This window comes from Lycium ferocissimum, chromosome 2, assembly GCF_029784015.1.
Source record: "Lycium ferocissimum isolate CSIRO_LF1 chromosome 2, AGI_CSIRO_Lferr_CH_V1, whole genome shotgun sequence".
NCBI classification, from domain to species: Eukaryota; Viridiplantae; Streptophyta; class Magnoliopsida; order Solanales; family Solanaceae; genus Lycium; species Lycium ferocissimum.
Window position 1 is genome coordinate 10,597,010 of NC_081343.1, and position 127,462 is coordinate 10,724,471.

General features: G+C 37.8%; 6 protein-coding genes and 1 long non-coding RNA gene across 9 annotated transcripts; 3 read left to right on the top strand and 4 right to left on the bottom strand.

Moving 5' to 3' along the window:
* Positions 1-20,197: 20,197 nt before the first annotated feature.
* LOC132047412 (uncharacterized) lies at positions 20,198-22,849 on the top strand. Its single transcript, XM_059438460.1, has 6 exons — positions 20,198-20,333; positions 20,420-20,526; positions 21,030-21,242; positions 21,668-21,880; positions 22,071-22,165; positions 22,306-22,849. The coding sequence occupies exons 1-6, from the start codon at positions 20,198-20,200 to the stop codon at positions 22,847-22,849; spliced, it is 1,308 nt and encodes a 435-aa protein (XP_059294443.1).
* An 8,844-nt stretch (positions 22,850-31,693) lies between these two features.
* Positions 31,694-55,411, bottom strand: LOC132033643 (katanin p80 WD40 repeat-containing subunit B1 homolog KTN80.4-like). Its single transcript, XM_059423675.1, has 17 exons — positions 55,000-55,411; positions 54,291-54,421; positions 53,858-53,975; positions 53,527-53,753; positions 52,863-52,965; positions 51,711-51,781; positions 51,049-51,123; positions 50,817-50,960; positions 50,487-50,715; positions 49,785-50,312; positions 48,707-48,763; positions 48,504-48,625; positions 43,353-43,478; positions 32,401-32,475; positions 32,120-32,232; positions 31,918-32,034; positions 31,694-31,831 (listed from the first exon to the last, which is right to left on the bottom strand). Exons 1-17 carry the CDS (start codon positions 55,028-55,030, stop codon positions 31,714-31,716), a joined length of 2,385 nt encoding a protein of 794 aa, XP_059279658.1. The 5' UTR covers positions 55,031-55,411; the 3' UTR covers positions 31,694-31,713.
* A 1,511-nt stretch (positions 55,412-56,922) lies between these two features.
* On the bottom strand, positions 56,923-59,097 carry LOC132047945 (uncharacterized). 2 transcript variants are annotated; one of them, XM_059438909.1, is made up of 3 exons: positions 58,468-59,097; positions 58,018-58,381; positions 56,923-57,562 (listed from the first exon to the last, which is right to left on the bottom strand). In XM_059438909.1, the coding sequence occupies exons 1-3, from the start codon at positions 58,573-58,575 to the stop codon at positions 57,528-57,530; spliced, it is 507 nt and encodes a 168-aa protein (XP_059294892.1). In that variant the 5' UTR covers positions 58,576-59,097; the 3' UTR covers positions 56,923-57,527. The 2 variants fall into 2 exon arrangements, with proteins under 2 accessions (XP_059294892.1, XP_059294891.1); XM_059438908.1 differs by having other exon boundaries at positions 56,923-57,570.
* Positions 59,098-59,248: 151 nt separating this feature from the next.
* On the bottom strand, positions 59,249-61,296 carry LOC132047946 (uncharacterized). The gene is made up of 2 exons (XM_059438911.1): positions 61,197-61,296; positions 59,249-60,289 (listed from the first exon to the last, which is right to left on the bottom strand). Exon 2 carries the CDS (start codon positions 60,262-60,264, stop codon positions 59,374-59,376), a length of 891 nt encoding a protein of 296 aa, XP_059294894.1. The 5' UTR covers positions 60,265-60,289; positions 61,197-61,296; the 3' UTR covers positions 59,249-59,373.
* Positions 61,297-79,377: 18,081 nt separating this feature from the next.
* On the bottom strand, positions 79,378-84,836 carry LOC132033651 (putative pentatricopeptide repeat-containing protein At2g02150). Its single transcript, XM_059423685.1, is given in 5 exon segments — positions 79,378-79,978; positions 80,043-80,171; positions 81,129-81,186; positions 82,361-82,581; positions 82,584-84,836. Coding segments are annotated over 2 exon segments (2,202 nt in total). The 5' UTR covers positions 84,667-84,836; the 3' UTR covers positions 79,378-79,978; positions 80,043-80,171; positions 81,129-81,186; positions 82,361-82,462.
* A 7,650-nt stretch (positions 84,837-92,486) lies between these two features.
* LOC132033657 (uncharacterized) lies at positions 92,487-102,203 on the top strand. 2 transcript variants are annotated; one of them, XR_009408851.1, is made up of 4 exons: positions 92,487-92,667; positions 93,418-93,541; positions 101,047-101,170; positions 101,888-102,203. It is a non-coding gene; the product is annotated as an uncharacterized LOC132033657 (long non-coding RNA). The 2 variants fall into 2 exon arrangements; XR_009408852.1 differs by lacking the exons at positions 92,487-92,667; positions 93,418-93,541 and adding an exon at positions 100,105-100,299.
* Positions 102,204-103,280: 1,077 nt separating this feature from the next.
* LOC132033665 (uncharacterized) lies at positions 103,281-105,386 on the top strand. Its single transcript, XM_059423704.1, has 3 exons — positions 103,281-103,644; positions 104,037-104,199; positions 104,935-105,386. Exons 1-3 carry the CDS (start codon positions 103,379-103,381, stop codon positions 105,136-105,138), a joined length of 633 nt encoding a protein of 210 aa, XP_059279687.1. The 5' UTR covers positions 103,281-103,378; the 3' UTR covers positions 105,139-105,386.
* The last annotated feature ends 22,076 nt before the right edge of the window (positions 105,387-127,462 follow it).

Sequence of the window (127,462 nt, forward strand, 5' to 3'; positions counted from 1 at the left end):
TATATATTCAGACTTATTATGTATTCAGACTTTATCTATGTTGTAGCTCTTGTACGACTTAGCCCGCATTCATTTGGGCATGTAGTGTTCCGCACTTATTATTACTTTTATGTCAGACTTATTATATTATTGTTGGGAGTTGCTTTCATTTCTTTGTTCGGGTGTTGGTTAAGGGACGGTTTGCTTATCGAGGTGGGAAATTAATAGGTGCCCGCACGTTTCCCGAGTTGAGGCGTGACAAGTTGGTATCAGAGCCCTAGGTTACCCGGTCTATAAGTACAAGAGCAATCTAGTAGAGTCTTGTGGATCGGTACGAAGAGCTCCGTACTTATCTGCGAGAGGCTGTAGGACTTTAGGAAATTTTCATTCTTTCATTCCTTCGTGCTACTTTATTCTAATTGGTATCTGATTCAAATTTTGTTCTCTCACAGATAGTGAGGACTCGAGCTATGATAGCGAGGGATGAGGTACCAGAGCCCGCTCCTGGGGCAGGCTCTAAAGGGCGAGGAGCAGCAAGGGGAGACTGAGCCAGAGGCTTTGGAGCCGTACTAGCTAAGGGTGGAGCCCCTGTAGCTGGACAGAGCCGAGCACGCTCAGCCTCTCCAGAGAAGCAGCCAAAGGCAACACCGGCAGTCGGGGGTGGTACAGGACCAGCTTAGACCCAACCAGATACTGTCTCTGACCTTATGTTTCAGGATATCATATCCCGGGTACTTCTTCATCTGGACGGCCAGCATACTGTAGGGGGTTCCATTCCTCTAGGTGGCGGCTCTTAGACTCGAGTGGGGGTACGGACTCCCGACCACGGGCATGCAACTTGCTGCATCCATGGTGTTACACCTTGAAAATTCCCCTTAAGCGTATAGTGAATAGACTAATGAGGGGTGCGATGTAGACAAAGTTTGGACAAGTAAGAACTAGTATGTGATGATGCTAATTAAGAATTTCAAAGGCATTAGACTTGAGGAAAGAAAGTTGTTAAGAGAAGCGAGACTTAAGTTAGTGTATCGGACGAGAATTATGAGCATTGAGTTAATGATGTCCCAATGATGTCCCGAGAAAGAGTTATAACGTCCCTTAGAATGATATTGGAGTGTTGAACAAGTGTTAAGAAGGTTCCATAAGGATCGGAGATCAAACGAGTCGTCGAAACAAAACTCGAAGAATCGGGCAAACATACGGCCGGACATATCGGCCGTATAAAATCTATTAGTCGTATGTCCGCCGTAGATTTGACCCAGAATGGCATGAGGCTCGGACCAATTATACGGTCCAACATACGGTCGAGTATGTTTTATACGGACCGTATGTTGGTCCGTATAATTCCATCGGGACTGAATTCCATTTTATATAAGGACCATTCTCCATTTCATTTTTTTCATTTCCCGTCATTCCTCCACAACACAAGAAGCCTCTAAAGTGTTCCAAGCAATTCATCCATGATAAAACCATAGAAATCTAAGATCAACAACAAGAAAGCAAGAGAATCAAGTGAAGGAAACCCATTAAAAGTCATCCAAGTCAAGAAATCCAAGGAGAGATAAACTAGGGTTTTGGTGCTAAGGGTGAATCACCACTCCAAGCTTGTTCCTCTATTGTTTAAGGTAAGTTTCATGACCCTTACATGCTATTTGAAGTATTTTAAGTTGAGATTCATGGATTGTAGAAGAGCACCACAAATAGGTCATTAAATGGATGAATATTGTCATTAGTGATTAGTAGTGAAGTGAATCATGGAAATGAATATGTTGATGATATAAATGTGTTATAAATGACCTATAGAACATGAAATGAGTATTGGATACGAAAGAATGCGACGATGGATTTTTAGTCATAATTATGGGAAATTGAGGTGAATTATGAAATGCGAATCATATGAATGAATGACGATTGTTGTTAGCGATATTGTGATGATTATTATGAATGTTGGGAGTTGATATGAAATATGGCGGAAAGTAGTATAAACAAAGGACATGCTGCCCAAATTTCTATAGCTTAGAGAACATGTTTTCCCGATTATATAGCTAATGTCGATACGAATTCCATTGAAGGTATACGAGTGCATTTAAGGAGCAAGCGAGCAATAGAATAGTAAAGCGGCAAAGGTATGTGAGGCTAGTCCTTTCTTTCCAAGGCATGAGTCATATGACATGAATTTCCTCCTTTACTATGAATGTTCCTATCTCTAAGAAAGTAAAGATCCTCATTCATGAATAGCTATACGAGATAAGACATACGATGACTATGATAGCGAGCTAAAGTCTAGAAATATTATAGCCTTTGACATGATGCTCCTAAGAAGCTAATGATGCTATATATATGTAATCAAATGGTATTGATCACTATGTCCACTCACCTCACGCTTGTTCCTTCAAGGTGAGGCAGAATACGTATGAATGTTCCATAGTGACAACGGGGTCCACGACCTTACGTCACCCCGATCAAGTATGAATAGCTAAGAGTCTCTATACATGTAATGTAATAAGTATATGATGAGTTATGATACGCATATTATGAAAGACATATTATAATAAGTATGTTATGAAAAGCATAATTTTGATGAGCATGTTATGATAAGTATGATGTAATGAATGTATGATGATATCACACCGCGCCTATATGGCGGGCCTGCCAAAGCGGGCAGCTATACACACCATGGCCGAATGGCATGGGCAGACACCACTAGTGGGCGGCATGAGATAATATCCTGGACGCAGGATGCCTGGACGCAGGCCAAGGATGATGCTATTGTTACTGATTATTACACCGCACCTATATGGTCGGGCAGCATATATGAGTATGTACATATGATATGATGATGATAAGCTTGAGAGTAAGTGAGCATATATATATGATCTTTCTTATGATTCAGTCAGTTACAGATTGCTCCATATTTTATGCCTCCTCAGTTATTGATGCTCCATTGTTGTTTATGCTTCACATACTCGGTACAATATTCGTACGACGTCCTTTCTTCGGACGTTGTGTTCATGCCCACGGTAGACCGGGAGGTGATACAGATCCATAGGAGCTAGCGGCTGATTTGAGAGCACTCCATACTCCGGAGGTGCTACAGACTATTCTTTTGGTACATATATTTGTATATTCCTATTTTGGGCATGACGGGGTCCTGTCCCATCCAGATGTCTAGTATTCTAATAGAGGCTCGTAGATACGCAGTGTGGGTAGTCTGGTCCCGTGGCTTGTATGTATATGCATGTATATATTATTTTGATAGCCGAAGGGCTTATGTTTATAAAAGCTAAGGTATTTCAGAAAATGACAGTTTTATATGATTATGAGCATATAGTATGAATAATAGCAGATAAGCAGGCAAGTGAGTGGTGTTCGGTGGTTAGCCCCGGATACTCGTCGCGGCCCGTAGCTCGGGTCGTGACACATGGCCCTGCGTATTGGTATTGTTCAGATTCCTGAGAGTGCTCCTAGGCCCGTTACTGCGCAGACTATGACTGTTGGTGATCAGGATCTGGTTTGGAGGTTTCTGAAGATGAAGTCGCCCAAGTTCTTTAGCTTACATACCGAGGATGCTTATGAGTTTCTTGTGGAGATGCATGAGCGTCTCTCGAAAGATGGGTATAGTTGAGGCTCATGGCATGGACTACGTATCTGTCACGACCCAACTCCGTAGGCTACTGACATGTGCCCTAGTTGGACACTCATACGTACCTTAACCCAAATTAGCGACGCAATACTACAAATAAGCGTAAATAATAATTTAACAAGGACAAGTGGGCATGCCGCACGAAGGCCGAATAAGGCCGTCACAAAACATAAATAACTCTAAACGTACGCAAATCTCACGAGACGCATATATACGAACCCACCCACATGTCTACGGACCTGCGAACAAAACATAATCATATGACGGGACGGGGCCCGTACGTACCCCGGAACAAATACGTACATATGCGACGAGAAAAATATTATACCAAAATACGGTCTCACGACAAAGGAGCACTCCAACGGTGAGCGGATAACCTAAGCAACGGATCCACAAATCGGTCGTACGTTGGGCACCGCGCTGTGCACGAAATTACGCAAATATCGAATAAAACGGGGGTCGGTGGGAAAAATGTCACGAATATGTAAAGCGAGAAAACCGTAATAAATAAAATCAAAATCGAACCCAGAATGTGCGGAGGAAGCATATGATACATAGGGAATCAAAATGCATACCGTAAAATCATAAGTAATACATGCGGAAACATATATGCAAAGCCGGCCCCGCTACGGGACTCGGTGAACGAACGTAGGCGCTCCCCTCGGTCCCGCGCCAACACGGCGGTACTTCGAGTAGAGATATCTCCGAACAAATCATAACATACCAAGTGGCCACATCGGTAACATAATCGGCGAGATATCGGAATAAGCGTACATGGCACATCATACACCACAACCCATGTACGTATATACCTGCCCCCTCACACCGGGGCGCGGCGAATAATGCGGAGAATACGCTTGAGAACATATCCTGGCCCGGGCTCAGTGTGGGAAACATTGAGGCATCCACGAGTGGAGTAGTGAGAAACTAATGCAATAAAAATACCATAAAAATTTCCGAATAACGAATAGCAAATGACAAATCGAATCAATGGAATCGGACGGAAGCATAGTACGTACCTTTCGGACATCACGGCGGATTATGTCAAACGGAACTTTCAGAGTCGAAGTACATATCAAAACATTTCATAGGGCTTGACGGAGTAATTAAAATGATTCTTGTTTAGCAATTAAAACATTTCTTGAAAGCGCTCGGAAACAAATCGTAATTACAAAAGGATAAGGTCGGTAAATAGTGGGCCCACCTCGGTCAAATGAGGTGGCGAACATAGAACATGCATATCGAACCTCATAATATCATTAACAAATGTTTTAGAGTAGTCGAATTGAATTTGGACAAGTTTTATACGTCTAAGACCATTCTAGCTATTCATGATCTAGCTGGATTCAATCCCTCTTGAAGGAAAAAGGGTAAAACTCAAACGTAGATTCCGGAAGTAGGAATATCCCCGAGGACCAAAGTCGAGCCTAATACCCTAAGACGTGCCAAGAGAAGAAATAGGCAAACTTTACATACCTTTTGCGCTTGTTACGCTCGTCGAAACTCCGATCCCATTTCGTCGAAAATGCAAATGGTCATCTTGACCACTATTCATGAGACTTGACATTTCAATCTTTAGCTTTTATTTGGCTACCGGAATTTCGGCAGCACTTCCCCTATACATACGACACCCCGAGAATTACACTCGGCTCAAAACAATTACCAACAACCCAACAACAACATCAAGAGCATCGACAATCACTACAAACCACAATATAGCATAACTAGTTTATTTTCCGACATAATGCGACAACTTCCATTTCGACTTCATATTTTCAAATCAACATCAACATGCTCTCTTTTACTACGGATCAAGATCATTACAATATAATTTGGAAGCATTTCATAGCATTTCTTCAACATATATCAAGACATAATATACAACTTTCCACCAAAGTCATAATTTATCCAAATCTTCTAATCCTTAACATACATATTCATAACATATTTCCATCTTCCAAATTCATCAACAATCATCATAATTCACATCTTAACAACTTCATTACCTTAATACCATAAAATCATACAAATACGACATAAGCTTCTTCATTCCATTTCAATGCTAATTTTCATCATTTACATTATAATGATCACAATAACGCGACTAACACGTTAAACAAAATAAATCCATCACAATTCCTTTATCACATACCACACGGCCAAAGGCCAATTTCCAACTTCATTCCTTTTCCATTCAACTTTCATTTCCAATACAATTTCCACAATAACTACAACTAGAATTCAACACAAAATCCAATATAACTATATTGCATACATTCGGCCATATGCATACTTTTACTTCTACCATGCAAGCTTCCATATTTTCATGATTTCTACTCATCTACATATTCCACAACACAAACAAACCTTCAAAACATAAATAAATGGAATAAAATCTTACCTTTTTCTCCAAACTTCTTCACTCCCTCAAGTGTTGAATTGAAGAAACCAAGACTCAATCTTCCAAACCAATTGCACCAAGTTGTTAAGGGGCCTTGAATTAGCATGAAAACCACAAGAAAATAATTTTGGGACCAAGATTTGGAGGGGTGAATTTCCCTGGACTCATGGCCGAATGAGCCTCTCTTTTCTCTATCTTTTTTTTTTTTTCTCTTGTTTTTCTTGTTCTTGCCTTGTCTTGAAAATTCTAGAGAACTCACAAGTCTTGCCCCTTATATTAATTAATGGTCACATGACCATATCACATGCTCAACTTATTAAGCTTAGGCCAAACAAGGCCATGGCCGGCCACCCTTTGGGTTGGGCTTGGCTTGTCCTATTTTTTTTGTGTTAATTCCAAGCCCACTTTCTTAATCCACATTTTTGATAATTCATGAAACCATTTTCCGACATTCCAATTTTGCCCTTAGTCTTTTCCGATATTTCCACGTCTAAATTTCATAACCAACTTATGAACCAAACAAAATCAATACATTACAATGTCCTTAACCTTCCTTAACATTTTCGCGTCAATATTTCCTTAACCATCTCATGCACCCTAAGTAGAATCCAATGGAAACCTTAATTCCTACCATTCCGACTTGTTTCCAATTTTTTCCGAATACGCATAAAATGCGAGGTGTAACAGTATCATTCCAGTTTCGCGGCGACGCGAAGACTTAGTGGAGAGCATTCATTAATAGCAGGGCAGTTGGTGCGCCCCCTCTTTCTTGGACTCAGTTTCAGCGGGCCTTCTTGGATAAGTACGTGTCGCGTTGAGGGATGCGCGCAAGGATGAGTTTCTCCGTTTGCTATAGCTTGGGTTGTTTGTTTCTGAGTACGAGGATAGATTTCTGTTCTTGGCCCGATATGCTGCCCAGATGATTCCCTCAGAGGAGGAGAGAGTCCGTAGATTTATGAATGGACTTGTGTACCCGATTCATGTTGCCTGTCTTCAGTTGGTGACCATGGGGTCTTCTTTCCAGGCTATTGTTGATCATGTCGTGGGTGTCGAGTCTACTAAGGCTCAATCTCTAGGAGAGGTTAGTGAGAAATGCCACGTCATTATAGTAATTTCAGTGGATCCAATTACAAGGGCGGGGGATAGTCATCCAGGCCCTATCAGTCAGCCCCCGGCGCCTTATCCGGTCGGCCTGCTGGGCATTGAGTGGTCCTTTTAGACCCAATGGCTTTGGAGGTGGGTAGTCTTATGGTGGATCTTTCGTCCAAGGTCTCAAAATCCTCCAATTCATCGGCACATGCCTCGACCTTTAGCTCCTAGAGCATGCTATGCGTGTGGCGACCCCAGTCACTTTATGAGAGATTTCCCCAGGCCAGTGCAAAGTGGGTCCCAACAGGGTTTCAGGTTCTAGACTCCGAGGGCCCTAGTACCTTCTAGTGGCATGGGTGGCTCATCAGTTAGAGGCGGTACTCAGTCAGGCCACGGTGGCTCTTATCAGACCAGAGGTGCGAACTAGTCAGGTAGAGGTGGTCCGCAGGCTTCTAGAGGTGGCCATGGTGGCGGTCTGTGCTATTCCTTCTCGGGTAGGCCCGAGGCGGAGGCCTCTGATGCTGTGATCTCAAGTAATATTTTTGTTCGGCATCAACATGCTTCGGTATTGTTTGATCCGGGGTCTACTTATTCCTATGTGTCTGTTTATCATGTTGTTGATTGGGATTTGTGTTGTGATTATATTGGTGTGCCAATCTGTGTATCTACTCCGGTCGGAGATTTTGTTATTTTCGATCGAGTCTTTCAGTCTTGTTTAGTTACTTTCATGGGGGATGATACGTGGGTAGACTTGATGATATTGGATATGATCAACTTCGACATTATTTTGGGTAGGACCTGGTTATCTCCCTACCATATATATCTTATATATATATATATAAGACAATCACTTTAGCTATGCATATCGTGTGTTCCTCGATTGAGAGTGTGTGTGTGTAATCGCGCGCTACAAGCTTCTTCGAGTGGTCCTACTAGACCCAGTGGCTATGGAGGTGGGAAGGCTTATGGTGGATCTTACTCCCGTAACAATGGACCGTGTCGGTCCTTCCCGTTCATCAGCTTCCATGCATCAACCTCCAGCTCCTAGAGCAAGCTATGCGTGTGTGACCCCAGTCACTTTATGAGAGATTACCCCAGGCCAGTGCAGAGTGGGTCCCAACAGGGTTCCAAGTTCCAGACTCTGAGGGCCTCAGTACCTTTTAGTGGTAAAGGTGGCTCATCAGTTAGAGGCGGTGCTCAGTCCGGCCGCGGTGGCTCTTATCAAAAACGGTGGGCACTGGTCAGGTAGAAGTGGTCCGCAGGCTTCTAGAGGTGGCCATGGTAATGGTCTGTGCTATTCCTTTAGGGGTAGGCCCGAGGCGGAGGCCTCTGATGCTCTAATCTCAAGTAATATTTCTATTTGGCATCAACATGATTCGGTATTGTTTGATCCGGGGTCTACTTATTCCTATATGTCTGTTTATCATGCTGTTGATTGGGATTTTTGTTGTGATTGTATTGGTGTGCCAATTCGTGTATCTACTTCGGTCAAAGATTCTGTTATTGTCGATCGAGTCTTTCGGTATTGTTTAGTTACTTTCATGGGGTATGATACGTGGGTATACTTGATGATATTTGATATGGTAGACTTCGACATTATTTTGGGTAGGACCTGGTTATCTCCCTACCATGCAATCTTGGACTGTCACGCTAAGACAGTCACTTTAGCTATGCTTGGCATTCCTCGATTAGAGTGGAGCGGTACCCTGAGTCCTGCTCCGAAGAAGATCATCTCCTACGTCCGTTCGAAGAAGTTTGTGGCGAATGGGTGTTTGGCTTATTTAGCCCATACTAGTGTTGATTCTCTGCCCCTTGAGTCCGTGCCTATTGTGAGTGAGTTTGTCGAGATCTTCCTTTCTGATTTGCCGGGTATGCCGCCCGGCCGCGACATTGATTTCTATATCGACTTGGAGCTGGGCACGCGCCCTATTTCCATTCCTCCTTATAGGATAGCACCCGCTGAGTTGTTGGAGCTCTTGCTTCGGATTCATAAACGTCTGGACAAGGTCTCATGTAGGTGGTTCACTCAGTTAAGTTAAGGCACTGAGTGTTGGCCAGCCTCACCAAGGTTTTAGGACGTGACAAATTGATAGCTAACTAACTGACTCTAACAACTTGGAAACTGTCAACTAACAACCCAGCTGGCTAACTAATTTCCGTAACTCCAACTAACTTTTAAACTCCGACTTCTGAGCTGCATCTTGTGATATCAAAGGGAGATTCACTAAAAGTAGGAGGAATCATTACAGAAGAAGAAACCCTAAACCTCTTGCTTCTTGATCCTTCATTGCTTCCGGTACTAATAATATCTGGACTACTTGTTACACCTCGCATTTTTGTGCATTTGGATATTCCGAGTTAACTGCGGGAAGTTAAGGGCAAGGCCATTGTCGACCTTGTTTTAAGACGTAAGTCGTTTATGAACTACGTTGGGAGGAGACATTAAGGAAAATTTGGGACCAAAAGTTATTTATAGAAAGTTGGCCATTTCATGAAAATAGCCACAAGTGGCCGGCCACATAGGGTGTGGGCCATGGCCACATGGATGGCTATTACATGTTGACTAAAAGATGACAAGGCAAGGGAATAAGTCATCCTTTGTGACTTGGGAAATTTCAAGAAGTTTGAAGAAACTTGGAGGGAAAGAAAAAGAAAAGTCTAGAAAATTTTGGAGAAAAAAAATTAAGGGCCATGACCGGCCACATGCATATATTTTTATATATATATATATAAGTGAGGACCAAACAAAACACATGCTTCATCATTTAAACTCTAGAGAGTTCAAGAGAAAGGAAGGAAAAGAGAGAGAGAGTCTCTCGGCCAAGGGCTGGCCGAGAGAGTGGTGCCCCTCTTTTGCTCATGGAAAAATTATTTTTCTTCTAGGTTGTGACTAAATGGAAGGTCCTCTATCATATGGAGTGGTTGTTGGAGCAAGCAAGGCATCCGTTTGCGTGATTCATGTCCTAGCCGAGGAAGAGGTAAGGTGAAGAAGATGATGTTCAATTCTCATTTTCTTATGTTATGTGTGTTATGGACGTTTGAATAGGTTGTGGTGTGTTGAAATGGATGAAATTCATGATATTGTGTATGCATGGGTGTGGCCGAAAATATGAAGTATGGTATAGAAGTGTAGAACTAATTTTATTTAGTGTTGGTTGATGTTGTTGTGAAAGGTTTGTGCATGTTATAGTAGGTAAACATAAATGAACTTCATGGAAATACAAAGGTGGAAGGGCCGCCGTGTAGGTGTAGTGTGTGTGTGTGTATGTTGGAGTAAGGAATTAATTATGTTCAACATGTTTGTGTGTTGTTGTAATGCGTAGAAAACGAATGAAACTCATGAAATTGTATGTTTGGAGGTTGGCCGTGTATGGGCTGATTTGGGGCTGCCATGTTAGACCAATTTTATGTAATATTTGGTTGTTGTTTATGAGTTGGGAAGAAAGAAATGTATTGTTATTATTCTTATTGATTTGGAAGGTGTTGGGCGAAGTAGTATGTTGATTGAATCGCTTTGAAAGTCATATGAATTGAATATGAATGGAATGTTGTTAGTAAGATTCTTTGGCATTATTGTTGATATTGTGGCCGAGTTCCATTCTCGGGTTGTTGTTGTTGAATTGGGCTGAGTTAGAATCTCGGGGATGGCGCATTTACGGGGAAGTCTTTATAGAAATTTCGATAGACAAGTGTCACTTTGAGATTTTACTTCTAGACACTTGAACTAACATTTGGTAAATATGACCAAATTGTAGATTTTGGCGGATTTGGAGCTTGAATTTGGAGCGGCGTACAAGGCGGAAGAGGTATGTAAGACTTTACCTTCCTTCTTTGGCATGTCTTAGACGTAGTAGGCTTGAACACGGGCCTCGGGGATAATTCCTTTCCTAGAAAACCAAGATTGAAATCAGTTACTATTCATATAGTAGAATTGAACTAGAAATTGTGTGAAATGCTGAAAAAGCTTCCTAAACACCTAGAACTTGTATGAACCACACCCGACTATCCTAAAACCCTCATAAGTAATGACACGAAACGTATTATACGCAAATGGTGTATGCCGCCTCATTTGATCCGAGGTGGGCCCACTATTCCCGAATTCCCTCCTATTGTTCCATTAGGCTTATTTCCGTATTATAGTCAATGAAAGTTCTTGGTTATTATCCCGACTACCAAACGATAGGCTGTTCTAACTAAACCATTGATCCCAAGGCATGATTTTCCTTCCCGGAAGTTTACAAATGTTTTCCAAAATTTTCATTTTTCTCCAAAAACCAAGTTTTACAATATTGAAAGCCTTAAAGACTAAGACAATGATTATGGTTCTATGATGATAATGATGATGCTAGAGATGAGAAAAAGTATGATGACTGTTTTCCTAAGATTCCAAAGTATACGAAATACTGTCTTGTGACCCTATTCTACGTTGTTCGTGATGTTGCTTTCCATTGATAGTCTCGCCTTAAAATACTCGTTCCTTCAAGGTGAGACAAAGCGATCCCGGTCAATCCATAATGTAATCGGAGGTTACCGACCTTACGTCACTCCGATAGGTACATGACTTTCCTTGGGCTCCCATGCATGCTGTTTATATGATAATGTATATAATACCTGATGTTGATGAATGTATATGTATACATTGTATATGTGGGGAATGGGGAGAACAGCGTGTCCACCGATTCGGTGGCTTATCATCCCGGACGCGGGATGCCCAGACGCGGGATATGGGAGAGCCGTACGCGGCGTCTGTTTATGTGACATATATACATATATATAAATTGATACACTTGGGACACTGTTGGGGAGGGGGGGTGGGAGAGCCGATGAATTCGGCGTCTGTAAATGTGAATAAAAAGTACCGTTTTCCGAAATGTATCTGTTTTCCATGTACAAAGATAAGAAACACCGTGTTCGAAAAGAAAAAGCTAGGCATGCATGGCCTCCGCCCGGAGTGGCATTCACACGCACGGGTTACTCTTTTATCCTATGATACGGTCTATGCTTCCATACGGTTATTACTGCGCACGGTACGGTTCCCGTAATATGCCTCATGTGTACGAGAATACGGCTCTTACTATGTTGTTCTTGTTCATGTCTTACATACTCGGTACATTACTCGTGTGACCCCTTTCTTCGGGGGGGCGTTTCATGCCGCGCAGGTACACCCAGACGGATTAAAGTTAATGTAGAAGATGTTCCAGCGAAGTTGGCAAGCTCCATTTGGCCTGGAGTGTAGCCGAGTCAGAGTACACGTGCCAGGGTTTCTGATTACAGTTAGAGACTTTGCAGACAGAGTCGTGGGTTTCGGGAGTCAGTCTGTGCTTTAATGCAAGTTTTGTACAGTCACATATTTTATTTGATTCTAAGCAACGAAGGGATATTTCAGCAGTCTTGCTATGTATACTTGACGAAGAGATTTCAAAAAAAAAATTGTACGTAGAAAGAGTCAGTGGGTTCGCTCGACTCCGGTTACGGGGCCGGGTGCCCATCACACCCTAGTGAGATCGGGGTGTGACACTACTAATCTTTCAAAGTTCATAATGTGCTCTCGCTTAATTAATGTGGCTCCTTTAAATCATGGTATTGTTTAGAGCTTTGATGAATGACTTTTCAAGTATTATTTAATGTAAAAGCAACCAAATTTAGAGTGTTAGTTTGAGGGGTATTATTGAGAAAAAAAATAAGTTGGGAGTATTGTTAAACAAATTGAGGAAGGGTATTTGTGAGCCATTTTCCATATGTTAGGGGTACTTTTGGCTCTTTTCCGTTTAAATTTTTACCCCTAAAACTCTTCTTATAGTGTTGGATTTTTGTGGTCAAACAAATAAGAAAAGTGCTACTTTGACTTGTTAAGTAGGTGTTGTATTCTAGGCACAGAATTTCTATTTAACCATCTGCACCGTTTGATGAAAAATAATCTTATAGATAGTTTCCTAAATATGTTTTGCATATACTTATTTCATTATGTTTATATAAAACTGTGACATGATTTTACTTTTTAATACTCCATTCGTCCCATTTTATACGAAGGTGTTTAACAACGCTTAGTTAAATGCAGTATTTTTTGAAGTACCGTAACACTCTCATTGTGTAATCATTACAAGAACTTTTTTTTTTGCTTCTTCGTTCCTCATCCGTTTTGTGTCCGTGTTATCCGTTCTAAAATTTAGGTACGAATTTGGATATTTTGCTCGTTTCAATATTTGTTTTTATGTTGAATTGATATCTTTGTCTTCGTCGTTTTTTATATTTAATTTATCCTTTTCGATTTAAAATTATAGTATTTTTGTTACAGTGTCTATGATTTTTTGAACTTTAGTTTCGTTCCCCATGTATATATTATGGTTTTTTGAATGTCGTATTATGAATGTCGTAATATGTTTTAGTTAATTTTGATATGCGTTTTGGTTTTCTCTTTGTTGAATCTTTGAAGTTTTGTCGTGAGCAATTTGTTTTTATGTTGTTCTTGTTGTTTTTGTTTAATAATCTAGGTTTTGTGAAGAATGTGTTTGTGCGAGGCAACGTATGCTGGGTCCGGCAGAGTTGTTGCTTTTTGAAACTTATGCTTTCTTAATTTCATAAAGTTATGCTTGTTCCGGCATAACTTCATGAATTAAGTTAATTTATGTGTGTCTTGGTTTTTTGGTGTTGTATTGTTAATAATTTTGGTTTTTATGCAATCTTTATGTGTTTTGGTGTTGTTTTGTTAATAATGTTGGCCTTTTATGCAATCTTATGTGTTTTGGTTGTTTCTTCTATTATGCAGGTATTTGTGTACCAGTCTAGGGGCTGATTTTTTTATCATGGTATATGTTAATTATTTTCATTCTCATTTTTGGTTTATTCTTATGTAAACTCTTGGTTTCTGTTGACATTAATTTTTCTTTTATAGGAGGAACATCCCTTGGTTAAGTTTGAACATTGGGTTGAAGGAGGTGGCATGTGGAGTGGTGATTTTCATTTTCGGAGTTTGATTTTGTCCTTTTTGAGTGTCTCTCAATTGGAGTTGTTGAAAAAGGGTGTGTTTGGACAGTTTATGGATTTGGTTGATGTCCGCCTGAGTGATAGTATTTTCCATTGCTTGATCTTATCGCAACTTTCATCTAGTAATGATAGTGCGTTAAAGTTTAAGATTTTTGATCGCGTGTGTGTATTTGATTCCGAGTCTTTCCGTCTTATTCTTTGGGTTGGATTCTTGTGTTGGCGATTTTAGTGTTGTGTCTAGCAGACCAAATAGATTGTTGAGACTTTATTTTCCAAATCAGGATAGAATAAGGTTGTGTGATCTCAGGAGTTTTTTACAGATCAAGTCAAGTAATCGTACTAGTGGTTTTTGGGAAAGATCTAGTGATGCTGTTAGACTTGCTGAGGTCTATATATTGGAGAGGGTTTTGTTGGGTCGTAACGAGAAATGTGTTGTTAAAGGTCATCTAATGAAGATAATTGATGATGACAGTCTTCGAGTGTCTTATCCTTGGGGTTCCCTTAGTTTTAATTGGTTGGTACGGTCGATTCGTGGTTGTGTGAAGACTTTCAAGAGCATGCCATCTACACGTTATATGATTAGTGGTTTCCCTTACGCTTTAAATGTGTGGCTGTTTGAAGTTTTCCCTATCTTTCGAGGGTTTTCAAGTTTTCATGGTCTGAAGTCTCCTCGTATGTTGTCTTGGGGTCCTTCAAAGCAAGTTGATTATAAAGTTATTACTGATAATTTCTTCCATGCTGAAAAAGTATGTGTTTCCCTTTTGTTGATGCTTCTTTTTCTTGGTTCTTTTTCCCTCTTGTTATTTTTTGTGTTTTTGTCTAATTGATGCGTTTATATTGTGTTATAGCGATTCAAGAAATTTATTGTCCATCTTGTTGTTGTTGGTACGGAACAAGAGATCTTTGGATTATCCGATTGCACTTAAATTTCACGATGATTCGAGCCCTTGTTCTTCCCGTGCGGTTTTTCCATCTGAAGTTACTTCTCAAATAGTTGATGTAAGTTGTACTTTGCCTTTTGTGTTTTTGGTTGTTTAACTGAATTCTGAGTTAGAGGCCTTGTGGTAGAGTATTTTAGTAGGTGACATTTTTGTAGTCTTTTCTGTTTTGGTTATGGAAATTAAAGTTTATGCCCCTTGGGGCATACTTTTTGGTTTTGCAAACGTAGAATCTGCCCCTTCCGGCATACATTTCTCCTTTCATATTTCAGTTCTTTCCCTACCGGCATACTTGTTCTCATTTTGAGACTTATTTTAGTAGGTAAAACTTAAAATCGCCCCTTCCGCATACATTTCTCCTTTCATATTAGAGTTACTCGCCGCTACCGGCAAACGTTTTCATTTTCGAGCTTAAGTTACTGCTGGTCCGGCATACTTATTCAACATTAATTTAATGACATCAAAAGTAATGTGTTGTTTTATTGATCTGTTATACAGGGTGTTTTGTCTAGTGTGAAGAATCAACTTGATGATGAACGATCTACAATTGTCAATCAAGTAAACGTATGGCTTTTTATTTTTTTAGAGGCCTTCGGTAGAGTATTTTAGTAGGTGACATTTTTGTAGTCTTTTCTCGTTTTGGTTATGGAAATTAAAGTTTATGCCCCTTGGGGCATACTTTTTGGTTTTGCAAACGTAGAATCGCCCTTTCCCGCATACATTTCTCCTTTCATATTTCGATTCTTTCTACCGGCATACTGTTCTCATTTTGAGACTTATTTTACTAGGTAACACATTTTGCAGTCTTCTCTGTTTTGGTTTTGGAAATGAAAGTTTATGCCCCTTGAGGCATATTTTTTGGTTTTGCAAACTTAAAATCTGCCCCTTCCGGCATACATTTCTCCTTTCATATTAGAGTTCTGCCTCTACCGGCAAAAGCGTTTTCATTTTCAGGCTTAAGTTCTGCCTGGTCCGGCATACTTATTCAACATTAATTTAATGACATCAAAAGTAATGTGTTGTTTTATTGATCTGTTATACAGGGTGTTTTGTCTAGTGTGAAGAATCAACTTGATGATGAACGATCTACAATTGTCAATCAAGTAAACGTATGGCTTTTTATTTTTTTATTTTTGAGTTTGTTAATATGATATGTATACTTTGCATGCTGCATTCGTTGTTTTTGTTTATTCTCATTTTCTTTTCTTCTTTGTTTAATTTTTTTTTTTTTTTTTTTTTGTTTTGTAGTCTTTGGATAGCCGTTTCGAAGAATTGGATAAAAATTTTGTTGGTGCGATTAAAGCTGTGGATAGCTTAGTTCGTGTACATGATGAAACAAAGTCATGTGTAGCGACTTTTCGAAAGTGCTAAAAGAACTTGTTTGGAAAGTAGACTTGACGAGTTTGGAAAGTAAATTTGATATTGTGATGCATTGTGTTGAAAGTTTAGTTCGACTGCATAGCGAAAACAAATCTTGTAAAGCTTGTGCATCTGGTAAAAGACAACCAGATTTGGGTTATTCAGTGAATGATGAGGTGAAGTTCCAAGATTTGCAGGAATCTTGTAAAGCAAGGTTTACAAAAAATGAGACGTCTCCCATGCTCGATATGCTCTGTGATCTTTCTTTGTTTCTTCATCAAGTCAACTGTCTGATAAAACTCAGACTCTTTCTCAGTTTGAAAAGGAATTTGTGAAAGAAAATGAAGACCGAGCAAAAAAAGAAGCACTTAAAGAAATTGCTGCAATTAATAATGCTTTTCAATGCGGAGATTATGTGTTTTCTTCTAATGAAGCATCACAAAATGTAAATGAAGTAGCATCTGTTGTTGAAGATAGTAGAAAACGTCCGAGATGCGAAGATGAAAACAAAGAAGATGATGGTTATCCTAATTGGTGTTTGGTTACACCAAGCGGTACTCCGATTGAGAAACGGTTGAGTTACTTTGTTGAAGATGTATCTTGTCTTCGTTAAGAGTTAGGAAAGTGAATTGATTTTTTTGTAGTTATTTATGGCAAGTGTTATGTTATTGTGTCTCCCCCTTTTTCGAATGATGTATATGTAAATTGGTCTTTCATTTCGTACATATAATGAAGTTTCACTTTTTCAAACTGTGCTCTATTGTAGTACGCTTAACCGCATACTTTTGCCATTTTTGTGAACGATTTTCTGCCCCTTTCTTCCGCATACTTCTAAGATGGAAGTTCTTGTTTTTCCTAAAAATGAAAAAGATAATTAAAAAGTGACAGATTACATCTCGAATAAGTGCGACGATTACTTCCAATTAATACATTTGTTTTTAAAAAAATAAAAATGGAAACAAAAACTGAAAAATTCTTTGTATTTTTGTCAATAGTTGCGACGATTACTCCAATTTAAATTTGAGTAGCTGTTTTTGGTTTTAAAAAAAAAAAAAAAAATCCAATTGAAATCCAAAGAGCTCAATATGCAAAAGTCAAGCCAAATAATATTGCCGCCTCCGGCATAAGTTTGCCCGTTGTGAACAGATATTCTGCCCCTTCCGGCATACTTCTAAGATGGAAGTTACTGTTTTTCCTAAAAATGAAAAAGATAATTAAAAAGTGACAGTTTACATCTCGAATAAGTGCGACGATTACTTCCAATTAATACATTTGTTTTTAAAAAAAATAAAAATGGAAAGAAAAACTGAAAAATTCTTTGTATTTTTGTCAATAGTTGCGACGATTACTCCAATTTAAATTTGAGTAGCTGTTTTTTTTTGGTTTTAAAAAAAAAAAAAAAATCCAATTGAAATCCAAAGAGCTCAATATGCAAAAGTCAAGCCAAATAATATTGCCTCCTCCGGCATAAGTTTGCCCGTTGGTAACAGAAGTTCTGCCCTTTCCGGCGTACTGCTAAATTCGTAGTAACAGTTTTTTTTTTTTTTTAATTTCTAGAAATAAAAAAAGATAACTAAAAAGTGACTCTTATTCCAAATATCTCTAATAGGTATTGCTAAATTTACTTCCAATTGAAAATGTATTAATTCTTTTGTTTTTTTTTTTTTTATGGAAAAAAGAAGAAACTGAAAAACTCTTTGTATTTTTGTCAATAATTGAAACAGTTATGCCCACAAGGGCAAACTTTTATTCCTGACACACTTACATTATGCCTCTTTCGGCATAACTTTTGTCACGTGGTTAGCACGTGTACAGTTTTAAATTTTTTTTTTTGGTTTAATATATATTTGCCCGCTCTTCCTGTAATTTACTTTTTATTTTCGTTTGTTCACTTTAAAGCTGAAGAAGGCAGTTGCTTTGTGACGTTTCTGTATCATCTTTATCGGTTTTTCATTGATTTCTCTTCGTGGGGTTTCAATACCATCTGTAAGTTATTAGTTACCATTTTATTACTTGTTGATAAGTTATTTCCTTCAATTGTTGGTGTCTCTATTTTATTTGAATAGGGTTTTGTGTTTTTTTTTTTTTTTTTTTTTTTTTTTTTCTTTTACGTTTTTCTTAATGCATTGTGGTAATGTATTTTTGTTGGTAATGTTTTTTATGTGTTTTTTTTTTTTTTTTACTTTTTTTTTTTTTTTTCCCGATTGAATTTTATGTTTTGCTCATGTTAGTGTGCTAAATGATGAGACGTCAATTTGGACAAGTTGCTTGACTATTATATTGCTCGGAAGAGTGGACGGACACACGCATCGGTCTTTGTATGGCGAGGGGATGAAAAGTTTGTTAAATTTGTTGAGAAATTTCTTACAAAAGAACGAGTTGGTAATTTTGAAGAATCGTCCTTTTGGGAAATTTATGGAATTACATAATATAAAAATGTCGGGTATCTTGGTGAATTTTATGTTGTTGTCGGAAGTTCGGTGTTCGAAACAAATGAAATGCATTTTAATATACAAGATAAACTTGTGACATTTACGAGCAATCATTTAAGAAAGTCAACGGGTTATCAATTACTTGAACCTCCTAGATCTTTCTATGCTAAATATAACAAAACCGATGGCGGTCGTCTTTTGAGAAGATATTTTGGTGTTGGAGATGGTAAAAGGAATTTGGAAATTAGGGATTTGAAGAATGTGATGAGTCTTGAAAATGTAGATTTTGAAGATGACCTTGATGCGGTGATGCTAGCGAGGTATACATTCTTGGTCGTGTTTTATTGGGCGGTAGAATTGATAAAAAGGTGTTGTGGCGATATATTGTATACATAGAGGACACCGAATTGTTTGAGCGATTTTAATTGGGGGTCTGTTTGTTTTGCCGAACTCTGAGGTGTTTCAAATCAATATATAAGCAAGGGACAAACGACATACCATTGATTATGGTGTTGTTGGTTTTGTTTTTGGCTTTAGTGTTTGGGTTTGGTCTAGGTTCAATGACTATCGCAAACAATATGTTGATATTATTGGCGATTGTCGTGAACCTCGATGTTGTCGTATGTCAGCAAGAAATCTCCGCATTTCAATGAGGTGAAGAAATTGCTTGTATCCGAAGAGTACACGAGTGGAAAGGTAATGGTGTTTATTGCCCTTTATTTTTCGTGTCAACTTTTAATGTGGTTTTTCTTTTTCTATTTTGATGTCATTATTTATTATTATTGTTGTATGGATTTTATTTCAATAGCGAGGTAAAGGGGTGGTTGATGAATCTCCGGACAATTCAAGCGCTGATGAAAGTGAATCTGAAGATGCCAATATTCCTGGCAAATCCAGTGAAAGCTCTTCTCTAGAGCATCGCATTGAGGTATTTCTCACGGGTCCTCTCTGTTTTTCCTGTAAAAGTTTTGTTCCTTTTTTTTTTTTTCTCTTGAGTTTAACACTTTGCTGTATTTGTTTATATTTACAGTTCCTGGAAAATGTTTGTGATGTTAAATTGGATAGGATTTTGAATAATCAACAGAAGGAGAAGGCCCGGATGGATCAGCTGATTTCTGCTTTGCGAAAAGCAGGGTTAAATTTTGAATCCCAATCTGCTTCTCATGCTGAAAATGTTCGTCGACATGTTGATTCTCCTCGTCATGTTGAAAAGGGTAGGCGCAAGAGCACAAGATCTGTTCGTAAAAGTGCTGCTGCTAAAAGGAAAACTAAACAAGCCATGCCTCGTAAAAATGTTGAGCAATCTTCCGTTGGGCAACGAAGAAGATCGGTGCGGTCGATGTTGAGGAAGATGTTGCGATCTTGAACGAGAATGAAACGCCACCAGAGACGAGGGGGCAATGGTGTTGATTTGTCTAATGTTGAGGGTGAAAGTAATCAAGAAATTCAGATGGAAGATGTGCAAGCCGGTTCTAGTGAAAGAACCGTTGATGAGACAGAGTTGGGAGGCAAAATCTTTGTTTTTTACACAAGAGAAGAAAATTACGCAAAACATTACAAGATGCAAATGCTTCTCTAAATGTGGCATTTGAAGATGATTTTGGAGAAGGCCAAGCAAATGTGACATGCCCCATGGAGACAGATGTTGAACAAGTTGAATCTATAAATGCAACCGAAAATGTTGAGGCTGAATTGCCTTCGGTAATTTTACATTTTTACTTTGTTGTTTTCTAAATCTAAGTTGCTTGGCACACTTTTCTGGTAGTTGACACTTTGTGTGCTCTTTTTTGTTTCCCGATATGCAAATGATAGTTTTGCCCGTCCTGGCATAATCCCCTTTTTTATTGCAACTCATGTTCTGCCTACTCCGGCATACTACCTTTTTCACAAAGTTATATTTCTGCCTACACTGGCATACTTTCACATTTTATATGCAAACTCATGTTCTGCCTCCTCCAGCATACTCGTCTCTTTTGGAAAGTTATTTTCTGCCGACTCCGGCATACTCTTACTTTTTGAAACTTAAATCTTGCCCTTTCCGGCATACTTTTCCCTTTTTCAAGCATAAGGTTTGCCCCTTCCGGCATATTTTTTCAAAACTTGTTCATAAATCTTTTACCACTTTCAGAATTTGTTAATTTTTTATTTTAATATTTTTGTTTCGATGATGGATGTTGTGTTTCTTAATTTGTTACTTTATGTAGGTTGTTGAGGAGGAGCAATTTGCCAGTGAACAGTTTGGTGATGCCAATCGTGAAGAATCCAACGTTTCTCCACCGAAAGAACATGTGCTTGAAAATCTTGAGCAAATTCAAGATGTAGATGTGGTGGTTTCTGATCATCCCGAACGAGATTTATCTCCTGCATCTCAAGCTGAAGGAAATGCAACTGGAAATGTTGAGGCTGAATTGGCTTTGGTAAATTTACATTCTATACTTTGTTGTTTTTAACACTTTGTTTGCTCTTTTCGTTTAGCTTATGCAAATGATAGTGTTGCCCTCTCCGGCATAATCAACCCTTTTATTGCAAACTCATTTTCTCTCTACTCCGTCATTCTATCTTTTTTCGCAAAGTTATATTTTATGCCTACACTGGCATACTTTTAGTTTTTGAACTTAGCTCTTGCCCCTTCTGGCATACTTTCACATTTTATACGGAAACTCATGTTCTGCCTTCTCCGGCATACTCATCTCTTTTCGAAAGTTATTTTCTGCCGTCTCCGGCATACTTTTACTTTTTGAAACTTAAATCTTGCCGCTTCCGGCATACTTTTTTCTTTTTCAAGCATAAGGTTTGCCCCTTCCGGCATATGTTGTGTTTCTTAATTTGTTACTTTATGTAGGTTGTTGAGGAGGAGCAATTTGCCAGTGAACAGTTTGGTGATGCCAACCGTGAAGAATCCAACGTTTCTCCACCGAAAGAACATGTGCTTGAAAATCTTGAGCAAATTCAAGATGTAGATGTGGTGGTTTCTGATCATCTCGAACGAGATTTATCTCCTGCATCTCAAGCTGAAGGAAATGCAACTGGAAATGTTGAGGCTGAATTGGCTTTGGTAAATTTACATTCTATACTTTGTTGTTTTTAACACTTTGTTTGCTCTTTTCTGTTTAGCTTATGCAAATGATAGTGTTGCCCCTCCTGGCATAATCAACCCTTTTATTGCAAACTCATTTTCTCTCTACTCCGTCATTCTATCTTTTTTCGCAAAGTTATATTTTCTGCCTACACTGGCATACTTTTAGTTTTTGAACTTAGCTCTTGCCCCTTCTGGCATACTTTCACATTTTATACGGAAACTCATGTTACGCCTTCTCCGCATACTCATCTCTTTTCGAAAGTTATTTTCTGCCGTCTCCGGCATACTTTTACTTTTTGAAACTTAAATCTTGCCGCTTCCGGCATACTTTTTTCTTTTTCAAGCATAAGGTTTGCCCCTTCCGGCATATGTTGTGTTTCTTAATTTGTTACTTTATGTAGGTTGTTGAGGAAAAACAATTGGGCGTTGAACGAGTTTGGTGACGCCAATTGCGAAGAATCCATTGTATCTCCACCAAAAGGAGATATGGCTCAAAATCTTGAGCAAACAACACTTGAAAATCTTGAGCATATAAGACGTGAAACACCTGAAGCTCAAGTTTCTAATAAGGGTGATGAACACGATGTTGTTCCTCATATTGGGGTTATGCCCGAGCCTTTTAATGCACTTGAGCCATTGAGGAGCGAACCAGCCAATGCAGATCTGCCCGAGCCTATTAATACGGTTGAGCCATTGAGGAGCGAACCAGCCAATGCAGACCTGCCCGAGCCTATTAATACGGTTGAGCCATTGAGGAGCGAACCAGCCAATGCAGACCCCGTTCAAGTCAGTACTCCAAGGGAGTCCGCTGTTGTTGATGGAAAGGGTGAGAACTCTCAAGGAATGGAGGACAATTTTCGATATGTGTCCTTTGAAGATATTGTAAATGTCGCTTCTTCCGCGGTCAAAGAGAGTACTGTTAGTCAAACCCCTCCTATTCTTTGAAGAAGAACTTTGTTGTTGAAGTGGCGGAAGTCTTGTCTTCCTTGAAGACAAGGCGCCGGGAAAAGGAAAGTAGTGGGTGATACCCGGCACCGGATGGATGCTATATTCTGGACGAAACGAACTTCCTTTTGGGTCACGGAAGGACGAAAGTGGCCGGGATGAACGAACGACAGAAGGATGTGCCCATTCCATTACTTCAAAAGCAAAATTGGCGTGAACTTTTGGAAAAAATTTATCAATCCTCAAAATCTTCCAGCAAGTAGATTTCGACCTACTGGGTAAGTTTTTAGTTATTGTGTGCTTTCTTAAAAGTTATTTTCTGCCCACTCCGGCATACTTTTACTTTTTGAAACCCAAATCTTGCTGGAAGGTTTGCCTCTTCCGGCAAACCTTCTGTTTGTATTTTTCTAATTGTTGTTCCCTTTTCTTTAATCAGGGAAGAAGATGAGGTAATGTATCCTGCAAAGTTGAACCAACTGAGTGAAGTTTATAAGTTGGGTGATGTTGAGCCAAAATATAGGATGTTTTATTTGGAGCTGTACCATGATGTCTATGCGCTTAATGATGAGGTTCGCGATTGTCTTTTACTTTTTTTTTTTTCTTATTTTTCTATTTGTTATTGCTTCTTGCTTTTTTTTTTTTTTTTTATTTTTTGAATCGCTAAATTTTTTTTTTCCTTAACACAGCATATTGATGTGATGCTGTATTATTTGAGGAAGAAAATGATGTATCATCCTCCAGCTGCCAATGCTGTTAAGTACACAACCGTAGATATGATGTTTGATCAGCTTGTGCAATTTGACATCAATAGATACTACCAAGACCCGGTTAATTACCACTGGTATGCTGGTGGCAGTGATGATGCATTTTTGTTGAGTAATATTGTGTATGGGCAAAGAGGAAAATGTGGTATATCGTGGGAGAATGTCGACGGGTATTAATTCCTATTCGCCCGGGATCCGATGATCCTAAAGCAATTTCTCACTATGTACTTGCTTTGTTTTTATGATTGATGAGCGTAAATTGGTAGTTTATAACTCACTCAATCATAATGATGATCATTTGGTTCGCATTCTCGAGGCCTACTGTGGTATGATTCCTAAGTTGTTGGAGGTCAATGATTTTCAATTATTCAGGCCATCATACAATAACTTCAGTAATCTGACATATACCTGGGCTGCCTGTCCAAAGCAAGGATCGTACGTTTCATTCTTATCTTTTTTAGCTTTTTCCATTGTTTTTTGTTGATTTTTATTTTTGTTTATTGTTTTTGGTTTTCTGTTGTTCTAAAACATCTCTCTTTTATGACTTTCAGAGATTATAATTGTGGTCGGTTTTTGATCAAGTTTGCTGATATGCTGATTAGTGGTGAAAATCCTGCTGATTGGGATGGTTACGGTTTGATGGACTACATGAAAGAGTGGTCAATCAATTTGGTTTGTCATGGGAAAGATAAGCTGAAAAAGGGTTATGACACGCCACCGGATACGGTGGAAATGATTATCATGAGCATAACGATATGGAGTGTGAATATGACATGAAAAAGAGAGCAATATCGTGAAGAAAGCAAAAAAATAGATAGTTTTAGTTGAGCAAGATCTGAAGAAAGGAAAAAATAGTTTGTCTTAGTTATTTTTGCACTATGTAATTTTGTTTTTTTTGGTGCGCCCTTGTGTTTTTTGTAAATGCAACTGAAAGTACAGTTTGTTTTGTGTTATAAATTTCAACTTTAACCACCTTTGTAATTTGATGGTGTTCATTTTTAATCTCAACTTCTCTCTGTTCATAAAAGCTGCTATTTTGTTGAAAATCCAAGTTATACCGTTTCCATCACAACTTCATGGTTGTTATATAATAGAAGTTTGCCGGGGTCGGCATAGTTTCTCGTTATGTAAATAGAAGTTCCGCCCATTCCGGCAGAAATTAAGTTAAGAAAACTTGCCATAACCAGCAACAAAGACAAACCATTTGAAGTTATTTGACCAGACAAAATGCATTTATTGGGGATTATGTTGTGACGGGAAGTTGTTTTTTTGTTGAAAACCAAATTTATGGTGGTTATGTAATAGGAGTTTGCCGGGGTCGGCATACTTTGTCATTTTATGAATAGAAGTTCCGCCCATTCCGGCATAAATTAAGTTTGCATAGTTTGTTTGTGTTATAAATTTCAACTTTAATCCCCTTTGTAATTTGATGGTGTTAATTTTTAATCTCAACTTATCTGTTCATAAAAGTTGTTATTTTGTTGAAAATCCAAGTTATGCCCTTTCCATCACAACTTCATGGTGGTTTTGTAATAGAATTTTGCCGGGGTCGGCATAGTTTCTCATTTTATAAATAGAAGTTACGCCCATTACGGCATAATTTAATTTCGAAAAAGTTGCCAAAACCGAACAAAGACAAACCCTTTGAAGTTATTGACCGGACAAAATGCATTTATTGGGGATTATTTGTGACGTAATCTTTGTTATTTTGTTGAAAACAAAAGTTATGCCATTTGCATCACAACTTTATGATGGTTATGTTATAAGAGTTTGCGGGGTCGGCATACTTTGTCATTTTATTAATAGAAGTTCCGCCCTTTCGGGCGAAAATTAAGTTCGAGAGAACTTGCCACAATCGACAACAAAGACAAAAGAAGATAACAACTTAATAAAAGAAAATAATAAAAGAAAGAGTGAAACTTAGTGTTAATTGTATTGTGCCGAATGTTTTATCCAATTTTCCAGCATTTTAAAATGTTTTATAAGCAACAAAGCCCATAAGTATGCCGCTAACGGCATACTTATTTATTTTTAAGCGGAAGACCCGCCGGTTCCGGCATAAATTTGAAACATGAAAACAACGAGAGAGAATAATATTGTTATGTCCCAAGGCATACATCTATTAAACTTACCGGGATGTAGTATTTGAGATACCAATTTTGTTTCCCCGGCAAAAAGCGTTATACACCTACACCACGGAGGCATAAATTATAAAAGCTGGATAATTAAATTTGATGATTTTTTTTTTCTTTTTCCTCAATGTTTTATGGTAGAGAATTGTAGATTTCATGTAGGGACATTTATCTCTTTCTCTTATATAGTTTTTTATTATCAACAACAAGAAGATAACAACTTAGTAAAAGAAAATAATAAAAGAAAGAATGGACGAAAGAATAAATGTGTGATTGATGCTTGAAGTCTCAGTCTTAGTACTACCAAAGTTTTGCCATTTCTTTCAGGCAGAGTGCGCATTATGCATCAAGAATCATAAGATAAATTCATATAAACCATGTATAAGAGTGTGATGTTAGGATGACAATTTCCTCTTCCTGTATCGTCTTGAAAATGGATTGAGAGCTGGACTGTGGTTACAGGTTGCCCTAGTGTGTCCAAAGAACTTGCATCTACCACATCTGTATGTGTACTTTGTCGATTCTCTTCTTGGGCGATACCTTTTTGTTTGTTTTCTTCCGGTCTTATTTTAACATCGGGCGGCATTATTTTAATATCCATAATGTTTTGTGGAATAATCCATGAGTCTTGATTTCCAACCGATAGTATTTCACCTTTGTATGTCTCTTGGCGGTGCTTGTTTCTTGAACCGATCCGCACGGTATGTAGATTTTGGCAAACTTCTTTTATCTATAACGCCATGGCATGTGTGCACGGTAACTCGTCGGTTTGGAACTCCAAGCACTCACAAGTCATATTCTTCGGTCTACATTGTATTGATATCCTTCATCTTTCACAACAAATTTGACGGGAGTTATGTTTTCTACTGTGGAAATTGATAATATAAATGAGTGATATTTTTTCGGGCAATTTTCGGATTATGTGAGAGTTATGCCCTTTCCGCATACTTCTGTCTGCGGTGAAAATAAGAGTACGCCCTTCCGCGAACTATTTATAAAATAGGGTCTTAGTTGTTCCTTTGTCAAGCATAACTTTTGTGTTTGTTTGATTTTAAACTATACATTTCTCATAAAACTAAGATTTGAGGTGTATGTTGGTAAAATCTACTTACTTTCATTGTGAGTATAAAAACAGTGTCATAATTATGCCCTTACCGGCATAATTCCATGCTAGTTAAAATAAGAATGTGCCCCTTCCGGCAGAATGAAGTATAAAAATGGGGTCATAGTTCTTCCTTTATACATGATAACTTTTTTGTTTGGTTAAAATTAAACTATGCATTGCTCACCAAACTAATATTGAAGTGTATGTTGGGAAAATGTACTTACTTTCATTGTGAAGCCTCTACTTATCTTTTCAAGCAGAATCTTTTCGACCCAACATGTCGAGTCATGGGACGGTCTGTTGCATCCAATTTTCTCTCGGTAAAACCAATTTTGCGGCTTGTTCTCGGATGTAATCAATACATGCCATTATTGGCAACTCCCTTGCTTTCCTCGATACGAAATTCATTGTCTCGACATTGTTCGTTGTGAGCATGTTGTAACGCCTTTGTTGGTGTGGAATGAACGTGCCCATCTTTCTCGGTGGTTCTTCTTCTATGTATTCTGCAGCTTTTGGGTCGATTTGTTGTATCCGTGACATATAGGTACGAAACTCTGCTGTTTGTAGGTAGTTCTTTGCATTGTAGAACAAAGTGATAGGATCGCTTCGGATGGGAAATATTTTTGCAAGTTCTTCTCCATGTGGTAGATGCATATTCCATGCTTTGGTATCTGGATACGATTCTTTGATTGCGGTTGCAATTGATGCGTGGCGATCGGAAAGAATTGATAGGTCTTTGCGCGTGCCAAACACCTTTTTCACGTGTACGAAGAACCACCAGTAGGATTCATTATTCTCGAGTCGCAATACCAAATGCTAGTGGAAATATCTTGTTGTTTCCATCTTTTGCTACGCTATCATGAGCACACCGCGGTATTTTGATTTCAAGAAGGTTGCATCCACCATTATTACTTGGTCTGCAGGTGTTTCCAACCCTCAATTGATGCTCCATAAGCGAAAAAAGCATACTTAAACTTATTGTCGGCGGCGTCCATTTGATGTTAGCAATCGTCCCGGGATTTCTTAATTTCATCATGTGAAGATATTGCGGTAGAAGTGTGTAGTTATTTTCTGGGGTTCCTCTTATGACATTATAAGCGTGTTGGAGGGAACGCCATGCTTTGTGGTAACCAATGTGCAAGCCATATCTGCTTCTCATTTCTTCAATGACAAATTTGGGTGTTATCTCTTGTAGTGTATGGCGTACTAGGTACGTAATGTATTCCGCTATGACTTTTGAAGTTGCATTCCTCATGTCGAGGGTGATGAAATTTATTGAACAACTATGTCTCTTTTCAAAGTTAACTACTTTGAAAAGTTCGATCCTCGAACCTTGAACTGTGGAAACGCCAAATGCGAGGTTGGTTCAACACATCGATGTAATACCGTTGCGTGCATGACTTTTCTACCTTGTCTTGTTGATGACGAGTAATTGCAATGTTATTCATGCACTTTTTCACGGTATCTTTGTCTTTGAATAAAATGCCAACTTCTATTTGATCAATCGATGCACTAGGTGTCAAAATTTGTGTATCATTTTGTATCCTCTTCCTCTTGAGTGTCTTTCTTTTGTTGCATGGCTGTGTTTCTGCCTCTTCAACTGTCATGCTCGGAGTAAGTGAATTCATTGAAGTTGGATGCTGAGAAAGGTCATTGTTTACAACTTGCTCAATGTTTGGCGATTGCCATTGTAGGCTGCCGAGGTGTATGGTTAGGAGTTACTATCTCGCTCTCGCTCATGTGGAATCCCAAGGTTATGTCCAATAGAGTTTGTGTTGTTCATCATCCAAGCCAATTTCGGACATGTCTTCTTCATAAGCAATGCAAAGTTGTTTGTCAATTTCCTCTATGGTTTGTCCTTGTCATTAGGATAGAGTCATTATGTTGTTCTTGTAATGGGTGGTTCTCCGCATCAATTTGAATTGAACTCTAATATGAAACGGGAATTTACGAAGTTGTCATTGTTGTTGAGCGGTACGGGCAAGTGTGAAGATCAATGTCGTTTTTTACACGCATCCCTTTGGATGTTTTCTCACCGGTGTCAAACCATATGTTGGCCTCTTTTTGCCGAGTATGTTGTGTATGCCCCGCAAATATCTTTGAGTGAATTGTTGAAAATTTACACCATCATTGACAAGTATTAGCTTGGTTTCATGATTAACATAATTGTAGGCGGCGTCCCATTTGCCGTTGAAGGCTACGTAGATGCATCTTGGTGTCATTTTTTTTGTTAAACTTCCTGCATAAAGAGAGATTCACTTGAGAAAAAACCAAAATGAAATGTATTTAAGTTGTTAGTTTTGAAAATTTGAGTTCTGCCCTTCCCAGCAGGCTTTTGTATGTAATGTCATGAAGTATGCCTGAAACGGCATACTCTACCATTTTGTAAACAAAAGTTCTGCCGCTACCAGCATTCTTCAAAAACGGAATAAGCATTTTCGCAATGCTTATTCCAATGAAATTGCAACAATTATTTTCATGAAAATGAAAAACCTCCTCTGTCTTTATCCAATTTAAATCAAATCCATGCAACAGTTATTCCAATTTAAAATGGACTAATTTATACTTCTATATAAACCAACACAACTTTGAAGAGGAAAAAAAAAAAAAACACTTTACTTCTGAAAACCAGATATAATCACATACAAAATGAACCAAAACCAACATATTGTACATGTTAATGGTGGCCACGGGCAAGCACATGAACATGCCCATCCTCATAACCAAATCCATCCTAATATTGCAAATTTGCAAATTACTCATGAAATTGCTGATCAAAAGAGATATAGATTTTATGAGGGCTCTTTACGGTGCTCTAAGTAGAGAAAATGATGATCTGTGAAGAGAATTACGATTTGTAAGGCAGAGGTTATTCCAGCACACTGGCCAAGTTGACGATGGGGCAATTTGGAATGGGTACACGTGAAATTAGAACTGATGATGGTAGTTTGGTACTTATGAAGTTAGGATTTTATGTTGCCTTTTATGGCATACTTGTTCGAAGTTTGTTCGAACTTTGCCGATGAACGCATGCTCTACTACTTTGTAAATTGCACTTTTGCCGTCTCCGGCATACTTGTTATTAAGGTGGTTCAGAACAATGCCGTTAACGGCATACTCTACTCCTGTAAATTGAACTTTTGCCTCCTTCGACATAAGCACTTTTTGTTTTGCTGATGATAATGCAGTAATTGTTTTTGGTTAAAAAAAATTAAAAAAAAGAAAACCTCCTCTACCTTCATCCAAATAAAATCAAATGCCTTGTGATTATTCCAATTAGAGGATTGACTCAATTGGACTGATTTATACTTCTACATAAACGAACTTTTGCCTTCTCCGGCATACTTTTTATGAAATTGGTTCAAAACATTGCCGTTAACGGCATAATCTACTCTTTTGTAAATTGAACTTTTGCCTCCTCCGGCATAATGAATTTTTGTTTCTTGATGATAATGCGATGAATTGGACTAATTTATACTTCTACATAAACCAGAACTTTTGCCTTCTCCGGCATACTTGTTATGAAATTGGTTCAAAACATTGCCGTTAACGGCATAATCTACTCTTTTGTAAATTGAACTTTTGCCTCCTCCGGCATAATGAATTTTTGTTTCTTGATGATAATGCGATAATTGTTTTTGGTTAAAAAAAATTAAAAAAATGAAAACCTCCTCTACCTTCATCCAAATAAAATCAAATGCACATAACAGTTTATTCCAATTAGAGGATTGACTCAACTGGACTGATTTATACTTCTACATAAACGAGAACTTTTGCCTTCTCCGGCATACTTTTTATGAAATTGGTTCAAAACATTGCCGTTAACGGCATACTCTACTCTTTTGTAAATTGAACTTTTGCCTCCTCCGCATAATGAATTTTTGTTTTCTTGATGATAATGCGGAATTGTTTTTGGTTAAAAAAAATTAAAAAAATGAAAACCTCCTCTACCTTCATCCAAATAAAATCAAATGCACACGCAACAGCTTATTCCAATTAGAGGATTGACTCATGGACCGATTTATACTTCTACATAAACCCGACTTTTGCCTTCTCCGGCATACTTTTTATGAAATTGGTTCAAAACATTGCGTTAACGGCATACTCTACTCTTTTGTAAATTGAACTTTTGCCTCTCCTCCGGCATAATGAATTTTTGTTTTTTGATGATAATGCGAATCGGACTAATTTATACTTCTACATAAACCACGAACTTTTGCCTTCTCCGGCATACTTGTTATGAAATTGGTTCAAAACATTGCCGTTAACGGCATAATCTACTCTTTTGTAAATTGAACTTTTGCCTCCTCCGGCATACTTGTTCTAAATTTGCACACAGTTTACCTTAATTCAAGTTTAAATCGATAAGCATTGACCGATTTAAATTGAATTTACTATAATTACAATTTCAAGTAAATAAGCATTGTATACTAATTTAATTAAGGTATAAAGTAGTTAAAATCGAACAAAGCATTAAATCCAATCGATTCTATTTTGTCAATAATTTTATAGTGCGTAATGTTCAATACGAAATTTGTATGTCATCTCGTTTCTTAATAATCGAGGTCGTAGAAGATGATCTTTTTCAAATATTAACCATCTAAACTCCATAAAATCGTTAAATTGAGTTGAATTAAGATTTGTACCTTTTACGATATTGTAGCAAAAATCAATGGAGAAATCGCGGCTTGAAACAACGATTTGAATAATTGAGAAATACGGTTTGGGAACGAAGTTGGGGTACAGGTTAACGATAGAAGGATTTGAGTTGTTGTGTTTTATATGTAACGGTTAGGGGTAGTAATGTCTGAATGAAAAAATGAATAAGACAAAAGAGAGAGTTAAAAAAAAAAAAAAAAAAAATTAGTTGTGTAACATTGGTCCAAGAGTGGATGAAGATGCACAGACGCACCTGGTAAGAGCGGGCAGCCAATTTTTTACTTTTTCAAGCTCAACAAAGCAAAGCTTGTAGCGTTCCATCCTTTGTTATCATTAGGGAAGAAAACATTCAAATTAGATATACCAAAGAACGGGAACTCGGAAGTATAAGAAAGTATGAGATAGTACCTTAGCTCTGCCTCAATATCAACACCAACTGATGCTGGCGCAGACATTGAAGAATAAATCACTGAACCAAATACTCTAACAAGTTTGAGCAGCATATTCAATGAAATATCTTGATGCCTAAAGAATGTCCACCAAAAGCCAAAATCAGAATCAGACTACATAATTACAGCAAAGATGAAAATAATCAAGCTCAGATTTGTACCTATCCAAGTTGCTCTCAAGCAACCCCCCAAGAAGTGGTAGAAGGCATGTGCAAATCTCTAATGTAATAATGTCATTTTTCTCTGTTAAAAAGCTAATTACATCAGCAAGCACCTGTATCATGCATCAGAAAGTCCACGTCGTGTTAAAAACATACTATCAAGATCAAGAATAGGCCATAGAAAGGAGAGACAGCAGGATCTGCCATATTCTCCATTACCACATCTTGTAAAAAGGGTAATTTTTAAGATTGAGAATCGGGCACAGAAAAGAAAGACTTACAGAAGGATCTGCCATCTTCTCCATTGCACTAAGTGCCCCTTTAATGTCGTGTCTTTGCCAGTATTGATAGACAACCTGTGAGAAAAAGAATATGTTAAGTGTTTGCTTTGAGGAATGCAAGTAACCTGTTTTTTTTATTTTCACCAGATCTTTTAGATAAGTCTTTCCTAGTCAAATTGGTATCCTATTCTATAGGAAACTGTTAGCTTTTTTTCTGATATTCAAGGTGCCGTTTGGCCATAAAAATTATTCACTTTTTCCCGGAATTTTTTCACTTTTTTCACTTTTGGGCGTTTGGCCATAAATATTCCGAATACAACTTGAAGTTGTATTCCAGAACACCAAAAACTCAAAAAACTTGTTTTTCAAAAAAAAATTCACTTTTTTCACTTTTTTACAACTACATTTCACCAAAAACTACAATTTCAAAAACTATGGCCAAACACAACTCCAACTTCAAAAATTCCAAAAAAAGTGAATTTGTTTTTGGTATCTATTGCCAAACGCCTACTCAGGATAGTGAATAGAATTACTTTGTTTCGTATATTTACTTACTTTCAGTTGGTTCAAATCTTCTGCTATTATATTCTCTCAATTCCTTTTCGCGGTTGTATCTTTGTATTCTCTTGCTTTGCTATTTCTATTGATTCTTTTTTTTTTTTTTGATGACATGGGAACCCGCAGCTGCTACCCTTCGCACAAGGTAAACCCAGCTCCTGTGCAATAGCTCGCAAACCACACAGAAGAGGTAACCCGCAATAGGCAAAGCCCCGTGCGATGAAGTCGACCCAGAAGGCAAAGCCTCGTGCGACGAGTTCGACCTAGAAGGCAAACCCCCTGCTGTCGTAGGCAGGGGGTTTCGAACTTGAGACCTCCATTATGAAAGCCCCATGCTCCATGCTCAACCAACTAAGCCACCCTTGCAGGTTCTATTGATTCTGTCCTATATGTTTTGATAAATTTTCAACTGGTATCAAAGCTTTTCTATTCTTAAGGGATTTGTAAGTGCGAGTGTGATGGAGACACTGAAACCCCTTTTTCCCAAATAGCTCCTCATATCTTCAATGGTGACAATTACCAACTTTGACCGGTAAGAACAGAGACTTACCTTGACGCTTTGGATTTTCAGGAGACTGTGGAAGAGGATCATGAAAATTTTCAACTGCCAACTAATCCCACCATTGCCAAGATCAAAAGTCGTAGGGAAAAGAAAATGAGGAAATTCACGGCTAAAGTAACTCCATTTGTTGTTTCGACAACCGTTTTTACAAGAATTATGTCACGAATCAGCAAAAGTCTGGATTATCTCTAAGAAGAATACGCAAGAGATGAAAGCATGTGAGGCATATAGGTGCTAAATTTAATAAAAGAATTCGAGTTGCAAAAATTGAAAGAGTCTGAAAAAAACAAAGAGCACTCAGACAAATCGCTTAGCACAGTCAAGAAGGTAAGGTTGTTGAGCACCCAATTCTTGATTCGAGAACTGTTGAAAAAATTGTTGTAACGATGCCAGAAAGATATGAAGCATCTATAACCACCTTGGAAAACACAAAAGATCTGTCCAAGAATATCTTTGCAGAATTATTAAATGCTCTACAGGCTCGAGAGCATAGAAAGCTTATGGGCAAGATCGTCTTGTTGAAGGAGCTTTGACATCTAACCAGGAAGCACAAAAGAGCAAGAAGAAAAATGATAGAAAAATCAAACGCCGTGCACTGTGAATTCTACAGACAACCAGACTCAAAGCGAGGGTAGAAATTCAAAGAAAAATTAGTAAATTACCCACCTTGTCGGCACAGAGGAAAAAAAGGTCATTCACCAACCAAAATGTTGGGAAAGACCAGATGCAACGTGTAACAAATGCAATCAGCTTGGACATAAAGTCATGATTAGCAAAACCAACTTTCAGAAGCACGAAGATGAGAAAGTAGTTGATCAAGATGAAGAAAACTAGATGTTTGTAGCAATGTGTTTTTCAACAAGGTCTTCAGAAAGATGGTTGATTGATAATGGTAATACAAACAGCATGACTTATGAGAAAAGTCGTTTAAGGATTTGAAGCCTATAAGAGTCATGAGGTCAGAATAGGAAGTGGTGAATATATTCCTGCAAAGGGGAAAGGAACCGTTGCAATTACAACAAGCTCGTGTACAAAAACAATCCCAGATGTTACCTGAAATTAACCAAAATTTGTTGAGTGTAGGACCTGTGGGTCAGCTCTTAGAAAAAGAATTCAAAATACTCTTTGAAGATAGGCATGCCGGGAAAGAGATTCTACGAGTCAAAATGAGAGGTAAAAGCTTCTTGGAGGAGAAGTAGTACTTATTACACTAGGTTAACAGCACCACAATCTAGCACAAAGTCCTTGAATGACATGATGAGAAGATTGTCGACAGTTGACGAGCATTTTCCAAATTGTAATGTGTGTCATTTCAGTAAACAAAATAGGATGTCATTTCCCACATCTTGGAGGGTTTCCCAGAGGTTGCAACTAATCCACACAGATGTAGAATCTCAAAGAACGTCGTCATTACAAAGTAGTCTTTTCTACTTTCTTTTCTGATGATTTCACAAGAATGTACTGAATTTTTTCTTGAAATTCAAGTCAGAAGTGATAGGATTATTTTGCTTCAAGAAGATTGTAGAAAATCAAAGTGGCTGCACGACTCAGGTATTGAGGTCTGATAATAGGAAGGATTATACTTCACCTAAATTTAATTTGTTTTGTGAAGATGGCATCTGAACATCAGCTTATTGTTCCATACGCTCTAGAACAAAATGAAGTTAGTGAAAGGAGGAACCAATTGGTAATGGAGATGGTAACATGTATGTTACATGAAGAGTTGCCTGGACAATTGGGGCTGAGGCAGCCAACACAACAATTTTTCTGCAAAATCAAATTACAACAAAGGCTTGGAAGACAAAACTCTATTTGAAGCTTGTTATGGGCATAAACCTTCACTAAGCTTTGATTCTGTATGCTTTGTTTATGTTCCACAGGTTAAGCGTGACAAACTTGACAAGAACGCGATTCTAGGCACTTTTATGGGCTATTGTTCTGTTTCTATAGCCTACAAGGTGTATCGTCCATAAACTGAAAAGATGGCGATCAATAGAGACGTGCATTTCAATGAGAATGAGCAGTCGGACTAGAAGACTTCGCCAAAAGAAAGGTCTCTTACAAAACTACAAGACAATTCTTTTTTTCTTTTTGAAAAAGGTAACAAATGTTATAAATTTCAGCACAAAGGCAATGCTGGAAGCCAAATTTGCAAAAACACAAGAGTAGTCCAGTGCATCCTTGATTCTTCTTACAAGGATTCTAAAGCTTCTAAGATAGAGACTGAATCACCTGTATAAGTTTCTGAATTCCAAAAATGAAAGCAGAATGCAATTCATCTTCATCATCGATTGAACTATATCTATGTTCAAAGCATCATGAGTTTTTTTCCTTCCAGATAGTCTACCATATACATGCAGGGATTAATTTCCATCTGCTTTTGTGTTTGACAAATCCACCCAAACTATACCAACCTGCCAACAACTCCCTAGTCGACCTTGGCATTATCCATTTGATGCATGCCTATCAATATCATGTTTAGGAAAAGCTGGCAAAGTTGATCAATGATTCCACAATGCAACAACAAATGGTTGTTGCTCTCTAGCTCCTTAACACACAAATAACACTTTGACCATAGATTAATCCCTTTTCTCTTTTAATAGAAATTGTCCATCTCCGGCAAGCTTCTTTTGCTACCAGCCACACAAAACAAGCCACCTTATAAGGAAATTTTGCTTCCAAATATGTTTTCAAGGCCATAAATTAGCCTACTGGCCAATATGGATCAAAGCATCATATGCAGATTTGACTGTGAAGATTCCTTTACTGTGTTTCCACCAAACAAGTTTTATCCTCTCGAGTCTTGATCATCAATGCTTTTGAACTGCTCCGAGACTCAAAAAGACTCAGCAACTCTATTAATTTCCCAATCATGCAGCACTCTCCTAAAGTTCCGATTCCAGCCCTGTTGGCTCCAAATCTCATTTATTCTAGTTGCTGTAAATTTAAACTAAATGTCTGGATAAGAAACTTTAGAAGACCTCTAGCCTAACCAAATTTTCTTTCCAGAATGATGTTCTTCCATTTCCCACTTTGATACTGACATTTGGTTGGAAATGGAGATAAAGACCTCTGATGGTTCTCCAAATACTTGTGTCACAGGCTGTATTTATCCCATATGGAACCCATTGCATTCCATTCCCATACTTCTCACTGATGACCCTCCTCCATAGATTATAGAACTAGTCTTTTATGTCATACCTCCATAGTCATTTCATAAGTAAACTTAAGTTATGTTGCTTTAAGTTACCTATAACCAAGCCCCCTTCCTTTTTATTAATGATAAGGGAGTTCCAGTTCACAAGATGAAAGTACCTCTTATTTTTATTTCCTTGTCATATAAAATTCCTTCTCAAAGCATCAATCTTCTTTTCAATCTTTCCTGGTAGAGGAATAAGGACATCATATATGTTGGTAATGAGTCCAGGACACTGAAGGATTTGGTCCAGGGAGACGCTATCGCGCTGAAGGGCCACAGCAGGCCAGCGCCATCGCGCACGCTAGGTGCATTTGCGCTGAAGGCAGGCCACACACAGGGGCGCTATCGCGCATTTCCGGCGCCATATCGCTAAGCAATTTCTTCCACCTCAGCTGCGATCGTGCTGAGGTAGCGAGATGGCGCTAAAGCCTGTTACAGGTATTATAACAACGAACAGAAACGGAATTTTTTTAGTTATTTCACCATTGTTAAGACTTGGGAGTTCGGATAAGCACAATGCAAAGAGGAATTTCGTCTACAAGCTTGGGCAAGTAATCTGAACTTGATTTTGGTTAAGTATCATGTATACCCGTTGAAATTCATGCCTAGTTTATGAATCTTAGAAGTAGAAATTTGGGGGATTTGCCCTAGTTCAAGAGAGTGAAAATTGATGATTTGAGTAACGATTCGAGATCGGATTTGAAATCCAAGCATAGATTTGAACATGTAGGGTTATGGGTAACCCGAAAACGTAGTCAATTTGGGTTTTGAACACAGGGCTTGAGTTGACTTTTGGGTGGACTTTGACTTTGACCTAATCTAAAATTTCAATATGAGTATCATTGGATTGTTGTAACTGTAGAATATTCTTTTGAATAAATCGAGCTCTGGGGCAAGGCAAGGCGGTTTGAGAAGGCTAGGGTTGCTTTAAACCGAGGTAAGTTAAGGCTTTGACCTCAAATAAGGGGATTTTTCCCAAATTGACTTGTTTGTGATATACTACGTATATAGGGGTAGCATATATGTGACGTGACAAGCATATATGCGGATACCGTGGGCTACATATTGGGGCTTTATGACATATAACGTCTGTGAGAAATTATGAGAGAACATATTATTATTGAATTGTATATCTACATTATTACATTGAGCCCTATTTGAAGACACGACATCCTAATCCTTTTCCATGTAGGTACTATATACAAATCCTATTCCTAATCCTATTCTAACACTCCCCCTAAAGCTGGTGCATACAAGTCACATGTACCGAGCTTGTTACAGATGTATCTAATACTAGGACGACTGAGTGACTTGGTGAAAACATCCGCAAGCTAATCACTCGACTTCACAAATTTAGTAACAATATCTCCGGAGAGTATCTTTTCCCTGCCGTCAACGTGCTTAGTCCTCTCATGAAATACTGGATTTGATGCGATATGAAGGGCCGCTTTGTTATCACACACAAGTTCCATTTAACTGATTTCTCCAAATTTTAGTTCTCTGAGCAACTGCTTAATCCAAACTAGCTCACAAGTTGCAACAGCCATTGCTCGATATTCTGATTCAGCACTAGATCGAGCAACGACACTCTGTTTCTTACATTTCCAGGACACCAAATTACCTCCTATTAACACACAATATCCGGGTGTAAAACGTCTATCAGAGGGTGATCCTACATAATCAGCATTTGTATATCCAACGATCTGCGCATGGCTCTCGATGCTTGAAAAGCGTGGCCTTTACACTCGGAGCTGACTTAATATATCGCAGAATGCGGACAACTGCATCCCAATGACTATCAAAGGGAGAATCGATAAACTGACTTAAAACACTCATAGGAAACAAAATGTCAGGTCTAGTCACTGTGAGATAATTCAACTTACCAACTAGCCGCCTATATCTTCCAGGATCACTGAGTGCCTCCCTCTGTCCTGGCAGGAGTTTAGCAGGAGTTTAGCATTCTGATCCATAGGAGTGTCAGTAGGTCTACATCCCATCATTCCTGTCTCCTCAAGAATGTCTAAGGCATACTTGTGTTGCGAAATAACAATAAGTGACGTGGATTGGGCAACCTCAATACCTAGAAAATACTTCAGTCTGAAAATGCTGAAAGAGATGTTGCTTTAAATTAGTGATACCATCTTGATCATTGCCAGTTATAACGATATCATCAACATAAACCACCAAATAAATACTCAAATTTGGAGCGAATGTCGATAAAACACGAATGATGCGCTTTCCATGCGAGTCATGCCAAACTCCTAAATTACCGTGCCGAATTTACCAAACCAAGCTGGAGGAGACTGTTTTAGACCATAATGTGACCGACGCAACCGACACATTAGATTAGACTCCCCCTGGTGGTCGCTCCATATAAACTTCCTCCTCAAGATCATCATGGAAAAAAGCATTCTTAGTGTCCAACTGATAAAGAGGCCAATGATGGGACAGCAGCCATGGATAGAAAAAGACACAGATGCTATTTTAGCCACGGGGGAGAAAGTATCACCGCAATCAAGCCCAAATATTTGTGTATACCCCTTCGCAAAAAAGTGAGCCTTAAGCCGATCAACTTGACCGTCCGGACCAACTTTGACTGCATAAACCCAACGACAACCAATAGTCGATTTACCTGAAGGAAGAGGAACAAGCTTCCAAGTACCACGTGGTAAACATCTCGTCAATCATAGCCGTCGCCATCCGGGATGAAAGGGCTTCACCCGTAGACTTAGGATGGGGACGGAGGACAATGATGATACAAAGGCATAATGGGATGATGATAGATGATGATAACTTAAAAGGTATAATGTGGGTTAGTATTACGAGTGAATGGACCGTTTACCTTTTCCGAAGTGCAATCGGCGATCGGAGGAGAGACAAGTCCGTAGTAAGTACGGATCCGACGCATGACATGAATCATCCGGACTCGATGTTGGGTCCGATGCTTGGACGCGGTCGACGATGATAAGTCGAAGTGGGGCAGGCACCGTGTATCCGGAGATGTAGAAGTAACTATAGATTCCTCAAAGGTCGGTGTAGTAAAACACGAGGTATAGGTAAGACCTCGGAGATATCGGGATGATCGAAGGAGACCTAAAGTAAGGTTGAGACTCAAAATCGTGACATCGGCGGACATAAGATATCGACGGAGATCAGGTGAGAAGCAACGATACCCCTTTTGAACCCGAAAATAACCAAGAAAGACATATTTAAGAGAGCGAGGGGCTAATTTATCTGTCCCCGGAGCTAGGTTATGCACAAAACATGTGCTCACAAAAACACGAGGAAGAAAGTATAGAGATGACTGAGGATATACTATGGAACATGGAATCTGATTTTGAATAGAAGATGAGGGCATTCGACTAATTAAATGGCAAGACGTGAGGACTACATCGCCCCAAAAAACACGGCGAACATGGGATTCAATGAGAAGAGCGCGAGCAGGCTCTCGATGAGATATTCTTCCTTTCGCTACCCCATTCTGTGTGAGGGTGTAGGGACGATATGTTTGATGAATAATTCCTTGGCGAATCATAAACCGCCGAACCGGGAGGATTTGTATTCTAAGGCATTATCACTACGAAAAGTACGAATAGAAACACCAAATTGATTCTGTATTTCAAAAGACAAAAACTCTTGAATATAGAGAATAACTCAGAACGATCTTTCATTAAGAATAGCCAAGTACATCTAGAAAAATCGTCAATGAAACTAAACAAATTACGAAATCCTAAAGGTGAACTGACTCTACTAGGACCCCAAATATCAGAATGAACTATTGAAAAAATAGACTCTGCACGACTCTCAGCACTACGTGGAAACGTAGTGCGAGTGTGTTTCCCAAGTTAACACGACTCACAATCTAACTTGGACAGACTAGACAAAATAGGCACCATCTTTTGTAGCTTGAACAGACTTGGATGTACCAATCGTTTATGGATCAAGTCTGTAGGATCGGTAACGGAGCATGTTGTGGAGGAATTAGGTGAGGTAAGTGTTAGATAGTAGAGGCCTTGTGATTCATATCTGTATAAATCACTGTCCCATAGCTATGACTCTGCTTATACAAAAGAATCATCAAGAAATATTATGGCACAATTTAGGGCACGTGTCAAACGACGACGGATGCAAAATTAAAAGGACAACCAGGGACATAAAAAACAGAGTTTAGAGTGACAGAAGATAGGGGATTAGCTTGTCCAACCCCTTTTGGTTTTGTTTGGATCCTATTGGCTAAATTAATAGCGGGAAGAGACGGTGAATAATCAATATTCGACAAAAGCAATTTATCACCAGAAATATGATCAGAAGCGCCGGAGTCTACAACCGACGATCCAGCGGTATTAGATTGTGCGATTGAGGCTACTTGTGGAGATGTTTGCTTACGTGCTTGATATTGAAGGCACTCATTATATTCTTCTTTGGATAAATAAACCCGTTGATTACCTGTAGTGGCAGTCTAAGCAACATGAGCATTCGTAGGTGGTCAACCATGCAGAGAATAACATACTTCACGAGTGTGTCCAAACCTATTACAATAACTATACGTGGGTCGAGATCTGCATACTTCACGAGTGTGTCCAAATCTATTACAATCCAAGTTGCACGGACTCTTCACTTTCGATGCCGCACCCGTGTCAGATTCTCCAAAAATACACTACTTTTGGAGTATCCGACATGCACCCGTTGACATTTTTGAAGAGTCCGAGCAACATAGATTACAATAACTACACTTAGGTCGAGATCTTCCAAAGCGTTCTATTTGTCGATTCTTCGTAGACTAGGATGTTTGAATTTCCAATCTCCTTTTTAAGGGTTCTGGATCAATAGGACTCGAATTTCCAACTTCCATACTTTTGGAATTAGAAAAACCTAGAAACATAATTAGATTGAGGTGAGGCCCCACTTATCAGATCCTTGAAACAACCTGGAAAGAGTGAATACTCTGCTGAAACAGTGATGAATGTCGAGGAAAAACAACTGTGATGCCCGGAAAATATTGTTCTGATGGCTATAATACTGCTCCGGTGACTGTTTTCAAACAATATCACTGTGGGTGGGGTAGAAATAGCCAGGCAACCACTGTAGATGAAGAATCTGTCTCGAAACATGCCAAAAAAAATCAGATTTCCCCGGAAAAAGGCAATCTGACATGCCGGAACCCTTATCCGGCGACTGAAATCTGAAAAAGAGTGGATAACTTGGCTCGGAATATCTGCGAGAGCCTGACAGGAAAAGAAGTTTCTCGAAAAAGTCACCGGTAAATGGCTCACGCACCCAGCGCGTGGAGTAAGATCTCGCCGGAGTTCTGCCTCTGCTTGGCTCGTGAAAGGGACTTTTCCGGCGAGGTTTTGTGGGTTTTTGTCGCGAGATGATGATGAACGCGATAGTGTTACCGGATTTTGCACAGCAACTGTGGAGACCAGAATCTCGTCGTCTGACAGTGCCGGAGGGTAATCATCAGTCACCGGAAAGATGCACGGTGATGATATTTTAGGATGGCTCTGATACCATGTGAGAAATTATGAGAGAAAATATTATCATTCAATTGTATATCTACATTATTACATTGAGCCCTATTTATAGACACGACATCCTAATCCTTTTCCATGTAGGATACTATATAAAAATCCAATTCCTAATCCTATTCTAACAACGTCTACTTTCAGGTTTTACTTATTGCATGACTACTTCACCATACTTTCATGCTAGAGATAGTGTTATAGGCACCGCTTCCATGCTAGTTTAACATTTATGAACTATGCGCATGCTAGATTACATGAGCTGCTAGTCATGCACTGCTTGTATGTTTTGTAATTGCATACTCGATTTCACCCCTTGATATGGTTGACACGTGAGCTGTCCGTGTGAGTTATGATTTGGCACATTAGATGTTCGCACAGCGTGTGGATATGGATCCGCCCCTCATAAGTCACAGTATAGCCCGGGCCTCCCAGGCGGAGTACACGCAGGATTATCGCACTGGGAGTGTCGTAATTGAGTACAAACTAGAAAGATGATTCTATTGACCAGTGGGGTTCTCACCTTTCCAAATCCAGATTGATAAAGGAGTTAATTGAAGACATCAGTCAATCAATCAAATATGCCTCAATTCCAAACTAGTTGGGGAAAGGGATTTCAGTGAGGTCCTACCTTTCTGGAAAGAGAGTGGTTAAAAACAGAGATTCAAGTATAATAATGAAATAGACATCCAAATAAATTTGTAGTAGACATAACAACGATGTCTACCGTTTAGCAACGAGTCTGTTCGAGACCTCTACAACTAGTTTCAGCGCATGAGAAGATGTCTATGCGGACCTGTTTGCATATTTATCGAGCACGCTTGGAATTGAACTTTTTTCCACTTCACTAATTCTGAGACCATTGAAATGCTCAAAACAGGATGGATTGTGCTGCAAGTCAATGACCCTAACCCTAAATGCAGATCCATTAAACCTCCAAAGCTCATTATCCATAAGGACAACTTTTGGCTTCTTAATAGTAAGTCATAAAGCAGCACAAGCAAAGATTAAAAATCATAGCACAAAGAGTGTACTTACATTGACATCACAAATTAGAGCATCTAAAAAACATCATTAGGAAGTATTTTTGCTTCTGTTGTATTATTGTTACCTGTAATTTGGCCAAACGAGATTGCATTGAGCCAACAAATTGGTCATGCTGTTCCATCAAGTCAGCAATGGCATCCTCATCTGTAGCAGAAACTGTTACACTTTCAGCTGATGAAGGACGCCCTCTCTATTTTTCATACAATCAGAAAAGAACGAAAGATGAGTTAAAATCTGTATTAGGATAGTGATATAGAATTATACATGACTTCACATCAATGGAGAGGAAAATAACACAAAACTAATTAACATAACTTCACATCAGTGGCTGTTTATCCTATTGACAAATTTTAAACCAACTAAAGTACATAATGTGGAAGACTTTCAAAGAACTAGCAGTTTCATTGGGGATCTACAAATTGTGACCTTATGTATTGTCTATGGGGCCATTGAAAGGCTCGTCTATCTAGAAAGTCTTGCAGTGACAATAGTGACATTTTTTCATAAACTGGCAGTACCTTTAATCTCTTCCTTGGGTCATAAAAGATTAGGTAGGTTATAGCAGAAGAAAGGACGATATGGCAAGTCATCTTAATACATGTGCTTGAATTTATAACAATGGGATTGATATTTCTACCATCTTTTTCTCCAAGTTATTTTTTCCTTCTACTTTTCACATATTTAAAGCCTTATACTAGAATGATCAGAATTCTCTACAATTCTTTCTATCTAGTTCTAATTTTTCAAAAATGTAATATTACTGTTTACTTGTACTGATTTTAATATTGTATCATTGCAAAGACTTACTACTCCATCCGTCTCAATTTATATGTCATACTTTTCTTTTTCTTTTTCAAAAAGAATATCAGCTTTCTATTTTTAGTAAGTTTCTAATTCCAACACTCTTATCCTTAATGATACTTTCCTTATAAAAATGACATAGCATGTTTAAGACCACAAGATTCAAAGGGTACTTTTGGTACAATTTTTTTTTTTTTTTTTGATAATGGTAACAGTTAACTATATATCCACAGGTATACTACATCAAAAAGAATGTAGTCCCCCTTTCAAAGCAATATACATAGCTTTGGTTTAAAACAAGATTCAATAGTCTTCTTTACATCTTAAATTTCGTGCCTAGTCAAACTGAGACGCATAAAATCAAAGAGGTAGTATTAGTTTAATGCATGTTGGTTAAGAAATTAGAACATTAGTATAGTGTTTACCTAATGAAGGTAGAATTAATAGCAATTTCTTTTGGCCAAATACACATATAGCCCCTAAAAGTTGGCACTAACTGTTAGTTAGCTACTTCAATTTTAGTAACGACCAGATAGACACCTTAATTTGGCAAGAATGTGTCCCATGGATACACAAAGCTGATATGGAAATTTGCATGTTCAGCCCTCGTGAGGGTGTGTAATGATTAAAAATCAGAAAAATCAGCTTTGCCCCTTCTCTCTTCTCTCCCTATTTCTCTTCACTTTTTTTTCAACCAAAAACTCCATAAACAAAGTTTGCCACAACTCAGTGAAAGAAGATAATGAAGAAATATTCATCTATTAAATCAATCAGCTTAAAGTATGAAGCTATGAGCAGCATTATGGATTTGATCCAATGAGTCCTAAGTGCTAACATGGTCTCTTCACTTTTCACACTGTATAGCCATTATCCACCACCGTTGAAGTCTAGTGAAGCTCTTCTTGTTTCCTGCTCTAAGAGCTTAATGGAGAAGTTCCCAATTGTGATCTTCAAGAAACACTTCCTTTCATTGTTAAATCTTTAACTTATACGTCTACCTTCTGATCTACTACATTGATCCATCCTCGCTTTAAACATCTATCTTGTCAAAAACAGTGTATTTATAGCAGAGTATGTGAAGGTTGCTACTTTCTGTTCCCTGCGAATCTATTAAAAATGCTAGCTTCTTTATTCTTCCTCTATATTTGTACTTTTCTGCATAAAGGAAGGTGAGATAGGGGATGGAAGCAGGGTAGTGCCAACTCTGCATTCGCGGCTATTTTAGTTTGGTTTGTGTTGCAGTGATCGAAAATTTCTTTAATTTCAGTTTTTTTATCATCAAGTTTTTCTGGACCCAATTGTTTTCTTTAACTCTGGAACAATGGATATGATCTTCTTTGAAAATGTTTTCCAGTTTCCAAGATATGTATTTGTGATTCTTTTTTTTTTTTTTTTTTTTTGAAAAGGTAACATTTGTATATTTATCCAAAAATCAGACCTGCCACAAACGGTTACAGACCTCATAGTTACAAAGGAGCATTCAGAAGATCTTCAATCCTATAATGAAAACTTATATAGAACCTAAGACATCTATAAATGATTCTAGATCTTCCATATACTCCTGTTTACACCAAAAGTAGAATAAAGCAAGACAGTTCATTTTCATCTTCTGTCTCGAGAATTCGTTTTAAATCTCTGTTAATCACTAGATGAACATTCTGTTTTATCTTCTAAGTTGTTAGATTTCCATTTTCTCGACTTCTTGTTAGTTTTCAAGCATAAGTCAGAATAATGATGATCAAGTCTTTCCCAAGTTCTTTGATTATATATTGACTTCATTGTGACACGTAACATGTTATAAATAGTATGAAGACACACTGAGTACTTGGCGTTTGTTCTTGTTATTTGATGAAGTTTTCATTCTTGTACCCCTTTGCTTTCTTTAAGTTTGTAGATCAATGGGTATGATTTTCTTTGAAAGGTTTATTTTCAATTTCCAAGTGTATCTAGTAATTTCTTGTTTCAAAGTATTTAGCTAATTACTTTTGTGGGAGAGAGATTGGATCTTCTTTCTCTCGAAAGATAGGGTTTTGATGACAGGGAAAGAGATGAAAAAAATTCATTTAAAAAAAAAAAAAAGAGAGAAAAATTCAATAATTTTTCATTTTTGACATGTCATTTCTTATTCTCCATTTGACGCATCAAACCGTGGTTGAAAGTCACGTGTGCTTGGGTCTTATGGACTCATGTGTTCACGAATCAAAGCTTTAAGTTCTATGTGGTCACTAACAAAATTTTAGTGTTCAACTGGCATAGCATACCAACTCTGAGGGGCTATCTGTGCATTTGGCCGCCTTTTATCAGTTAATGAAGGTAGAATTACGAACATTGAGGTTTGATGGATAATTTCACAAACAAAAGGTTGCTAATTAAGTAATTATAATATGTTTACACAAAACATTCATCCAGACAATTGCTTTATAACAAATACAGCGGATACAAAACAACCATAGATTGGAACGCATAGGTCAGTGCAAAAGGACCGCATTACGTACAGTGTAAGGCTTGCCTAGGGAGGGTAAATAGAAAAATAAAGATTTGTGGCAACCGATTGTTGGGAAATTTGAGAAAAGATCTCTGAGGAGGAAAGATAACATTACTAAAGTTGAATCCCCTAACATAGCCACCTAATTTATGTCTTTGTCCCATATTCATATAGGTGTTACAAACATGGTTTGGTGGGGGGGGGGGGGGGGGGGGGGGGGAGGAGGATTTTGGATGGGAAGGAAAGGAGGGAGAAAAGAAATATAATTTAATAGAGTGTAAAAAGATTGCAATCCCCATGGTGAAAGGGAATTAGGAGTCACTTCTAACACTGCAATGTCGGAAAAATAGTTGTGAAGATTCGCTCGAAAGGAGAATGCATTGTTGAGAGAAGTCATCTACTAAAAATATGGTATTATTAACAATTGATGGATTTTTTGGTAGGGGGTAAATACGTATGGAGCAAGTATGTGGAAAGGGATTATAAAGGGGGTGGGTAATGGCTCATTGTCAAAAAAGGGGGTGGGTAATGGCTCATTGTCAAAAAAGGGGTGGGTAATGGCTCTAGGGTAAGGTTTTGGAAGAATGTATGGTGTGAGGGGATATCCATGGAGAATTCATATCCCACAAATTTTCAAATCAGTTAAAGAGAAAAATGCTATGGTAGTTGATTACACTGGACGAGCCTGTAATGGGGTCATACGAGATATAAATTTTAGCAAGGCTATTCAAGATTGGGAATGGGATGCAGTTGAGGATTTCTTTTATTAAAAAAATAACTACAAAATGGGGAATGAGGAGGGAGATAAGATGATAGGGAGGAGGTGGGGCAAAATCTTTTACGACTAAATCTTATTATTTGGAATTGTTGGGGAAGGGATCTAAGAGGGAGGTAACAGGAAAGTTTAGAACACCAAGTATCCAGTGAAAGTAGCTTTCTTTGACTGGAATGCAGTGCAGAAAGCTATTTTTTTAAATTTTTTATTTTGCTGAAGCAAGTTGTTTCATTACTGGCATCAAGAAGATGAAATGTATATAAAAGAGATATTGTTAGCTCCATTATATCTGTCTATGCTAGTTGCTAGAGCAGGGAGCTAACAAAGTACCTAGGGTCAAAGGCAGAACAAAACTAAGAGACTAAGCTAATATAGATAAAGTGCTAGCTCCAGATGATCAAAAAAAAACAGTCTATGTGTAGGGAGCTAACAAAATAGCATTGTGGGATGCTATTTTAATTGAGGAAAATCTAAAAGGGGAATTCTGTGAGTTCAAGTTCCATATGCAAAGAATCTGGAGAAGTTACTAATCATATCTTGTTGTATTGCAGATAGGCTCAGCAACTGTAGACCCTTGTGCCCTCATTGTTTAGTATCTCGTGGGTGTTACTAAGGACCGTATTGAGAGCAATCATGTGTTTGAGATTACATAGGATTGGCTAAGAAAGGAAACCAACATGGACGAAGGCCCCACATCTCTTTTGGAAAGTACAGAATGAAAGTTATAGAAGACTACAACAACATACCCAGTGTAGTCCCACAAGTGGGGTCTGGGGGAAAGTTATAGAAGACTATTTTCACAATATTAATGATGTTGAAAGCATTAAGAGATCCCTCTTATTCCATTTGCATATTGATGTAAGGGGAAAAAACCTTGTTGTGTAGATGGTAAAAACATGGAAATTGCAATCTGAAGAAATAAGTTGGAGACAGAAATCTAGATGACATCCACATGCTTTTGGAAAACATGGAAGCATATCATCATTTACAATATCATCAGACATCATTGATACATATATGAATAACAAAAACAATATACAAACATATATGTATGTGTGTGTGCACACGAGAGAGAGAGCTCCAAACAGCTCTTAACATAGTATTAAAGGATATGTTAAAACAACTAAAGAAGAAACCTCAGATTAGATTAATACCAAATTTGGAGGAAGCATATTCATAGCAGGTACTGTCCCGACAACATTGCTGGGAGCAAGACACTCCTGATATTGAATCCTCTCTCGCTTCTCCCAATTTGCAACAATAGACCGTGTCCTTGCTAATTTAACAAAAACAGTGCATTAAGTAACCTTCATAGGAATGTGCAGACAGAGATTCAAGACTAAAGTGAAAATTGTACCTCTTCTTTGACCTTCCATAGGATTAACACTCCTAACAACATTTCCACGTGCTTCATCTGGAACAAATTGCAAGGTTTGACGAATTGCATCAACTCCGTGTTATTCAAGAAAAGAAAAAGGAATAAAGAAATTTCATCTGTTAATTACAACAACAACAATGCCTCGATCTCATACTAGTTTGGGTCAGCTAAATAAATCCCTATATTCATTCTGCTCCACTTCGGTCCATAACTCCATTTTGATCCAATAGGTAAAAGGTCCAACAAACGATGACAATTACCTTCCAAGAAATTCCACAAATACAAGAAAACAATAAAGTGCGGAGAAAAGAAAATCATAAAGTGTGGTGAAAAGAAAAACATAAATAAACAAATCATAGAAAAGAAGTATCTTCTCCTTCTACTGCAATGATGGTGGAGGGCACCAAAACAGAAGGAAAACTGAGAAACCAATCCAAGCACCATATTTTGTTCTAGGAGATAAGTAAATATAAGCAAGAACAATGAAAATATCAATCTGTCTAGACAAGGCAGACGTTAACATACACGTACAAGGCAGCACGAAAATTGCTCAGTCACAAACATATACACACACGTGTGTAAATCAATGGCAGATGCAGGATTACTAGAGATGGGGCCATATTTTCTACATGGAAAGGGTAAAAAGAGTTGATGAAATTTGAACAGTGAAATGCATGTTATGAAAAGATCACGGGGCTGTCCTGTATACAACCATAATTTTTATATATATATATATATATTTCCACTAGCAGGTAATGTTATTATTCATTTATTATACTAGTGAAAGAGTCTAATTGGTATGCATTTCGAGGACCTCCTATACAAGTCCTACCACTCAAAGGTTAATAAACATCGCATGGCAACAGAAAGAAGGAAATGAAAAGGGAAAACGAGACGTTGTCCCTCACACAATGGATACTTTTGCATCACCACCGCTGCTAACAAGATAAAAGATATTTCATAGAACAAACATAGCAGGCAACAAAAGGATAGAAGAAAGTAGTCACTAAATATCAGCATTTGCAGAAAAGAAAATGGCTGGCAAATAAATACGCACAATTTTCGTTTTGGTTTCTGGAAAGTAACTCGGGTGCTGCTTGCGCTTCAGGTTTTGTTGAGACCAGACTATTGTCATCCTTCACATTCCTCTCAGTTGCTGCAGCTCCAAGGATTGAGCATTTAACTGAAGGGAAGTTGTTCTTCTCTGCTATACTGCTGAATTCAATAGCCTTAGGGACTTCAATGTCAGACTGTGACACAGCATTTGGCCTCCCAAGGTCTTCCTTGAGAGTTGGAAACTTCCGTATATCAGAGACTTTTGTCTGCAATGACTGCTGCATTGCCCTTGTTGCGATTCCTTCTTTCCTGGGTTCAGATGCTTGCTCCATTCTGTCATTATTTCTGGGAACAATAACAGGTATGACCTCTGACCTATTGACCATGGAAGAATTAGCTGCTGATTGGGCTTTAGCTGAATTCCTCTTTAGACCAGTTGTATGAGGAATTGCTGTTGTGTTAACTGGAGGTGCTTTCACGCTAACACTCAGATTTATTCTTTGAGGAGTGCCAGGTGCATTTGCAGTAGCTTCATTGAGAAGATTAGTGAAGACTGTCAGAACTTTCTGGGAGCCAAACTTAGATAAGAGAAACAAATAAAAAGGCTATCAAAACGGGGGAAAAGAAAAGAATTTCTAGACAAGGTACCAAGCTAACAAATCATCACGAATGGAAAAAAAAAAAAGGGGGAAGAAAAGCATACTAGTAAGAGTCCTAGAATCCCTTTGAAGATCCAAGTTTTGTGATACTGAAAGTCTTCCAAAAGATTTGGTCTCTTTAACAGGATCAGAATTTTGAGAAATTGAGAGTCTACCCAAATTGGCTTTGCTAGCATCCTCAGCCAGATTGGATAAAGTCCCACTCGAATTTGATTTTACATCAGAATGACCATTTAATCTGGTTGTATTACCCATTGCATAAGGTTCAAGACGCTGCATGATAAAAGCATGAAACAAATTAAACCTAACTTAAAATCATACGACGAAGTATATCATCCAAGATAACTCCAACCGAAAGAAAAGACCACTTTTACCGAAATATCTACAACCCACACTCCAACACAACTTTGATTGTAAGAGCATCCAAGGAGTTTCCCTTCATGAATATTAAGATCCGACAATCGAGACCATCCAACATCTACTGTATCATGACATCTAATTGGTTCCCACGAGCAAACCTGCAAAGGAAAATTTTTAAGGGAACAACATCTATGCCACGATACATGGAACACTATTTCTCAAGGAACAGAAAATAGCCAAGACTACCTTCAAACTCTCATGCAAACCGCAGAGAAGGGTTCTTCCATCGGGATTGAAGGTCATACAGCGCACCCCTGATGTCTAGAATTGAGATAAACAAATAGTTAAGTTTATAATAATCTCAAGACATATCCAAGAAACATGAGAAGCACTCAGCAGCTATGTTGCTCGGATACGGGTACGGATCTAGAGGTCGGATTTGGCATAATCTAAATTTTAAGATTCGGGGGTACGGATCCAGGTGCGGATACGGGTGCGGGGATTCGGCTAAAATAATTCAAAATTATAAGAAAAATAACTAAATCTATGCCTAGAAATAAAAAACAAAAATAATTTTTTATAGTTATGTTTCATTTATAATTAAATATTAATTTTTAATTAACTTAAAACTCTTCTAGATACAATAAGTGTCCACTCTTCAAGAGCTCTCCGTTTCTTTCTATTTGGCCTCAAATTTTTCTCAGATTGGTCCATGGATTTGGTCAAAGTATCCAATGTCGTTCGACCAGATCCGACACGAATCCGGTGTCGGTGTCGTGTCGTGTCGTGTCGGACACGGGTGTGGCAGCAAAAGTGAAGGGTCCGAGCAATATAGCTCAGCAGTGATATTGCACCGAATATGAAAACTGAGATAAAAAAGAAGATGCAAGGACGATGAAAACATTAACCTCGGGTCCAGAAGAACCTATGAGCTCAAAAGTTTCAAGGTCCCAGAATTTTACAGTTCTGTCAGCAGAACCTGGTGAAGATAAAGAACAAGAAAGAAAGTAATGAGCATCTGATTGCTATGATGATGATGATCAGAGATTAATGCAACATCCAACAAAGACCTCTTTTTATTCATTTGATCCTCCCACCACCACCATCCCACAATCCCTGCTTTTATGGGATTGTCAGCATTACCATGCAAACTTCAAATAGATAGAACCTTTTAGTTCCTAGAAAGTCGAAACTTCATACATTGCCCACATTTCCCCATCAACATTCCCCCTTCTCTGAACTGTCATTTCAATCATGACAAAGAAACATCCAAAAAAAACTCAGTATCAACTAGTTATATGAAAAGATTTAGGCCTCATAATATGGTGGATTATTAGTCCATTTTCACACAAGACTCTGCAAAAAAAAAAAAAAAAAACCACTATCACTGGTTTCCATCATACTCCCTCTACCTTAAAATTTTTGCAAGATTTGACTTTCAATGGCCAGATAGGGCTTTCGTCAAAGCCATTCTAGACTACACTTCAATTTATTTTACAATCACACGATAAATATTATCATGGGAGAGCTAGAATTTTCTTAACCTGCATAAATTTAAAAAAAGAACACCATTACAGAAGTTCAATTTTACTTCTGAAAAGTTGGCATGGACAATTTTTGGGATCGATGGGTATTCTACAAACGTGATTGGTGAGGGAAGTCTTTTCCTTAGAGCATTGTGAGATCAAAAACTTCATTGTTAAAAAAATTGAATTAAGGAAAAAAGCTTCAAACTGAAAAAACATTTAGAACACTAAGAGTTGGCAGGCATAAATTGTCGAATCTAGTCCATATAATCTGTATACACTCACCGTTTGTCAGTTCAAATATTCAGTTATCTTATCAGGTAACACAGCCTACAGCATTAGGAAAGAGTTAGATTGCCAACAAGTTTAAATTTTACACAGAACACATAGCATGCAGTAAAAATCTTGTTGAGTACAACTAAAGTTAATGGAGCCAGCAGAACACAGCAAGCAATAAGACTGGCATTTGAATACCAGATTGACCCTTGTGAGAAAACAGACAATGTAACACTACGTCAAAGCTTTTAATCACACCTGTTGCAAGTAGAAACTCATGGGGGTGAAAGTCTATGGACTGAATCTGCCCTTCATGAGATTTGAAATCGTGTAAAAGCTTTCCTGCGGTTAAATCCCAAAGCTGCCACAAAATTGAAGTATAATCAAAATATTAGAATAATGACAAAAGTGCTCAAAACCTCATGCATTTAATTGATATAATATCCACCACTAAATATCATAGAAGAAGACTAGATGTACATGAAGGGGACTATTCAAAACATGAGGCTGTTTTTCCTGTCATGGACATGGCTATTTGTTTTTCTTTGTCTTTATTTTGACATGGAAATGGGTAAAATACAAAGGTTAACCAAAAATTATGTTTTCATCATCCATTCACCACGTTAAGCTAGCAATACACTTATCTATAGCGAAATAGTTTCAGTAGGATGCAGCAAGTTCGAAGTCAACAAAGATAAAGTGAATGTTTCATTAAGTTAGAATGTTGCATTAAGTTAGAGTATGTTGATAATGGTCAGTGAGTTACTTCGAATTCTGCAGTGTAGGCATACTCCAAAATATTTCAGAGCTTTGAAAGCGACATACCCAACATAAAAGGCGGTTCAACGTGGAATATTTCTTCAAGCTCTTTCTAATTGAATAAATTATTGAATACGTGGAATATAAAAGTGAGGAGTCTGACCTTGACAGTATTGTCTTCCCCACCAGATACAACCCATCGGCCATCTGGAGTGAACCTGATGGCATTGACACCTCTGCTGTGACCTTTGTATGTGTGGATACACCCTTTGCGTCTGATATCCCAAATCTTTAGGTTTGTATCTAGAGACCCAGATGCAAAGAACTCACCAAAGGGATGAAAGTCCAATGATATACAGTTGGATCGGTGCCCGGTGAGTGTGCGAACAACTGAGAAAAAGTGTGCGAGAGAGGAGAGATACATTAATATATTCCGTTTTACACAACAGAAAATGATTTGGACTCCCCAACAAAAAGTATTATAAGAAGCATACTCTTGGCCTCCTCTAAATCCCAAAGCTTGATAGTACCACTTGCTGCTCCTGCAGCTACCAACACCTCTGAAGAATCAAAACTAACTGAATCAATTCCGCTTGAATGGCCTGATAAACTCTACACAAATACACAGAGAAGAACATGTGTTAATGCAAAGTACATAGCCACCGTATTTCATATTCACCAATGAAAAAAAGAACAACAAAATGGACAACACCCAACTAGAGGCCTCGACTAGGGAAACTGCCCCACCAGAAAAGGAAAAGACTGAAAAACTTAGACAGAGCAGATTCTACTGCACATTCTTAAGTTCAGCCTTTTAACTCAAAAGCTTCTCTTTCAGTTCAAACTGAAAAGACTTTGATTTCAATGCAGATATAAACTAAAAGATGAAACGAAATAACAGCAAAAGAAGAGACGAGAGAAACTGACCAAGATGGCATTGGGCTTTCCAATGGCCCAAAGGTTAACCTTGTGATCTTCTCCCCCGGTTAGAAGAACCCTGGATGACTTCCTTCCAATCTTCAAGCAGTTCACGCTTAAAGAATGAGCTACGAATTCCTCTAAGACACAGTATTATCAAGGATTTCCAAAACTTGGCTCGAGTTCTTTACTTTTTCCCTTTTTTACTGAAGATGAACTAACTCAAAACATTAAGTAGGCATTTGGCCATAGATTCCAAATATTTTTCACTTTATTTGGAATTTATGGAGTTGCAATTGTGTTTGGCTATACTTTTTGCAAAGAATATTTGGAATAATATTCATGTTTGAACGTACCTAAATACAACTTCAAAAGTGAAAAGTTAGTTGGAAATCAGGTTATATGCTTTCCAAATTTGACATACAAGTTCAAGTTGGATTTGGAATTTTCATGGCTAAACACTGATTTTCAAATGAACTGAAAAAAAAAAAAAGGTGAATAATTTTATGGCGAAACGGGTCCTAAGACCCTAAATAAAAGCTTTTCAACTAGTAAGTAATAAGATCCACGAGAAGGAAAATGATATTCTTATTCTCCATCCACTAGATACAAGCATATGTCTCCACATTTTCCAGCAAAGCAAACAAATCATTGTACGAAAACACATTTTTCCAGCAATGCAAAACAATACATAAAGCAAAAGAAGAGAAAAGGATACGTAGCTTATAAGCACGCTTAGTAGTTGTCATGGGAGAGAGTAAAGTCAAAATCCGGCTCCACAATGGAAATGGCGACGGCAGAAGAAAACCCTAGCAAATGAGAGAAATACAGACTCGACTCTCGTCATACTTCTACTGAATCTGAGAGCGATACACGCTCAAGATCCACATTTTCGCTCTCTTCCACTTCACCAACTACTACTACTACTACTCAATCACATTCCTCCACACTCAAAATGTTTACTCCTTTTGTTTTAACATCGAGAGAGTTGAGGGACGAATTGGTTTAGCAATAAAGGCTCTTCCTTCAGCAGCTTCTGATGGCGAAATACGCAAGGAAAGAGGGAAAACAGAAATAATGGTGTTTTCAAGATCCCCTTTCACCAGCCTAGGCACACAACAATAATACTAATGTTTAAACTTAAAATTTTTGAAAATTGTTTAAATTTTTTAAACTCAAAAAAAAAAAGAATTAATAATTCCAATTTTTCCTGAATTTGCCAGTTTAACTCACAAACTGCACTTTTGATCCTCAATTATTGTTGTATTTGGATTTTAGTCCTTGTGATGGTTTGCTAGACTTATTTAATCTTCGATTAGTTTCTTGGGACATTCGTTGCATGTGTGTAAAGTCAAAGAGTACACCATTATGAAAATAATATATAAATTATTAAGTTTCGAGTAAATATTAATACATGAAAGAATACAGTACAAGTTGTTGTGTGACTAATCTTAATCGGCGTATGATGACTTATTTGTCGAGATTAAGATGAAAAAATATCATCTGAACCTAAAAATAAACAATTGAAATTTAATTAGATACATGTTATTATTTACTTATTTTGATACAAAGGTGTAATGAAGCATATCTCATAATGCTTCCTTATACACGATATTTCTGATGCATATGTTCCTTTAATTTGTTTCGACTTCTCTATCATGATTGAGAATGTTGTTGTCGGCACTTGTTATTTTCTTGCCACCAATATTCTAAAATAATCAGGTTCTTTCAGTAATTACGCAAGAAGGTAAAGTGTGGAAAAGTAAATCAACGTGAGAACTTTTATGTTACACCTCACACCGTCGTACGATAAGTTCAGTATAAGATAGTCGACGTAAGTTTGTAAAACAAGATTATCTTTGAGATTATAAGTGTTTATGCTATGTTTAACAAGTGATAAGTAAGTGACGTAAAGATTAGAGTTTAACGAATCGAAGAGTATGAGTTTCACTAATATAATACCCCGGGCTCTCAGTCTATGATTTGAAGCACTCGGCATATATAAGTAGACCCGAGCCATAAAGAATTTTTGGTCATATTCGAGTATGCAAATAAAGAGCTCGTTATATAAGAAGATGAAGTCCCGAAATGATTTCAGACTTAAAGTGGGACGACGATGGTTGGAAATAATATTTGACGTGTGTATAAAGAAGCTATGGACTAGAGTTATACCACATGATTATGATAATGAGTATATGAGGTGCGTTAAAAATGATTTTTATTTAAGTGAATTGTGATCAAGAAATTAATTATGTGTCTAATTGGTTAAATGAGAGATTATATAGTGAAAGACAAGAAATTAATTAAGAGTATTGGATAAATAAGGAACATAGTCCATGTGTCATGATCAGTGTTTTAAAAGGCGCGGGCGTAAGGCGAGGCGTTTTACGTATGCCTTGCCCGGGCGTAAGCCCCGAGGCACAGGGCGTAAGCCCCACGGGTATTTAAAGTTGAGTATTTTATAAAATAATATAATTACAACAAATATCTTAAAATTGGTAAAATTGCATAAAAATTGAAGAAAACTATAAATAAGTGAAGTATATAACTATATATATATATATATATATATATATATATATATATATATATATATATATGTATGTATGTATATATTGATGTACTCCATTCCCACAAAACTAGTCAAAACAATCCATTATACACTACTTACAAGCACAAGTTTGCTTATGAAAGTTCAGCATAAATACATCAACTCCCATTTGGGAACAAAATGAAGAATTCAACATTCGGTGATCAAAAAATACACTTTATCTAGCCTATTTTCTTGAGAGTAGGTTTCATCCATGAGAGCAAAAAGGTCAAAAAGGCACCGCAACAAATAGAAAAAAGCGATTGGTGACTTAGTACAACAAATAGAAAAATGCAGTTGGTGACTTAGTACAAAAGCAGTGGTTGCAAGTATCTTATACTTCTGTGGTTCAAAATAATGTAGAAAATGTTGCAGATGTGGTAAATGTGGATGCACAACTTGGTATAACAACTTGGTAATAAACTGATACAGCTAAAATCCCCCTCCAAAACAAGATGAGAGTTTTTCTATTAATTCCATAAACTCATTCAGGTAAAAAAATATCAAACGAACAAACAAAAAAACAAAAAAAGAGGGACAAGGTTTGTTACAGACACAGTCAATCGCTATCAAAGTGGAGTTCATCGTCATTCAAATTCAGAGTGTTTGTATTAGTCCATCTTGCTTCATCAACAATATCCACATCTTGCAGTCCTTCATCTATTTGAACTTGTGAAGAAGAATTGCCCCTCTGTAAATCTTAGAATTACAAAAAATTATCTTTTCAATGAAATTACAGCATATATTTTCTTTTGGTAACAGTACTTGATACATATGAAAAAGATGTGAGAGCCAGACATGTAGAAATGGCGAACCAACAAGGGAAACAAGCAGGATAGGAGCAATGGAGTTGGACAAAATCAAGGTGCAAAGGTCACAGATACGGCGATCATATCAATGCGGGAAAAAAGTGCAAGTTGTTGTTCCTAACTCTAATTGTGTGCCAACTAATAATAAGTTTGCTGCTTTAGAGGAAGGGACTGATCAAGTGGAGAAGCTCATATCAAGTAGTCGCAATACATGAAACAGTGAAAACAAATTCAGTTGGTTTAGTGCAAAAGAAATTAGTTCATATACCTGATACCTCTGTGGTTGAGAAGAATGCAGAAATCTCTCAAGGTACTAAGAAAGATATGGCAAAGTTACCTGAAATTTCAGCTACTTTCTGCTTTTTGTTAAAAGGACCAGATTCACTTGTATTTTGTGTACTACCGACATCAATTGTAGTATCATTTATAAGCTCATCCTCATACGGAGTACATGACACCATTTTAATAACATCGACATCAAATAAGTTCTCCTCGTCAAGCCACGAAGGTTCTTCAGGAAGTACAGGATCTTCTCTTTCAGTAATCCATTCATCATCCGAATCAACTTCATCAACCAAAATAGGATCAATCTTGTGCATTTTTCTTTTGATGCTCCACTCTCTTAATCTTGTATTATATCTTACATAAACTAAAGCATTTATCCTGCAATGCTCAAGCCTATTTCTTTTTTTCGTATGAATCTACTAAATGTTGGAAAAAAATTCAGTTATCATCAATTATCATATAGAAAACACAAATACGAATTAAAGAAAAGCATACCACTTACCGACTCAAAGGTACTCCAATTTCTTTCACAGCCCGAGGAGCTACAAGTCAGACTTAAGACGCGAATAGCAAATTTTGTCAACTCTGGAGTTCGACCTCCAAAGCGCATCCACCAATCAGCAAGAGATCACATCTTTCTTGAATCCATGGCTAACTGGCTCCCAAAATCGCCTCTCAAGTGATCGTAAGAATCTAACTGGATATCCACTTTTAATCTCTCATCATAATCTAACATCCTTTCTATGTAATTATGTAAACCTTCTTTGATTTCAAATTCATCAGAGAATTTATTTTTAAATGGCAATTGCGGGTTCAAATAATACCCCGCAGCATGTAATGGACGATGAAGTTGGCTCGTCCATCTTTCATCTATTCTTCTCCAAATAGGACCATACTTTTTTTCGTTATTACCACAATTGAAAGCTATATTTTCCTTAGCCTTAGTCATCAAATGATACATATATCCCATACAAGGCTTCTCTTCTGAATCAACTTCCCGTAGAACACTCACTAAAGGAGTAACACTCCTCACACAGTAAGCAATGTGAGGCCAAAAGTTTTGATCAAATAGAACTGTAGCTCTTGTTTTCACTCTTTCGTGTTTCTTAGCCCATGTAGAAGTATTCCAAGCTTCGGAATAGAACATAGATCGAAGAGCTTGTTTTTGTTTCTGAATACTTTGAAGAGTCAGATATGCAGAAGCAAAACTAGTAACAGTAGGACGAAGAAGTTCATGATTTAGATCTCATCAAATCCAACACCCAAGTATGCCCATAAATGAACTTTACCACATCTTTTGCTTTTTTGAGTGTCTCTTGATGAATTTTCAACTTACTTATATCCTCTAACATGAGATCGATGCGGTTATGCGCACATGGGGTCCAATACATATGAGGCCGAGTTTCCATCATCCTTTTTCAAAGATTGACAAAATTTGAACCATTATCGGTATCATTTGGACCACATTTTCCTCCCCAACTTCATCTACAATTTTATTCAAATGCGATGCAAGCATCTCACCAGTTTTTATTGAATCAGACGCATCAATGGATCTTAAAAAAAAAGTACCTGCTGGGCTGCTCACAAGAAAGTTGATGAAACATCTACTTTTTCCATCCGACCAACTATCTGACATTATAGAACAACCATATTGCTTCCATGAATTTTTGTGTTCTTCTAGCATCCTGTTAATGTTGGCTACTTCTTCTTTTAGTATCCATGTTCTTAGCTCATGCATCGTTGGAGGCTGAAAACCTGGCCCAAAGTTTGCTACTCCGTCAAACATCGGCAAATAGTAAGGATCGTTTGCAACATTAAATGGAATCCCACTTGAGAAGAAAAATCGACCAATCTGTTGACAAACTAATTTTCTTTCCTCTTTTTTCCATTTAGAATTCAAAGTAGCTTGCCTAGCTTGAGAATTTACAAAATTATCTATAGGACCTCTGAGCTTTGGTGATATAGCGTCATTACATGATGAGTTACCAGATTCACCACCAATATGACTACCTCCAGTTGCAGCAATTCGGATTTCTTCCCTAGTAGCATTTCGCCTAGCTTTTGAATCTTTCAACTCCTGTAATACTTTATTACATTCTACTGCTACATCACCAGGAACTTTGGGACAAGGCTTCATTCCTTTACGAGTACCTGCTAAATGATGTTTCAATCGGTTGATAGTGCCCGTACATTGTTGCTTGCAAAACTTACACTTAAAATACTTCTCATTCGGATTTGAGATTGTATACTTCCAAACAAGATCTTTTCTGCTCACGTCTACAGACTCCGCTTCATCCATTTTCTGCAAATTTTGAAGAGTTCACCTGCTAGTACAAGAGAAAGGAGTTAAAAGTTTGAATTGTATCATTTTTATTTTGTAAAGCAAAGCAAAAGTTTAGACATGAAAAAAAGATACTTTTATTTTGAAGCATATATTGTGGACTACTCAGGAAGATAAGTATTTAAACATAACTTAAAAAAATCCCCTGTTTTCTTTCATAACAAAGCAAATTCTAATTTGTGATGGATATTAGAAACTGTTCACACCAATATCTTAGCTGTTTAAAGTCAAATTTTTTGTTTTTGTTTTTTCCAAAGATTATTATTGAAGCCCTTTAAAAAAGAAACAACTGTAATGAGTAAAATCGCAGCGAACATACCTCCTGCTATTGTGTTAGTTCGTCGCGACGGAAAAGGAGAAGATTATGAACAAAAAAAATAAAGAAAGAAACTTTTTTGCCATTGAGAATTGAGGAGAAGTTCGTCTGGCCATTTTCTCAAATTAGAGAGCTCAGTGTTTTCACATGTTTCGGATCAGTGTTTTATAAGAAACACCTAGGACAAATTAGGAAATCACAGAGAGAATTTTACAATGTAGTGCACTTTTCATACAAAAAAAAAAAAAACTGACTTATTTTCTTACCCATTGAAAATTACTTTACATTAGAAGTTCTAAATACAAAAATCAAAGTTATTCAACAATCAACATTATGCCCATTACCCGAGTTACCCACTTTCTCATATTTTCAATCAACACACATAGAAGCATGCACACATATAATCTCCTAATATATTTTAAACGAAATCAAGAGAAACAATAATAAACTTGAAAAACTAGTTTACATACATATTTACAAACTAACAATGAAAAAAATAAAAAGAGAAAAAAGCAACTTGAGTTGAAAAGAGTAAAGAATTTGTCTACATGGAGGAACAAAGAGGATGACTAACCAGCAATATAAACTCTTAATTTGCTGCTATGGGGAATGGAGAATGGAGTTCTCTTTGTCTTTGGAGAAAATTGATTGTTCTTGTTTATGGGAGAGTGGGAGACTAAAGGAGAGAACATACGGATTGGGATTTGGGAAAGAGGGATTTGGGAAAGATAATAAATTAGGGCTTCTAGCCAAATAAAAAAAAGGCACTTTCAGAATTTAAGTATTAATTTAAGGACTTATGGGGCAAATTTGGTTTTAATTTGAAAAAATATCTTCGGCTTACGCCTCATTATAAAACGCGCCTCAACGCCCGGGCGTACGCCCCAAATTGCTGGGCGTACGCCTTTCGATACTTTCGCCCCCCACCATAGCCTCGGGGCAATTTAGGTATGCCTCGCATCGGGGCTCGCCCCGAAAACGCCTTTTAAAACACTGGTCATGATGAGGTTGCAACAAGTGGACGCCTTGTACATGAGGTGGTGACACCATTAGTGGTGTACACTAAGGTGCACCAAATATTGCCACATGTCTTTATAAGAGATATTTGAATCCTCTTTCAATTTCCTTTAAAATTTTATGTATATTGCAAATAACTTCTAGGACCTGAAACGTGAACTTTAGTTCCTAAATATCAACATGAGGTCCAATTCTTTTTGGGAGAAAAGTATCATTTTTCTCAATATCAACTTACGGGTTTTACGCACCGCTTCGATCTCACTGTTGCGTTTTGTCACATTGTTGAATTCGAGCTTTCTTTGAAAAAACGTAAGGTGGAAGAAGAGTAGTTCTTGGCATATAAGGTAAGAGTTCTCCTCTCTTATATAAATATATTTAAGTTCATCCGGTTTATAAATAAATTGTGGGATGAGAAATACGGAATTAATGGCAGAAAACTGTATAAGGTGTTGTTGCTGTCGTGTGGGTTGTTTGGTGATTGTTCTAAGTTGTTGTGCGGCTGGGTTTGATGTGGTTGTTGTTGATATTGATAATTAAACTCGAGGGGTGTGAAAGAATTAGGGGAAATACTGCCTGATTTGTTGTAGAACAAGTTGTCGTTTGATATATGTAATATACATGATATACTAAGGGTATTTTTGGCCTAACGATAGGCATTACCGCTGTTGTAGGACGAGATGCTAGATAAGCTATGGAGTAAAGTCATTACGAAGCTTAACGAGGTATGTAAGGTTTTTTCCTTTTTTCCTTTCGGTGTGAATCCAACAACATGAACTAATGAACGTTTCCATAAAAGAATACTTGTAACACCCCGTAAACTTGAACTAGGTGTGAATGTGTAAAAATCTAGTGTTAAAATGATATTTTATCTGTATGAATCCATTCGGGATGAATTCGGGTGGAAGGTAGCTGTTTTGAAGCCAAACCAACTAGTGAAGTTCTTAAGGGCTCTTAATCTCGCCTAAGTTTCGGTAGGTCTGTCTTCTGGTCGATTTTCGTGAAAATATGTTGAGAATTTGGAAACACCTCCTTGATGAAAGTTGTATATCTTTGAAATAGCTTTCCAACGATAGGTTGCCCAGCCCAAGAAAGTTACGTACAAAAAGTTACGCCCGTTTACTGAAGCTTGTCTTTGCTGGAAATTTGGTCCACGTTACGGTGAGGCGTTACGGACCGTAACACCATACCGTACCGTCAACTTTTTTCACCAAACATTCTCGAAATATTGGTCACGTTACGGTGAGACGTTACGGGACCGTAACACCCTACCGTAACGTCAATTTTTCACCCAAAAATTATAAATAGTTCAGTTATTTTATTCACTCCTCCACTTTCACTCGAAAACCACAAGAAACCATTCCTCCAAGTCTTCAACTCAAAGGTGAGAACATCTTTATCATTATTAATCCATCTTAGCATCAAATCTATCATTCTTAACATAATTCTTGTAACAAAAACCTAGGGTCTCAAAGTGACTCAGGCTAGGGTTTTAGGTGTTCTTCGCTAAGAAGGTGAATTGTTAAGATACGTAAAGCATAATTAAGGTATATCTCTCTTTTGAAAGCCAGTTTTGGATGTATGTCTCCTTTTGAAACTAATCTTGGAAGTATAAATTTCATTCAAGGGATCTTTATTGAATAAGAAGGTGAATTTTTCATGATTTGAAATTCTATTTCCTGCTTTGATTGTGGTTAATGTGCATGAGGGGACAAGCCCACATTAAACCTAGTTTGTATCATACTCTACATACGTATATAAGTTTATATATGTTTTTCCTCTATAAGAGATGATCAATAATGATGGCTAAGGGTTGGTAATGATGTTTTCATGTTGAATTATGACATTAAAATCTTGGTTAAAGAAGTGTAAACGTTTTCAAGACATTCTTTGAAATGATTTATCTTTACGATATGGCATAATAAACCTTAATGACCATTGATGATGTGACTGCCTTGAAACTAATAAAGAATTAGCTTCTATGATATGAAAGTGGTTATTGTGTTGGCCTAGCTACTCAGAAGGAAGGGTAGTCACTATGGATCCTAGTGTGGTAATGCCTAGCCATTCGAGAGGAAGAACGGCCACTGTCGGGTTTGCCACCCGGGGTGCGGTTTATGCCTAGCTATTCGGGAGGAAGGATAGCCATCGAGAATTACATATTCCGGTGTGGTGCGTTGTGTTTAGGGAACCTCTAAGGTCATCCCTTCGATGTTATTGATTCTTGGGCCTATATTTGCAAGTGTGATATCCTTATCCTTTTATGGAACTGTTGTTAATAATCATGATCAATTTAAAAGGCATATTTGAAAGTTGTAACTTGACAAAAGGCTTTATAATCAGTTTTGATAATTCTTATTGAGATGCACAAGCTGAATAACTTATTTCATTTTGTTTCATACTATTCTCAGAACTGATTTCTTTAAGTATTATTGTACTTTATTTTCATATTACTTATTGTCCCCGAGGCACTCACTGAGTATGAAGTACTCAGTCATACCATTTTTGATGGTATGTTAGGTAACGGAGAAGAGCAGGTTCTTGATACTCAAAACGCTTAGGAAGGACTTGTTGTTGCTGCTGACTTGGTGAGCCCACATGTTCATTCGTGAGACACCCCTTATCATATTTATTTACTATTCTAGTTTTTTTCGGGCTGCGTCCCGATGTGTCAGACAATTACTCTTTTATCTTAAAAGCTCCATAGTACACATTCTCGTGGGTAGTTGTTGAGTTTTGTTTAACTCTTGGGCGTTCGTCACGTTTTGATTGAGTTCTATAATATTAAAGACTTCCGCTGATTTAATTCATATATCATGATTTGATTGTGTTTATTTTATAAATTGTTGGAGGCAAATATTGAACCTGGCGGCTTCAAGTGTTATTATTGCATCTTTTAGGTTCTTCCGATGTTGTTCATAATGTTGGATGCCGGTCACGTCTAGGGTGGGTTTTGGGGCGTGAAAATACTCCACTGTAATTTTTCAAGCTCACGTTCTTCATGTTCTCAAATTGTTACTTGAAATGCTATGTTGGATTCCTTGGTTCAGATGATTCACATGTTGATGATATAGTTACATAACTTATTCGGAGGTTACCAATCTTACGTCACTCCGAAAGGTCCCGGATGTCATTTCATGAGTCCATATATATATATATATATATATATATATATATATATATATATATATATATATATATATATATATATATTACACCGAACCGCGCTATAGTTAGTAAGGCACCTATTATGCACACCACCGTCACGGTACGATAACACCGAGTCTTATTAAGGCCGGGTACGATATTATGATGATTATTAGCCCCAAAGAGCGGCTTGATGATGATATGACTTATGTATATACATATACATGTATTTGTATATGTTTTCAAACTAATGCATGCATGCCACATGTCCCCAAAGTTTCAGGTTACGTCCTTTTCTACTTTTCTTTACTTTATTGCCTTTATATATATGTATTCCTCCCTTAAATACTCAATACATTATTCCGTACTGACGTACCTAGCTGGGACATGCGTTCTTGCCCGCAGGTCCGGACGATGACTCGACAGGAGGACCTTTGTGATAGGAGTTCCAGCTCAGCATTGATGGTCGTGCTCAGCTCTTTCCGGAGTCGCTGCAGAGGTTGGCATACTAGGTGGTTTTTGAGTATTTATGTATTTATATATATATTTGCATTACAGGTATGGGTTGGGCCCTGTCTTGATAAACATGAGGTTTATGTATGTTCTTAGTGGCTCATAGACATGTGTCGTGGGTATAGATGTCATATGCGGCCTTGTCGGCCCTAGTATGATGCTGATATGTTTGTAGTGGCCTCAGCAGCCTTATGTTACATAAAGTTTTCTGTGACAGCCTTGTTGGCTTGTACATATATTATGATATGTTAGGACTTTTTTGCATGCAAGTGGACTCTGCTATGTCGTCTGTGTATCATATCTTCACTTGATTCATAAATAGACAGGATATGTATATATGTTGTATGGCTATATGGTGCTCGGTGAGTCAAGCTGGGTGCCGGTCATGCCCGTCGGGTTTGGCGTGTGACAAACTTGGTATCAGAGCTAGTCTGTCCTAGGGATATCTATGAGCCGTGTCTAGTAGAGTCTTGTTTATGGGTGTGTATCGCGCCACACTTATAAGCAGGAGGCTACAAGACATTTAGGATTGTTTCCTTTCTTTCTTAATCTGGATCGTGTGATAGAGCTGATTCATAAGAAGTTCATTCCTAATTTTCTTATACAATACACCGATCCCTGCGACTAAGATGCAGACGACTAGTCAGACAACCGGCAGGTGCTGTGGAAAGAATGGAGTCATAAGGACTCAATCTGAAACCCATGTTTACAACGACACCAATATAAGCCTCCATTAGAGTATGCCGGCACCAGGGTGCTAGCCTAAAGTCAGAGTATCAGGATGTGATCAGAGTATCAGGATGTGAATTATCACCTTAACTATGTGCGGATAATAGGGGTAAGAGGACATTAGGAGGAAGGTAGGAAGTTTTAAAGACTGAAAAAAGGCGGAAAAGGCATAAGGTATGGAAAGAGGAAGATGTGAGGCTCAAACGAAAGGCGCGAGTATTATGGATCCGTTTTCAATAGTGATAAGAGCATGTTTAATAGCACTCGTTTTAGTTGCAACCTCTGTACTTCAAGGAAGGACACTGTAGGAGGGATGGGAATTCAGGATCTAGTACAAGTTGTAAAAACATTAGCAGTGGAATTAGTGATTGGATTTGGGGTATTATTACCGAAGGAAATGTTATAGTCCCTCACCAGGCAAGGGAAATATATATGTTTAGTGTGTCCAAGAACGGTATAGTCGGATGTGGCAATATAGGCAATATAGGGCCTTGTGCAGGGAATACACAATTGCCTCGATGTAACTTATGTTACTAGTAAGGGGGAGGCATTAATAAGCTTGGTTAAGGAGAAGGGAAGCTAGAAATGAAAGAATGTTCTGTTGGAAATTTTCAAAATAGGATGAAGTGGTGAGGTCGACAGAGATGGGTAAGATAAGAAAAGCAATAGAAATAGATGCAAAAATGCTGAAAGCTAGGTATTTGCACCTTACCTAAGAAATAAGTACTTCGCACAATGTGACTCGCATTCCGGGGAAGAAAAGATATTAAGGAACTAACAGATAAGCTTGGTTAAGAAGAAAAGGACTAGAAGTGAAAGAACGGTTGTTAAGGATCCTTCTGGACAAGACAGGATAGCGAAGTTAGCAAAGGCTGGTGGAATAAGTGAAGTTTTAGGAGTAGATGTGAGAAGTGAGAAAATGCCATGAGGCAAGTGTAACGGTGCGAGAGGACTTATGCTCTGGTAACAAAATGGAGCGAGAAAAGACAAATATAGACCTATAGGTCAAGAATAGGAAGGATAAAAGTCGCAAGGTTATATCTTTATTATGCGAAGCGAACTGACCAACCCAAGTAAGAGTTGTCAGCAGGAAGATTGAACATTCCGGCTTAGGAGACACCAACATTGAGTAAAGTTAAGCCGAACCCGAGTAAGAATCTCAAGGAACTCCGGCAGTTGAGGGGCCGTTGCAACATTCAATAGTAAGCAAACGGTGCAACGAAAAGAGCGTACAATAGAACAGTAACTAGGGGAGACTATTAAAGGTGGTCATTAAGACATGCGTCATGAATCAGAGTTAAGTTCATTAGGTTGAGCTGCTAGTTGTGAACGAGCGGCACTATTGTGGGTAAAGCGATTCAAATGCTTCCAGTAAATACTATAGTAAGGTAAGTGATGAGTAGCGGGCGCATGACGAATTGATGAAGCTGTAGCAATGATGCGACCCCACGGGAACAAAACATTTAAGTATGAGATATTAGCCCCAAAGGGAGAAAATGGAGTGGTGGAACTTCAAGAGATTATGCGTTGTCCTTGTGATAGTACAGCTGAAAGGGTTGCAGTTAAGGGCCAAAAGCAAATAGAATAATGATAGTGCAAAACCTCTACAGGGTGTTGTGATGGTAAGACCTTATTCGTGTACGGAATCAGAAAGAAGACGGTAATAAGCACTGGACAAGAAGTACCAACCAAAGGTAAAAACAATTGAGCAATCAAGATTTAGGTGGTAAGAGAAGCCGGAACGGTATGGTCCCAAAAAGATTTCTTCAGATTATATGCAAAAGAAGATAGTCCAACCCGAACAATTGATAATTGATGTGTGAAAGGCCTAGGTGTGGAAAGAAGAGAAGTCATAGACGAGATATTAGGCCATACAGAATTATACAAAGGATTTGAGTATAGGAAGATTATGTCTTGTAGGCCGCTCTTGTAATCCTTAGTTGGTACTTCAGACAAGGGTGATAACCGATATCGTTCAGTATAAGCACTTCAAAATATAAACGAGACTACTAATCTTGAAGCTACAAGAAAAGTCATTCGAAGATTATGCTTAAAGAAAACATTATTAGTAGAAGAAGAGGATATGGAAGCAACTAGAGGAAATTGTAGATGGCTCAATTCACCTGAAATTCTACAAGGAACCCGCAGCATTGGTATGGACATGAAAGCTTTTCAGTTACAATTGAGGAAAAGTGTTAGCCAAAAGGTGTGGGCGCAGAAATTCGTTCTAAGCATGGTGACTTGATTTCGATTCCAGAAGCAGGTTATCCCGCAATACCAATAATCTCCAGAAAACTGAAAGGATGCGAGCTACCACCTATCAACTATAAAATTAGGACTGAGAGTGATGTTAGAGATGCTGTATTTAGCAAGTTCCAAGTCATGTGGGGACCACATATAAAGTTAACACACCCGTGGTGTACGTGTCAAAAAGCAAGGAAAGAAATTATTTTGTATGGGGATAGTCAAAGAAGCACAATAGGATTTCCAAACCAATGTTCTGAAACTCGCAACCAGGCATGCGCGCAAGAAATAAGACGACACTTCGTATATAACAACTCTATGGGCATCTTTATTAGTTTTGAGAATAAGTTGTGCATGTCTAAGCGAAATATGGGACAGAAGAGAGGAATTGAGATATTAACGACTAATGATAATAATATTCCGCACGAGCTGAATGAAGCAAATATTGTAACTGACACCTTCAACCGCAAATTTACGGCTAGCCTAACATACGTAGGCCAAGAAGAGGGTACCCGAGAGTTGTGAGGGCTAGCTAGTTGAGAGATTGATCATTCGAACCTAAGTGACGGTGAATATTATCATTCGGAATATCATTGCCGTGCCCGTAACTCCAATTAAGACGACGACAACAAGGAGATCCTATCTTGAGGGACCTGATGAATGGGGGAAAAGAACGGGATTCTGAGATACCAAACCAATATTGTACTGTAGACGTACTGAGAGCACGGTATTAAAGCATGGTAGAGATACATATATCACATCTGTTATTTCAAAATTTTCTAGAGTTAACCGGAATATGTTACAATGTCAACAGAATAAATCTTATGTATGAACCTCGATTGATTAGTCACCAGAATATGAGTTTGGAAGTATGAATTCCCTATCAGGGGGTTTGCGGTGTACGAAATAGAGTCGCTTAGGCTCGGTATAATTCATTAAGCCATAAGGGAGATGAGGCTTATTCAGGATCAGGTAATGGTAGCCATCTGAAACCCGAAGCAGATGATAGGGTCTTTTTGTGAGCTAGCCAGTGAGAAATATGACAAGTTTTAGGATGCAGGAAAATCTAGCTGAGACATATTGAGTTCTATAGAATCGCCAGACGAGTATGCCAAGTGTACAGTATGACAATGAAGCAAGATCAAGGCTATGATCTTATAAAACGCTAAGAAGGAATAACAATGTTACGAGCCAAGAAATAGACGAAACCTAAAAAGTTTCTCGACGACTACGATTCTAGTATACGTCTCTATACGATCGAGCTAGCTTCTATCCCACGAAATCCCGGCAGGAATGAAACCTCCCTATACACCCCCTTAACATTCGAGGGCGAATGTTCTTAAAGGGGGAGGGTGTTACACTTTGCACCGTTCGTGCGACTAATTCACCATAAGTCAACCAAGATAAGCTTGAATAATTTAATTTTCCTGGAGGTCATAGAGTGGTTTGACTCTATCAATCTGAAATACGAAGATAGAGAGGGTATATCTATGTCGCACCTCCTACCTCTTACGTTGACTGCGTTGTGTATTTCCGGATATAAGCCAGAGAGACGAAAATCACTCCCTACGGACAGCGAAGGCTATGTTACGGTAATATTTAACTAACCATGGTTGGATAATGCCCGAACACAGGGGAAACTCTACCAAACTTCCTGTAAGGATCTTAAGAAGTAAACTCTCCTCGAGTACCCCTACATTCGGGGGGGGGGGGAGATGATGTTATACGTCACTCCATCGTATGATAAGGTCGTCATAAGATAGTCAATGTAAGTTTGTAAAACAAGATTATCTTTGAGATTATAAGTGTTTATGATATGTTTAACAAGTGATAAGTAAGTGACATAAAGATTAGAGTTTAACGAATTAAAGAGTATAAGTTTCATCAATATAATACCTCGGGCTTTCAGGCTATGGTTTGAAGCACTCAACATATATAAATAAACCTGAGCCACGGAGAACTTTTGGCATATTCAAGTATGCAAAAGATCTAGTTATATAAGAAGATGAAGTCCCGAAATGATTTTAACTTAAAAGTGGGATGACGGTGGTTGGAAATAATATTTGGCTTGTGTATAAAGAAGCTATGGACTAGAGTTATATCACATGATTATGATAATGAGTATATGAGATGCGTTAAAAATGATTTTTATTTAAGTAAATTGAGTGATCAAGAAATTAATTAAGAATATTGGATAAATATTAAGGCATAGTGGATAAATATTAAGGGACATAGTCCATGTGTGATGAGGTTGCAGCAAGTGGACGCCTTGTACATGAGGTGGTGACACAATTAGTGGTGTACACTAAGGTGCACCAAATATTGCCACATGTCTTTATAAGAGATATTTGAATCTTCTTTCAATTTCTTTTAAAATTTTATGTATATTGGAAATAATTTCTAGGACCTAAAACGTGAATTTTAGTTCCTAAATATCAACATGAGGTCCAATTCTTTTTGGGAGCAAAGTATCATTTTTCTCAATATCAACTTACGGGTTTTACGCACCGCTTCGATCTCATTGTTGCGTTTTGTCACATTGTTGAACTCGAACTTTCTTTGAAATAAAGTAAGGTGGAAGAAGAGTAGTTCTTGGCATATAAGGTAAGAGTTCTCCTCTCTTATATAAATATATTTAAGTTCATCCGGTTTATAGATAAATTGTGGGATGAGAAATACAGAATTAATGGCGGGAAATTGTATAAGGTGTTGTTGCTGTCATGTGGGCTGTTTGGTGATTGTTCTAAGTTGTTGTGTGGCTGGATTTGATGTGGTTGTTGTTGTTCTTGAGGAATGTGAAAGAATTAGGGGAAATACTGTCTGATTCGTTGTAGAACAACTTGTCGTTTGATATACGTAATATACATAATATACTAAGGATATTTTTGGCCTAACGACAGGCGTTACCGTTGTTGTAGGACGAGACGCTAGATAAGCTATGGAGTAAAGTCATTACGAAGCTTAACGACGTATGTAAGGTTTTTCCCTTCTTTCCTTTCGGCGCGAATCCAACAACATGAACTAATGAACGTTTCCATAAAAGAATACTCCACTCTAGTTTTTTCAAGCTTCGCGTTCTTCAAGTTCTAAAAATGTTACTTGAAATGCTATATTAGATTCCTTGGTTCAGATGATTACATGTTGATGATATAGTTACATAACGTATTCAGAGGTTACCAACCTTACTTCACTCCGAAAGGTCCAGTATGTCATTTCATGAATTCATCATGCATATATATATATATATATATATTCTACTACAACGAGTCACGCTATAGTTGGCCAAGTACCGCACCTATTGTGTACACCACTACCGTTGGGTACGATAACACTGAGGCCTATTAAGGCCGGGTACGATATTATGATGATAATTAGCCCCAGAGAGCGGCTTGATGATAATATGACATATGTATTTGTATATGTTTTCAAACTAATGCATGCATGTCACATGTCCCCAGAGTTTCAGGTTACGTCATTTTCTACTTTTCTTTACTTTATTGCCTTTACATATATATATATATATATATATATATATATATATATATATGTATGTATGTATGTATGTATGTATTCCTGCCTTACATACTCAGTACATTATTCCGTACTGACGTCCCTAGCTGGGATGCTGCGTTCGTGCCCACAGGTTCAGACATCTCGACAGGAGGACCTTCGTGATAGGAGTTCCAGCTCAGCGTTGATGGTCACGCTCCGCTCTTTCCGGAGTCACTGCAGAGGTTGGCATACTAGGTGGTTCTTGAGTATGTATGTATTTATGTATATATTTGCAGTACAGGTATGGGTGGGGCCCTGTCCCGATAAATATGAGGTTTATGTATATTCTTAGAGGCTCATAGACATGTGTCGTGGGTATAGATGTCATGCGCGGCCTTGTCGGCCCTAGTATGATGCTGATATGTTTGTAGTGGCCTCGGTGGCCTTATGTTACATGAAGTTTTCTGTGACAGCCTTGTCGGCTTGTATATATATTATGATATGTTAGGGACTTTTCTGCATGCAGGTGGATTCTGCTATGTCGCTGTGTATCATATCTTCACTTGATTCATAAATAGATAGGATATGTATATATGTTGTATGGCCATGTGGTGCTCGGTGAGTCAATTCGTGCGCCGGTCATGCCCCTCGAGTTTGGGGTGTGACATTTTACGTGAAGAACTCCTTGCTGAAGGGAGGTAAAAATCACAATCTATATCCAATAGAAGTTCCCCTACTCTCCACTATAACACGAGTAACCTTTAAAGTTACAATACTTTGTAACCTAAAGAACTGACTCTAACAACCCCTAACCCAAACCTTAACAACTCTACTTTCTCCAACTTCTTCAAAGACTTTACCTAGTTTATGTGAGTCTCTTACAACTCAATAACAACCTAATACAAATCACTATAAATGTAAAAGTTTAAACTTTGAGACTAAACTATGAAACAAGAACTATAAAGATTACACTTGATAAGACAAGTTCTTTGTCGCAGTTTATTCTCACAAGCTAAAGAACACTCAGTGATAAGATCTTGCTCTTATTCTCTCTTTGTAGTTGAGTCTCTTGTCGTCAACAAGCACCAACATGCTTCTGTATATATGAGTGGAATAGCCGTTTGTAGTTCTCCCAATCCAACCAAGACTTGGTTCAAGTAATTACAAGAAATCAATCCTTGTTTGACTTGGATTTGACTCACACGTATTGCCTCTTCACCTCCTAATTCCAAGCCAATTCCATGTGCTCAAATATGGTAAAGTTTTCAAGTCTTGAACTCATTTCCTTGTATAATTGGATTGTGCTTTAATCCTAATTCTCCGTGCAATCCTTTTGAGCGCGTGAACTAGCTTCATATTCGTAGACCAAATAGTCTCCAGTTCTTGTCTGAAGGACTTGGTTTTCTCAACAATCATGCATCCATATTCCTACTTCACCAGTTCCTTTTGGAGATCTGTTAAAGACCTAGTTCTTTTACATATTTGTCTATCTTTTTGGTACATAAATTGTCACTTGTAGAATGTTTGCAAATCATCAAAATGCTCTCTAGAAACGCAACCTTAGCCGCCACCAATTAGGTCACCTTTATGGCCGATTCGACCAAAATGGGACAACCTCCACCGGTGGACAGCCTCCACCGGTGGCTGTTCCATCTTCTTTTGCACCCTACACAATCTAATCCAAACTTTTCTAACTGCATACCGATAATTAAATAATCAAGTTTTGAGTAAATATTAATACATGAAAGGATACAACACAAGTTGTGTGATTAATCTTAATCGGCGTATAATGACTTATCTGTCGAGATTAACATGATAGAATATCATCTGAACCTAAAAATAAACAATTTAAATTTAATTAGATACATGTTATTATTTACTTATTTTGCTTTTATAAGGTACAAACGTGTAATGAAGCATTTCTCCTAATACAAACGATATTTCTAATGTATATGTTCCTTTAATATGTTTTGATTTATCTGTCATGATTGAGGTTTGTTGTCAACACTTGGTATTTTGTTGCCACCAATATTCTAAAAGAACCAAGTTCTTTCAGTAGTTACGCAAAAAGGTGAAGTGCAGAAAAGTATATCAACACAAGAATTTTTACGTGGAAAACTCCTTGCTCAAGGAAGGCGAAAACCCAGACCTATCTCCAATGGAATTTCCCTAACTCTTCACTATAACACGAGCAACTTTTAAGGCTACAACACTTTGTACACCTAAGGAATTGACTCTAACAACCCTAACCCAAACCTTAACAATTCTCGATGATTGTTGGTTCTTTCTCCAACTTCTTCAAAGACTCTACCCAATCTATGAAGTCTCTTACAATTGAATAACAACCTAATACAAATCACTACGAATGTAAAGGTTATAAATAAACTTTGAGAATTAAACTGTTTTCATGTCCTTAAACCCGAATGGGACGGAGCATGCTCTAGATGCAACTACTATGTACTTGTAACAAGCTACATGCCAAATTTGAAAGTAAATGAGAAGCGTAATGGCTTCTGTACGCAAATGTGTCAATTGACCTGATGCATACAACTAAATACAAATAGCCCGCCAATACTGTGTATGAAGCTTCTACAAGTACCTACAACTGGACAACTGATACAAGTGTCGGGACAGGCCCTCGACCTACCCATTGTTGACACATAATTTTTTCCTTCCAACAATTTTGTTTAGTTGTTCGGACTTCTTGAATCACAAATAGAGTAAGATATATACTAGTACCGGTCAAATTGATTTTACAAAATTGTTTCACTGACATTTTGCCATTTCATTTGACAAAATAGCATCGAGTATATTATTGTTTGTCATTTGTATATCTTGCATAGCTTTTTAATTTCAAAGCGTACTTATCAAGATTTAAACTCAAAATAGCGTAAACAATTATTTAAGCTAAAAAAATGATTAATTGATAAGTTTTTTACTCCGTTAAATAAAGAAATTTGATTAATTAAATAAGTGATCAATTACATCTCAATTGCATGATTTTCAGCTTTAATTGCTATAGTTCTCAAAATTGATTATAATTGAAATGACCCAATTGATTCATGCGTTAATTACGACCATAATTGAAATGTGTTGATTCGATTGAAGTTTTCGATTATAGCCACATTTGCACAAATAACCTCTTTTCCTTTGATCCTATTGAATCACCAAAAAGCTGATCTTGATTTTGATTTTAAATTTTTAAGCTTGAAATTTGATATTGCTGTACTAGATTTGTCTGTGTTGGAAGAAATGTAGAAAACTCAGATGAAGCCATTGTAGTTAGGGGTGGGCATGCTACGGTATTTTAAACTTCGGTTCAGTAATTTTGGTTTTCGATATTTAAAAATACTATACCATTACCATACCAAATTAATTCGATATGGTTCTGTATTTTTAAGTTCGGTTTTGGTATTTTTCGGGACGGTAATTCGGTAACATTGTTTGTTCGACTACGACTTACCTATATACATATAATAAAGAATTAAGACTTCGGCTATTCAAGAAACGTCTCAATTATATTATACTAACACGGTCTCAATTATATTATACTAACACCTTAAAAATATTCAAAAGAAAGTATAAGCAATGCCCTTCGTTAATCAATTACACAAAAAAGGCATTTCAATCAAGATATATATACGTCGGTACACAAAAAGGGCATTTCAATTAATTATATCATACTAACATATCGTCACGACCCAACCCCATGGGCTATGACTAGTGCCCGAGCTGGACACTCATATACGAACCTGTTAGATATAGTCAAACTGAAACTAAGGACAATATGGAAACTTGTAAAGGCAAGCCATTAACTCAGAACGCCATATATCATAATAAACCCGTCTCCTAAGGAGTCACAGCTAACCAAAAGATAACACAATACGCACGCCGACAAGGCTGCCACTATATACGGGAATATCCAAAACAAACCATATCGACACAGCTGAACAACACCTATATACAACCCACACATGTCTACAGACCTCTAAGAGTATCAAAGTGAAATATGACGGGACAGGGCCCCGCCGTACCCCTGGATATGCATAAGTCTACATCAAAAGATCTGTACCAAAATAATCTAGGCTCCGGAACAAAGGAGCTCTCCAAATAGCTGAGCAGAAGTCCTAGGCTGGAGGATCACCAAACTGAGTGTCTGTACCTGCGGGCATGAAACGCAACCCCCTGAAGAAAGGGGGTCAGTACGAGATATGTACTGAGTATATAAAGCATGAAATACAATAAAGAAGATCAGGCCTGAATAAAAGATTACAGGAGGCAAGTATGATAATCAAAGATACCAATGCACCTGTGCCTTACGAAATAAGAATCATGCATAGCTATATCATATACCATACCCGGCCCATTATGGGACTCGGTGAATAATCTCATCATATACCATACCCGGCCCACCATGGGACTCGGTGCCATATATATATATACATATATATACCGTACCCGACCCTCTAGTGAGGGACTCGGTGAACAATGCAGTGAAACTGTGCACAAAAACATACCCGGCCCGGGACTCGATGAAAGATATATTAACGGCATGCACAAGCAGAATAATGAGCAACCATATGCAAACTAAATCATCATTTGAGATTCAATAGAATAATTAGAATAAACTAACACTTGAGAATCAAAGACAACAGTCATGTCAAGTACCCCTCGAATATCACTATGGATTATATCAAATAGAACTTCAGGAATCATAGACACGTATCAGGACATAATGAAATAGCTTCGAAATCAAGAACATTAGCCATCCTAGTGTCTCTAAGAATAGGAGCTTCTTTGGAGTTTATACATTCGTCGTCTGTTTGTCTCACATAGATCATGCCAAAAAGAAAGAAGGGATAACTTTACATACCTTTGACGTTTAATCCGTGATTCGATATGTATACGCTGCCCGAAGTACCTCAACCTATATTAAGACGTTAAGAACTATAGTTAAGCTACGGAAAGGCTTAAAACGTATTTCGAAGTTAGTAACTCATTTCTAGAAAATTGGGCGGCATTTCCCCTATATCGCTCACTTCCCTCACATCCAAGCCAACTATACAATAGCCAGAACAACATCAACAACAACACGTCCAAGTTACCATATCAAGAACTAGTCAAAACAAGATCCAAGAACACCTCAAAACAGCCTGCACAACACTCCAAATCAGTCCACACGTTACAACATTCAATAATAGTCAACATAACGACCACGACATATTCAAGTTATTCCTAATGATCTATAGCCACAACACATCATCGAAATGACCTTATAATAGTCCAACAATTACAACCACCCAAAATTAATCTTTCGACTACTAGAGGTACGTTTTAAACTTATCTTTTCTTTCGAATCGAGCAACACAACAATCAGTAACTAATATCCATATACAAGCAAATCCTATCAATAACTTAACAACATCATGCCCGAAACAGCCCATCAACTACAACAACACAATTACTTAGTTATAACTACACCTTTAATCCTTCAACTCAACAAGAACAGCCCAACAACCTCATGAACATCTAATCCAATTCATGTCTCAACAATCTCATATAAACAACTACAACTCTAAATATCAAGATTCCTTCACTTTTAACACATAATCAATAACAACAATCAAACCCAATTTAATTGAAACAACTCCAATTCAGCCCAATTTACAACACCAACGAAATCATGCAATTTTCTTACTTCCAATTTCGCCTAATACAAATTAATCTCTCCATTACAACATCATTAACTCCAATTACATTACAAGAAGAAGAAATCTTACCTCAAAGACAGATCCTACAATTACTTGCACCAATTGCACTACTTCTTCTTCCTCAATTTAAATCCTAATGTTGCTGCCTCCCTGAACGTTTAGAACACTTTTATGGAATTACAATTCCCTTTCTTCCACAATTTTGGAGATAGCGAAGTGAGCTCAAAAGCGAAATGGCATAGGTTGTTGGTGATTTTCTTTCCAAATGAATTATGAAGATGAAATGTGATTGATGAGTCATCACATGAAATATATATTGAGCCAGCCCTTAGGACACGTGCCCCACTATGGCATGCACCAATCAAATTCAGCCATGTTGTAGTGGGGCCCACTTGGTAATCTAATTAGCTTAATTAATCATTAATCCCCACTAATTGTAATTAATTAGCAAACCGTGCAATATTAAAATCGGGATTAAAAAGTCCTTGTCTCACATCTCAAAAAAAAAAAAATCTTATCCTTGAACTTATGTCGATTAACTTACGAATAATCCAACGTACAAAAATACGGGATATAACACATATCTTACACATGTGAAAATATTTAAAAGAAACTACAAGCTATTCTAACGTCTAAACAATTAGTTTGTACTAATACTAATTATATATTTGTTAGTATTATAAATGTATGTAGGAATTGTATATATAACTATATGGAATACTTCGGTATGGTATTCGGTATTTCGGTATTTTCTTTATCAATATTGAATACCGAACCAAATACCAAACTTTTCAAAAGTGCATACCAACTACCGTACCAAATACCATAATATCAAAATCGCGGTATTAAAAATTTCGGTTTCGGCATGGTAATCGGTATATACCGTACCGTGCCCACCCTTATGTAGTGATTATAGCGTTATAGTCGATGGGAGAAAAGAAATTTGGTGGTCACAATGGCTTAAATATCGGTGGAGGATTTCAACGGGGAGCAGCCATTTTTTCTGGATAGAGATAGATAGATGGAGATGACCAAATTTTTAGGGACATTCATATATATAATAAAAAATAAGGATGAAAATGCAAAATAAGAGTGAAAAGGTCCATTGCAATATTTCAGCTAATTTGGAAAGAGTCACACGCTTGTTTTTCACCCACATTTTGCCACATAATAGATACACTTTTGACAAGTTCAAGCGTCAATCGGTCACTAACTAAGTTTAAGTGTCTATCTTACAAAACATGCCATATTTAAAGGGCTATCTAGATATTTAGCCAAAACTCATCAATAAGAGCCCGTTTGGATTGGCTTATAAGTTGCTGAAAATAGCTTATAAGTTGTTTTCGCTTTTTTTTTGAAAGATTTGCATAAAACTTAAAAAAAGCCCATTTTGTGCTTAAAATAAGCTCAAAAAAATAATTAAGCTCGTTTGACTTAACTTATCTAAAGCAGCTTATAAACTGCTTTTTTTAAGCCCATCCAAACTTTCCAAATTCAGAAATAGCTAGTCCATGTATTATTTTATACACCAATTTCAGTATAGTTTTATACCTAGACTGACATGGAAGAACAATACCAGGATTAGCAATACAAGGATAAAGATTCAGAATGACAAAACTAGCCCGGTTTTTTTTAATTACAATACCATGACTAGCAATACAAGGATAACTCGGTTTGTATCTTGATTCTGTTAATTGATGAGCAACTTTGGCAACAAAACTTCTTTAGGTGCGGAGTTAGTTTTGGCATCGTTCGTGACTAAATCGGATGGAGGAGGACTGTGATGATCAATGATCATATCCATGGCATTCAAGAGAGAAGGGAGCATAGCCTCAAATATGAAGCTAAAACACTAACCATACCAAGGAAATCACAATGTCAAATTTCTCTCCTTTTTAAAAAAAAAAAAGAAAGTAAATTGATAAATCAAATCATCATAGCAGAATAGCTCAAATTTGGCAAAGAATGATAAACAAATAGGACAGGGGCCAACTTTACAAGTACCAAAGCGATGTTGAAATCGTAACTACCGTACTAGGGAATTTTTCTGCACGATCTCATTGCAACTTTTTTCTACAAATAACTGGTGTCCTCAACTAATCCACCGGGTACTTGCTGCCATTGTACTGTTTAACTCTATCCACTAAGACCAGGCCAGTTGGGAAGAAATCATCTAGTGTTTCTTGCATCAACTGGAATTTGAACCCTCGTCCTCAGTGATATCTGTATAACTAATAGCTGCTTCCAGGGAAAAACCAGTGGTTCTTCACCAATGCCGTTCAGAAAAAGAGAGCTTTGTTTTCATGTCACTGACCACTACTTCATGTTAGTCGCTCAGTAAGGTGCAAAACTTATCTAGCTAGCATCACCTTCATGACAGTTCTCTTAACTTCCTCTTGCTCAGTTCAGCATGTGAAGATTGAGCTAATAATTGGCCTCTAAAACAATGGACTTAAACAACTTCATGCTTAGTCCATGTTGGCTCTGCTGTCTCATGGTGATATATCTGGTCCAAGAAAACTGGAATAAGAAAATGTAGAATCAACAGCCAATAGAGCTTCATCACTTACAAATAAACTAAGGTAGGAAATTTGCAGTTACGTTGACGGTCACATTGTTGCAGAAGTTCCTCAGAATCCAGCATTCTCAGTTATATTTGATCTTCCTCCAGCTCTCTACCGTGAAGCAGTAATGAGCTCCTGAAAAAATCATGGGTGCGCTCCTGGATAAGCGATTGATATTATAGTACGCCAAAAACAAGAGAACAAGACAATATGTAAAGTTCATAAAGTTGAAAAGCCAATTGAAAAGTTAAAGCACAATAATATTCTGATCTTAGCTGGTCAATTCACTTGGGGCCTTATTAACAGATTACCATCCTAGTTCTTAGAGGAAAGATTTAATTGCTTGATGCCAATTGAAACTTTAGCTATACTCATTGAATTAGGAGGACAAAGGTAAAGGATGCCATGAAAATTATGAAGATTAGAAAAGCATGTGGTTCAGATAGTATCCTCATGGAGGTTTGGAAATGTCTTGAAGAGGTTGGAGTATGATAGTTTACAAAATTATTTAATGCTATACGAAGAAGTAGTATATCCGAGGAGTACCCTGATTTCAATTTATAAGAACAAAGGATATATTCAAAATTGCCAACTATCATCACATTAAACATATGAGCTATATGATGAAACTCTGGGAAAGAGCGATAATGTGTAGGCTTAGGGACACTACAAGAGTAACAAAGAATCAATTTGAGTTACGATAAAGCGTGTGAAAGGATGCCCACAAAGAAAAGGTGTAGAGGAGTTTTGTCCAATTTTGGGGAGTAAAGTATGTATTAAGCCTAAGTTTTGCTATTCTATGACTTCATTGATAAGTTCATAAAACTTTAAGGAAGTACATGCATTTTCTCACTTCTTTAGAAAAGAAAATTTCAGTGTTAGATATGATTAGCAAACAAGGGGATGACTTGCATGATATTTAAACCAAGAGTGGTTGATTAGCCTATTCCATTGCCACACAGAAGTAATGCACAAATTACAAAAACGACAACAATCAATTTACTCTTTTTCTTTTGATATTAAGAATGATCTGTATCCCTTTTCTTTCCAACAACATAAGAAGACAATCAAACCATAATGTTATGAACTTACCGCCTCTCCTCTGTTTCCAGGCAGGATCAGACCCTAGGAGACAACCCAATAATTCTCTCTGCAACAAAGATCAAAGCAAAAAATAAGTGGTATCACCTAAGAACAACAAAAGAACCAATTGGGTCGTTCCATATCTCAACTGGTAACGTGCTTACAATTCTTTTTTGTTCTTGGTAGGGGCATCTAGCTTACAGTAGTTTTATTTATATGAAAGAATTACCCTAGATGCTTTGTTAGAGGTGGAACCAGGCACAAATAAACAGAATTAGAAGGATGATATTGAAAAATTAGTAGACAACAGACAAGCTATACAGAGAATAGTTTAGGAACCTCCAGGAACAAATATGAAAGAAGAGAGGAAAACAAAAGGCTCACACTTCAATCTCAGGCAACTTATCTTGAACTTATTATTAATCACCACTAATTTGACTTCCCCAACTACAAGACCCCTCACAAACTAAACTTCGTTGATAATTAAACTTGTAACTGGTATGCCTAGAAACACATACTCTCACAGAGTAGATAACCCTTGTTTTCAGCAATAAATCGGACCCATACCATACTTTTGGATTTTTTTTTTTTAAATCTTCCTTTATTGTGCTCATGTTAATGAAGAATGGTGGTGGGGAGAGCTTATAAAATAATAGCCAAAGGTGCTAGATTGAAGGTTGAAACTGGTGACTGATAGGCTCATCTCCACAGCCCACATCCCAGAATACTTTTACTGGAAGACATTCTAGATGCATCCCTTATAGCAAATGAGATGATCGACTCAAGATTCAGGAAAGGAGAACCACACGAATTGTGTGAATTGGACATCAAGAAGGTCCCTGGTCATGTTAAATTATATTATTTTATGTTCGGATGAATTGGCTTTGGATACAGAAGGATAACATGGATAAGGCATTGTGTATGAACAGTGTTAAATCTTCCATTCTGTTGTACACCCTGCGTCCTTTTTTGCAGTTTAAAGGAAACTAGACAAGGGAATTAATTACCACCATTATTTAAAAAGGCATTTTACTGAAAGGTTCTCAGAGGTGCACAAAAAGTTCCTGCTAACTGTGCAAGTAGGAAACGAAATCTAACAGGGTTTCAGCATTATTTCAACTTCAAGTTGACAATAAAACATAATCTCTACAAAACAGTGAGCTTTTCATCTCAGTTTTTCTATGTATAACATTTAATCAACATATGAGCACAAATGAATACAGGAACAAACTGAAACTTACCTCAGCATTAAGATGGGGTTGAATTGGATATGGGAGAGCACACTGTGTATAATTGCGACCTCTTATGTCAATGATCGAACCAGACAAGCAAAATACAATTTCTCAGGTTTGCATATCATGAACTGCTCTATCACTTGTAACTGTCGTAAGGCCTCTTTTCATCATTTCATTTTGCAGCACAAGAACTTCTTCTAGATTACCGATCTCTTGATATTTCTTATGAGACATGAAAATACAACCTCATCAGGTTTAATACCTTTCTCAATCATCTCATCAAAAAACATTCTCGCCTGAGGCACCTGGCCATTTTTTGAGAGCCCAGAAATCAAAGCTGTGTAGGCATGAAGGTCAAGCTCCAAACCACTTTCGGTCATTCTCCTTTGTAAATTTAAAGCATCTTGAACATTTCCCTGCTTTAGATTTCCATCTATAAAGGATGTATACACTATTTTGTCTGGAAGTATACCTTTGCCAAGCATTTCATCAAATATCTTTTCCGCAGCAACTAGACATTTATTTTTACAGAGGCCATGAATTAGAGCTGTATAAGCCACGACATTAGGCTGCAACCCCATTTTTGGCATAGAATGGAAATGGTCCACTGCTTCCTGGACAAATCCCAGCCGACACAAGCCATCAATTAATGCAGAATACGTCACAACAGTAGGGGAAATACCTTTTTCCAGCATTTCATTTAGCAGAGCCTGTGCTTCTACCGATTTTCCAGCCTTAAAGTAAGCGTCAGCAAGTATTGTGTATATGACATAATTTCCCTCTATCCCAAGACCCTTCATTTTATCAAATAAAACTTTGGCTTCTTCAAACTTCTCGTCAGAGCAAAAACTCCATAAAACTATTCCATAGAGTAATGTGTCTGGTCTGATATTATTTTCTTTCATTTGTTCCAACATATTAAAAGCATCCACTAGCCTTTTTGATTTGATATACCCATGGATAAGAGCAGTATAGACTTCTAAATTTGGGACAATCCCATCCTTCAACATGACCCTAAAAACTTCTTCAGCTTCCTTGATATTCCCTTTATTACAAAGGCCATCAACCACTGTCGCATAGGTCACGACATTTAACTTACCTCCTACCTCTAGCATCTCTTTAACAAGCTTCAAAGCTTCATCAACTTTACCAGCTTTAAAATGAGCGTCAATCAACGAAGTATAAGTAAATTCATTAGGAACAAGACCAACCCGCCTCATGTCTACAAAGAACTTTATAGCTCCTTGTAACATCCCTTCTTTGGCAAAAACATCAATAAATATGCTATAAGTAACCACATTGGGATTCAACCCACTTTTCTTCATCTCATGAAGATACTCAAATGCAACTACCATCTTTCCAGATCGACAAAAACAATTGATCAATGTATTGTATGTTACTAAATCAGGAAGACACTTCATTTCTTTGTAGATATAAACCATATCCTCAAGCTCGCCGTGCTTACCAATTCCATCAATGAGAGAATTGTATGTAACTATATCTGGATCAATGCCTATATCCTTCATCTGAGCGAATAACCTTTTCGCTGCATTCAAATCCCCATCCTTACATAAATAGCCAATCATTATATTGTATGTATACACCGTCGGAACAATCCCAGACTCAATCATATCATGAAAGAACTTCAACGACGAGTTCTTATCCCCCAACTTTGTGAATCTCTGCAAAAGATAATTACACGATCGTGCTTTGGGAAGAACGCTAAAACTTCTCATCCTTAAAAAGCACTCACTAGCTTCCTTAAGCAAACCCAACTCAATTAGTACACTAAACAATGCATCAAACACGCCATACCCACCCGGCTCACAAGCGTTTCTCGTTGACCAAAGGACATCAATAGGATTATTAGTGAGAGTAACCAATTCTTTTAGAACAACATATGTATCACTGTACATTCTAGAATAAAACAAAATGTGAGCTACAATACAATAACCCTCTGGAGTATGATAAAAAGAAGTCTGTGTTTTGGCCCACTTGAAAAACTTCAAGACTAACCTTGGCTCTTTTTTCAATGTGAATAGGATATTGGACACCCAAATAGGAGCTAAACCCGAATTCCTAAAATCTTCCCATTTCTCTTCCCGTATGATTTTCTTAATGGAATCGACATCATTAAAATTAATATTAATATTATTATTATTATTAGTGGAAAAAGGGTATCTGAATAAGTAAAGGAAGGTGTTAACAAAGAAGAAGAAGTTTTGAGGGAATGGAGTAAATGAAGTTGCAGCTGATGACAAATGGTGAGATTTTCTGAATGTGATACCCAATAGACGAGGGGAAATTAACATGGTTTGGACATATACAAGAAGAAGAAAATAGCTTCACTAATAATTGACTCCATTCATTGCAAGCTATGTTTGGTGGTGGTGGTGGTGAGTTTTAGGGTTTAAGTAGCGGAGATGCGAAATACCACACCAGTCCACGCTCTTGCTAATTTTAACACTAATAAGTACACCTCGTAGCACTAGCATACAACATTAGTTATAATGTTTAAACATTGTACACCTACATTTTAAGCATTTTTTTTTGTTTCCCATCCGGTGTCCGATATCTTTCGCATTGGAACCCGACTAATCCGGATTTGTCTTGGGACAATTCCACTTTGGTTGGGGGGGGGGGGGGGGCGGGGGAGGAGGGGCAAAACACTCCCTAACAAGGGTGATTAAAATACTAAAGGAGTTCGAACTCGAGGCACTCTTGGTTAAGAATAGAAATCTGTACTAAAATTACACCACAATCCTGGTTGGTACATTTTAAGCATTTTGATTTGGTGCACATGCTAGTTATATTGAGATTGTAATGGAAGAATTATTTATTTAATAATTAGTAGTGAAATGATTCTTATAAATAATTAATAATGAAATTGTTATAAATAATTAATAATGAAAATTTTATTTACATGAATTAATTAATTTAAAAGATATTACTATACATATTTTTATTTTATATTCTATCTATCATAGCTACAGTTAATATCCATAAAAACTCTAAAATATTCACGTTTTATCAGTTTAATACTTAAATTATGAGGTGTTGTTGTTACCCTTGACTATAATATTCATCATCTAATGGGAGTGCCTTCACTTTCTTTGTAGTGTGTAAGAGCTAGAAAATAGATCACAAAGAAAATCTTTGTTGTATTTTACATTCATTTTGTAAAATTTGATTTTTTTTATTTTTTATTTGTTATATCTTTTTATGTCTTCTGTTACACTTAGTTAAAAAGACATAACCTATAACATGCACAATGTTTACTTTAAGTATGTTTTAATATGCAAACTTTCAATATGGTTTATTGTTGTTATTAAATTTAGGATTATTGATTAATTTTCTGTTTTTCTCTTGTTTTAGAACTATGCGTTTCAACAGGATTTATTATTATCAATGAAAGTATTTGAAATTTGAAGAAGAAGAAAAAAAATCAGTATACTTGGATAGGACAAGAAGAAAACACAAATAAAAGAATTTATTTTGCGCTTTAATGTACAATTTTTATTCTTTTTTTGTTAATTAATTAATATTATTGTTGTCTTAGACTCTTTTTAACTGATTTTACTATTATGATAAAATTCAATCATGATTCTTAATTAGAGTTTATTACTATTTTATTTATATATTCTTTATTTTTTTAATTAAAGGAAACTAGGTTGGTGCCTAAGGCTGATATTTATTAAGCAAATAATCAAAAGCAGAATGTAATCATCACAAAACAAGAATGTAAAAGATAAGAACTAGAAAAAATCAAAAATTGTATGCCAATCCTAATGTTGCTAATGCTAACCATCAAAACGGCTATGTTTGTCTGATATTGATGTTGAATCTTGTGTATGTACTGTGTTGTCATCTGTGCAAGTGAGTATTCCAGCTTTATTCTTGTGTCATTTTGATCATCCGGAAACCGTGATGTCAGCCCCGTTGATTTCCATGTGCAACTGCTGTTAGTGAGACTTGTTTGTTGCTTCCTAATTACATTGATCTCCTGTGAATCTTCCTTATGTAATTCTTATGACATGATATCTTCAGTTGGCTCATTTTTTCTCATGCTGAACTGTTGTTTCTTCAGAAATGAGGCAAAAATGTCATTGAACTATCGCAAAAGGTCTTATTCACCTATTTGCTAATTGTATCTCTACACTCACTTTTCTGATTCACTTTTGCCCTTAAAACTAACAGAGCTCTTATTTATTTTTTTATTTAATAATTATTCTATTTTTTTCTCCTTTTCTTTTTAAAGCAACAATCGAGACTCATATCTGTCTTATGCTTAGAAATAAATTATTTTTAATTATTATATATCACATGTCATATTCTTATAGGACGAAACTAAAACCGAACATACCCAAATTTGTCACAAAACATACAAATTAGTTTAATTGTTTATAACAAATTATTTTATTTGTTCACCAATAATAATAAAAAATAAATTATTATTCTTTTGGTTCATCCAACTTTGTCATAAAACATAAAAATTATTTAATTTGTTAAAAATAAAACAACAAAAATAAAATGAATTTGTTATGAACAAAACCAACAAAAAAATAAAATTAAGGTTGATGATTGGTTCATAAAATTAATGTGTTATGAACAAAATAATTTATTTTTTTTGCTGTTTTTGTGGTGAAAAAATAAATAATTTGTTATGAACAAATAAAATAATTTGTATTTTTTATGACAAAGTTGAGTATATTCAGTAGGGGCGGGTTTAATTAAAGCAAAAAGTTATACCTGAGCATAAGACAAATTTGAGCCTCAACTACCACTTTAAAAAGAAAGCGAGAAAACAAAATGAAAATTAAAAATAATTTTACTAAAAAAAAAAAGGTATGTTAGCTTTAAGGGCAAAAGTGAGTGAAAAAGGTGAGCAGGAAGTATTTTTACCAAAATAGATGAATGAAGGGTATACTTAGACCCCTTGAGTTTGTCCAAGGGCATTTTTGGCCCTTTTTCGTTATTTCTTTGCTCTTATGTTTGTAACAGCCTGTAGATCCTTTAGAGAATTATGTTGTTCTCTAATGTGCATGTTGTATATCCACATGTTTCCTGTCCAATAGAATAAGCATCCAACGATACTAATACCGGAAGTTGGATATTCAACAGTAAGTTTGTTGAAACCTGCAAAACACAACAAATAATTAGTAAAAAAACAAATCAACATTCTCTTATTCTAGAGTTCTTGAGAGTGCCGAATTTTGTTGTATAGTACTCTGCTGCTTCTCCATCCACTTATCCTCTCTTCATGTACAAAATTGTTGCGTGTTATCTTCATCTTCTCTTGCAACTCCTAATTCTTAAATATGGTGAATTATACTTATTAATGTTGATCAATTTCCTTCCCCGTGTTTCCAACTCCGTGAAATTGTTAACTATGTATTTCCCTTTTTGCAAATGACATCTTTTTATAATTAAAAGCTATAAGTGAATCCAATCAAGTTTAGGTTTCATCAATTATATCTGAAATTGAACCTTGTTTGACTTGGATCTTCCATTTTTTCCTTATTTGCCCGTCGGCTTCCTTGTCCTACTTCAATTTTAATTTTCATGTTGATCAACTTTGATATTTGTAAGAATATTGCCACAACTTGAAATCCAACTCTTCATCAAATAGGAATCAGTCAATATTTCATCTTCTCTAACATCGACATGAAATAACTTCCGGTCTCCAGTTGCATAGTAAGAATCAGTTTCTTTGAGCAGTTGCTTTGTTGATATGACCTTTGGAGATATGCTTAGATGTTTGGTTCTTCATTTGAATCATTTCGTATGTCTCCCTTGATTGTCATTAGGTACATTATTTGTCAAATCATCAAAACTTCTATGTAAGCTCATAATCACTGAGCCAACAACTACTCAACATTAATTTAAAAGTATTGTACATAAAATAGGATAAATGAAGGAAATAAAATAGAGAAATAATTAAAAGTTATGTCTAAAGAATATTTTGGAGATTACAACAGATGTCAGGGATAAAATCGTAAAAGGTATGTAAATCAACATGGCTTATAAGTAGTAACACTATAAGTTTTGGCTTAGGCTGAACCCGTAGGGAGACACCTGTGGTTGACAACATCTTTCACTTAGACACCAACTAAACCTTGTACCTATTGAGCACTCAGACTACATAAAATTTGTTCCATTTAGACACTTTTTTGACCAGTTAAAATTACAAAGTATGATAATACTCTCGGGGGTGACGTGGCATGATGACTGATTAAAAGAGGACATGTCAAGACCCGAGCTACGGGCCATGACGGGTATCCAGGGCTAACCACCGAACACCACTCATATTACTACTTATCTACTCCCAATCATAACAGATACTCATAGTCATAGAAATCTGTGAACATTTGAAACATAATTACTTTTATAAACGTGAGCCCTTTGGCCATCAAAATGATATATACATGCATATACATACAAACTATGGGACCATACTACTACCCGCGTATCTACGAGCCTCTCTCGGAGTACTAGACATATGGACGGGACAGGACCCCGTCATGCCCAATCATGAATATACACATATATGTACCAAAAGAATAATCAATGGCACCTCCGAAAAATGGAGTGCTCTCAAATCGGCTGCTAGCTTCTATGAGTCTGGATCACCTCCCTGTCTACCTGTGGGCATGAACACAGCGTCCGAAGAAAAGGACGTCAGTACGAATATTGTACTGAGTATGTAAGGCATAAACAATAATAAGATATCAATGAAATAAGGAGGCATCAATGAGGAGCAATCTGTAAGTGAATGAATCATAAAGGAAGTAATGCGTCGCGGCTTACTTTCATACTCATCATCATATCATATATGCATAAATGTATAAGCCGCCCGACCATATAGGTGCGGTGTGATAATCAATAACATTAGCAATAGCATTAGCCTGCGTCCAGGCCTCCCGCGTCCGGGGTATCATCTCATGCCGCTCACTAGTGGTGTCTGCCCATGCCATCCGGCCATGGTGTATAGCTGCCCGCCTTGGCGGTGACTGCCCGGCCAACTAGGCGTGGTGTAATATCATCATGTGCTCATCATAATATGCTTATCATAACATGCTTATCATAATATGCTTAGCGTAACTCATCGTAGTACATGCATAGAGACTCATAGACAATCATACTCTATCGGGGTGACGTAAGGTCGTGGACCCCTGACTTCATTATGGAGCATTCGTAAGTGTTCTGCCTCACCTTGAAAGAACAAACATAAGGTGAGTGTATACAATGATTAACATCAATGGGCTATGGATAGCTTCATTAGCTTAATTGGAACATCATATCGTAAACCATAGCATCTCTAGCCTTTAAGCTTATCATTATCGTTATCATTTTCATAACATATTTCTTATCTCGTATGGCTATTCATGAGCAAGGACTCATAGTCTTCTTGAAGATGGAACATTCATAAGAAAGAGGAATTTCATGCCATAAGACTCATGCCTTAGAAAGAAAGGGATTAGCCTCACATACCTTTGTCGTTTAACTACTTGCTCATCCTCCTTTAATGCACTTGTTTATACCTTCAATGAAATTCGCGTCGTCATTAGCTAAATAATCACGAAAACGTACTTACTAAAGCTAGAGAAATTTGGGCAGCATTTCCTTTGTTTATACTACTTTCCGCCATATTCCATATCAACTCCCAACATTCATAACAACCATCACAATATCACTAACAACAATCGTCATTCATTTACATGATTCACATTTCACAATTCCACTTCAATCCTCCATATTCATGACCAAAGTCTATTGTCGCGTTCTTTCTCATACAATACTCATTTCATGTTCTAAACGTCATTTATAACGCATTTGTAATCTTAACATATCCATTTTCATGATTCCATCCAACTACTATTCAATAATGACACTATTCTCACATTTGTGACCCATTTTCTATACTCTTCTACCACCCATGTTTTTCAACTTACTAATACTTCAAATAACATAGAAAGGTCATGAAACTTACCTTAAATGATGAAGAAGCCAGCCTTGGTTGGTAATACACCTCTTTCCACCAAAACCCTATTTTCTCTTTCTTGAGATTTCTTGGTTTGGATGACTTTAGAGAGGTTTCCTCCACTTGATTCACTCTAGTTCTTGTTGTTGCTCTTTGATTTCTATTGATTTCTCATGGATGAAATGTTTGGAATGTTCTAGAGGTCTCTTGCAGTGTGGAGGTGGAAGATGAAATAAAATGAAATGAGAAAGAGGTCCCTTATATAATTCAAGTTCAGGCCCGACCAGATTATACGGACCAACATACGGTCCGTATGTTTTTCACGGGCCGTATGTCTGGCCGTAGATCTGGTCCAGTGAGATATGGTATTCTGGGCTGGATCTACGGTTGGACATACGGTCCATACTTTTTATACGGCCAGTATGTCTGGCCGTAGGTTTGCCCAGTTTTCCGAGAATTGTTTCGTCGACTCGTTTGATCTCCGATCCTTATGGAACCTTCTTAACACTTGTTCATCACTTCAATACCATTCTAAGGGACGTTATAACTCTTCCTCAAGGTGTCATTAGGACATCACTAACTCAATGCTCGAAATTCTTATCTGATACCCAACATATGGCTTGCTTTCCTTAACAACTTTCCTTCACTAACTCGAATGCCTTTGGAAATCTTAATTAGGACCATCACATACTATCTCTCGCTTATCCCAAAGCTCGTGTTCATCGTGCCCTTGGTGAATCTATTCATGGTACGCTAACGGGGAATTTCCGAGGTGTAACAGGACATGTGGCATTTGGGTGCTAAATAATAATTTAAAAATAAATAAAAAGGAAAAAATAAAAGAAAAAACTATTTTTCAGACCTATTTTCTAAATCCCATCCCACCTACCGCACCCCTACTGGACTATTGCCGGCGAACCTCCAGGAACCACTAACACCACTTGCTCCGACGAACTCCAAACAATGAGCCACTTCTCATTTCCCCTCACCTCATTGCTCCCTTGTTGCTCTCATGCCAAAGTAAATCAGATTTGGCCTAAAAAGAAGTTTGACCCGCGAACTCTGGCCCAACGACGACGAACCAGCCCCTTTGTTCCCCATATAGTGACCGACTGTTTCAAGGGCTGAATATTCAAGTCACAATTCACGTGGATTGATTTAAAGTTGGATACATTTTTTCCGATAAAATTCCAACTTTCGCTCCATGAATAGCTTCTCGCAAATCTTCAATTTCTTCTTTTTCTTGATCAACGCGTTCGTGACTAAATCATCATGCTCTGCCATCATCAATTGGTCTAAAGTCAAGCAAATTTCATAGAAACCTAGGTATTTCACTGCCTTTTGAATTCAAAAGTTGAAGAGACCAAATTCGACCTCCACTAAAGGAGTTTAAGCTTAGGGAAATGGTGGGAGGTAGTGGTTCAGCCATGGGAAGTAGAAGAGAAAATAAAGTAAAAATTGGCTAAAGAGATCCTCTCACGTGTTGACTTTGAGTGTATTACACTCACAATGTCATGTCAACAATAAATGTCTAATTGGAACAAACTCGATATAGTCTGAGTGCTCAATAGGTACAAGGTTTAGTTGATGTGTCTAAGTGAAAGATGTTGCCAACCACAGATGCCTCCCGATGGGTTCAGCCTTTGGCTTATGACTGATTTTGGCATATGAGATAATTGACTTATAACTGATTTTGGCTTATAAGCACCTGTTATTAAACACTAGTGATATTTACTGAAATAAACTAAAATGTGTCTATAAGCTAATTTGACCAGCTTATAAGCTTAGATAAACAATCTCTTAGAAGGCATTTGTAACACCCCAAAATTTTCTTTGAAAAAAAAAAATATATATTTTTTTTAAGTTATGTTTCGGGAGATCTGACTTCGGGAGGTCGTAACCCCATCCGAATTTAGGAATTTGGGAAAATGCATAAAATGAAAGTTGTAGATAATTGAAATACCTTTCCAACCATATATTATGGGCTTATAGGTGATATCTGGATAAAGAGTTATGGACGTTTTAATGCAGAAAGGTCAAGCTGGACATCAAAATTCGGCCCAACCCGATTTCAAGTCGGGTCAGGCCCATTTCCTTGACATTTAAGTGATATTTAAGCCCCTCTTCCTCATTTTCAGATTAACTAATATCCAGAACCTCCTAGAGAAAGAGAGAGAAGAGAGTAGAGAGAAAAAAACCAAGATTTGATCAAAATCTGAGCTCCGAATCTCAAAGCTCGTGAAGAGGAAAATGTAGTACGAGTTGTCATCGTCATCTTAAGCTAAATATTGACCTTGGGGAAGGATACTTTCGTGGTTGAGCTACTGCTAAGGTATGTATGAGATTTATTTTATGTTATTAAAGTGTTTATTTGGAGTTTTAACGGATTAGAACGGAGAAAATAGCATTATAAACTCGTTTGTTGCCTTATTGCAATTTATGGATTGGGGGCTGTTTTGTTGGATTTAGATGGGTGGAATTAATGGAGTGATGACGTATAATAACAATTGATGTTGTTATTGATGTTGTTGATAAGTTGTTGTTCTTGAATTTGGGAGAATAAAGTGTATGAAAATATTGTATACAAACCCGTTTTTGGATTGAGACTGCTGTTAGTGTTTTTAGCATAACTCCTTGTATACAGCTCCGTTTTGAGTGATTCAAGATGTTCTAGAAAGCTATTTCGTAGACCTAAAACTTTCATCAAGGCTTTAAAATCCAGTTTTGCCTTTAGCTACTCGAAAAGGGGGGACGAAGTGCAGGGGGAGGTGCTGTCCAGATTTCTGTTGTGAACATTCTACATGGACTGCTGTTAGTATTTTGAGCATATCTTTTTGTACAAAATTTCTGTAGGGGTGATTCGAAATTATGTGAGACCCTAAGACATATATCTACAACTTTCATTGAGGACACAAAGTCCAGTTTTTCCATTTACCCCTTCGAAACCGAGCAACAATACAAGATAGTAGCGCTGTCCAGAATTTCTGTTTTGATAGTTTGGGCTGATTTTCGTTGATTTCGTGTTTAGTTGTGATGTGCTGGGACTTTTGAACTTAAGTAGATATTTGATTGTGTATTTAAGGTATATATGCTCTTGTACAAGCTAAGAGGAATTATTTGACGAAGTGGACTTTGGTTGGTCTATGGCGTAGATGATTTGAACTCCTCGAGTTGTGGTAGAACTTGTTGTGTGGTAAAACGCCGAGGTTTGTGTATAAACTTGAACTTAAAATATCTTTATTTTTCTGGAATTTTGAAGTATCTTGATGAGTTATTTCTTTACTCTTCATCTTATATTATTGTATGGTTATTGTCTCAAGTATTGCAAAACTTTTGCTAAATCGCCCACTTGTACGAATTGCTTGATCATTTTGCATTCTTGTTGGGACTTTGTCCTTCTTGTTATGGTGACTAGTCATCGATATTGGCATGCCCCTCGATTCGGATCTTGCCCATCTTGACTTTGGATTTACATTTCGTCTTGACGATGGATTTTCGTCCATTTTCGAGTACGAGTGGAAAGCCACTTTCAACATGGTTCTTGATTCTCTTGATATTGGGTGACGACCCTTCTGGATATGAGCTTCGGTCCTTCTTGATTTCGAGGCTTCGGCCCGTCTTGATATTGGTTGTGCTTAGTGTGATGGCATGGCGTACATATTGGGCGAAAGTGATTATTTGACAATTCTCTTGAATTGAATTATAAGCTTTCTTGATACTCGAGCCTTAGAATATTGGTATTGACATTTTGAAACTCTCCAAGGTTTGTATTCGATACCTTGATATACTTGTTCACTTAGGCTTATTTTTACCTTATCGAACCACCTACGGCGAACAAGGGAATTGGAGAATGTAATGGCTCAAAGCCCAAAGTTTATACACCACTAAGCTTTATGCTTAGCGATAGTTGTTTTCTATCGTAGGTAATGTGCGAGATGAGGTATGAAGATGGCCACTTGGAGTATACTTTTGGGAGCCTTAGTGAAGATCACATGTGCATATGTATTTAGTTTTTGTAAACTTTTTGGGGACTTGTACATGATACGTGTGTGGCACTTATGTATGAAATTTTGGAAGCTTGTGGAAAACAAGACCATGTGCTTGTAACTTAAACTTGGTGATTTGGTTTTGCTATCTTAGGGTGTGTTTTTAACCCAAGTCATGCCATATACCGAATTTATATTTTGTCTTGTAATTATGTACAAAGGGTGAAATTAGTTTCGTGAAAATCTCTAGTTTGGATTTTTTTTTGTATCGTATGGACCCGCAATGGTGTCGTTTTGGAAATAAAAGTTCAATGCGAAGTTCTTAAACGTGTCGACAACTTGAGAAGGGAATTACTATATTAAAATGGTACTCTGATATTGTATTTTACCTAAGAAATTTTTCGGAGCGCACAAATAAATAAAAAAGAAAAAAAAATGCCGTACTTCCAAATTTTTTTCCGCGAGGGCCATTTCCGCTACCAACTATAATTGTGAATATCCTTTGGCATAAGTTCCTTCTAAACGGGTAAGTGTAAAATTATCTTTTGTTACGTAAGTGGTATCCTCCTGGGGGGGATGCTACAAGTTTTGGTATCGAGCCTAGGTTTGTGATTCTAGGACTTTTGTTATGATTTGTTGATATGCTGTTCATTTTTGTCACATGTTTTTTTTGTCTATAGCGCATATGCATCATGTACATGTCCCTAATGCAATGTGACCTTCCCTTATGAAGGAATCAAGTCGTGGCATCTTCTATTTCTAATAGACTTATGGAAGCAGCCCGTGAGAGTTTAAATAACTCTAATGGCCAACCTCACCTACAAGAAGGGGTTGGAGAACATTTTGCCGATTCTAATCCTCCTAGTGCAAGTGGATCTGAAGCGGGAAATAATCAGAGTACACGAGTTGGGCTACACCCCCAGATGAGTCATAGTGCTCCTGCTGTTGATCCCCCTCTCCAGCAAATGGCTGATTTCTTTCGTCACATGGCTAGAAGAATGCACGACCACGATGAAATGAACTTTGAGAAAATGAGAAAAATGGGTGGAGTTGAGTTTGAAGGCACCGTTGACCCTACGGATGCCGAGCGGTGGTTGGAACGGATTGAAAGAGTTTTTGAGCAATTAGAGTGTTCAAACGCCGCCAAATTTAAGTATCTTTGTCTCATTGTTACAAAAAGATGCCTATGATTGGTGGGTAAGTGTACCGAATGCCGGGACAAAACCTCTGTTCTTACTTGGAATGATTTTGTGAGAGAATTTCATATGAAGTATGTCCCACACTTCGCTTATCATGATGCTAAGAAAAAGGAGTTCTTAAATTTAGAGCAACGGGGTATGTCTATTGCTGAATATCAGCAGAAGTTTCTCAGGCTTTCTCGTTATGCTGGTGGTATTATTAATAATGAAAAGGATAAGTGCAGGCGATTCGAAGACGGTTTGAATAATTCTATCAGAAAATCTGTGGCGGTCCTACAACATGAAAACTTTTATAAATTAGTTTCAGCTGCTCTCACTTGGGAAAGGATCGACAAGGAGCAAGCTAGTAGAAATGAACGCAAGTTCAGGAAAGCTGATGCGATTCAGGAGGTCCGTCAAAAGGGGAAGGTTTGACAGTTCCAAAGCTAATACTGATCGCAAGTCAGTCCAACATAAGCAAAATAGATCAAGTTCCTCTACTGCCAGCACTCCAAGCTATGGCCAAGGCACGACTCGTATACCCACTTGCGCACAATGTGGAAAGAATCACTTTGGTGCTTGTAGGAGAGCTTCTGGTGCTTGTTTTAACTGTGGGAGCTTTGATCATAAAGTGAAAGATTGTCCTGATCCTAACCCCACTTCATCTCCGCGTACGGAAGGCTCGGTTCAAAAACCTATTACCACTCCTCCCGCGAGAGGAATAGAGGTGCAAGATCTAGAAGCACACAAGCAACGGGTGCGGGTGGAGTCAATCGAGCTAGTGAGTCAGAGCTACGACACGAGCTTATGCTATGAGACAGAGGGAGGACCAAGATGGCGCAGACGTGGTTGTTGGTAAATTTCACTTATTTGACTTATGTGTTGTTACATTATTTGATCCTGGTTCTACACATTCCTATGTTTGCTCATCATTGGTTTTTCCTAAAAATGTGAAATCTGTGAGACTTGATTGTGGTGTGCTTGTCCAAAGTCCTTTGGGTCAACAAGTTGTTTGTAATCAAATCTATCGAGATTGTCCCTTGGTGATTCAAAATCTAGTTTTCCTGTTTGATTTGATTGAAATGCCTTTCCAAGACTATGATGTCATTATCGGTATGGATTGGCTTTATAGGTACTATGCGGTAGTTGATTGTAGATCAAAGCATGTGACCTTTAAAGCTCCTTCACTTTCACACATCATTGTTCAAGGTGAAAGGTCATTGACATCTAATATTATCTCCGCGGTCGTGGCAAGAAAGATGATTAGTCAGGGTTGTGAAGCTTATCTTGCTCATATATTTGATACACACCTAGAAAGTCCAAGCCTTAAGGATATACAAGTGGTGTGTGAATTTCCTGATGTCTTCCCGAAAATCTTCTGGATTGCCCCGGAAAGGGAGGTTGAATTTCCTATAGAGGTTATTCACGGAACTACTCCTATTTCTATAACGCCTTATCGAATGGCTCCGGCGGAGAATTGAAGGAGTTGAAAAATCAATTGCAAGAACTTCTTGAGAAAGGTTTTATTCGCCCGAGTGTTTCTCCCCGGGGAGCTCTCTTGTTCTATTTGTGAGAAAGAAAGATGGGACTCTTAGGCTATGTATTGATTACCGAAACAGGCGAACAAGATAACAATTAAGAATAAATACCCACCGCCAAGGATTGATGATTTATTTGACCGGTTAAGAGGTGCTAGTTTGTTCTCAAAAATTGACTTGAGGTCCGGTATTACCAACTAACGGGTAAGAGAACAAGATGTCCCTAAAAGCGCCTTTAGGACTCGATATGGCCATTATGAATTCTTGGTGATGCCATTCGGGTTGACGAATGCTCCGGCGGCGTTCATGGATCTGATGAATCGCGTGTTTAAGCCTTATCTTGATCAATTTGTGGTGGTCTTTATAGATGATATTTTAATATATTCTAAGAATGGTGAAGATCATGGAAAACATCTTCGAATTGTTCTGCAAATTTTGCGAGAGAAAAAGCTTTATGCCAAGCTTTCCAAATGTGAATTCTGGCTTAGTGAAGTGGCCTTTCTGGGACATATTGTGTCGGCTGAAGGTGTGAAGGTGGATCCCAGTAAGATTCAAGCTATTGTTGAATGGAAACCACCTAAAAGTCCAACTGAAGTAAGGAGTTTCTTGGGTTTAGCAGGATACTATAGAAGGTTTGTCAAAGGCTTCTCCATTATAGCCTCTCCTTTGACTAAACTCTTGAGGAAGGATGTCAAGTTCGTGTGGGATGACCAATGCCGAGAGAGCTTTGAAAAGCTCAAATCCTTATTGACACAAGCTCCTATACTTACTCTACCAACGGAAGGGAAGGAGTATGTGATATATAGTGATGCTTCTCATCATGGTTTGGGTTGTGTCTTGATGCAGGAAGGGAAAGTGGTTGCGTATGCCTCTCGAAAATTGAAACCACATGAATTGAACTATCCTACTCATGACCTTGAGCTCGCTGCCATAGTGTTTGCTTTGAAAATTTGGAGGCATTACCTATATGGGGAAAAGTGTCATATATTTACTGATCACAAGAGTTTGAAGTACTTGGGTACACGAAAAAGTTGAATTTGAGACAACGTAGATGGCTTGAACTCATTAAAGATTATGACTGCACGATTGATTATCATCCGGTAAAGCCAATGTGGTGGCAGATGCTCTAAGTCGCAAAGCCTTTGCTAGTTTATCTCTAAGTCATCTGCCCTTGTTTCTAAAATTAAGAGCCATGAATGCTTGTCTTGCATTTAATTCGGATGGCTCTATTGCTGCTAGTTTGCAAGTCAAGCCAGTTCTACTTGAACAGGTGAAAGAAGCACAGAAGTTAGACGAGGAGCTTGTGAAATTGATCAAAAAGGTTCAAACTGGAGAAAAGCTTGATTTTAAATTAAGGGAGGATGGTGTTCTACTTTATCAAAATAGGTTATGTGTCCCTAAAGATGACAACTTAAGAAAGCAAATTTTGAATGAAGCACATACCTCACCATGTGCAATGCATCCTGGAGGTACTAAAATGTACCAAACCATCAAAGAACACTACTGGTGGAATGGTATGAAGAAGGACATTGCGGAATATATTTCTAGATGCTTAGTTTGTCAACAGATAAAGGCCGAGCATCAAGTCCCAACTGGTTTGTTACAACCCCTGTCGATACCTGAGTGGAAATGGGAAAGAATAACTATGGACTTTGTTTCTGGGCTTCCACGCACTCAAAGAAATCATGATGCAATTTGGGTTATAGTTGATAGGCTAACCAAGAGCGCCCATTTCTTGGCCGTCGAATGGACTACCCACTTGAACGTTTAGCGAGATTATACGTTAATGAGATTGTGAGGCTACATGGTGTCCCCGTTTCTATTGTATCCGATCGAGATCCAAGGTTTACATCTAGATTACGGACTAGCTTGCAAGAAGCTTTGGGCACTAGGTTGAACTTTAGTACTTCCTTCCATCCTCGGACGTACGGCCGGTCCGAGAGGGTGATTCAAATCTTGGAAGACATGTTTCGAGCTTGCATTATGGAATTTGAGGGTAGTTGGGACGGACACCCTAGCCTTGATAGAGTTCGCTTACAATAATAGTTACCAATCAAGTATTGGCATGCCTCCCTACGAAGCCTTATATGGAAGAAAGTGTAGAACTCCCCTTTGTTGGAGTGAAGTCGGTGAAAGGAAATTGGTTGGTCCGAGATTGTCCAACGAACTCGAGGATAAAGTAAAAGTCATCAAGGATCGTCTAAAAATTGCTTCGGATAGACAAAAGTCTTATGCTTGATCTAAAAGGCGTGAAATTGAGTATCAAGTGGAGATAAAGTATTTTTAAAGGTTTCTCCATGGAAGAAGATTATGAGATTTGGCCAAAAAGGAAAACTTAGTCCTCGATTTATTGGGCCATATGAAGTACTAGAGCGGGTTGACCAGTTGCATATAAATTAGCTCTTCCACCGGAGTTGGATAGGATCCATAATGTCTTCCATGTTTCTATGCTTAGAAGATATCGCTCAGATCCATCTCATGTTCTTCCTGTTGAATCCATAGATGTCAGCCCTGACTTAACATACGAAGAAGAACCCATCCAAATCTTGGCGCGTGAGACAAAAGAGCTTCGAAACAAGAAAGTTCCACTAGTAAAAGTCCTTTAGAGAAATCATTCTGGCAAAGAGGCTACACAAGCGAGAAGAGGATATGCGAATTAAATACCCACAGTTGTTTTGAGGTAAGTCTAAAGTAAATTTTGGGACGAAATTTCTTAAGGGGGGGGGGGGGGGAGAGTTGTAACACCCAAAATTTTCTTTGAAGAAAAAAAAAATATTTTTTTTTTAAGTTATGTTTCGGGTGATCTGACTTGAGAGGTCGTAACCCCATCCGAATTTAGGAATTTGGGAAAACGCATAAAATGAAAGTTGTAGATAATTGAAATACCTTTCCAACCATATATTATGGGCTTATAGGTGATATCTAGATAAAGAGTTATGGACGTTTTAATGCAGAAAGGTCAAGCTGGACACCAAAATTCGGCCCAACCCGATTTCAAGTCGGGTCAGGCCCATTTCCTTGACATTTAAGTGATATTTAAGCCCCTCTTCCTCATTTTCAGATCAACTAATATCCAGAACCTCCTAGAGAAAGAGAGAGAAGAGAGAAGAGAGTAGAGAGAAAAAAACCAAGATTTGATCAAAATCTGAGCTCCGAATCTCAAAGCTCGTGAAGAGGAAAATGTAGTACGAGTTGTCATCGTCATCTTAAGCTAAATATTGACCTTGGGGAAGGATACTTTCGTGGTTGAGCTACTGCTAAGGTATGTATGAGATTTATTTTATGTTATTAAAGTGTTTATTTGGAGTTTTAACGGATTAGAACGGAGAAAATAGCATTATAAACTCGTTTGTTGCCTTATTGCAATTTATGGATTGGGGCTGTTTTGTTGGATTTAGATGGGTGGAATTAATGGAGTGATGATGTATAATAACAGTTGATGTTGTTATTGATGTTGTTGATAAGTTGTTGTTCTTGAATTTGGGAGAATAAAGTGTATGAAAATATTGTATACAAACCCGTTTTTGGATTGAGACTGCTGTTAGTGTTTTTAGCATAACTCCTTGTATACAGCTCCGTTTTGAGTGATTCAAGATGTTCTAGAAAGCTATTTCGTAGACCTAAAACTTTCATCAAGGCTTTAAAATCCAGTTTTGCCTTTAGCTACTCGAAAAGGGGGGACGAAGTGCAGGGGGAGGTGCTGTCCAGATTTCTGTTGTGAACATTCTACATGGACTGCTGTTAGTATTTTGAGCATATCTTTTTGTACAAAATTTCTGTAGGGGTGATTCGAAATTGTGTGAGACCCTAAGACATATATCTACAACTTTCATTGAGGACACAAAGTCCAGTTTTTCCATTTACCCCTTCGAAACTAGCAACAATACAAGATAGTAGCGCTGTCCAGAATTTCTGTTTTGATAGTTTGGGCGATTTTCGTTGATTTCGTGTTTAGTTGTGATGTGCTGGGACTTTTGAACTTAAGTAGATATTTGATTGTGTATTTAAGGTATATATGCTCTTGTACAAGCTAAGAGGAATTATTTGACGAAGTGGACTTTGGTTGGTCTATGGCGTAGATGATTTGAACTCCTCGAGTTGTGGTAGAACTTGTTGTGTGGTAAAACGCCGAGGTTTGTGTATAAACTTGAACTTAAAATATCTTTATTTTTCTGGAATTTTGAAGTATCTTGATGAGTTATTTCTTTACTCTTCATCTTATATTATTGTATGGTTATTGTCTCAAGTATTGCAAAACTTTTGCTAAATCGCCCACTTGTACGAATTGCTTGATCATTTTGCATTCTTGTTGGGACTTTGTCCTTCTTGTTATGGTGACTAGTCATCGATATTGGCATGCCCCTCGATTCGGATCTTGCCCATCTTGACTTTGGATTTACATTTCGTCTTGACGATGGATTTTCGTCCATTTTCGAGTACGAGTGGAAAGCCACTTTCAACATGGTTCTTGATTCTCTTGATATTGGGTGACGACCCTTCTGGATATGAGCTTCGGTCCTTCTTGATTTCGAGGCTTCGGCCCGTCTTGATATTGGTTGTGCTTAGTGTGATGGCATGACGTACATATTGGGCGAAAGTGATTATTTGACAATTCTCTTGAATTGAATTATAAGCTTTCTTGATACTCGAGCCTTAGAATATTGGTATTGACATTTTGAAACTCTCCAAGGTTTGTATTCGATACCTTGATATACTTGTTCACTTGGGCTTATTTTTACCTTATCGAACCACCTACGGCGAACAAGGGAATTGGAGAATTTAATGGCTCCAAGCCCAAAGTTTATACACCACTAAGCTTTATGCTTAGCGATAGTTGTTTTCTATCGTAGGTAATGTGCGAGATGAGGTATGAAGATGGCCACTTGGAGTATACTTTTGGGAGCCTTAGTGAAGATCACATGTGCATATGTATTTAGTTTTTGTAAACTTTTTGGGGACTTGTACATGATACAGGTGTGGCACTTATGTATGAAATTTTGGAAGCTTGTGGAAAACAAGACCATGTGCTTGTAACTTAAACTTGGTGACTGGTTTTGCTATCTTAGGGTGTGTTTTTAACCCAAGTCATGCCATATACCGAATTTGTATTTTGTCTTGTAATTATGTACAAAGGGTGAAATTAGTTTCGTGAAAATCTCTAGTTTGGGTTTTTTTGTATCGTATGGACCCGCAATGGTGTCGTTTTGGAAATAAAAGTTCAATGCGAAGTTCTTAAACGTGTCGACAACTTGAGGAGGGAATTACTATATTAAAATGGTATTCTGATATTGTATTTTACCTAAGAAATTTTTCGGAGCGCACAAATAAATAAATTAAAAAAAAAATGCCGTACTTCCAAATTTTTTTTTTTCCGCGGGGGCCATTTCCGCTACTAACTATAATTGTGAATATCCTTTGGCATAAGTTCCTTCTAAACGGGTAAGTGTAAAATTATCTTTTGTTACGTAAGTGGTATCCTCCTAAGGGGGATGCTACAAGTTTTGGTATCAGAGCCTAGGTTTGTGATTCTAGGACTTTTGTTATGATTTGTTGATATGCTGTTCATTTTTGTCACATGTTTTTTTTTGTCTATAGCGCATATGCATCATGTACATGTCCCTAATGCAATGTGACCTTCCCTTATGAAGGAATCAAGTCGTGGCATCTTCTATTTCTAATAGACTTATGGAAGCGACCTTGAGAGTTTAAATAACTCTAATGGCCAACCTCACCTACAAGAAGGGGTTGGAGAACATTTTGCCGATTCTAATCCTCCTAGTGCAAGTGGATGCGAAGCGGGAAATAATCGTAGTACACGAGTTGGGCTACACCCCCCGATAGTCATAGTGCTCTGTGTCGTTGATCCCCCTCTCCGGCAAATGGCTGATTTCTTTCGTCACATGGCTAGAAGAATGCCTGACCCTGATGAAATAGATATTTGATTGTGAATATCCTTTGGCATAAGTTCCTTCTAAACGGGTAAGTGTAAAATTATCTTTTGTTACGTAAGTGGTATCCTCCTAAGGGGATGCTACAGCATTTGGATTGACTTTTTAAAATTAGCTTATATACTAGTATTAAGTGCTTAAAAATACTTTTTATCTTTCCTAAACACAACAAAAATAAAAAAAGAGTTTAAAAGCAAAGCAAAAAAACACTTAAAATAAGCCAATTCAAACATTCAAAAAAAGCAAGAAGGAAGACTAAAATCCGCACTGACAATAAGTGCCCAGTTGAAATTAGGGGTCTGGGAAGGGTAGAAGGGGCATTGTCAAGTTTGGAGGGATTTTGGTGCCGTATAAGTAGTGGAGTAGGAGTTGGTGAACGTGCGCGGGAGGAGTATGGCGCTTCCGTCGGCATTCGGTGAAAGAGTTGAACAAATGGAGGAGACGAGAAAGGAGCGTCTCTCTCTTCTTCAGTCGGAGAAAGAGCTTCAGCACATCAAGTATCAGCTCCTGGCTTCGAGAATCTCCAACATCACATCCATCCAACTCCGTTGCCTAAACCTTGATCGCAAAATAGCATCTCACTACTTCATTCTCTCTTCTCTCAATTCCCGCCTCCACCACCACAATCCCAATTATCAAAACAAGCTCAACATATACAGGCATTTACTCTCTTCTCTTCTACTTATCATTATCGTTGATTATTCTCTCTTGTCATACGGGTGTTTTTATATAGCTATTTCATTTACGTTAAATATTGTAATTATTATTTTGAATAATAATAAGTAGTAGTAGTAATTATTAAGATGATTTTAGAAAATAAAAGGACATTAACTTTCACTGGCTCTAGCCGAAAATATGGAGTTGTATCAGGAAATGATATCTGATTAACTGCTGAATTCAGAATAATAGTGTTGAATTTTATTTTCTCAAAACATAATGCATATAACTGTTGGATTCAGAACGGTGTTTTGTTTGAATTTTTACTTTCTAATCGCAAAACATAATGGATTTACGAGGCAACTTCTAATTAAGTGCTTTAATTTGTGGTTAGGGATTTGAAGGATGAGGTGGAGGAGTTGGAGGAAATAGAGAAAGAGAAAGAGATGTATTGCAGTTTAGAAAGTGGAGAAATGGAGGAATTCAGGGACCAAGTCGGAAATTTCCTCGTTGAATGCCAAGTACAAGTCGAAGAATTGAGGAGTCACGTCAATCAGGTAGTATTTGTTTCCCTAAATGTTCTGTAGACATACTCATATATTCTCCTGGATATTGTTTTTCATTTTGATGGACATACACATTTTTTGGTGAATCAATAGACGATGAAGAGACAACTGAACAGTGAAGCTGTAGTTATGTTGTGATTGACTTTGCAAACTCAAGCGTCAAGTTCATGTTTGCATCTGTTCTCGTTGTAGGAAGTAGTTAGTCATGTCTGCTTGGCAAAAAAAAAAAATTTAACTCCTGAGTAGCCATAAATAATTGAGTTCCTCGTAGACCTTGCTGGTGCAACGTCTACAATTCTCAGGTTATTCTTTGATATGCATAGGCCCAAGATGCTATGTAAATCAATCATCACGCAGCGAGTGAAATGCGTACAGCAATCACGAGCAATATGATTGGGTGGTTGGTCGGGCATACAAGCTTTTTGGAGTACTTTCTTGAGACTTCTTTTGAAATAGCATCTTCCTCTCTTATTTTGCTAAGCTCTATGATTCTTTATCCTAGTAAATACAGTGGAATGATTAGCAGATTTGTCAAATTTCAAGGTACAGGTCCTCGGAGCAACAGACAAAATGAAATAAATAAAACAGAAAAACTTGACTTGACTAAACCTTCTGGAGAATGTTTAGTTTATCTTTGTTTAGCTCTCCAATTTTCACAACACTTTTAAAACTTATAACTTGCTTTCTTAACAGAATTTTCTTTGGTTTCTCTGATCCTTACTCCAGCTCAAAACAAGATTTTCAGAACTTCAAGGCAGCCTTAACCATTCAAATAATTCTGAGATTGCTGCTGCTGAGATGAGAAGAAAAGAACTTGTAGCTATAAAAGCGAATTTGGAGAAAAGCTTGGCATTGAATTACCAACTGCGAGAGCAGTTAACAAGGCAAGTTCTCAGTGCATTGATGGACCAAAATCAAGAGAAAAAATGATTTGGTCAGTCTACCCCCAAAAATCACCTTTGGTAGGCACATCTTAGAGAATTTCAATGTAAAAATGCAGATTCAGATAAGAGATTAGTTAGAGAATCGTGATCGATCGACATAAATTCTACTCTGAACACATCTGTTGTTGTACAGGTAAGATGTGTAGACCTTCCATGTTGGTTTGCCTAAATGTAGTCAAGAATTTGAATATATTTGTGGACGATAAAATAAAACACCTTACTCCGTAACAGACCTATGATGGGTTCGGCGTGAATAGGGCCACTTGGCCTTAATAAATCTAGTAATACCGACTAACTTAGTTTTTGGTGTTTAACTCATTTATGCGAAATATACTGTATACTTCAACAAATTTCTTTTAAAATGAACCGGAAGCAGTACAGGAAATGCCAGTACCTGACATTTTGTTGCTATTTAGAAAATCTGTCTACCCAAATCTATTTAATGGGCGGATTTGAGTTGTTTGTTGGTCTCTACGCTTTTTGCTATCGAAATTGAGTTAATTACTTGGATATTGGACTTGAAAAGGTCCCAACATTTTAAGCGGGCACGTTTGGTTGCTGGAACAATAACAATAATTCCGGGATAAGATGCGGGATTATTTTATCTCACGATTGGTAATGGATATTAATTAGTTCAGGGATTATTTTATCCCATCATTTGTACTAAAATGATGAGATTACTGTTCCATACAGAAGATGAGATAAAATAATCCCATGGAAGATCTTTGCTTATCTTATCTCGCATACCAAACGACCCCCCATATTAATGTCTTCCTTTGGCTTGTCAGATGCTAAGTACTATCCCCATGTAAGGGGTAACTAGTTGTCCTTTTTTTTCTTTTTTCTCTTTTCTGATGAAGCTAGTCGTACATATTAAGCCGGTGGGCTGATCAAAGTAAGCATTAGTGGTTGAAATACAATGAAACGGCAGTCTGTTTACTCCTTTGGTTTCACTATATCATTGACAACATTAGAGTCTGTTTGGGTACTCAAAGATTAGCATCTTACTGATTCTTATGCTGTTTTATTTATAATATAGTTTGTAATTGACGTACGTCTTGTTCAATCCAATTTGCTAGCCTTCGTCTAAACTATGACATTGATCAGTGGCAATAAATTGTATGTACTATAATAGTGATAAGATATTATTGTTTATGCGCATACATATTGTACAATATGTGAGTGTGCATAATGTGTTTTGAGTGTGCACATAAAGAGAGAGAGAGAGAGAGAGAGAGAGAGAGAGAGAGGCCAAGAGGGGAAGAGAGCTTGCGAGAGATTTAAGTTTAGACCCCTTGGAGCAATGTTGACCCCAAAAAGGTAGCAATTTCAACATTTCCTGAGCAAGATAACAACACTACTTTAGGTTGTGTCACTAAATCTGGATTTTGAGAGTTCCCAAACACTAACTTAATTTGTGAAGCAGGCCAAGATTTGAAGAAAATCGGCTTATATATGCTAATGGCACGAATTAGCAGATAATTTTTGTTCCTCAATGATACATAAGAAATACTGCTGGATGTTGATCAGTTTCTCATCCAAATATGTGTTCTCCCTATTTGACATTGTATCCCGAGGTTGAAAAATCACACAGAAACCTTGTCTATGATGTTCATGGAGGAAGCCTGGGGTATTCTAATGACATGATTTTAAGGACTATTCCGATTTAGAGTCTTGTTGATGACTTTGCAGTGTTTTATCTTCCTTTGCTTCACTTGTAGAACTGAAGCGAACAACTAAATTGAAAGCTCCCCGCAAAAATATTGAAGTGTATCTCAAGATGTCATCAATGTGTACGAAATTCTCCAATCTGAGATATCCAGTTATACTTTGATTTGTTGCTTAAGTATGCTATTGACAGAAGGTGAGCTTAGATTTGCTATGAAGTAATGACTGTTATGATTAAGGAAGTTCGGAGGCAGATACAATATTTAAATTTAATAAATTTAACCTTTAAGATTCTTAGCACTAAACTTATTGTATTTTTAAAATTATGGGTTCAAATCTAATATTTTTTAAAATTTTAGTATGTTTTTACATATATCTTATATTTCATGTTGAAAATCTTGGGTTCAGATGAACCCATAGGCAAAATACTACATCCACCTTGGGAAGTTATACAACTAATATGATATATCTGAGCTCAACTATGGGTGTTTCACTCAGAAAATCATTCAATTTTGTTTTCTAACTAGAAAGTCACTCAACTATGGGTGTTTCACTTAGAAAGTCACTCAACTTTGTTTTCTAACCAGAAAGTCACTTTAACTATTGGTGTTTCACTCAGAAAGTCACTCAACTTTGTTTTTCTAACCAGAAAGTCACTTAACTATTGGTGTTTTACTCAAAAAGTCACTCAGCTTATTTTTTAATCACATTTTGCTGATTTTTTATTTAAAGCCAAAATTATAAAATAAATAAGTATCCATTTTAACCATTTTATTGACCTGCCCACTTAACTCGACCCACTAAAAATTTATTGAGCAACCCCTTTTATTTTACCCTCATTCCCTCCTAAATATCCTACAAAATTATAATGGGTTTCCTCCTCCCCCTTCTCTCAATTTAGGGGCTACAAAAATAAACCCTAGATAAGTAAAAAATTATAAATGTTTCCATAAAAGACAAAATAATATTTATTAAACCCACCTCGTTTTCTTGGACTATGATGGATGGTAGCCACTAAATTGAGAGAGAGGGAGAGGAGGAATTTATTATAATTTTGTGGGATATTTAGGAGGGAATGAGAGTAAAATAAAAGGGGCTAGTCAATATATTTTTAGTGGGCCGGGTCAATAAATGGTTAACATGGATACTTGTTTATTTCTTATAATTTTGGCTTTAAATAAAAATTAGCAAAATGTAATTAAAAAATCACTTAAATAGGTTGAGTGACTTTGTGAGTGAAACACCAATAGTTGAGTGACTTTCTGGTTAGAAAACAAAGTTGAGTGACTTTCTGAGTGAAACACCCATAGTTGAGTGACCATCTAAGATATTTAGGCAAAAGACATCAAAACCCCCCCGAACTATACCCGAAAAGTCGATATCACACCTAAACTATACTAACGACCTATTACACACCTTAACTTAGTAAACCGAATTAAACTACCCCTCGACAGACCAAAACTCCCAATCAGTGAATGTCGTGGGCAACACTCGCCCCAGGATGAAGCCACGTATTAAATGAACTAATTTATTTTATAATCACGTCATAATAATATATTTAAAATAATTAAGCCATTTTAATACCCAAACCCATTTTTAACCCCCCATACCCATTTTAACACCCCCAAACCCGTTTCATCACCCTAACCCACCCAAACCCACACAAATCAGACGCCCAAATGTAGAAAATCAAACGACAGCACAAACAACAAATCGTTCAATATTCGTCCTAAATCATTTATTTTTATAGTTTACCTGCTCAATATTGTCGGATTTCATACAGTTTTTTAGTTTTTCTTCATCGTAAACCTTTAATCGAAGTGTTGGTGATTGTCTGAACTTGGACGATTCCAAGTTGGGTTTTTTGTTGACGTTTGGAGGGCAAAAATCGGCTGTGCTACTAAAAGGTTAGTCCATTGTCTCATTTTGTTTCTGTATTGTGCGATTAGAACTAGGGTTTTTTTTTTGCGTCTTTAATTTTTCTACAAATTTACAGTGTAAATATTTGGGTAAATGCTTGAAAATGTAAATGTCAATTTGGTTGTTGTGTATTTCATTGACTATGAAATTGAAGTATTTGTCTTGTTTTCGAGGTGGAAATATGTCTTATGAAGTCGATTACTTTGCGATTTTACCATGGTGGTAATTTAACGGTAGCAAAAAACCCTACGTTGGTGGACAAGTAACTGAATTTACACGTATGGATTTAGATAGATTTTGTTACTTTGAATTGCTTGATTGTGTGAAAGAATTAGGGTATGACCCTGATAAATGCACCATTTATGTTAAATTTGTCGATAGTGTGGTATTGGTAGAAATCAAATGTGATAGGGATACAACCCGAGTTGCTGCATGTTTGGGGGATGGGGATATTTTGGAGGCTTTTGCGTGTCACATGGTTGAAGAGCCCCTGGTGGTCCCACTTATTAGAATATGTAACCCGTATGGAGGAGGAAAGTGATGTTTCTTTTGATAAAGTGGTTTGGTCAAGACTTTGGGGGTAGTGGTGTTCCATCTTTTGATGCGTTTGATCTTGATTTAGAGCCATTCAATGAACCTCCTTTTGAACCAACTCAAAATGCGCATCTCTCACCTAACTCTCCAAGTTAAATCCTTGTACTCCTCCACTTTTGACAATACGAATCAAACCTTGCTTCTACTACTATCTTTGCATCAAATCCTATGCCCTTAATACTACTCTTTTGAACCAAATCACCTTTTAATACTCTTTGTAACTTTGCATCAAATCCTACCCTACTTTTTAAAGCTGTAGTGATTTAGATTCATACCTAGATGGATTGTTTGATGAAGGAGAAGTACATAGTGAAGTGATGTAGATGAGGAGCTAAGGGGTTTTAGGGAGGAAGAGAGAGGCTTTGGAAAAAGAAAAAGAAGGAAGAGGGTGAAAGAGCTCACATTCTGAACATGTTAAGTTAGGTTCGGGACCCGAAGGGCCGGATGTGGGGTATGATGAATGCGAAGGTGCTAATAGAGACACCATGGAAGGTAAGTTAGGCGGTGATGAGCCTTATTACCCCTCGGATGAAGTCGCCGGTTTGAGGCGATCCGGATGACATATACGATGATGATGAAGGAGTAGTTGAACAAAGAGTAAAAGCAAAAAGAAGGAAGTTGACAAACGAGTTGTGTTTGATAAAACCTCCAAGAAAATAGTGTGGGAAACGGGCCTCAATTTGAAAGTGTTAATGAATTTAGAACTGAGTTACCAAGTATGCGATCCATGAGCATGTTGCCATTGAAAAATGTATTAATGAACCTACAAGGGTAAGGGTTAGGTGTGTAGAGGGTTGTCCTTGGCTTTTATTTGCTAGTCTTGACTCTAGGACTAACAACTTTGTGGTGAAGACCTATAATCCAATTCACGTGTGTGACCACCAATAGGAACAAGCTTTGCAATACCAAATTCTTATCTAGTCACTATAATGAGAGAATAAAGGAACAACCAAACATTAGGATTTTTGAGTTGCGGCGGCTCATTAAGAAAGAGTTGGATCTTTATGTTGGTAGAGCGTATTGTAGAAGAGCAAGAAACAAGGTTTTAGGCGAGTTGAGGGGTGACCATGTTTTGGAGTTTGGGAGGATTTTAGATTATAGGGATGAGTTGTTAAGATCAAATCCGGGTAGTACATGTGTAGTTAGGCTTAGTGATGAGACATTTGAAGGTGGAAAAAAAATGTTTAGAGGATTCTACATATGTTTTGATGCAATGAAGAAGTCATACTTAGCTGGTTGTAGGAAGTGCATTGGTTTGGATGGTTGCTTTTTAAAGGGAATCTCAAAAGGTCAATTACTTGTTCTTTGTTTGTAAAGATGGAAACAATCGAGATGATGCCACCGGCACAGGCGATAGTTGAGGTTGAGAACAAGCACGGTTGGACTTGGTTTATCGAAATTTTAAAGGAAGATCTTCGAGGTGGGAGATGGGACGGACATGGCTGTTATAACGAGATATGCGAGAAGGTAAGATTTAAGTGTTGAATTCACTCCATTTCATAACTCTTTACCATAATGTTCTTTTACTTTACTAAGCGCCTATTTTTTATTCCTCGCGGGGTCTTGAAAGTGCCATAACGGAGCAAGCTTTGCCCAATGTTGAACATAGAATGTGTGCTAGGCATGTTTTAGCCAATTGGTCCCAAAAATACGAGAGGCCTTGAGAGGAAGAATTGCTTCGGAGGTGTGCAAAGTCAACTTTTGAGTCTCGAATTTGAATGAGAACTTAGAGCTGCATGAAAGCTGTTGGGAGAAGAATGCCTTGATAAGTTGATGTACTACAACCCCGAAAGGTGGAGCAAGGTTTACATGAAATATACCACAAAGTGTGACATTATAGACAACAACATGGCTGAATGTTTCAACTCTTGGATCGGGCCGCAAGGCACAAGACCGTAATAACTATGCTTGAAGAAATAAGAGTCAAAATGATGAAGAGAATAGGACGGATGAGGGAGTTTTGTGACGATTGGATTTATGACTTTTCTCCAATGGCATTGAAAGTTACGACGAGCATGCTTTGCAAGGTCTATGAAATGCGGTATTGAATGGAATTCGATACGGATATGAGGTTGTTGAAGGTCATTTTAGACATATTGTGGATCTGCCTAGACAAACTTGTTCTTGTAGAGCATGGATGTTGAAAGGCATCCCATGTCCTCATGCAATTGCTGCTCTTCACCACAAGAGGTTGAACCCAATGGAAATGTCTTAGAGATCCTGAGATACCTATATGAAGACAATAGCTACTTTATTCAAGTCTTTGAAGAAGTGCACCATCCACAACTTTTTATCTTGGCCCCTCAGTTCGATTGCAAAACTTGATGCCGCTGCCAAATCTTGGCCCAAGTGCAGCGCAAGGTCTTAAAAGGAAATGTCTTAAGTTCGATTGCAAGTCTTGGCCAAGTGCAAGTGCGGCGCCCAAGTTCAAGTTCGGCCCAAGAAAGGCACCGGCTCCAACCCAAGTTCAAGTAGAGGAAGGGGTAGGCCAAAGGGATCAACTGAAAAGGTAAATAATTTCACATTCTTCATGTACAGTTCAGTGTTGAACTAGTTGCTAATATTTTGGTATAATTTGTAGAGTGTTGCTACTAAAAGGCCAAAGATGGTTGGAATGGGAGTGTTGCACACACAAAGTGGAGCAACTGTCATCAATGTAAGACTGTTCTATGTTTAACAATTAAATAACATTTTAAAAATTAAGTACCACTAACAAGTAGTTCTATTCATTTGAGCGACTGGATTGCCTAGTGAAAGGGTTCGAAGCATCAAATCTAGTGCGGTTGTCAGCACATCGGTGAAGCTTGCAAAGACAAAGCAAGTGGTGGTGTGAAATGGCAAGGAAGACAAGCTATGACCTCCGAGGGCGGCTTGACAAGCAAGGAACAAAAGCGAGAGTCAAACGGGACTAAAGTCAGTACAAATGAGCCAAGGCGGCACCACTGCCTTGTGAATTTGACCATTCTATCTCTACTGACTGTTTTTGGCAGCTGTGACTGCTTTGTGAATTTGTTTATGTAGTTTTTTAAATACTTTGTTTAGGCGGTATGTTGCATTTGGTTGAGGTTACCTACGGGCAAAATACATCAAATCTATATTTTGGGTACGAGTTTAAGTTGTGATTTGATGTATTTTGCCTTAACTATATGTAGTGTTTTGGTAGATATGAACTATTTAAGTTTGTTTTGGCATTTGTGACCGTATTGAATTGGTGAATTGGCGTATGGATCGCACTTTAACGTTAGTTCTTGTCTATGTAAAGTCACTTCTTTTGATCAATGGGTATGCGAATGTGACTGCATTTAACGTTAGTTCTTTAGCCTTAATTGTTGGCGAGTTTTGTTAGCCTTAATTGTTGGCGCTTGTCATTTTTGCACGGATTGCCCTTCGTTTGGGGTGGTCTTTAAATTTTGCCCCTCAAATTTGTGGTCTTTAAATTTTACCCTTCATAAATCCGGCATACAATCTTTAAAAAAAAAGTTAAAGTTATGCCGGATCCGGCATAACTAAAAATCCTGCCCCTCAAGACAAAGTCGCCTCACGTTTTTAGTTAAACATAACTAAAAGTACGCCGGATTGACACTAAAATTTAAATTTTGCCTTATAAGGCAAACTTTTTTTTTTTTGGTTGAAAGTCTATTTTATTCCATCCAAAAAACTTTTACGGCCAAAGTTAAAGCCATACCAACAATCATACCATAGTCCTTTTGTGATGGAGCATTCAAAAGAAGGTTGGGAAAATATTTCTTGGGTCCAACAACTCCATCGATGGACAAAGTAAAATGTTTCTTGCCTCGTTCCGTGACTTTTAGTTAAACATAACTAAAAGTGGGAGGAACAAAATTTAAATTTTGCCTTATAAGGCAAACTTTTTTTTTTTTGTTGAAAGTCTATTTTATTCCATCCAAAAAACTTTTACAAGACAAAGTTAAAGCCATACCAACAATCATGTACCCACGATCCTTTTGTGATGGAGCATTCAAAATAAAGATGGGAAAATGTTTCTTGGGTCTGCCCCTCAAGACAAAGTACGCCCCCTCACAACTTTTAGTTAAACATAACTAAAAGTTTAGGGGCATACAAAATTTAAATTTTGCCTTATAAGGCAAACTTTTTTTTTTTTTTTGTTGAAAGTCTATTTTATTCCATCCAAAAACTTTTACAAAGACAAAGTTAAAGCCATACCAACAATCTGCTTGGAGTCACGGTCCCTTTGTGATGGAGCATTCAAAATAAAGATGGGAAAATGTTTCTTGGGTCCGCACTAAAGATGCAATCGTGGCACTTGAATGCCAAATTTCTAAAGTCTATCAACAATTGCTAACTACTTTGTATTGCCAGGCAAAGTGTGAATTTGTATACGGGATGGACATTTGGTTGCGGATAATACTTTTCCATGTAACTTTGGTTTATATGCTTGAAAAAATACATATATATGCTTCAAGGCAAAGTTTGCCCATAAGGCATAAGTATGCCCCCATCGGCATAAGTTTGGTAAATCCTTAACAAGTTTATGCCGATGGGGGCATACTTTTGAAAGAGGCAAACTTTTATGCCGTATCCGGCATAAACTTGTGAAGGAATTATCAAAGTTATTAGCATACTTATGCCAAATACACGCCCATAAGGCATAAGTATGCGGGTCCGGCATAACTTTGGTATTTCCTTAGCCTTAATTGCCTTGCGATTTTTTTTTAAAATTTTGGCGCGTGGGTTCGAATGGCACTGATTTTGTTCAGTTTTGGTCAAGTCTTGGTACACTTTTTGAAGTCATTGTACTCTGTTTTCAGAATTCAAGATTTTGACCATTTCCTTTGGCTTCTTTAAGTGAGGTGGTTGGTGGTTAATGCTTCACCCAAATCTGCCTTCTTATTAAATCATACTTCTTCCACTAATTCTCATTACAACCCCTCAAACCAAAAATGACTACCATCCTAACAACATTTGAGAAGAAGTTAACAAAATCATACGTGGACAAGGATGACTTCATATTTCCTTTCCATACTTTCGAATTTCTTCCAAACCATGACCGTGAGCGGTTGTTCTTCACAATGCTCACGCCTACTATATGCAATATAAAGTGGGTGCATACAAGCGTCTTTGCCAAGGATGGAAGGCGTTTGTTGATGACAACGGACTGCAAAGAGGAAATGTTTTGGAATTTCAAGCTTGCGAGGTCAGCGGGCGCATATGCTTCTTCGTTAATAAGAAGGCACCGGAGATCGTAATCATAGAATAGGTCTCTTTATTTATTTTCATGTTTTATGCCTTCGATTAATGAAAGTTCTTTCAATGTTAAATGAAATGTTGTCAACGTTATATGCCTTATACTTACTAATTTTGAGAAGCAATTGCACAAGACTAAGAATTGCACAACAACAACATTACGACCAACATTGCCATTTCATTTCACAAAATTCCAACACTAACAAGTTGTTTACAACACTAACAAGTGCAATGCCGCTAACGACATGCCAAACTACAACAAGAGCTTAGGGCAACTTCATTGAAACACCTCTAAAAAAAAAGTTTTGAAATAGAAAACTTACTACTACAATACAAATACACAATAATGAAATCAAAAGAACTTTCTCCCTTTTCTTGGACTTAGCCAACTTACTCTTCCACTTCTTCTCTTTTTCCTTCATCTTCTTAATGTCTTCTCCAAAATTTTCTAGTTGAATTTCTATGTTGTTCATATCAATTTTGCTTTCCACGGAGTTTGTTGACGAGAGAAGGCTTGTAATCATCTTTTCCAAAAGACTCCAATGATGCTTCAAGTTCACCAATTCTTCCCACCAATTTAGGAATAACAAATTTGGATCTTGGATCAATGTCAGCATCCTTCCAAAGATAAAAATCACATGATCTAGCACCCTAAAATGTAATAAAATGAATTAAAAACAATCGGTCTTTCAACTTTTCAAAGGCAAATTCACTTCTTCAAAGTTCAATTTTTGAAATAAAATTCACTTACACCATAATATGGACAACTCCAATATCTTCTACCGGGGTTTCTTGGGGTCCAAGAAGTCAACAATGGCAAAAGAAATCCATGTTTGCATCGCACATCCTTCAACTCATGATCATCCTCTTGCTTACAAAACTTACTTAAGCCTATTTTAGCCATTGTATAACAATCTTTAACGAAAAAAAGAACAAAAAAAAATCAACTTAACAAGTGCTCCATACGAAATTAAAGAGTACGGACAAATGCAACAAAAAAAAAAAAAAAGAGAGAAAAACGGGCAAAATACGAGAACAAGCTAAATAAAGTTGAACTTAGTTACCTTTGATTCAAAAACAAGCGGTCTTTTGCTCCGATTTGGCGTGTTCTTCACCAAATTTAGGAGAGTTGCTGGCCTAGGGTTCTAAACGGGTATGGTAAATGTGGGTGGGTGAAGTAAATGTAGGGTGGATGAAAATGGTGTGAACGGTAATGTTAATTAGGTTTTAGCAAGTTATTTTCCATTTTTTTAAAATTATCGGCCCTTTTAACAGCTCCAACGCGCTCAAAAATGTGGATAATAACGCGCCTGAGTTTTGGTCTGTCGAGGGGTAGTTTAATTCAGTTTTACTAAGTTAAGGTGTGTAATAGGTCGTTAGTATAGTTTAGGTGTGATATCGACTTTTCGGGTATAGTTCGGGGGGGTTTCGATGTCTTTTGCCAAGATATTTACTCTGATATATCTATAGTGGAATAGATTGATTGAAGTTGTCAGTGAAACTTTATCGTTAACCTCATGTTTTCGGGTCTTACTTTAATTATTTTGGAAGTCCTTGGTAAAAATATCTAACTGTAGATCTTAGGCACTGATAACAGAACATTCCAATCCGAAATATCCAGTTACACTTATGCTGGTTGCTTAAGATACTATTAAATGTGATTTCTTATGGATTAATTAACGTTGTGATTAAGAATTTATACGCCTGATCTGAAATCATATCTGTAATGGAATAGAGTGATTGAAATTTGAAAATGAATTATCTTTTTTTTTTTTGGGCAAAACCACCATAACTGGTGAAAATTTATTAAACAAAAAATAATTAGGTACCGATCAACATGAGGGGGTTGATTAAAGCAACAAAAGAAAACAAGAAAAGAAAACATAAAGTGGAAATGAAAGCTAGTAATCTACAGAATCCTAACAACTCAACAAGATTGTATCAACTAAAGTCCAAGGGCCTTGACTTGAATTTCTCTTTCACACCTACAAGTCTCACAGATGGAATGGATCAAGATATCATGAAGTTTTCTTCAGGCAGGCTTGGATGTAATTGAATCTTCCTGTTGTCTGTGCCAGAATCTGTACTAACCAGCTTGAATAGCTTTGGACCATTGACATATAGAGTTAGTTTGTAAAAATGCAGTTTCCATGTTCAGGAATGAGCATGCAAAGCACACTAATACCGCCCTTTCACAGATTTTGCATTGTACTGAATAGCTCAAAGCTTGAAACCGTGGTCTTGAAGTACTTTTGCAACAACTATTGAGACAGTTGATGCATAATTGTGTACATTTGATCAGCATTTGCAGGAACAGTACCTGAATACCTGAATTGCCAACCAAGAATAGTATTTCCTTCACCAGATTGAACTACCAGGTTAATACCACACACTGAAGAGTGAAGACAATACTATTCTCAGTTCAGTCCCTTCCCATAAGTCTTGCCATGAACTGCAATTTACTGATCTGTGTTGAACTGTCTAGCTGTAGATCTAATTCTAATGTTTGGTGTTTGAGCTTTTTCCAAGTTGATTATCCTTCTTCCAGAAGATGGAATTTCCTGAAAGTGATTATATTGTATTGTACGTGCAAAATCAAAAATCAAGTTAGTGAAAAAATCTGCCAAATAGTTCCCTTCCCTCATTACATGCTCCACCTGAAGCTTTCCATTTCTCTAGCTTTTAATCCTCTTTACCACCAGTGAAATACTCCAAAGTACCTACCATATTCCATTTAAGATCTTCTTCATTGTTAATGAGTTTTTTTCAACTATTAATGATAACAAATGATGATCAATGCAGTATTTTACACCTTCTTCTATGGCCACAACTTTTGCAAAAAGATTTAAAGTACATGGTAACCTTCTTGCCCTTGCATAAATAAAATCACCAGTGTAATTTCTTACACAAAATGTTGCAGAACTTGGCCCTGATTGCCTCTTGATGCACCATCTGTATTACACTTATAACATCCTTCATTGGGAGGCTTCCATACTACTTGTTTGCATGACAGTGACACACTATAATTTTCCAAAGATTGAACTATGAAAGGCCAGAGTTTTGGAAAATTCTGCATCCAAGGATATTTCTGCTGTGCAAACAAGTAAATATTTCTATTGATCTCATGAATCACCTTGTTTAAAGAAACTATCCCTCTATGCCTAATGGTGTTCCTACTTTTCTAGATTTGCCACATTATCAATGCCGGAGCAGCTTGGTACAAAGATTTTAATCTTGCAACACATTTTGCACTCCACCACACCAAGACTGTCCACACCAAGACTGTTTGTTTAACCTGAATAAATGGTTCTGAAATTCCTGCTGCTGCAGAAAATAAATCTATACTTTGTTGGCAAATGGACTAGTGTCACGACCCAACCGGAGGGCCATGACGGGCACCCGGTGATAACCCACCCGGGCACCTCTTATCGTACTCTCATATTCACATCTAGGTGAGCCACCTGGCTTACTCATAATTTATATACATCAATAGTGCTAATCTCGTTGGGCAACAACGCATTTATATCATCATCAATAACAATACCCATATCCATATACACAAGCCGACGAGGCTATCAAAATGATATACAAAATATGCGCCGACAAGGCTGCAAGACATCTAACCATACACAACTGTCTACGAGCCTCTAAGAAGAGTATGTAACATCATATAGGCGGGACAGGACCCCGCCATGCCCATATGTATGTACACAAAAGAATAATACCAAAAGCTGTAGCTCCGGATGAAATGGAGCTCCTCTATGCAGTCTCTGAACAACTAATCTATGGATCAAGCCTGTCTCCCTATCCACCTTTGGGCATGACGCAGCGTCCACAAACAAAAAGACGTCAGTACGAATAATGTACGAATAATGTACTAAGTATGTAAAGCATAATCAACATCATAGTAGAATCATAATAGACAACACAAGAAATAACATGAGATGGGAGAATCAGGAGGTAATAGAGTCATTTGTACCTCTAGTGGCCTTCATCATATCTACTTACTTGTCTTTCATAGGGACCTTCCATTTCTAATGCTTACTCATGTACGTATATATATATATATATATATATATATATATATATATATATATATATATATATATATATATATATATTCGTATTTATTCGTACCCAACCACAAAGGTTCGGTGATTCACATACCCCGCCATGAGGAGGCTCGGTGATTATACATACAGCCCGCCAAGGCTCGGTGTTATCCGTACCCAAGCGCGGTGGTGCGTGCGCGATAGGTATCATACCGGCCATATAAGCTCGGTGTTACTGTTACATCTCGCATTTCGCACGTCGGAATATTTTTAAGTTGATTGCGAAGAATTATGGACAAGGTTATCTCTCGACTTTGTTTTGCGACAAATGGTTTATGATTTGGTTGGAAGGAAGCATTAAGGAAAAATTTGGGACTAAGAATGCATTATGGAAAGTTTAAAAAAAATTCATGAAATTAGAGTGAGGTGGGCCATGGCCACATGGAAGCTTGATATATATATATATGAATGGAATTAGATGACATGTTGGATACATTAGTCATCTTTTATGATTTAAAGAAAACTCTAGAATTTTAAAGAAAGATTTGGAGGGAAAAGAAAAGAAAAAGAAATGGAAAAAATAGGGGCACATGACCGGTCATGTGCCCCCTTTATTTATATATATGTGTGTGAAGACTTACAAGGCAATTCATCTTGCCATAATTAGAAAGTTCAAGAAACAAGGAGAAAAAAAATAAGAAGAGGAGCCACGGCCAAGAGCTGGCCGAACTGCCCTCTTGATGGTGATCATGGAAAATTATTTTTCTTCTAGTTTTCTACTAATTGGAGGGTCCTCGTCGACGTGGAGTAGTTGTTGGAAGAAGAAAATCATTCGTTTGGCAATAAGCAAGGCTTAGCCGAGAAGAGAAGGTTAAGGAAAGGTATGATTCTATCTTATTTTTCATATGTTATAGATGATTTGTATATGTTGTGGAGTATGGAAATGAATGGAAATCATGGAATATGGAAGATGAAGTTGTGGCCGAGTATGTGTGTTTGGCGTGGGTATGTGTGGTGTTGTGTAAAGGTGGTGAGTTAATTGAATTCAACATGTTTTTGTGTTGTTGTAATGCATAGAAAATGAATGAAACTCATGGAATATTGTATGTTGTGGAGTGGGCCGAATAGGGGCTGCTTGGTGTGCATTAAATGAATTAATGTTATCTTGTATTTTTGTTGTTGTCGTTGTGAATTTTGTGATGGAAAATGAAGGTTTGATGATCCAAATTGAAGTTATAATGGTTGTGGGCTGAATTGGAAGTTAATATGATTCCTATGTAGATCTTACATTTATGCTAATGACTATGCTAACAAGTGAATTGTTGATGTAGTTTATGAGTTTAGAAGAAAAGAAATGTGTCGTCGATGTTTACTTGGACTTGGAAGGTTTCGGATTACCTTGTATGTTGGATGGGCTGATTTGAATATTGTGTGGACTACTTGAAATATTCTTAAATCTTGATGAAATGATCTCGGGTTGGTATGTGAATATGTGAATGTCGAGGTTGACTTGAACGTATGTAGGTTATTGGAATATAAATGGAATGTCGTTGAATTATATAGAAAGGAGTTATTAATGTTAGAATGTGTTTGGAATCGAGTATCGGTGTTGTTATCATGTTGATTGGTATTGTTGATAATGATTTGGCCGAGTTGCATTCTCGGGGATGTCCAATTTATAGGGGAAGTGCTGTCGAAATTTTCGCAGAGAAGTAATGGCTTGGAATGAGATTCTTCGATGTTTATGTCTAATGTTTGATGCCTATTGATGTGTTGTAGATCTTGAGAAGCCGAGACGCAAGTTGGATTAGTTCCGAGGGCGGCCAAGGTATGTAAAGCTCACCTCTCTTTCTTTGGCATGTCTTAGTGATACTAGGCTATGATCCGAGCCTTGGGGTAATTCCACTCTTAGAATCCGAGCTTAGGTATGTACTCTGTTTGTTTCTTAAGATCTACTCCTTAATGGGACCAAAATAAGATTTTCATGTTTTAAAAAAAAAAAAGAATTTCAAAGGTTTCATAAAGAATTTTGACTACAAAAAGGGTCTCGAACTTCAAACGTCCGTAACTTTTGCATACAAGCTCGGAATGCCCCAAAACATATTAGGTAGGTTTATAAGGCATAACTTTCCCCTAATTATCGTAATCGGGCTCGGATGGGGGCCGGCACCCGTTCGTGGGGCCCGCGGCTTTTATGCTCGTCCTTAATGGTCTTTGAAGAATCTTAGTGCTATTTTCTCTTCGACTTCCGCATATGAATTTCTTATTTGTTTAATGACTTATGAATATGATTTTATGCATATGGTCGCTCACGACTCTGCTCGTGCTTATGGTCATCACCTCGTTCACCGGATCCCGGGCCGGTTATGCTTCGTGCGCATTATGATATGCATTCGGTGTGATCTTGTGTTACGGTTCACCGAGCTCCTCTCCGCAGGGCCGGGTTCCGTTTGGTGTGATCTTGTGATATGGCGTTACGGTTGGCTATGATGTGTTACGGGGATATGTCGGGTTACGGAGATATGAAATCTTCCGGTGTGATGCGTGGCGTGGCGCCAACGACGGGCGAGCGACCACCGTTCTAAAGAGCCTATGCATGATTTGCATTTTAACTACATATTTTGATACGTTGCATATTATGTCTATCTTCTGTATTTTGTTCCTATGGTTCTGTATTTCTGCTTTACATACTCAGTACATATTCCGTACTGACCCCCTTTTCTTCGGGGGCTGCGTTTCATGCCGCGCAGGTACACCCAGGTGAGCTAAAGATATTAGCAGGAAATGTTCCAGCGGGATTGGCGAGCTCCACTTGTTCCGGAGTGCTGCCGAGTCAGAGTTTGTGTGTGTTATGATATCCGAGTCATGTTAGAGACTTTGCAGACAGAGTCATGTGCATCAGATGTCAGTTGTGAGCGGCTCTATAAGCCGTCGTTTTGTTATACGTGATATTACAGATTTTGTACGTACGCAAGTTGTGTTTGATTTGAAATTATGTATTTATGATTTGGTCAAGGGCCCAATGTGAGTACGAGTATTACGATAGTCTGAGGGTTCGCTCGGCCCTGGACAAGGGTCGGGTGCCCATCACACCCTATCGAAAATCGGGGTGTGACAGTTACATAATAGTCATACATACTTAGACAGTCATCAACATCATTACCATCATCGTTTTCGTTACATTTATCCTTAGAGGATCAACTATCGTATAAAGGGAAGCAATAGGATCGCGAAAGTATCGAGAATCATGAGTTTTAGTAATCTTAGAGATAGAATCACTTGGAAGGCATTATGGGACTCATGAAAGAATATATATATATACATATATCAAAGGAACCATGCCTTAATGAAAGAAGGGTTAGCCTTACATACCTCTTTGTCTTCTTAACTACTTAACGTTCAACGTCGTAGCTTGAACAATCTACATTAGAAGGATTCATACCATGATTAAGCCTTAATGATACCCTTAAACCTAAACTAGAATAATTCGTGATTTAACGAAAATTGGGTAGAATTTACCATATTCCATCGACTTCCACTATACTACAATATAACTCCCAAACATCCACAATATCACAATTAAGTAATCACATTACATTAAGCCTTCAATATTCACTCTCATATTCAACTCATACTAGCAACTTCATACCAACTTTTGCACATTTTCATACAACGCTTCCTCATCACCATTATTACCTTCCATAACAAGATTATATCCATATCATACTAAGAATCATGACTCAAGTTAGCTTACTACTCACAAACATCATAAAAGCTACATTTAGACTTCATTTTCTACTTCCTTCTTCTACCCAAGTTTTGCTACAACCAAGCATTCTCAATAACATGAAATAAGCATGGAAACTAACCTTTTTATCCCATAGGAACAAGATTTGGAGCAGCTATCAACTTGTGCAAAAACCCTAGCTACAATGCCCAAGTATTTCTTGAAATCTACCAACCCTAGGAAGCCTTCTAACACATGAACACTTGATTCTTGCTATTTGATCTTTGTAATCTCTTGGGTTTGAGTGAAATATGTTTGGAAAAGGGTTTTGGAGCTTTGGAGAGCTTGGAAGAAATGTGGGAAATGAAAAATGAGCAAGGGTCGGCCTTGTATATAAAAAGAAAATCTGACCCGACCCGATTATACGGCCAATTATACGGGCCGTATAATTTATACGGTCCGTATAATCAGACCGTATAATCTTCCCAGGTTGCACCCTACTCTGGAACAAATCTACGGACCATTATACGGGCCGTATAATTTATACGGTCCGTACAAATGGCCGTACAACTGGAATTTTCCGAATTCCATTCTCGTCGACTCGTTTGACTTCCAATCCTCGTGGAACCTTCTTGGCACTTATATAACACTTCATTAACCATACAATAGGCCCTATAGCAGCCCCTCAAGATATTTCTAAATAAATATTAGCTCAATTATAGCGGAAACCTTCCGAACACGACTTACATTTCACTTCCTTCAACAAACTAAACTTCACATATTCGTATGACTTCAAAATCTTATAGTATGCACCTTAAGCTATCTAATACTTCCCTTAATCTCATAAGGATTTCATAATCATCTTAAGCTCACACTAGCCTATCCACAAGGCAACACATCCGAAATTTTCGAGGTGTAACATTCTTCCCCCCTTAGGAACATTCGTCCTCGAATGTTAGGTTCTTGGGGATTTTACAAAAATTTCGCCAGAGTTTCCCCTATAATATGGCACTACCATCCTGCACAGCAACCCAAAATACATCGCCTCACAGGGCTACAACAACAACATCAATAACCATGGCCACACACGACCAGGAAAACATCAAGGAAAACACTACATACCTGAGGATAATGGCGTCTCTGCCTGAGTCTCCTCTGAAGGTGAAAATAAATGCGGGTACCTGAACTTCATGTCTTCTTCGGCTTCCCAAGTCATTTCCTCTCTATTATTATTCTTCCATAAAACTTTAACTGAAGCTACCTCTTTGGTTCTGAGCTTCCGTACTTGCCTATCTAAAATGGAAATGGGGACTTCTTCATAAGACAATTGTTTGGTAACTTGGACATCATCTATTGGTACAATTCTAGAAGGATCTCCAATGCACTTACGAAGCATCGATACATGGAAAACTGGGTGAACTGACTCCAAATCAGGAGGTAGATCTAATTCATAAGCCACTCAGCCTACCTTGCGTACAATCTCATAAGGTCCAATGTACCGAGGGCTAAGCTTGCCCTTCTTGCCAAATCTCATGACGCCTTTCATTGGCGACACCTTCAGAAATACCCAATCTTTCACTTGGAACTCCAAGTCTCTTCGACGATTATCTACATAGGACTTTTGACGACTCTGAGCTATTAATAATCGATCCTGTATAAGCTTGACTTTCTCTATAGCTTGCTAGACCAAGTCCGGCCCTATCAATTTGGTCTCTCCTACTTTGAACCACCCAATTGGAGATCTACACTTTCGCCCATATAAAGCCTCATACGGTGCCATTTGGATGCTAGAATGATAGCTATTGTTATAAGCAAATTCAATAAGTGGTAAGTGATCATCCCAACCACCTCCAAAATCCAATATACATGCCCGTAGCATATCCTCAAGGGTCTGAATGGTACGTTCAGCTTGTCCATCCGTCTGTGGGTGAAATGCCGTGCTAAGACTCACCTGAGTCCCCAAACCTTCTTGGAAAGATTTCCAAAAATTGGCTATAAACTGAGTCCCTCTATCGGAGATAATAGACACTGGAACACCGTGAAGTCGCACTATCTCTTTAACATAAAGCTTTGCATAATCTTCTCGCTACATATATAGTTCGACCGGTAAGAAATGAGCTAACTTCGTGAGTCTATCCACAATCACCCATATAGAATCATACTTACGTCGAGAACGGGGTAAGCCTGTAATGAAGTCCATGTTAATTACTTCCCATTTCCAAGTTGGAATTTCTATAGCTTGCAACAATCCGCCCGGCTTTTGGTGCTCAATTTTCACTTGCTGACAGTTGGGACATTGAGCTACAAATTCCGCTATATCTTTCTTCATCCCATTCCACCAATATATAGATTTAAGATCATGATACATTTTCGTTGCTCCGGGGTGAACGGAATAACGGGAACAATGGGCTTCTCTCAATATTTGGTGGCGTAATCCTGCAACATCAGGAACACATAACCTGCCTCGACATCGGAGAACTCCATCTCCAGAAATCTCAAATGATGACTTCTCCTTTTGAGGGAGTGTATTTCTGTAATGAATTAGCATGGGATCTTCGTATTGACGCTCTTTCACTTCAACTACTAGTGATGAGACCGCTGAATTTTGAATGGTAGCTCCCATATTGCCTGAGTCCACTACTCGAACTCCTAGGCTAGCTAATTGCTGGAGCTCACGAGCTATCTCTCTTTTCTCTGGCTGAACATCGCATAAACTTCCCATAGATCTACGGCTAAGAGCATCAGCCACCACATTTGCTTTCCCGGGATGATACAAGATATCAACATCATAGTCTTTCAACAATTCCAACCACCGCCGTTGCCGTAAATTCAATTCTTTCTGCTTGAAGATATACTGAAGGCTCTTATGATCTGTATAAATATCAACGTGGATGCCATACAAATAATGTCTCCACATCTTCAATGCATGAATCACTACAGCCAATTCAAGATCATGGGTCGGATAATTTTTCTCATGTTTCCGTAACTGCCTTGAAGCATACGCAATCACCTTACCATGTTGCATCAACACACAGCCTAACCCAACGCCTGAAGCATCACAATAGACAACATAACCTTCCGATCCCTCTGGAAGTGTCAGGACTGGGGCAAAAGTTAATCTATCCTTTAGCTCTTGGAAACTACGTTCACAAGCATCTGTCCATTGAAATTTAGCTAATTTCAGGGTTAACTTCGTGAGCGGTGCAAAAATGGAAGAAAAGCCTTCTACAAATCTCCTGTAATAACCTGCTAAGCCCAGAAAACTACGAACTTCCGTAGGGGTTGTGGGCCTTGGCCAAGTCTTCACGGCCTCAATCTTTTGGGTATCTACCCGAATACCATCGACCGAAATAATATGCCCCAAAAAGGTCACCGAGTTCAACCAAAACTCACACTTAGAAAATTTGGCAAATAACTCTCGAGTTTGAAGAACTCTAAGAACAGTACGCAAATGATCCGCATGTTCTGCCTCGGACCTAGAATATACCAAGATATCGTCGATGAATACAATCACAAATAAATCTAGGAAGGGCCTGAACACATTGTTCATCAAATCCATAAATACTGCCGGTGCATTAGTTAGCCCAAACGACATTACCCGAAACTCAAAATGGTCGTATCTTGTTCTGAAGGCTGTCTTAGGAATATCTTTCTCCCTAACTCGCACTTGATGATACCCGGATCTCAAATCTATCTTTGAAAACCATTTGGCGCCTTGTAATTGGTCAAATAAATCATCAATCCTGGAAAGCGGATATTTATTCTTGATTGTCACCTTATTCAACTTGCGATAGTCAATGCACATTCGCAAGGAGCCATCTTTCTTTCGGACAAACAACACGGGTGCTTCCCCACGGGGAAGAACTAGGCCTAATAAAACCTTTTCAAGCAAGTCCTTCAATTGCTCCTTCAACTCTTTCAACTTCGGGAGCCATTCTTAAGGAGGAATAGATATGGGCTTTGTATCCGGTAGCACATCTATAGCAAAATCAATCTCCCGTTCTTGAGGGAGGCACCGGAAGCTCTTCGGGAATACATACAGAAACTCATTCACCACGGGGATAGACTGAAGAGTTGGCGGTTCAGCTTCTACATCTTGAACCCGAACTAGATGGTAAATACAACCTTTTGTGATCATTTTCCTTGCCTTTAGATAGAAAATAAACCTACCTTTCGGGGACGCGGTATTTCCTTTCCATTCTAAAACTAGTTCTCCCGAAAACTGGAAGCGAACCATTTTCATTCTACAATCAACATTGGCATAGCAAGAAGCCAACCAATCCATGCCCATGATAACATCAAAGTCCACCATTTTTAACTCATGTAAATCAACCATAGTACGATGGTCACAAATCACAACTACACAATTTCTATATACTCGACTAGCTATTACCGGTTCACCAACGGGTGTAGATACCTCAAAAGGTTTGATCGACTCCGGTTTGACCCCAAACCGACCCGCAATATATGGAGTAACATATGACAATGTGGAGCCCGGATCTATCAAAGCATACACATCATGAGAAAATACCGATAATATACCTGTGACGACATCGGGAGAAGACTCAAGATCCTGGCGTCCCGCCAAAGCATAAATACGGTGCTGAGGACCACTAGAACTGGGGGCTCTCCCTCTACCTCTACCATGGCTGACTGGCGCATGTGAACCTAGCCCCATAGGGCGTATAGATGATGAAGACCCGGCTGCCGATCCCGAAGGCTGGGTCCTACCCCTACCACCAACCGAGGGGCAATCACGCATGATATGGCCTGGCCGACCGCATGCATAGCAAACCTCTAAACCTAGTCGACACTGGCCCCAATGTAACTTCCCACACTGGGAACATCGTGGCACGGGTGGCCTTGCCTGACCCGAATCACCCCTGAACTGAGAACCTGAAGCCCTGAAACTCTGACTCGGCCCGGAATAAGTAGATCTATCAAATCTCTAGCCTGTAAACCGTGGAGGCGCACTAGTCATAGAATGGCCTGAATGCCTAGAAAACTGCTTCTTTGCCCGCCTCTAAACTCACTCACCGGACCCGAAGATCTAGCCCTCTTGCTATACCCTCTATCATGCTCACGCTCACTTCTTTGTTGTTGTTGGCTTTCCTCCAAATTCT

What these genes read in the sequence shown, in the direction of transcription:
- LOC132033643 (XM_059423675.1), bottom strand. Translation starts at nt 55,030, where the DNA reads ATGACAACTACTAAGCGTGCTTATAAGCTAC. An exon ending in GAAAGCCCAATGCCATCTTG is followed by an intron (nt 53,976 to 54,290) that starts GTCAGTTTCTCT and finishes GTATTTGTGTAG; the next exon opens with AGTTTATCAGGCCATTCAAG. An exon ending in GGATTTAGAGGAGGCCAAGA is followed by an intron (nt 53,754 to 53,857) that starts GTATGCTTCTTA and finishes ACTTTTTCTCAG; the next exon opens with TTGTTCGCACACTCACCGGG.
- LOC132033665 (XM_059423704.1), top strand. Translation starts at nt 103,379, where the DNA reads ATGGCGCTTCCGTCGGCATTCGGTGAAAGAGTTGAACAAATGGAGGAG. An exon ending in AACAAGCTCAACATATACAG is followed by an intron (nt 103,645 to 104,036) that starts GCATTTACTCTC and finishes ATTTGTGGTTAG; the next exon opens with GGATTTGAAGGATGAGGTGG. An exon ending in TGAGGAGTCACGTCAATCAG is followed by an intron (nt 104,200 to 104,934) that starts GTAGTATTTGTT and finishes TCCTTACTCCAG; the next exon opens with CTCAAAACAAGATTTTCAGA.
- LOC132047945 (XM_059438908.1), bottom strand. Translation starts at nt 58,575, where the DNA reads ATGCGCTTTGGAGGTCGAACTCCAGAGTTGACAAAATTTGCTATTCGC. An exon ending in ATTGGAGTACCTTTGAGTCG is followed by an intron (nt 58,382 to 58,467) that starts GTAAGTGGTATG and finishes AACATTTAGTAG; the next exon opens with ATTCATACGAAAAAAAGAAA. An exon ending in GAAAGTAGCTGAAATTTCAG is followed by an intron (nt 57,571 to 58,017) that starts GTAACTTTGCCA and finishes TGTAATTCTAAG; the next exon opens with ATTTACAGAGGGGCAATTCT.
- LOC132047412 (XM_059438460.1), top strand. Translation starts at nt 20,198, where the DNA reads ATGAAACGCCACCAGAGACGAGGGGGCAATGGTGTTGATTTGTCTAAT. An exon ending in TTGAGGCTGAATTGCCTTCG is followed by an intron (nt 20,527 to 21,029) that starts GTAATTTTACAT and finishes TACTTTATGTAG; the next exon opens with GTTGTTGAGGAGGAGCAATT. An exon ending in ATACTCATCTCTTTTCGAAA is followed by an intron (nt 22,166 to 22,305) that starts GTTATTTTCTGC and finishes TACTTTATGTAG; the next exon opens with GTTGTTGAGGAAAAACAATT.
- LOC132047946 (XM_059438911.1), bottom strand. Translation starts at nt 60,264, where the DNA reads ATGGATGAAGCGGAGTCTGTAGACGTGAGCAGAAAAGATCTTGTTTGG.